Source organism: Salvelinus namaycush, chromosome 22, assembly GCF_016432855.1.
Source record: "Salvelinus namaycush isolate Seneca chromosome 22, SaNama_1.0, whole genome shotgun sequence".
In the NCBI taxonomy this organism is placed as follows: Eukaryota; Metazoa; Chordata; class Actinopteri; order Salmoniformes; family Salmonidae; genus Salvelinus; species Salvelinus namaycush.
Window position 1 is genome coordinate 2,715,170 of NC_052328.1, and position 144,179 is coordinate 2,859,348.

Below are 144,179 nucleotides of genomic sequence, written 5' to 3' on the forward strand. Positions count from 1 at the left end.
GACCCCTGCCTGCCCTGATCCTGAGCCTGCTGTTCTGTACCTTACCCCACCATACTGGATTATTGACCCCTGCCTGCCCTGACCCTGAGCCTGCTGTTCTGTACCTTACCCCACCATACTGGATTATTGACCCCTGCCTGCCCTGACCCTGAGCCTGCTGTTCTGTACCTTACCCCACCATACTGGATTATTGACCCCTGCCTGCCCTGACCCTGAGCCTGCTGTTCTGTACCTTACCCCACCATACTGGATTATTGACCCCTGCCTGCCCTGATCCTGATCCTGCTGTTCTGTACCTTACCCCACCATACTGGATTATTGACCCCTGCCTGCCCTGACCCTGAGCCTGCTGTTCTGTACCTTACCCCACCATACTGGATTATTGACCCCTGCCTGCCCTGACCCTGAGCCTGCTGTTCTGTACCTTACCCCACCATACTGGATTATTGACCCCTGCCTGCCCTGACCCTGAGCCTGCTGTTCTATACCTTACCCCACCATACTGGATTATTGACCCCTGCCTGCCCTGACCCTGAGCCTGCTGTTCTGTACCTTACCCCACCATACTGGATTATTGACCCCTGCCTGCCCTGATCCTGCTGTTCTGTACCTTACCCCACCATACTGGATTACTGACCCCTGCCTGCCCTGACCCTGAGCCTGCCGTTCTATACCTTACCCCACCATACTGGATTATTGACCCCTGCCTGCCCTGATCCTGCTGTTCTGTACCTTACCCCACCATACTGGATTACTGACCCCTGCCTGCCCTGACCCTGAGCCTGCTGTTCTGTACCTTACCCCACCATACTGGATTATTGACCTCTGCCTGCCCTGACCCTGAGCCTGCTGTTCTGTACCTTACCCCACCATACTGGATTACTGACCCCTGCCTGCCCTGATCCTGACCCTGCTGTTCTGTACCTTACCCCACCATACTGGATTATTGACCCCTGCCTGCCCTGACCCTGAGCCTGCCTGCCCTGACCCTGAGCCTGCCGTTCTGGACTCTTTACACCCTCTCTGGATTATTGACCTCTGCCTGCCCTGACCCTGAGCCTGCCTGCTGTTCTGTACCTTACCCCACCTTACTGAATTATTGACCTCTGCCTGCCCTGACCCTGAGCTTGCCTGCTGTTCTGTACCTTACCCCACCTCAGTGGATTATTGACCTCTGCCTGCCCTGACCCTGAGCTTGCCTGCTGTTCTGTACCTTACCCCACCTTAATGAATTATTGACCCCTGCCTGCCCTGACCCTGAGACTGCCTGCCCTGACCCTGAGCCTGCCGTTCTGGACTCTTTACACCCTCTCTGGATTATTGACCCCTGCCTGCCTTTGACCTGTCGTTTGCCTGCCTCTGTTTTTGAAATAAACGTTTGTTTCTTAGACACTGTCTGCATCTGGGTCATACCTAAAACGTGATATTCCCCATAGGGACAAATTACAGAATCCTCTATTGGTTCTTCTTGAATAAGTTCTAAATAGCAGAATAGTTTCTCCCCCAGAGTTCTTTTCAGTTGACTTTCGACGTCACTACCTGCTAAACAATGTTTTAGTCTAATCTTTTAACAATATCTGTCATACCCACAGACCTGCTGGTGTAGCAGCAAATATCTGTTTTACCCACAGACCTGCTGGTGTAGCAGCAATCTCTGTCTTACCCACAGACCTGCTGGTGTAGCAGAAAATATCTGTCATACCCACAGACCTGCTGGTGTAGCAGTAATCTCTGTATTACCCACAGACCTGCTGGTGTAGCAGTAATCTCTGTTTTACCCACAGACCTGCTGGTGTAGCAGTAATCTCTGTTTTACCCACAGACCTGCTGGTGTAGCAGTAATCTCTGTTTTACCCACAGACCTGCTGGTGTAGCAGTAATCTCTGTTTTACCCACAGACCTGCTGGTGTAGCAGTAATCTCTGTTTTACCCACAGACCTGCTGGTGTAGCAGTAATCTCTGTCATACCCACAGACCTGCTGGTGTAGCAGTAATCTCTGTTTTACCCACAGACCTGCTGGTGTAGCAGTAATCTCTGTTTTACCCACAGACCTGCTGGTGTAGCAGTAATCTCTGTCATACCCACAGACCTGCTGGTGTAGCAGTAATCTCCGTTTTACCAACAGACCTGCTGGTGTAGCAGTAATCTCTGTCTTACCCACAGACCTGCTGGTGTAGCAGTAATCTCCGTCTTACCAACAGACCTGCTGGTGTAGCAGTAATCTCTGTCTTACCCACAGACCTGCTGGTGTAGCAGTAATCTCTGTCTTACCCACAGACCTGCTGGTGTGGCAGCAATCTCTGTCTTACCCACAGACCTGCTGGTGTAGCAGTAATCTCTGTTTTACCCACAGACCTGCTGGTGTAGCAGCAAATGCAGGTCGCTAGCAACCAAGAGGTTGCAAGTTCAAATCCCTAAGTGAGGTTGCCTCCCAGGTAATCAAAATTCAGCAGCATGCTGTCCTTTACAGCAATAACACCTTGTGGTGGCAGAATTGGGGTGAGCTGTTGTAACTTCACAAGGTTTATGCCCTGTTCTGTGTTGAACTGGGATGTTATGCATTTCCTAGACTCCTGTTATGTCTGCACCCTTACACAAGGCCATTGTGTTCTGGAACTGTTGCTTGGATAAAGAACTGTTGTGTAAACATTATGATTGCATTATCACCCCTCCTCTATATGAAGGACCTGAAACTATCTCCCCGGGGAGCTCCTTCCCTGACTCTGATCAGAGACACGTCTACCTTGCCGCTGCCTGTATTAAAGATTCACTATTATACCTTAAATTAGTCTCTGTCTAAATCTTTGGATCGAGTTTTCCACAACAACCTTAATTCAGCTCTAAAAATACATTAACTTAACTGTTAATTAACTGTATTTTCACTTTTGACAGTGTAATGAAGAACCCTCTGTTTCCTGGTCGACCGTCAGATGGTTATAAAAATAACCATTATAAAAAGGTTATCCGCAGCCCAAAAAAAGTGTTCCCCTACAGGGACAAAATGAATAAAGAGGTTGACAAGTGTGATATCATTTATTACAGCTCTTACCATTGCTAGTTCTGTTTTTTAATTTTTTAAATATAACCTTTATTTAACTAGGCAAGTCAAATCCGGACGACGCTGGGCCAATTGTGCGCTGCCCTGTGGGACTCCCAATCACCGCCGGATGTGATACAGCCTTGATTCAAACCAGGTACAATAGTGACACTACTTGCACTGAGATTCAGTGCCTTAGACCGCTGCGCCACTCGGGAGCTGTTCTTCAATTAAATAATGGGAGAGGCCTAGGGTTGGGAAAGGTGGAAACTAAAGTGGTAGATTTACTGCATGTAATAACAGTACATAGTACATAGTAGTGAACTTACTTTATTGGTAATTACACTGGAACAAAAGCTTATTGTTATGTCATGTAAATGACATGTTGCATTGTACACTTACATATGGGTGGTTCCCGCGGGACGTTTGGCGTTCGCAAGCGCTATGTTCTACGGACGGAGCCACACAGGACTAAGTGGCTTTGGATAAAAGTGTTTGCTAAATGGCTTATATTATTGTTTACCGTTTTAAATGTTTCTTCCCACTTAAAACTACAACTCCCATGTGTCCCCTCTCCCGCGCCAGAGGAGGTTAAAAAAGTCCATACGAATTTTTCAGACAGATTTAGGCTCGGAACATGTAGTAGTTAGTAGCCTATCTGTTAATCCATGTAGCTACGAGTGACATCTAGTGGAAATGTAATTCCTCACCCGTTTCCTCAATGTTTATGTAATCATTATTTAGCCCACTGGAGGGCAGTTGCTGATGAATAACCTCACTCTCGTGCATGGGGCGCTCTTGAACCGGATGTGTGCATGTCGTTGTCATATGAATTCATGGTTCACGTTGTATCACATTGCAGTGGAAGCATTTCTAGCTACAACATGGGAATTGGGAACGACAAGTGACAGTGTGATGACTGTATATCAAGTTTAGCGTAAACAACAGTGTAGAAAATAACAGTTTATGTGCCGGATCTTATCCTAGATCGGTATTTCTGCCGGAGGTTGGCGGAGGCAAATAGAAGTCACGATGGTGAAAGAGCAGTTTAGAGAGACCGATGTGGCCAAAAAAATGTAAGTATGTCCAGTTAGCTAGCTAGCTTGGTGTTAGCCATTAGCCATTAATATTTCCTCAAGCCCTCTAGCTATGAGTATTGTTCGTAAATAATTGCCTAAAGCAGCTTGCAATTTGTCACATGAGCTTGCTTTTCATAGCTAGCTAGCTTTTTGCAATTGCATCATTGATTGAACAGGGTCAGCAATGCCGGTAACACGTTTTAGAAAGCTAGCTAGCTAAACAAACAATCATACCACATCACATCCCCACCTGGCTAATGTGGCAGGATATCGAACTCGTCTTGCCATGACCACTGACGCTCTTGCTAAGAACATGGTAAAGCATGACGTGTAGCGAGGAATCTGCATTCCAATCAACTACGAAGTAGCCTCAAGTAGACATCCAGCAAGGCAATGTTGACCATGCTTTACAAATGACTCTCAATTGACCCCTAAACTATAGCTTGTTATCATAGGCAGTCCTTGCTTGGGTAGGACCTATTTGCTAGTTGACCTACTAGACGGTGTCTAATTTAACCCCTATGCTGAGTTGACTATCTATTCCATTTATGTCAACAGAAGCCACATCTGTTTTGGGATGAAGTCGGCTGAGCAGATGAGACAGCAGGCTCATATCCAAGTGGTCAGTAAGAACCTGTACAGCCAGGACACCAGTCATACTCCTCTACCATACGGAGTACTGGATCACCGCATGGTAGGGCTGACACGTGTACACACACACACACACACACACACACACACACACACACACACACACACACACCACCCTATGGAGTACTGGACCATCACATGGTACACTACCGGTCAAAAGTTTTTGAACACCTACTCATTACAGGGTTTTTCTTTATTTTTACTACTACTTTATTTTTTCTTTACTTTTCTACATTGTAGAATAATAGTGAAGACATCAACTTTTAAATAACACATATGGAATCATGTAGTAACCAAAACAGTGTTAAACAAATCAAAATATATGTTATAGTTGAGATTCTTCAAATAGCCACCCTTTGCCTTTATGACAGCTTTGCAAACTCTTGGCATTCTCTATTGGTGGTTGTGACCCAACTCATGTTATATTCCAGGGCACCAGTGAGAAGGATCGTCCATGTGAGACGTGTGGGAAGAACCTGGCAGACTGTCTGGGACACTATGGATATCTGGACCTGGAGATGCCCTGTTTTCATGTGGGCTATTTCAAAGCCATCATTGGAATCCTACAGGCAAGTTCACTATAACAGTAACTGCCAAAATAAAGGAAACACTTGAGTAAATGAGGAGGACAAAGTAGGATGTATAGAGAGCAGGTGCTTCCAACACAGGTGTGGTTCCTGAGTTAATTAAGCAATTACCATCCCATCGTGCTTAGGATCATGTATTAAAAAATGCTCAGTTGCCCATTATCTTGGCTACCATGGCTAGAAGAAGAGATGTCAGTGACTTTGAAAGAGGGGTCTTAAAGGAACATAGAGGGTTTAAAGGGTGTGTCTCAGTCACCAGATCTCAACCCAATTGAACACTTATGGAAGATTCTGGAGCGGCGCCTGAGACAGCGTTTTCCTCCACCATCAACAAAACACCAACTGGTGGAATTTCTCCTGGAAGAAGGGTGTCGCATCCCTCTAATAGACTCCCAGACACTTGTAGAATCTATGCCAAGGGGGAGGCTGTTCTGGCGGCTCGTGGTCGCCCAACGCCCACTTTGTTGTTTCCTTTATTTATGGTAGTTATCTGTACATATTCATCTTCTCATTCTCTCTCTTCAACGTGGCAAACTAAATATGACATTACTGTACTGCACACTGAGTAGCCTACATCACAACCTTGATCATCCTGATTCAATTATCATAGTTACTTCTTTGACTCTTGCTATGTGATTGCTGTTCAAGCTGGCCCATTAGAACATCGTGTGATTGTTGTTCAAGCTGGCCCATTAGAACATCGTGTGATTGTTGTTCAAGCTGGCCCATTAGAACATCGTGTGATTGTTGTTCAAGCTGGCCAGTTAGAACATCGTGTGGTGGTTGTTCAAGCTGGCCCGTTAGAACATCATGTGGTGGTTGTTCAAGCTGGCCCATTAGAACATCATGTGGTGGTTGTTCAAGCTGGCCCGTTAGAACATCATGTGGTGGTTGTTCAAGCTGGCCCATTAGAACATCATGTGGTGGTTGTTCAAGCTGGCCCGTTAGAACATCATGTGGTGGTTGTTCAAGCTGGCCCGTTAGAACATCGTGTGGTGGTTGTTCAAGCTGGCCCGTTAGAACATCATGTGGTGGTTGTTCAAGCTGGCCCATTAGAACATCATGTGGTGGTTGTTCAAGCTGGCCCGTTAGAACATCGTGTGGTGGTTGTTCAAGCTGGCCCGTTAGAACATCGTGTGATTGTTGTTCAAGCTGGCCCGTTAGAACATCGTGTGATTGTTGTTCAAGCTGGCCCATTAGAACATCATGTGATTGTTGTTCAAGCTGGCCCATTAGAACATCATGTGATTGTTGTTCAAGCTGGCCCGTTAGAACATCGTGTGATTGTTGTTCAAGCTGGCCCGTTAGAACATCATGTGATTGTTGTTCAAGCTGGCCCGTTAGAACATCATGTGATTGTTGTTCAAGCTGGCCCGTTAGAACATAATGGGTGTTACCGTAATCAAAATGCAACACAAACATAGGCACAGACACATGCATAAAAACACATGATAACATACGCACTATACTAGCAAGCCAGTAGTAACTCAATAGAGCTAACTGGCTAGCTACTACTGTTAGCTAGCCAGATAGCCACAAAGAATTGACATCTACCTTGGATAACATTGGTTTTATGTCAGTTTTGCCTGTTTAACTAACTAACTAGCTGGCTAGCTAGATTACAACGATTCACATATATCTAGCTGGTAGTTATGAAGTAAAATGTTTGCTTTGTATATATCTTGTTTGGTCTCTATTGTTGTCATTGTCCTGGCTGGAAGAAGGTTCAGTGAATGGGGAGGTGCAGCGTGAGGTAATACAGTAGAGGGAGTGCTGCTCAGCGTGAGGTAATACAGTAGGGGGAGTGCTGCTCAGCGTGAGGTAATACAGTAGAGGGAGTGCTGCTCAGCGTGAGGTAATACAGTAGAGGGAGTGCTGCTCAGCGTGAGGTAATACAGTAGGGGGAGTGCTTCTCAGCGTGAGGTAATACAGTAGGGGGAGTGCTGCTCAGCGTGAGGTAATACAGTAGGGGGAGTGCTGCTCAGCGTGAGGTAATACAGTAGGGGGAGTGCTGCTCAGCGTGAGGTAATACAGTAGGGGGAGTGCTTCTCAGCGTGAGGTAATACAGTAGGGGGAGTGCTGCTCAGCGTGAGGTAATACAGTAGGGGGAGTGCTGCTCAGCGTGAGGTAATACAGTAGGGGGAGTGCTGCTCAGCGTGAGGTAATACAGTAGGGGGAGTGCTGCTCAAATGGAATGTTTTATGTGTTCTCCACACTCTAGTCCTCACAAGAACGTTCTCAAGAGAACGTCCTAGGTGCATGAGAGTGTGGAGCACGGTAGTAGGCATATTGAGAAACACCCAATGTGATTGTTGTTCCATTATCACTATGTTATTGTTGTTCAAATTGGCCCATTATGACATCATGTTATTGTTGTTCAAATTGGCCCATTATGACATCATGTTATCGTTGTTCAAATTGTTCCATTATGACATCATGTTATTGTTGTTCAAATTGTTCCATTATGACATCATGTGATTGTTGTATCCCTCCAGATGATCTGTAAGACGTGTTCTCACATCATGTTGACCAAAGAGGAGAAACTACAGTTTATGGATGTGTTGAAGAGGCCAGGCCTAGCATACCTCCAGAAACGAGGAATGAAGAAGAAGATATCCGACAAATGCCGCAAAAGGACAATGTGTCTCAATTGCTCCACGTTAAATGGTAGGGTATCACCAATTGCTTACTCTTTGACTGTTTACGGTTCCATTTTGACATTTGGGCCAAAATACATATTATTAAGTTCTATTTGAATTGAGTTGAATTTAGTTGAGTTGAAAGCATAGCCCAAGTGGTGGTTGGTGTGACTGATAATGTCTTTGTTTTTGCCATTTAACAGGACCAGTGAAGAAGTGTGGCTTGCTAAAGATCCTCCACGAGAAATACAAGACAACCAAGAAAGTGGTGGACACTGTAGTATCAGACTTTCTCAACTCATTCGATATCGCAATAGAACACAACAAAGAAGTGGAGGGCTTGCTTAACAGGGCTCAGGTGAGTCACGTTGAACGCAACTAGGGCTTGCTTAACAGGGCTCAGGTGAGTCACATTGAAGGCAACTAGGGCTTGCTTAACAGGGCTCAGGTGAGTCACGTTGAAGGCAACTAGGGCTTGCTTAACAGGGCTCAGGTGAGTCACGTTGAAGGCAACTAGGGCTTGCTTAACAGGGCTCAGGTGAGTCACGTTGAAGGCAACTAGGGCTTGCTTAACAGGGCTCAGGTGAGTCACGTTGAAGGCAACTAGGGCTTGCTTAACAGGGCTCAGGTGTGTCACGTTGAAGGCAACTAGGGCTTGCTTAACAGGGCTCAGGTGAGTCACATTGAAGGCAACTAGGGCTTGCTTAACAGGGCTCAGGTGAGTCACGTTGAAGGCAACTAGGGCTTGCTTAACAGGGCTCAGGTGAGTCACGTTGAAGGCAACTAGGGCTTGCTTAACAGGGCTCAGGTGAGTCACATTGAAGGCAACTAGGGCTTGCTTAACAGGGCTCAGGTGAGTCACATTGAAGGCAACTAGGGCTTGCTTAACAGGGCTCAGGTGAGTCACATTGAAGGCAACTAGGGCTTGCTTAACAGGGCTCAGGTGAGTCACGTTGAAGGCAACTAGGGCTTGCTTAACAGGGCTCAGGTGAGTCACGTTGAAGGCAACTATGGCAACTTTTAACAGTTTACCTGTCTACTCTGTAGAGGTCATATGAGGTTAATGGTTTGTTTTGTATGTTTTTCACTCAGCGGTGACTTACAGGGTTAGTATATGGGATAAGCGTTCATACAGGGTTAGTATATGGGATAAGAGTTCATACAGGGTTAGTATATGGGATAAGAGTTCATACAGGGTTAGTATATGGGATAAGAGTTCATACAGGGTTAGTATATGGGATACTTGTCGGAATTGAACCCACAACCCTGGTATTACTAGAGCAACACTTTTCTTACCAACTGGGTCACGCAGGATTTAAATGCTGACCGATCATGTCTTTCACCCCGACGGAGAACCTGAGTCCTCTAGTGGTGCTGAACCTGTTCAAAATGTGTCTGTCTGAATCTGGGAAACTGGCCCTTAAGGTTTTAAATGCTGACTGACCTTCATGTCCTGTGGTTTCCAGGAGAACCTGAGTCCTCTGGTGGTGTTGAACCTGTTCAGGAGGATTCCAGCGGAGGACATTCCTCTGCTCCTGATGAACCCTGAGGCAGGTAAGCCTGCAGACCTCATCCTCACCCGTCTGCTGGTACCCCCACTCTGCATCCGCCCCTCTGTCATCTCAGACCTCAAGTCAGGTACTAATGAGGATGACCTCACCATGAAGCTCACAGAGATCATCTTCCTCAATGACGTCATCAAGAAGGTGGGTACATTACATTTACATTTTAGTCATGTATGATGTCATAGAGAAGGTGGGCATCATGGGATTGGGACAGTAGCAGGAAGTTTCAATGAATTTGTGGTTAATTGTTTTATTAATCGGCCTGGGAGTTTTTCCACGAACTGACCAGGAAAACCTCTGGGCCCCAGTAGGCTGTTACTAACTAGTTGGTCAGCTGAGGAAAACCTCTGGGCCTTTTTATGAAAGCAATTACACAAGACAAGAAAAAAAGTTACAATTTCCAGTTGTTGTTATTGTTGTTGTTGTCTAATGAATGTTGAGTTGTTCTGCCCGCCTCCCATGCCGTCCCACAGCACCGTATGTCAGGGGCCAAGACCCAGATGATCATGGAGGACTGGGACTTCCTCCAGCTGCAATGTGCTCTCTACATCAACAGTGAGCTCTCTGGCATCCCCCTCAACATGGCCCCTAAGAAGTGGACCAGAGGCTTCGTTCAGAGACTCAAGGGCAAACAAGGTCTCGCTCATATAAATAGTGATTTTTATTCTAATCATTTAATAGTTACCTGTTGTCTATTCTGATTTCTAGTTCTGTGGTCATTCTCACCATCGTATTTATTAATAGTTGACACTGAATTCATGTCAATGTCATGTGTTTTGTCATAAACAATTTAGTTTATTTACACAGCTGACTCAGAAACAGAAAGTATCCTAGTTGATTGTAGAGCCATTTAATCACAAATTATAGAGTGGAATGTTATTCTCTGCTGCTGCCTTTGGATTGATAAGTATTTGGAGACACTCAGTAATTGATGGTCCGTGGTGTCTCTCTCAGGGCGATTCCGTGGAAACCTCTCGGGGAAGAGAGTGGATTTCTCTGGGAGAACTGTCATCTCTCCGGACCCCAACCTGCGGATTGATGAGGTGGCCGTCCCTGTGCACGTGGCCAAAATCCTGACCTACCCAGAGAAGGTAAGATTCTTATTGGTCACACTTTAACTACAACTTATAAAGGCTTTATAAGAATTAGGGCTGTCCGCGATAACACTTTTTAATGCTGTTAATTTCTTTGGCGCTTTTAATCGCTTCTCCATTTCTTTACCCCGCGCGGACCCTTTTTAAGCGCACGTGTTTTAGCAAGGACCCTTATAAGCGCAACACGCTCTATGCTGTGTACTGTCAGTGTGCACTCGGTCTCAGTAGCGCTGTCTGTCTCTATTGTGGTGTGCAATGCGCACAGCTTTGAGAAACAGCTTTGAAGGAAACCGTACAGATACTTCTACCATAAACACATTCCCAGGCATTTCTTCAGGTGACAGCAAAAAAACATTCATTTGTACCGAAGTAGCGAACTGGTTATGCTAACGTTAGCTAGCTAGCCAAAACATTGTTTACAATGCCATGGCTGAATGCCTCTTGATTCAACTAACTTCCCACTGTGATTTATATCAGAACGGGACATCCATTCCATGTAACTCCTGTTTCTGTTGTAGTTCTCAGGTCAAAAGACTTAATGATCCCAGTTCTAGTAGCAGCAGCTTGTGACTAGTTCATGATGAAGAACATTGAGAAGTAACCTGCACAGTGTCTTCACTGCCCTGTTGTATGACCTGTGACCTCTTAACTTGTTGTGCGCCCCAAGGTGAACAAGGCCAACTTAGAGATGCTGAGGAAGCTGGTGCGTAGCGGTCCCGAGGACCACCCTGGAGCCAACTTCATCCAGCAACGTCACACGCAGATGAAGAGGTCAGGACAGTTCTATTGGACATGTTTATTAGTCAGTTAAAAAGCATGGGCTGACCCACACCCCTTAAAATGTTGAAGAAGGCACTACGTGCCAAAACGTTGGTGAGGTTTACCCATTCAGTTATTAGAAGCATATATAGAGTATCTTTGTTTTTATACATTTTAGTTGTTTTAAAGGGATACTTTTTTTGTCTTGAGGCCCTTTAGCTACTTCCTCAGTCAGATGAACTCGTTGGTACCAGTTTAATGTCTCTGTTTACTGGGACACCAGTTCATCTGACTCTGGGGAAGTAGATAAAAGGGCCTCATTGTCCCGAAGTATCCCCTTTTTTAATAGATGCTCTTATCCAGTGTCAACTAAATTAGCTAAAACAACCACATTATCACAATCATTTGGTTGTTGGTTGGGTCTGCCATCCTTTTGGTTATAGGCCTACCACTAAACTGAAACTGTGGTTATAGGCCTACCACTAAACTGAAACTGTGGTTACAGGCCTACCACTAAACTGAAACTGTGGTTACGGGCCTACCACTAAACTGAAACTGTGGTTATAGGCCTACCACTAAACTGAAACTGTGGTTATAGGCCTACCACTAAACTGAAACTGTGGTTATAGGCCTACCACTAAACTGAAACTGTGGTTATAGGCCTACCACTAAACTGAAACTGTGGTTATAGGCCTACCACTAAACTGAAACTGTGGTTACGGGCCTACCACTAAACAAACTGTGGTTACAGGCCTACCACTAAACTGAAACTGTGGTTATAGGCCTACCACTAAACTGAAACTGTGGTTATAGGCCTACCACTAAACTGAAACTGTGGTTACAGGCCTACCACTAAACTGAAACTGTGGTTACAGGTCTACCGCTAAACTGAAACTGTGGTTACGGGCCTACCACTAAACTGAAACTGTGGTTACAGGCCTACCGCTAAACTGAAACTTTGTATGAAACCACATGTTTAGGTGTATGTTCTAAGAGTATTCCGTGTGTGTGTTGTGTGTGTGTGTGTGTGTGTGTGTGTCTCTTCAGGTTTCTGAAGTACGGGAACCGAGAGAAGATGGCCCAGGAGCTGAGGTTTGGAGACGTGGTGGAGAGACACATGATCGATGGAGACATCGTCCTCTTCAACCGACAGCCCTCTCTACACAAACTCAGCATCATGGCTCATATTGTGAGTGTTCTCTCTCTCTCTCTCTGCATCGTACACCCGTCCTTCACGTCGGCTCTCAGTCTGGAAACTGTCGTGTTATTCACCATGCTGACTCCATGGCAACGTGTAGGCAGAAAGAGAACCTCCCTGTTAGAAGTTGGGGATTTTGTGGGATGTATGTTGGGGGTTGTCTGTTTATAGCTGCCTTGTCGTGTAGTTGTTACTGTTTTAGAGCTGCCTTGTCGTGTAGCTGTTACTGTTTTAGAGCTGCCTTGTCGTGTCGTTGTTACTGTTTTAGAGCTGCCTTGTCGTGTAGTTGTTACTGTTTTAGAGCTGCCTTGTCGTGTCGTTGTTACTGTTTTAGAGCTGCCTTGTCGTGTAGCTGTTATTGTTTTAGAGCTGCCTTGTCGTGTAGTTGTTACTGTTTTAGAGCTGCCTTGTCGTGTAGTTGTTACTGTTTTAGAGCTGCCTTGTCGTGTAGTTGTTACTGTTTTATAGCTGCCTTGTCGTGTAGTTGTTACTGTTTTAGAGCTGCCTTGTCCTGTCGTTGTTACTGTTTTAGAGCTGCCTTGTCATGTAGTTGTTACTGTTTTAGAGCTGCCTTGTCGTGTAGCTGTTACTGTTTTAGAGCTGCCTTGTCGTGTAGCTGTTATTGTTTTAGAGCTGCCTTGTCGTGTAGCTGTTACTGTTTTAGAGCTGCCTTGTCGTGTAGCTGTTACTGTTTTAGAGCTGCCTTGTCGTGTAGCTGTTACTGTTTTAGAGCTGCCTTGTCGTGTCGTTGTTACTGTTTTAGAGCTGTCGTGTCGTTGTTACTGTTTTAGAGCTGTCGTGTCGTTGTTACTGTTTTAGAGCTGCCTTGTCGTGTAGCTGTTACTGTTTTAGAGCTGCCTTGTCGTGTAGCTGTTACTGTTTTAGAGCTGCCTTGTCGTGTAGCTGTTACTGTTTTAGAGCTGCCTTGTCGTGTAGTTGTTACTGTTTTAGAGCTGCCTTGTCGTGTAGCTGTTACTGTTTTAGAGCTGCCTTGTCGTGTAGTTGTTATTGTTTTAGAGCTGCCTTGTCGTGTAGTTGTTACTGTTTTAGAGCTGTCGTGTCGTTGTTGCTGTTTTAGAGCTGCCTTGTCGTGTAGCTGTTACTGTTTTAGAGCTGCCTTGTCGTGTAGTTGTTACTGTTTTAGAGCTGCCTTGTCGTGTAGTTGTTACTGTTTTATAGCTGCCTTGTCGTGTAGCTGTTATTGTTTTAGAGCTGCCTTGTCGTGTAGCTGTTACTGTTTTAGAGCTGCCTTGTCGTGTAGCTGTTACTGTTTTAGAGCTGCCTTGTCGTGTAGCTGTTACTGTTTTAGAGCTGCCTTGTCGTGTAGCTGTTACTGTTTTAGAGCTGCCTTGTCGTGTCGTTGTTACTGTTTTAGAGCTGTCGTGTCGTTGTTACTGTTTTAGAGCTGCCTTGTCGTGTCGTTGTTACTGTTTTAGAGCTGCCTTGTCGTGTAGTTGTTACTGTTTTAGAGCTGCCTTGTCGTGTAGCTGTTACTGTTTTAGAGCTGCCTTGTCGTGTCGTTGTTACTGTTTTAGAGCTGCCTTGTCGTGTAGCTGTTACTGTTTTAGAGCTGCCTTGTCGTGTAGCTGTTACTGTTTTAGAGCTGCCTTGTCGTGTAGCTGTTACTGTTTTAGAGCTGCCTTGTCGTGTAGTTGTTACTGTTTTAGAGCTGCCTTGTCGTGTAGTTGTTACTGTTTTAGAGCTGCCTTGTCGTGTCGTTGTTGCTGTTTTAGAGCTGCCTTGTCGTGTCGTTGTTGCTGTTTTAGAGCTGCCTTGTCGTGTAGCTGTTACTGTTTTAGAGCTGCCTTGTCGTGTAGTTGTTACTGTTTTATAGCTGCCTTGTCGTGTCGTTGTTACTGTTTTAGAGCTGCCTTGTCGTGTAGCTGTTACTGTTTTAGAGCTGCCTTGTCGTGTAGTTGTTACTGTTTTATAGCTGCCTTGTTGTTGCTGTTTTAGAGCTGCCTTGTCGTGTCGTTGTTGCTGTTTTAGAGCTGCCTTGTCGTGTCGTTGTTACTGTTTTATAGCTGCCTTGTCGTGTCGTTGTTACTGTTTTAGAGCTGCCTTGTCGTGTCGTTGTTGCTGTTTTAGAGCTGCCTTGTCGTGTCGTTGTTACTGTTTTAGAGCTGCCTTGTCGTGTAGCTGTTACTGTTTTAGAGCTGCCTTGTCGTGTAGCTGTTACTGTTTTAGAGCTGCCTTGTCATGTAGCTGTTACTGTTTTAGAGCTGCCTTGTCGTGTCGCTGTTACTGTTTTAGAGCTGCCTTGTCGTGTAGCTGTTACTGTTTTATAGCTGCCTTGTCGTGTAGCTGTTACTGTTTTGGGTGTATCAAGATAAGTTTATTTCAGGCAGATCTCAATGAAATCATTATTGTATTCATCTTTATCTGTCCTAAAGGCCAAAGTGAAGCCTCACAGAACGTTCCGGTTCAACGAGTGTGTGTGCACGCCGTACAACGCTGACTTTGACGGGGACGAGATGAACCTTCACCTTCCCCAGACAGAGGAGGCCAAGGCTGAAGCCCTGGTGCTGATGGGGGTTAGTGTCACCTGCCCTGCTTCACCTTTAGACTCCTGCAGCACACCTCACACCCCCACACACTACACACCCCCACACACCCCCACACCCCTCACACCCCCACACACCTCACACCTCACACCCCCACACACCTCACACCCCCACACACCTCACACCCCTACACCCTCACACCCCTACACCCTCACACCCCTACACACCTCACACCCCCACACACCTCACACCCCTACACACCTCACACCCCTACACACCTCACACCCCTACACCCCTCACACCCCTACACACCCCACACCCCTACACACCTCACACCCCTACACACCCCTACACACCCCTACACACCTCACACCCCTACACCCTCACACCCCTACACCCTCACACCCCCACACACCTCACACCCCCACACACCTCACACCCCCACACACCTCACACCCCTACACACCTCACACCTCACACCCCCACACACCTCACACCCCTACACACCCCTACACACCTCACACCCCTACACCCTCACACCCCTACACCCTCACACCCCTACACACCTCACACTCCTACACACCTCACACCCCTACACACCTCACACCCCTACACACCTCACACCCCTACACACCTGACACCCCCACACACCTGACACCCCCACACACCTGACACCCCCACACACCTGACACCCCCACACACCTGACACCACCACACACCTGACACCCCCACACACCTGACACCCCCACACACCTCACACCCCTACACACCTCACACCTCACACCCCCTCACACCTCACACCCCCTCACACACCTCACACACCTCACACCTCACACCCCCACACACCTCACACCCCCACACACCTCACACCCCTACACCCTCACACCCCTACACACCTCACACCTCACACCCCTACACACCTCACACCCCTACACACCTCACACCCCTACACACCTCACACCCCTACACACCTCACACCCCTACACACCCCACACCCCTACACACCTCACACCCCTACACAGCCCTACACACCTCACACCCCCACACACCTCACACCCCTACACCCTCACACCCCCACACACCTCACACCTCACACCTCACACCCCCACACACCTCACACCCCTACACACCCCTACACACCTCACACCCCTACACACCTCACACCCCTACACACCTCACACCCCTACACACCTCACACCCCTACACACCTCACACCCCTACACACCTCACACCCCTACACACCTCACACCCCTACACACCTCACACCCCTACACACCTCACACCCCTACACACCTCACACCCCTACACACCTCACACCCCTACACACCTCACACCCCCAAACCCTCACACCCCCACACACCTGACACCCCCACACACCTGACACCCCCACACACCTGACACCCCCACACACCTGACACCCCCACACACCTCACACCCCTACACACCTCACACCCCCTCACACCTCACACCCCCTCACACCCCCACACACCTCACACCCCACATACCTCACACCCCCACACACCCCTACCTACCTCACACCCCCACACACCTCACACCCCTACATACCTCACACTCCCACACACCTCACACCCCTACACGCTGTGCAGCCCCCCCTACACGCTGTACAGCCCCCCCCTACACGCTGTACAGCCCCCCCCTACACGCTGTGCAGCCCCCCCTACACGCTGTGCAGCCCCCCCCTACACGCTGTGCAGCCCCCCCTACACGCTGTGCAGCCCCCCCTACACGCTGTGCAGCCCCCCCTACACGCTGTGCAGCCCCCCCTACACGCTGTGCAGCCCCCCCTACACGCTGTGCAGCCCCCCCCCTACACGCTGTACAGCCCCCCCTACACGCTGTACAGCCCCCCCTACACGCTGTGCAGCCCCCCCTACACGCTGTGCAGCCCCCCCCTACACGCTGTGCAGCCCCCCCCCTACACGCTGTGCAGCCCCCCCCTACACGCTGTGCAGCCCCCCCTACACGCTGTGCAGCCCCCCCTACACGCTGTGCAGCCCCCCCCTACACGCTGTGCAGCCCCCCTACACGCTGTGCAGCCCCCCCCTACACGCTGTGCAGCCCCCCCTACACGCTGTGCAGCCCCCCCTACACGCTGTGCAGCCCCCCCCCCCTACACGCTGTGCAGCCCCCCCCTACACGCTGTGCAGCCCCCCCCCCTACACGCTGTGCAGCCCCCCCCCCTACACGCTGTGCAGCCCCCCCCTACACGCTGTGCAGCCCCCCCCACACGCTGTGCAGCCCCCCCTACACGCTGTACAGCCCCCCCCTACACGCTGTGCAGCCCCCCCCTACACGCTGTGCAGCCCCCCCTACACGCTGTGCAGCCCCCCCCCTACACGCTGTGCAGCCCCCCCCCTACACGCTGTGCAGCCCCCCCCTACACGCTGTGCAGCCCCCCCTACACGCTGTGCAGCCCCCCCTACACGCTGTGCAGCCCCCCCCCTACACGCTGTGCAGCCCCCCCCCTACACGCTGTGCAGCCCCCCCCCTACACGCTGTGCAGCCCCCCCCCTACACGCTGTGCAGCCCCCCCCCTACACGCTGTGCAGCCCCCCCCCTACACGCTGTGCAGCCCCCCCTACACGCTGTGCAGCCCCACCTACACCTACAACGCCCCAGAGTCCACCCCTGCAGCGCCCCCAGAGTCCACCCTTACACTTCTCCTCTCTGTCACTCAGTCTTTGAAAGCCCAGGTTTAAACTAAAACCTGTACAGCCGAGGTTCTACTTTCCCACTGACCGATACTTTTCTCATTTCTCTTTGTCTCTTTCCCTCCAGACCAAAGCCAACCTGGTGACTCCCAGAAACGGAGAGCCTCTGATTGCTGCTATTCAAGACTTTCTGACAGGTCAGCCATTGTGTTACAGCAATAGCCAATCATTGTTTGTCGCAGCAGGGCCTGACAGCCAATCAAATGGCTATTTTGTCAGATGATTGAGGCCTTTGACGTCTGTATTAGTGAGTGTCTCAAACTGCTCGTTGTTAGGTGGAGAAAGGTTTTGACATGGTGATCATGTGATCAACCTGATGGAAGATGTCTCCCTGACGCTCTCCCATCTGTTCGCTACATTAGATAGATGTGTCACAGCTCGTCTCATCATAACGATGTCATCTGTTCACTACATTAGATAGATGTGTCACAGCTCGTCTCATCATAACGATGTCATCTGTTCACTACATTAGATAGATGTGTCACAGCTCGTCTCATCGTAACGATGTCATCTGTTCACTACATTAGATAGATGTGTCACAGCTCGTCTCATCATAACGATGTCATCTGTTCACTACATTAGATAGATGTGTCACAGCTCGTCTCATCATAACGATGTCATCTGTTCACTACATTAGATAGATGTGTCACAGCTCGTCTCATCATAACGATGTCATCTGTTCACTACATTAGATAGATGTGTCACAGCTCGTCTCATCATAACGATGTCATCTGTTCGCTACATTAGATAGATGTGTCACAGCTCGTCTCATCATAACGATGTCATCTGTTCACTACATTAGATAGATGTGTCACAGCTCGTCTCATCATAACGATGTCATCTGTTCGCTACATTAGATAGATGTGTCACAGCTCGTCTCATCATAACTCCCATCTGTTCACTACATTTGATAGATGTGTCACAGCTCGTCTCATCATAACGATGTCATCTGTTCACTACATTAGATAGATGTGTCACAGCTCGTCTCATCATAACTCCCATCTGTTCACTACATTTGATAGATGTGTCACAGCTCGTCTCATCATAACGATGTCATCTGTTCACTACATTAGATAGATGTGTCACAGCTCGTCTCATCATAACGATGTCATCTGTTCACTACATTAGATAGATGTGTCACAGCTCGTCTCATCATAACGATGTCATCTGTTCACTACATTAGATAGATGTCACAGCTCGTCTCATCATAACGATGTCATCTGTTCACTACATTAGATAGATGTCACAGCTCGTCTCATCATAACGATGTCATCTGTTCACTACATTAGATAGATGTGTCACAGCTCGTCTCATCATAACGATGTCATCTGTTCACTACATTAGATAGATGTGTCACAGCTCGTCTCATCATAACTCCCATCTGTTCACTACATTAGATAGATGTGTCACAGCTCGTCTCATCATAACGATGTCATCTGTTCACTACATTAGATAGATGTCACAGCTCGTCTCATCATAACGATGTCATCTGTTCACTACATTTGATAGATGTGTCACAGCTCGTCTCATCATAACGATGTCATCTGTTCACTACATTAGATAGATGTGTCACAGCTCGTCTCATCATAACGATGTCATCTGTTCACTACATTAGATAGATGTGTCACAGCTCGTCTCATCATAACTCCCATCTGTTCACTGCATTAGATAGATGTGTCACAGCTCGTCTCATCATAACGATGTCATCTGTTCACTACATTAGATAGATGTCACAGCTCGTCTCATCATAACGATGTCATCTGTTCACTACATTAGATAGATGTGTCACAGCTCGTCTCATCATAACGATGTCATCTGTTCACTACATTAGATAGATGTGTCACAGCTCGTCTCATCATAACGATGTCATCTGTTCACTACATTAGATAGATGTGTCACAGCTCGTCTCATCATAACGATGTCATCTGTTCACTACATTAGATAGATGTGTCACAGCTCGTCTCATCATAACGATGTCATCTGTTCACTACATTAGATAGATGTGTCACAGCTCGTCTCATCATAACGATGTCATCTGTTCACTACATTAGATAGATGTGTCACAGCTCGTCTCATCATAACGATGTCATCTGTTCACTACATTAGATAGATGTGTCACAGCTCGTCTCATCATAACGATGTCATCTGTTCACTACATTAGATAGATGTCACAGCTCGTCTCATCGTAACGATGTCATCTGTTCACTACATTAGATAGATGTGTCACAGCTCGTCTCATCGTAACGATGTCATCTGTTCACTACATTAGATAGATGTGTCACAGCTCGTCTCATCATAACGATGTCATCTGTTCACTACATTAGATAGATGTGTCACAGCTCGTCTCATCATAACGATGTCATCTGTTCACTACATTAGATAGATGTGTCACAGCTCGTCTCATCATAACGATGTCATCTGTTCACTACATTAGATAGATGTGTCACAGCTCGTCTCATCATAACTCCCATCTGTTCACTACATTAGATAGATGTGTCACAGCTCGTCTCATCATAACTCCCATCTGTTCACTACATTAGATAGATGTGTCACAGCTCGTCTCATCGTAACGATGTCATCTGTTCACTACATTAGATAGATGTGTCACAGCTCGTCTCATCGTAACGATGTCATCTGTTCACTACATTAGATAGATGTGTCACAGCTCGTCTCATCATAACGATGTCATCTGTTCACTACATTAGATAGATGTGTCACAGCTCGTCTCATCATAACGATGTCATCTGTTCACTACATTTGATAGATGTGTCACAGCTCGTCTCATCATAACGATGTCATCTGTTCACTACATTAGATAGATGTCACAGCTCGTCTCATCATAACGATGTCATCTGTTCACTACATTTGATAGATGTGTCACAGCTCGTCTCATCATAACGATGTCATCTTCGTTATACAGCTGCTTTGCTTGTGTTTTAACAAGAGGTCCCAATCTGGATAGTCAACACCTTGATGGGGCTTCTTCATACTGACTTTATTATCCACTAGGGTTTGACATTTTGAAACTGAATTCAGGAAGATGAGCTTATGTCAAATATTAAAAAATATACATGTTATGAAAGTACAGTCCCAGAGCTTTGGTCTGTTATGAAACATGGGAAAGTTATGCTTCTTTGCCGTTTAGGTTACTGTAATTATTTTTAATGAGCACGGCCTTATTTCTATTACAGCATATTGGATGACTGTCATTCATATTCACCCAGTTCAATGTAACAGTGATAGGTTTAGGTTACTGTCATTCATATTCACCCAGTTCAATGTAACAGTGATAGGTTTAGGTTACTGTCATTCATATTCACCCAGTTCAATGTAACAGTGATAGGTTTAGGTTACTGTCATTCATATTCCATTCACCCAGTTCAATGTAACAGTGATAGGTTTAGGTTACTGTCATTCATATTCCATTCACCCAGCTCAATGTAACAGTGATAGGTTTAGGTTACTGTCATTCATATTCCATTCACCCAGTTCAATGTAACAGTGATAGATTTAGGTTACTGTCATTCATATTCCATTCACCCAGTTCAATGTAACAGTGATAGGTTTAGGTTACTGTCATTCATATTCCATTCACCCAGTTCAATGTAACAGCAATAGGTTTAGGCTACTACATGATACTCACATTTTCCCTGTACCCTTCATGAGGTTGCTACAAACTAGCCTATGAATGAAAGTTTACAACAGGTTGAGAGAAATTTGAGTAATCAAAGTGACCGACATTGGCACATTCAATAACGCCTTGCACACTCTTGCCTGCATCTAGCTGACCTAGGGTGTAATCATTACATTCTGACCAGACCGGACACGTCGCGTTAGCAAGCGTCACAAAATACATTTAGAAATCCATGTTATTCTATTATGTTTATCATTTTCGTTCAGCTTTCTTCCGTTTTAAGAATTGGTTTTCAACAGAATCAATGGAATGAATACACCCCTGATCACACGCAAACACAGTTCACTTTCATAGCCGCCACATACAAACAGCATGAACATTTTGCTCGTTGTATAATTCCTTCTTGCATCTATGCGCTCTTATCCTCATCTTTTCCCTTCGCTTGTGGATTCAGTGCACAACACATCAGCTGTCTGTGACCAGGCGAAAAAAAACTTTCCAAGCCAAACCTTCATATTGTAGCCGCTAACCGCTACACGCAGCCTACATCGTTGTCAACATATTAGCTAACGATGTTAGTAACGTCATAGTCAACATTGCTACTAGAACTAACGCGTTAGTAATCCCGCTAAAATCATGCAGTACAGTTTAGCAGTTACACCGGCGGGCCCCGGTGGCAATAAATTTAATAAAGCAAAAGCTCACCTTGACTTGAAAGAGTTCCAGTGTTGAACTGTCATAGCCAGCTAGCTAACATAGCATCCCTATCTGTTTGAGCGGGTGTTTGAGTAGGCTAAACTAGCTAGCTGCATTCGCTAGCTAATTGAAAGTGAAAAAGAGAGAACTAAATATAGCTGTCTTGCTCTCTCTCTCTCTCTCTGTTGCTTCTCCTTCATGAAATAAATACATTTGTTCAAAACTGTTCAACGTTTCTTTCTCTCTCTTTGAGTCAACTACCACATTTTATACACTGCAGTGCTAGCTAGCTGTAGCTTATCCTTTCAGTACTAGATTCATTCTCTGATCCTTTGATTGGGTGAACAACATTTTCAGTTCATACTGAATAATTTCTAATAGGTTAAAGGACATCCTCCGGAAGTTGTCATGATTACTGTGTAAGTCTATGGAAGGGGGTGAGAACCATGAGACTCCTAGGGTGTTCTATTGAAGTCAATGTACCCAGAGGAGGACAGAAACTAGCTGTCCTCCGGCTACACCATGGTGCTACCCTACAGAGTGCTGTTGAGGTTACTGTAGACCTTCATCGCAAAACAGTGTATTTTAATCAATTATTTGGTGACGTGAATATATTTAGTATAGTTTAATCTAAAAATATTCACTATTTGAGGCTCCCCTGCTCTCGATGATCCCCCCCCTCCATTATCAGCCAATCATGGAGCCTGTCTTTCTCCCTATAGAGCTCAGTGCTTTACTCCTTGGCTAAACTAGGCTCTTAATTTCACATTTTTATTCATATTTACGGATTCCAGACAAGTTTGTAATTAAGTCATATGAAAGTTCACATGTTCAAGAAGGCTTTTCTGCAATGAAAAAAATGTAATATATTTAGTTTTTTAGTTTTCCGTCTGTGCTGTGAAGTAGGAAACAGAGTCGAATGCCTACGATCCTGAATCCGGACACATCAATGTCAAAATGCCATCTTTGTATTTATCATATTTGGAGAAAGTGTGGCCTAATATTTCTTAGGAAGACAATAGCTGTATGTTTCACACTCCACATTTCAACACCCTACTCTTCTCCTCTCTCGCCTTTCTTCACAGGAGCCTACCTGTTGACCCTGAAGGACACTTTCTTCGATAGGTCTAAAGCCTGCCAGATAGTGGCCTCTATCCTGGTGGGGGTGGATGAGAAGATCAAGATAGCTCTCCCACACCCTGCCATACTCAAGGTACGGCTCTCCTTGGTTCAACTGAATGATGGGACTGGGCCGACAGCTGTTGTTCTCTGTCGTGAGGGGAAAAAATCTAGAAAGTCACTGGGAGTCATATAGAGTGACTTTCTTTAGTAGTTAAATATCAGTTGGTCTGAGAGTCACTGGGAGTCAGTAACTTTAGTAGTTAAATATCAGTTGGTCTGAAAGTCACTGGGAGTCAGAGTGACTTTAGTAGTTAAATATCAGTTGGTCTGAAAGTCACTGGGAGTCAGAGTGACTTTCTTTAGTAGTTAAATATCAGTTGGTCTGAAAGTCACTGGGAGTCAGAGTGACTTTAGTAGTTAAATATCAGTGGTCTGCAACTCGTCAATCATTTGGGTGTTGGTCTTTTTGTTGTCAGTCCATCATGACTCTGTTGTCAGTCCATCATGACTCTGTTGTCAGTCCATCATGACTCTGTTGTCAGTCCATCATGACTCTGTTGTCAGTCCACCATGACTCTGTTGTCAGTCCACCATGACTCTGTTGTCAGTCCACCATGACTCTGTTGTCAGTCCATCATGACTCTGTTGTCAGTCCATCATGACTCTGTTGTCAGTCCATCATGACTCTGTTGTCAGTCCATCATGACTCTGTTGTCAGTCCATCATGACTCTGTTGTCTGTTGTTAGCCCATGACTCTGTTGTCAGTCCATCATGACTCTGTTGTCAGTCCACCATGACTCTGTTGTCAGTCCACCATGACTCTGTTGTCAGTCCACCATGACTCTGTTGTCAGTCCGCCATGACTCTGTTGTCAGTCCACCATGACTCTGTTGTCAGTCCATCATGACTCTGTTGTCTGTCCATCATGACTCTGTTGTCAGTCCGCCATGACTCTGTTGTCTGTTGTCAGTCCACCATGACTCTGTTGTCTGTTGTTAGCCCATGACTCTGTTGTCTGTTGTTAGCCCATGACACTGTTGTCTGTTGTCAGCCCATGACTCTGTTGTCAGTCCATCATGACTCTGTTGTCAGTCCATCATGACTCTGTTGTCAGTCCACCATGACTCTGTTGTCAGTCCACCATGACTCTGTTGTCAGTCCATCATGACTCTGTTGTCAGTCCATCATGACTCTGTTGTCAGTCCATCATGACTCTGTTGTCAGTCCATCATGACTCTGTTGTCAGTCCGCCATGACTCTGTTGTCAGTCCGCCATGACTCTGTTGTCAGTCCGCCATGACTCTGTTGTCAGTCCACCATGACTCTGTTGTCTGTTGTCAGTCCACCATGACTCTGTTGTCTGTTGTCAGTCCACCATGACTCTGTTGTCTGTTGTTAGCCCATGACACTGTTGTCTGTTGTCAGTCCACCATGACTCTGTTGTCTGTCCGCCATGACTCTGTTGTCTGTTGTCAGTCCACCATGACTCTGTTGTCTGTTGTTAGCCCATGACACTGTTGTCTGTTGTTAGCCCATGACTCTGTTGTCTGTTGTTAGCCCATGACACTGTTGTCTGTTGTCAGCCCATGACTCTGTTGTCAGTCCATCATGACTCTGTTGTCAGTCCATCATGACTCTGTTGTCAGTCCACCATGACTCTGTTGTCAGTCCATCATGACTCTGTTGTCAGTCCATCATGACTCTGTTGTCAGTCCATCATGACTCTGTTGTCAGTCCGCCATGACTCTGTTGTCAGTCCACCATGACTCTGTTGTCAGTCCACCATGACTCTGTTGTCAGTCCACCATGACTCTGTTGTCTGTTGTCAGTCCACCATGACTCTGTTGTCTGTTGTTAGCCCATGACTCTGTTGTCTGTTGTTAGCCCATGACACTGTTGTCTGTTGTCAGCCCATGACTCTGTTGTCAGTCCATCATGACTCTGTTGTCAGTCCATCATGACTCTGTTGTCAGTCCACCATGACTCTGTTGTCAGTCCATCATGACTCTGTTGTCAGTCCATCATGACTCTGTTGTCAGTCCATCATGACTCTGTTGTCAGTCCATCATGACTCTGTTGTCAGTCCATCATGACTCTGTTGTCAGTCCGCCATGACTCTGTTGTCAGTCCGCCATGACTCTGTTGTCAGTCCGCCATGACTCTGTTGTCAGTCCACCATGACTCTGTTGTCTGTTGTCAGTCCACCATGACTCTGTTGTCTGTTGTCAGTCCACCATGACTCTGTTGTCTGTTGTTAGCCCATGACACTGTTGTCTGTTGTCAGTCCACCATGACTCTGTTGTCTGTCCGCCATGACTCTGTTGTCAGTCCACCATGACTCTGTTGTCTGTTGTCAGTCCACCATGACTCTGTTGTCTGTTGTTAGCCCATGACACTGTTGTCTGTTGTTAGCCCATGACACTGTTGTCTGTTGTTAGCCCATGACACTGTTGTCTGTTGTTAGCCCATGACTCTGTTGTCAGTCCATCATGACTCTGTTGTCAGTCCATCATGACTCTGTTGTCAGTCCATCATGACTCTGTTGTCAGTCCATTATGACTCTGTTGTCAGTCCATCATGACTCTGTTGTCAGTCCATCATGACTCTGTTGTCAGTCCACCATGACTCTGCTGTCAGTCCATCATGACTCTGTTGTCTGTTGTTAGCCCATGACACTGTTGTCTGTTGTTAGCCCATGACTCTGTTGTCAGTCCATCATGACTCTGTTGTCAGTCCATCATGACTCTGTTGTCAGTCCATCATGACTCTGTTGTCAGTCCATCATGACTCTGTTGTCAGTCCATCATGACTCTGTTGTCAGTCCGCCATGACTCTGTTGTCAGTCCATCATGACTCTGTTGTCAGTCCGCCATGACTCTGTTGTCAGTCCACCATGACTCTGTTGTCAGTCCGCCATGACTCTGCTGTCAGTCCATCATGACTCTGTTGTCTGTTGTTAGCCCATGACTCTGTTGTCTGTTGTTAGCCCATGACTCTGTTGTCTGTTGTTAGCCCATGACACTGTTGTCTGTTGTTAGCCCATGACTCTGTTGTCTGTTGTTAGCCCATGACTCTGTTGTCTGTTGTTAGCCCATGATACTGTTGTCTGTTGTTAGCCCATGACACTGTTGTCTGTTGTTAGCCCATGACTCTGTTGTCTGTTGTTAGCCCATGACACTGTTGTTAGCCCATGACTCTGTTGTCTGTTGTTAGCCCATGACTCTGTTGTCTGTTGTTAGCCCGTGACTCTGTTGTCTGTTGTCAGCCCGTGACACTGTTGTTAGCCCATGACTCTGTTGTCTGTTGTTAGCCCGTGACTCTGTTGTCTGTTGTTAGCCCATGACACTGTTGTCTGTTGTTAGCCCGTGACACTGTTGTTAGCCCATGACTCTGTTGTCTGTTGTTAGCCCCTGACTCTGTTGTCTGTTGTTAGCCCGTGACACTGTTGTCTGTTATTAGCCCGTGACTCTGTTGTCTGTTATTAGCCTGTGACTCTGTTGTCTGTTATTAGCCTGTGACTCTGTTGTCTGTTGTTAGCCCATGACACTGTTGTCTGTTGTTAGCCCATGACACTGTTGTTAGCCCATGACTCTGTTGTCTGTTGTTAGCCCATGACTCTGTTGTCTGTTGTTAGCCCATGACACTGTTGTCTGTTGTTAGCCCATGACTCTGTTGTCTGTTGTTAGCCCGTGACACTGTTGTTAGCCCATGACTCTGTTGTCTGTTGTTAGCCCATGACTCTGTTGTTAGCCCATGACACTGTTGTTAGCCCATGACACTGTTGTCTGTTGTTAGCCCATGACACTGTTGTCTGTTGTTAGCCCGTGACTCTGTTGTCTGTTGTTAGCCCGTGACTCTGTTGTCTGTTGTTAGCCCATGACTCTGTTGTCTGTTGTTAGCCCGTGACTCTGTTGTCTGTTATTAGCCCGTGACTCTGTTGTCTGTTATTAGCCCATGACTCTGTTGTCTGTTATTAGCCCGTGACACTGTTGTCTGTTATTAGCCCGTGACACTGTTGTCTGTTGTTAGCCCATGACACTGTTGTCTGTTGTTAGCCCGTGACACTGTTGTTAGCCCATGACTCTGTTGTCTGTTGTTAGCCCATGACACTGTTGTCTGTTGTTAGCCCATGACACTGTTGTTAGCCCGTGACACTGTTGTCTGTTGTTAGCCCATGACTCTGTTGTCTGTTGTTAGCACGTGACACTGTTGTTAGCCCGTGACACTGTTGTCTGTTGTCAGCCCATGACACTGTTGTCTGTTGTTAGCCCATGACACTGTTGTTAGCCCATGACTCTGGTGTCTGTTGTTAGCCTGTGACACTGTTGTCTGTTGTTAGCCCGTGACACTGTTGTCTGTTGTTAGCCCATGACACTGTTGTTAGCCCGTGACACTGTTGTCTGTTGTTAGCCCATGACACTGTTGTCTGTTGTTAGCCCATGACACTGTTGTTAGCCCATGACACTGTTGTCTGTTATTAGCCCGTGACACTGTTGTCTGTTGTTAGCCCGTGACACTGTTGTCTGTTGTTAGCCCGTGACACTGTTGTCTGTTGTTAGCCCGTGACACTGTTGTCTGTTGTTAGCCCATGACTCTGTTGTCTGTTGTTAGCCCGTGACACTGTTGTCTGTTGTTAGCCCGTGACACTGTGGACAGGGAAGCAGCTCTTTGGTCTGATCCTGAAGCCCAGTAAGGACTGTCCAGTCAAGGCCAACCTGAGGACCAAGGGAAAACAGTACAGCGGCAAAGGAGAGGACCTCTGTAGCAACGACTCATGTGAGTTCCTCCTCATGCCTCTCTAGTGTCTTCATCCATAAAAGACATATCATCTGATTCAATTATTCACATTTAAATATAATTCTATTACTATAATCAGATTCAACTATTCTGATTCATTATTCCAAAACTATGATTCTCTCTGTCTCTCTCTCTGTCTCTCTCTCTGTCTCTCTCTCTGTCTCTCTCTCTGTCTCTCTCTCTGTCTCTCTCTCTGTCTCTCTCTCTGTCTCTGTCTCTCTCTCTCTCTCTCTCTCTCTCTCTCTCTCTCTCTCTCTCTCTCTCTCTCTCTCTATCTGTGCCTCTCTCTCTATCTGTGCCTCTCTCTCTATCTGTGCCTCTCTCTCTATCTGTGCCTCTCTCTCTATCTGTGCCTCTCTCTGTGTCTCTCTATCTCTCTCTCTCTCTCTCTCTCTCTCTCTGTGTCTCTCTCTGTGTCTCTCTCTGTGTCTCTCTCTGTGTCTCTCTCTGTGTCTCTCTCTGTGTCTCTCTCTGTGTCTCTGTCTCTGTGTCTCTCTCTGTGTCTCTCTCTCTCTCTCTCTCTCTCTGTCTCTCTGTGTGTCTCTCTGTCTCTGTCTGTCTCTCTCTCTCTCTCTCTCTCTCTCTCTCTCTCTCTCTCTCTCTCTCTCTCTCTCTCTCTCTCTCTCTCTCTCTCTCTCTCTGTGTCTCTGTCTCTCTCTCTCTCTCTCTGTGTCTCTGTCTCTCTCTGTGTCTCTCTCTGTGTCTCTGTCTCTGTGTCTCTCTGTCTGTCTCTCTCTGTGTCTCTGTCTCTCTGTGTGTCTCTCTGTGTCTCTCTGTCTGTCTCTCTGTGTGTCTCTCTGTCTCTGTCTGTCTGTCTCTCTCTCTCTCTCTCTCTCTCTCTCGCTCTCTCTCTCTCTATCTGTGTCTCTCTCTCTGTGTCTCTCTATGTCTCTCTCTCTGTGTCTCTCTGTCTCTCTCTCTGTGTCTCTCTGTCTCTCTGTCTGTCTCTCTGTCTCTCTGTCTGTCTCTCTGTGTCTCTCTGTGTCTCTCTGTGTGTCTCTCTGTGTCTCTCTGTCTGTCTGTCTGTCTCTCTGTGTGTCTCTCTGTGTCTCTCTGTCTGTCTCTCTCTCTCTCTCTGTGTCTCTCTCTCTCTCTCTGTGTCTCTCTCTCGCTCGCTCTGTGTCTCTCTCTCTCTCTGCGTCTCTCTCTCTCTCTGTCAGTCGTGGTGATCCAGAACAGTGAGTTGATGTGTGGTACCATGGATAAGGGCACGTTGGGCTCTGGCTCCAAGAAGAACATATTCTACATCCTGCTGAGAGACTGGGGGCAGCTGGAGGCAGCCAACGCCATGTCTCGCCTGGCCCGCATCGCGCCTACATACCTCTGTACGTCCACCGCCGCCCGTACTGACATGTTCTCTTCTGTCAATACTTCAAAGATGCTATACTGACCTGCAGTTTACTGATGATGTAGTGTGATCTAATTATATAATAGTAATATACTGTAGGTTTACGTCCCTTTATGGTTAATGCTTTGAACATGCTGTACTGTGATCTAATGCTATATAATGGTAATACAGTGGGGCAAAAAAGTATTTAGTCAGCCACCAATTGTGCAAGTTCTCCCACTTAAAAAGATGAGAGAGGCCTGTAATTTTCATCATAGGTGCACTTTAACTATGACAGACAAAATGAGGGAAAAAAATCCAGAAAATCACATTGTAGGATTTTTAATGAATTTATTTGCAAATTATGGTGGAAAATAAGTATTTGGTCAATAACAAAAGTTTATCTCAATACTTTGTTATATACCCTTTGTTGGCAATGACAGAGGTCAAACGTTTTCTGTAAGTCTTCACAAGGTTTTCACACACTGTTGCTGGTATTTTGGCCCATTCCTCCATGCAGATCTCCTCTAGAGCAGTGATGTTTTGGGGCTGTTGCTGGGCAACACGGACTTTCAACTCCCTCCAAAGATGTTCTATGGGGTTGAAATCTGGAGACTGGCTAGGCCACTCCAGGACCTTGAAATGCTTCTTACGAAGCCACTCCTTCGTTGCCCGGGCGGTGTGTTTGGGATCATTGTCATGCTGAAAGACCCAGCCACGTTTCATCTTCAATGCCCTTGCTGATGGTAGGCTTTGTTACTTTGGTCCCAGCTCTCTGCAGGTCATTCACTAGGTCCCCCCGTGTGGTTCTGGGATTTTTGCTCACCGTTCTTGTGATCATTTTGACCCCACGGGGTGAGATCTTGCGTGGAGCCCCAGATCGAGGGAGATTATCAGTGGTCTTGTATGTCTTCCATTTCCTAATAATTGCTCCCACAGTTGATTTCTTCAAACCAAGCTGCTTACCTATTGCAGATTCAGTCTTCCCAGCCTGGTGCAGGTCTACAATTTTGTTTCTGGTGTCCTTTGACAGCTCTTTGGTCTTGGCCATAGTGGAGTTTGGAGTGTGACTGTTTGAGGTTGTGGACAGGTGTCTTTTATACTGATAACAAGTTCAAACAGGTGCCATTAATACAGATAACGAGTGGAGGACAGAGGAGCCTCTTAAAGAAGAAGTTACAGGTCTGTGAGAGCCAGAAATCTTGCTTGTTTGTAGGTGACCAAATACTTATTTTCCACCATAATTTGCAAATAAATTCATTAAAAATCCTACAATGTGATTTTCTGGAATTTTCTTTCTCATTTTGTCTGTCATAGTTGAAGTGTACCTATGATGAAAATTACAGGCCTCGCATCTTTTTAAGTGGGAGAACTTGCACAATTGGTGGCTGACTAAATACTTTTTTGCCCCACTGTATACTGTAGGTTTACATCCCTTTCTGATAATGCTTTGAACATGCTCAATACTAAATGCGTTCTCGTACTTTACAATGCTTGTTTTAGTTTGCTCATTTTAGTTTTCCCGTTGCCCAACATTTGGCTACAGTGTGCCCTACTGAACATGACCGTTATAAACCCTTGCAGCCAATCGGGGTTTCTCCATCGGTATTGGTGACGTGACCCCAGGCCAGGGTCTGCTGAAGGCCAAACAGGACCTGCTGGACGGAGGCTATGCCAAGTGTGACGAGTACATCGAGGCCCTGAAGACGGGCAAACTGCAGCAACAGCCAGGCTGCACGGCTGAGGAGACGCTGGAGGTACTATAAACACAAGATAACCAATCAGGTACCCCCTAGACTAGATAACTCTTAGCTTAGTCACTTCTCTCAATTTGATGCTGCAAAAACGTTGCCTTTTTAGCAGCCGTCATTTGATGTACTTTTGCAAGAGGATGTGATTATTCAAGTCAGGATTCACTGCTGAGGAGACCGTGGAGTTACTATAAACACAAGATAACCAATCAGATTAGTATCCTTTTACATTTCCTGGAGTCAACTGATGCTTTTCAGTGGTGTTTTTTTTTAAGGATATAGTTAAGCACAATGATGACGTCTCCCTTCACCTGAAGCCTGTCTTTACCTCAAGCTTGGTCCAAACTGAATCAATCCCCCACCCCCCTTAAACTAGCTGATATTTCTGGTATCCCCAAATCAAACACCCCCTTAAACTAGCTGACATTTCTGGTATCCCCAAATCAAACAGCCACCATGAGCTTTGTCTATTGTCTGGTGCTCCTTCTAGACCAGCTACTGTATCTATTGTCTGGTGCTCCTTCTAGACCAGCTACTGTATCTATTGTCTGGTGCTCCTTCTAGACCAGCTACTGTATCTATTGTCTGGTGCTCCTTCTAGACCAGCTACTGTATCTATTGTCTGGTGCTCCTTCTAGACCAGCTACTGTATCTATTGTCTGGTGCTCCTTCTAGAGCAGCTACTGTATCTATTGTCTGGTGCTCCTTCTAGACCAGCTACTGTATCTATTGTCTGGTGCTCCTTCTAGACCAGCTACTGTATCTATTGTCTGGTGCTCCTTCTAGACCAGCTACTGTATCTATTGTCTGGTGCTCCTTCTAGACCAGCTACTGTATCTATTGTCTGGTGCTCCTTCTAGACCAGCTACTGTATCTATTGTCTGGTGCTCCTTCTAGAGCAGCTACTGTATCTATTGTCTGGTGCTCCTTCTAGACCAGCTACTGTATCTATTGTCTGGTGCTCCTTCTAGAGCAGCTACTGTATCTATTGTCTGGTGCTCCTTCTAGAGCAGCTACTGTATCTATTGTCTGGTGCTCCTTCTAGAGCAGCTACTGTATCTATTGTCTGATGCTCCTTCTAGAGCAGCTACTGTATCTATTGTCTGATGCTCCTTCTAGAGCAGCTACTGTATCTATTGTCTGATGCTCCTTCTAGAGCAGCTACTGTATCTATTGTCTGGTGCTCCTTCTAGAGCAGCTACTGTATCTATTGTCTGGTGCTCCTTCTAGAGCAGCTACTGTATCTATTGTCTGGTGCTCCTTCTAGAGCAGCTACTGTATCTATTGTCTGGTGCTCCTTCTAGACCAGCTACTGTATCTATTGTCTATAGCTGATGTCTGGTGCTCCTTCTAGACCAGCTACTGTATCTATTGTCTGGTGTTCCTTCTAGACCAGCTACTGTATCTATTGTCTGGTGTTCCTTCTAGACCAGCTACTGTATCTATTGTCTGGTGCTCCTTCTAGACCAGCTACTGTATCTATTGTCTGGTGCTCCTTCTAGAGCAGCTACTGTATCTATTGTCTGGTGCTCCTTCTAGACCAGCTACTGTATCTATTGTCTGGTGCTCCTTCTAGAGCAGCTACTGTATCTATTGTCTGGTGCTCCTTCTAGACCAGCTACTGTATCTATTGTCTATAGCTGATGTCTGGTGCTCCTTCTAGACCAGCTACTGTATCTATTGTCTGGTGCTCCTTCTAGAGCAGCTACTGTATCTATTGTCTGGTGCTCCTTCTAGAGCAGCTACTGTATCTATTGTCTGGTGCTCCTTCTAGACCAGCTACTGTATCTATTGTCTGGTGCTCCTTCTAGACCAGCTACTGTATCTATTGTCTGGTGCTCCTTCTAGAGCAGCTACTGTATCTATTGTCTGGTGCTCCTTCTAGACCAGCTACTGTATCTATTGTCTGGTGCTCCTTCTAGAGCAGCTACTGTATCTATTGTCTGGTGCTCCTTCTAGAGCAGCTACTTTAGTGTGGTGGCCTTTTGAAAGCAGGTAGGTCATCATCTCTGCTTCAGACTGATGTGAGGAGGAGAGAGAGCACTTTCTTTTGTAATGGTGGGTCTATTTTGGAGGTGTATCTATTACCTGTGGATTAGAGTGATAATGATGTGTCTCAACAGGCCCTCATCCTGAAGGAGCTGTCTGTTATCAGAGACCATGCCGGCAGCGCCTGCCTCAGAGAACTGGACAAGACCAACAGTCCTCTGATTATGGCTCTGTGTGGCTCCAAAGGTAGGTCAACTAACCAGCCGTGGAGGTTTAAATGCTGCCTTAACCACACACACACACACAGTCACACACACATACACTAATCACGTGTCAGGAGCTCTGCCTCTACACACTTCTAATAATAAGGACTAAGTGGTTCTTATTCACTTCAACTAAGACTTCCTGATTCGCTCTGATTTTATTGGCCATTAGAGTGCTGTTGTCATGGGAACAGCTAGGCTATACTCTAAAGTTTGTTTTATGGATTATTAGGGGCTAGTACTGACCTGTAGCTGACCTGTATGCTAATATAGCCATTATAATTGCCTTATTTCATTTTTTCCCTGCTTTAGGCTCTTTAATTATCTGTTTATGGTAGGATGTACAGTATAGTTTATAGACCAGGACTAAAAACTATGCTCAATGGAGATTCTCCACAGATTTCAAAAGCTTAGTCTGTGTCCGGGAAACCAGCCCATGGGTTTAAGGCTGTGGTCGGCGACAGGCAGCCCACGGGCCAAAACCGGCCTGCAACTTTTTTTGTGTGTAAAAAATGACTGTGAAATCACCAGGAATTTAGCTAAAAAATGAGTTTAATTTAGGAAATCTGTTCTCAAGTATTCCAACGAAGAAAGAAAAAAGAGAAGTGATCAAGGTGTGACATTATTTTGGGTCTTAGTTGTCAATTTGCAGTGATCAAAATGATTATAGTTATGTTCAGGCCCTCCCGACCATTCACTCCGCCAAAAATCAGTCCCCGGGGCTGAATCTAGTCTCCCTACCCCTGGTTCTAGTCTCCCTCCCCCTGGTTCTAGTCTCCCTCCCCCTGGTTCTAGTCTCCCTCCCCCTGGTTCTAGTCTGCCTGGTTCTAGTCTCCCTCCCCCTGGTTCTAGTCTCCCTGGTTCTAGTCTCCCTGGTTCTAGTCTCCCTGGTTCTAGTCTCCCTGGTTCTAGTCTCCCTCCCCCTGGTTCTAGTCTCCCTGGTTCTAGTCTCCCTCCCCCTGGTTCTAGTCTCCCTGGTTCTAGTCTCCCTTCCCCTGGGTCTAGTCTCCCTGGTTCTAGTCTCCCTCCCCCTGGTTCTAGTCTCCCTGGTTCTAGTCTCCCTCCCCCTGGTTCTAGTCTCCCTGGTTCTAGTCTCCCTTCCCCTGGGTCTAGTCTCCCTGGTTCTAGTCTCCCTCCCCCCGGTTCTAGTCTCCCTGGTTCTAGTCTCCCTCCCCCTGGTTCTAGTCTCCCTCCCCCCGGTTCTAGTCTCCCTGGTTCTAGTCTCCCTCCCCCTGGTTCTAGTCTCCCTCCCCCTGGTTCTAGTCTCCCTGGTTCTAGTCTCCCTACCCCTGGTTCTAGTCTCCCTGGTTCTAGTCTCCCTGGTTCTAGTCTCCCTGGTTCTAGTCTCCCTGGTTCTAGTCTCCCTACCCCTGGTTTAAGGTAAACAAGTTGGTGTAATGGTAATGCCCTTAAATCCTTTTCCCATCACATCTCTTCTCCCTGTTGTAGACTCTCATCAACATCTCTCCATCATTATGTCTCTTCTCCCTGCTGTAGACTCTCATCAACATCTATTCATTATGTCTCTTCTCCCTGCTGTAGACTCTCATCATCAACATCTCTCCATCATTATGTCTCTTCTCCCTGTTGTAGACTCTCATCAACATCGCTCCATTATGTCTCTTCTCCCTGCTGTAGACTCTTTCATCAACATCTCTCCATTATGTCTCTTCTCCCTGTTGTAGACTCTCATCATCAACATCTCTCCATCATTATGTCTCTTCTCCCTGCTGTAGACTCTTTCATCAACATCTCTCCATTATGTCTCTTCTCCCTGTTGTAGACTCTCTCATCAACATCTCTCCATCATTATGTCTCTTCTCCCTGCTGTAGACTCTCTCATCAACATCTCTCCATCATTATGTCTCTTCTCCCTGCTGTAGACTCTCATCATCAACATCTCTCCATTATGTCTCTTCTCCCTGTTGTAGACTCTCATCATCAACATCTCTCCATCATTATGTCTCTTCTCCCTGCTGTAGACTCTTTCATCAACATCTCTCCATTATGTCTCTTCTCCCTGTTGTAGACTCTCTCATCAACATCTCTCCATCATTATGTCTCTTCTCCCTGTTGTAGACTCTCATCAACATCTCTCCATCATTATGTCTCTTCTCCCTGTTGTAGACTCTCTCATCAACATCTCTCCATCATTATGTCTCTTCTCCCTGCTGTAGACTCTCATCAACATCTCTTCATTATTATGTCTCTTCTACCTGCTGTAGACTCTCATCATCAACATCTCTCCATCATTATGTTTCTTCTCCCTGCTGTAGGTTCTTTCATCAACATCTCTCCATTATGTCTCTTCTCCCTGTTGTAGACTCTTTCATCAACATCTCTCCATCATTATGTCTCTTCTCCCTGCTGTAGAGTCTCATCAACATCTCTTCATTATTATGTCTCTTCTCCCTGCTGTAGACTCTCATCAACATCTCTCCATCATTATGTCTCTTCTCCCTGTTGTAGACTCTTTCATCAACATCTCTCCATCATTATGTCTCTTCTCCCTGCTGTAGACTCTCATCAACATCTCTCCATCATCATGTCTCTTCTCCCTGCTGTAGACTCTCATCAACATATCTCCATCATTACGTCTCTTCTCCCTGCTGTAGACTCTTTCATCAACATCTCTCCATTATGTCTCTTCTCCCTGTTGTAGACTCTCTCAACATCTCTCCATCATTATGTCTCTTCTCCCTGTTGTAGACTCTCAACATCTCTCCATCATTATGTCTCTTCTCCCTGCTGTAGACTCTCATCAACATCTCTCCATCACGTCTCTTCTCCCTGCTGTAGACTCTCATCAACATCTCTCCATCATTGTCTCTTCTCCCTGCTGTAGACTCTCATCATCTCTCCATCATGTCTCTTCTCCCTGCTGTAGACTCTCATCATGAACATCTCTCCATCATTATGTCTCTTCTCCCTGCTCTAGACTCTCATCAACATCTCTCCATCATTATGTCTCTTCTCCCTGCTCTAGACTCTCATCAACATCTCTCCATCATTGTCTCTTCTCCCTGCTCTAGACTCTCATCAACATCTCTCCATCATTACGTCTCTTCTCCCTGCTGTAGACTCTCATCAACATCTCTCCATCATTATGTCTCTTCTCCCTGCTGTAGACTCTCATCATCATCTCTTCATTACGTCTCTTCTCCCTGCTGTAGACTCTCATCATCAACATCTCTCCATCATTCCATCTCTTCTCCCTGCTGTAGACTCTTTCATCAACATCTCTCCATCATTATGTCTCTTCTCCCTGCTGTAGACTCTCATCAACATCTCTCCATCATTATGTCTCTTCTCCCTGCTGTAGACTCTCATCATCAACATCTCTCTATCATTATGTCTCTTCTCCCTGTTGTAGACTCTCATCAACATCTCTCCATCATTATGTCTCTTCTCCCTGCTGTAGACTCTCATCAACATCTATTCATTACGTCTCTTCTCCCTGCTGTAGACTCTCATCAACATCTCTTCATTACGTCTCTTCTCCCTGCTGTAGACTCTCATCAACATCTCTTCATTTTGTCTCTTCTCCCTGCTGTAGACTCTCATCAACATCTCTCCATCATTATGTCTCTTCTCCCTGCTGTAGACTCTCATCAACATCTCTCCATCATTATGTCTCTTCTCCCTGCTGTAGACTCTTTCATCAACATCTCTCCATCATCATGTCTCTTCTCCCTGCTACATTTCTCATGTATTCATTGATTATGGGCAGTACTTGTACATGGTCCAACTCAGTGGTGTTGTGATTGAGAGTGTGATCCCCGGCCGAGTCATAGCAATGAAAAATGGGACCTGGTGCATCTCTGCTTGTCACTCAGCATTAAGGAGATAGATTGGGGCCCTGTGATAGACTAGTGTCCTGTCCAGGGGGTGTACTGAGGAGATAGACTAGTGTCCTGTCCAGGGGGTGTACTGAGGAGATAGACTAGTGTCCTGTCCAGGGGGTGTACTGAGGAGATGGACTAGTGTCCTGTCCAGGGGGTGTACTGAGAAGATAGACTAGTGTCCTGTCCAGGGGGTGTCCTGAGAAGATAGACTAGTGTCCTGTCCAGGGGGTGTACTGAGAAGATAGACTAGTGTCCTGTCCAGGGGGTGTACTGAGAAGATAGACTAGTGTCCTGTCCAGGGGGTGTACTGAGGAGATAGACTAGTGTCCTGTCCAGGGGGTGTACTGAGAAGATAGACTAGTGTCCTGTCCAGGGGGTGTACTGAGAAGATAGACTAGTGTCCTGTCCAGGGGGTGTACTGAGGAGATAGACTAGTGTCCTGTCCAGGGGGTGTACTGAGAAGATAGACTAGTGTCCTGTCCAGGGGGTGTACTGAGAAGATAGACTAGTGTCCTGTCCAGGGGGTGTACTGAGGAGATAGACTAGTGTCCTGTCCAGGGGGTGTACTGAGGAGATAGACTAGTGTCCTGTCCAGGGGGTGTACTGGTACATCACGCTACAGAAACAGGAGATTCTACTCCTATGAGCCGTTCTGGCTGCTTGCTTACCTGTATATGGTAGAAAGCTTAGGATTTCCTTTGTTTAAGGTGATGATTCAGTAATGCTAATGGTCTTATTTATTCATCCCTTTCTCTTTCCCCTCCTAGGATCCTTCATCAACATCTCCCAGATGATTGCCTGTGTGGGCCAGCAGGCTATAAGCGGCTCTCGAGTGCCCGACGGCTTTGAGAACCGCTCGCTGCCACACTTTGAGAAACACTCTAAAGTAAGATTCTGTAAGAACCTCTTAAGGCCGTTATTAACCAGCTGAAATCACCGTTAGACCTGTCCACAGTCTGAGGCCGTTATTAACCAGCTGAAATCACCGTTAGACCTGTCCACAGTCTGAGGCCGTTATTAACCAGCTGAAATCACCGTTAGACCTGTCCACAGTCTGAGGCCGTTATTAACCAGCTGAAATCACCATTAGATCTGTCCACAGTCTCAGGGCCGTTATTAACCAGCTGAAATCACCATTAGACCTGTCCACAGTCTGAGGCCGTTATTAACCAGCTGAAATCACCATTAGACCTGTCCACAGTCTGAGGCCGTTATTAACCAGCTGAAATCACCATTAGACCTGTCCACAGTCTGAGGCCGGTATTAACCAGCTGAAATCACCATTAGACCTGTCCACAGTCTCAGGCCGTTATTAACCAGCTGAAATCACCATTAGATCTGTCCACAGTCTGAGGCCGTTATTAACCAGCTGAAATCACCATTAGATCTGTCCACAGTCTGAGGCCGTTATTAACCAGCTGAAATCACCATTAGACCTGTCCACAGTCTGAGGCTGTTATTAACCAGCTGAAATCACCATTAGACCTGTCCACAGTCTGAGGCCGTTATTAACCAGCTGAAATCACCATTAGATCTGTCCACAGTCTGAGGCCGTTATTAACCAGCTGAAATCACCGTTAGACCTGTCCACAGTCTGAGGCTGTTATTAACCAGCTGAAATCACCATTAGACCTGTCCACAGTCTGAGGCCGTTATTAACCAGCTGAAATCACCATTAGACCTGTCCACAGTCTGAGGCCGTTATTAACCAGCTGAAATCACCATTAGACCTGTCCACAGTCTGAGGCCGTTATTAACCAGCTGAAATCACCATTAGACCTGTCCACAGTCTGAGGCCGTTATTAACCAGCTGAAATCACCATTAGACCTGTCCACAGTCTGAGGCCGTTATTAACCAGCTGAAATCACCATTAGATCTGTCCACAGTCTGAGGCCGTTATTAACCAGCTGAAATCACCATTAGATCTGTCCACAGTCTGAGGCCGTTATTAACCAGCTGAAATCACCATTAGACCTGTCCACAGTCTGAGGCCGGTATTAACCAGCTGAAATCACCATTAGACCTGTCCACAGTCTGAGGCCGTTATTAACCAGCTGAAATCACCATTAGACCTGTCCACAGTCTCAGGGCATGGTTTCATTCATTCATAACATGAAGATATTAGGGTGGGCTATCTCCCAAATGACACCCTATTTTATAGTGAACTCCTTTTGACCAGGGCACTGATGGGGTTCTGAAGAACTGGCACATTTTCAGCTTCCAGGAATTGTGACCAGATCCTTGCAACATGAGGCTGTGCTTTATCATGCTGAAACATGAGGTGATGGTGGTGGATGAAAGGCACGACAATGGACCTCAGGATCTCGTCACGTTATCTCTGTGCATTCAAATTACCATCGATAAAATGCAATTTGCATAACCCCATCGCCACCGTGGGGCACTCTGTTCACAACATTGACATCAGCAAACCGCTCGCCCACACCATAACCCCATCGCCACTGTGGGGCACTCTGTTCACAACGTTGACATCAGCAAACCGCTCGCCCACACCATAACCCCATCGCCACCGTGGGGCACTCTGTTCACAACGCTGACATCAGCAAACCGCTCGCCCACACAACGCCATACACGCTGTCTACCATCTGCCCGGTACAGTTGAAACCGGAATTCATCCGTGACGAGCACACTTCTCCAGCGTGCCAGTGGCCGTCTGTGAGCATTTGAAGTCGATTTATGATGCAGTCAATTGCAGTCAGGTCAAGACCCTGGTGAGGAAGACGAGCACGCAGATGAGCTTTCTTGAGATGGTTTCTGACCGTTTGTGCAGACATTTTTTGGTTGTGCAAACCAATCAATCAATCAAGTTTATTTTATATAGCCCTTCGTACATCAGCTAATATCTCGAAGTGCTGTACAGAAACCCAGCCTAAAACCCCAAACAGCAAGCAATGCAGGTGTAGAAGCACGGTGGCTAGGAAAAACTCCCTAGAAAGGCCAAAACCTAGGAAGAAACCTAGAGAGGAACCAGGCTATGAGGGGTGGCCAGTCCTCTTCTGGCTGTGCCGGGTGGAGATTATAACAGAACTATGCCAAGATGTTCAAAATGTTCATAAGTGACAAGCATGGTCAAATAATAATCATGAATAATTTTCAGTTGGCTTTTCATAGCCGATCATTAAGAGTTGAAAACAGCAGGTCTGGGACAGGTGGCGGTTCCATAACCGCAGGCAGAACAGTTGAAACTGGAATAGCAGCAAGGCCAGGTGGACTGGGGACAGCAAGGAGTCATCATGCCCGGTAGTCCTGACGTATGGTCCTAGGGCTCAGGTCCTCCGAGAGAGAGAAAGAAAGAGAGATGGAGAGAATTAGAGAGAGCCAAGATTTTCAAAATGTTCATAAATGACAAGCATGGTCAAATAATAATCAGGAATAAAAGTCAGTTGGCTTTTCATAGCCGATCATTAAGAGTTGAAAGCAGCAGGTCTGGGACAGGTAGGGGTTCCATAACCGCAGGCAGAGCAGTTGAAACTGGAACAGCAGCAAGGCCAGGTGGACTGGGGACAGCAAGGAGTCATCATGCCCGGTTTGCCGTGACGTATGGTCCTAGGGCTCAGGTTCTCAGAGAGAGAGAAAGAAAGAGAGAACGAGAGAATTAGAGAGAGCATACTTAAATTCACACAGGACACTGGATAAGACAGGAGAAGTACTCCAGGTATAGCCAACTGACCCTAGCCCCCCGACACATAAACTACTGCAGCATAAATACTGGAGGCTGAGACAGGAGCGGTCAGGAGACACTGTGGCCCCATCCGAAGATACCCCCGGACAGGGCCAAACAGGAAGGATATAACCCCACCCACTTTGCCAAAGCACAGCCCCCGCACCACTGGGGGGATATCTTCAACCACCAACTTACAATCCTGAGACAAGGCCGAGTATAGCCCACAAAGATCTCCACCACAGCACAAACCAAGGGGGGGCGCCAACCCAGACAGGAAGATCACGTCAGTAACTCAACCCACTCAAGTGACGCACCCCTCCTAGGGACGGCATGAAAGAGCACCAGTAAGCCAGTGACTCAGCCCCTGTAATAGGGTTAGAGGCAGAGAATCCCAGGTAGCTATCAGGTAAACACAATGATGGACCCACAGTTTCATCAGCTGTCTAGGTGCCTGGTCTCCAACGATCCCGTAGGTGACGAAACCAGGTGTGGAGATCCTCGGCTGGCGTGGTTACACGTGGTATGCAATTGTGAGGCCGGTTGGAAGTACTGCCAAATTCTCTAAAACGACGTTGGCTTAAGGTAGAGAAATTAACATTAAATTCTCTGGCAACAGCTCTGGTGGACATTCCTGCAGTCAGCATTAGGGTTTAATGGCAGGAACCCCGTTACAAAGATTTACTGGAGTTTACCGCCCAAAACCTCAACATTTTGGGGGGGATAAATAACTGCGAGAAACCGGTAAATTATAATAAATTATTTATATGAACAGCACTGCATGAAATGGAACTGTTAAATTATATGCCATGTCTAAATCTGGCTTCTCAAGGCCTCTGCATGATGAATCAACGCTCAGGGCGGGGACAGACGGCCCGTCTCAGGGCGGGGACAGACGGCCCGTATCAGGGCGGGGACAGGCGGCCCGTCTCAGGGCGGGGACAGGCGGCCCGTCTCAGGGCGGGGACAGACGGCCCGTCTCAGGGCGGGGACAGACGGCCCGTCTCAGGGTGGAGCAGCAGTTCACAATGCATTTAGACCTATCATCTCATTATGGTAACTTTCTTTTCTTGTGACATGTAGGCCTGTATTTGCTGCAGCATAGTAATAGTAATATAAAGACCGAATGCACGTCTAATTTACCCATCTGCCTTTAGGGATCACCTTATTTTTTGTTATTGTAAAGATATTTTTTAATTGCAGCTGCAGAGGTTTTAAAACAGCCTATCACAGGCATATCGTTGCTTTAAATCAGTTTTAAAGCAGCCTATCACAGGCATATCGTTGTTTTAAAGCAGTTTTAAAGCAGCCTATCACAGGCATATCGTTGCTTTAAATCAGTTTTAAAACAGTCTATCACAGGCATATCGTTGTTTTAAAGCAGTTTTAAAGCAGCCTATCACAGGCATATCGTTGTTTTAAAGCAGTTTTAAAACAGCCTATCACAGGCATATCGTTGCTTTAAATCAGTTTTAAAACAGCCTATCACAGGCATATCGTTGTTTTAAAGCAGTTTTAAAGCAGCCTATCACAGGCATATCATTGCTTTAAATCAGTTTTAAAGCAGCCTATCACAGGCATATCATTGCTTTAAATCAGTTTTAAAGCAGCCTATCACAGGCATATCATTGCTTTGAATCAGTGGAGTGCTTTCTCAGTCTCTCTCTCTCTCCATCAAGTCCATTCAAATTGCATCCAACACAGATAATCCTCTTCTAGATTGATATATAGCCCCATTTTATAGAAGTCTGAGCCTACCTCTATCAGGTAATAAATTCAATGCAGGATTAGCCTTATATTTAATGGGTTATAATAAGCTTCTAACTGACAGCCTCGGTCTCTTGCGCAATATGCAGGAACCTGTCGGCCGCTGGTCTCTCCTTAAATAACACTCCTTACTTCTAGGAAGCAGGAAAAGATAGACTAGAATAGCTTGCTATGACACTTTTTTTAGGATTTCTTATACCAATAGACTGTTGGAAGAGGGACGTAAGTTCTTGTTTGCTGAATGTTAAATACAGCAGCCAATAGAACTGATGGGTAGTTTGAAAGAAGAGCGAATGTGCGATGCGCGGTAGGCTATAGCAGTTATTAATTCAGACCCATAACCATTCAGATGGTGGTAGACTATAGCAGTTATTAATTCAGACCCATAACCATTCAGATGGTGGTAGGCTATAGCAGTTATTAATTCAGATCCATAACCATTCAGATGGTGGTAGACTATAACAGTTATTAATTCAGACCCAGAACCATTCAGATGGTGGTAGACTATAGCAGTTATTAATTCAGACCCATAACCATTCAGATGGTGGTAGACTATAGCAGTTATTAATTCAGACCCATAACCATTCAGATGGCGGTAGACTATAGCAGTTATTAATTCAGACCCATAACCATTCAGATGGTGGTAGACTATAACAGTTATTAATTCAGACCCATTCAGATGGTGGTAGACTATAGCAGTTATTAATTCAGACCCATAACCATTCAGATGGTGGTAGACTATAGCAGTTATTAATTCAGACCCATAACCATTCAGATGGTGGTAGACTATAACAGTTATTAATTCAGACCCATTCAGATGGTGGTAGACTATAACAGTTATTAATTCAGACCCATTCAGATGGTGGTAGACTATAGCAGTTATTAATTCAGACCCATAACCATTCAGATGGTGGTAGACTATAGCAGTTATTAATTCAGACCCATAACCATTCAGATGGTGGTAGACTATAACAGTTATTAATTCAGACCCAGACCCATTCAGATGGTGGTAGACTATAACAGTTATTAATTCAGACCCAGAACCATTCAGATGGTGGTAGACTATAACAGTTATTAATTCAGACCCATTCAGATGGTGGTAGACTATAACAGTTATTAATTCAGACCCATTCAGATGGTGGTAGACTATAACATTTATTAATTCAGACCCATAACCATTCAGATGGTGGTAGACTATAACAGTTATTAATTCAGACCCATTCAGATGGTGGTAGACTATAGCAGTTATTAATTCAGACCCATTCAGATGGTGGTAGACTATAACAGTTATTAATTCAGACCCATAACCATTCAGATGGTGGTAGACTATAGCAGTTATTAATTCAGACCCATACCCATTCAGATGGTGGTAGACTATAGCAGTTATTAATTCAGACCCATAACCATTCAGATGGTGGTAGACTATAGCAGTTATTAATTCAGACCCATTCAGATGGTGGTAGACTATAGCAGTTATTAATTCAGACCCATAACCATTCAGATGGTGGTAGACTATAGCAGTTATTAATTCAGACCCATTCAGATGGTGCTAGACTATAACAGTTATTAATTCAGACCCATAACCATTCAGATGGTGGTAGACTATAGCAGTTATTAATTCAGACCCATAACCATTCAGATGGTGGTAGACTATAACAGTTATTAATTCAGACCCATTCAGATGGTGGTAGACTATAGCAGTTATTAATTCAGACCCATAACCATTCAGATGGTGGTAGACTATAGCAGTTATTAATTCAGACCCATTCAGATGGTGCTAGACTATAACAGTTATTAATTCAGACCCATAACCATTCAGATGGTGGTAGACTATAGCAGTTATTAATTCAGACCCAGACCCATTCAGATGGTGGTAGACTATAGCAGTTATTAATTCAGACCCATAACCATTCAGATGGTGGTAGACTATAGCAGTTATTAATTCAGACCCATAACCATTCAGATGGCGGTAGACTATAGCAGTTATTAATTCAGACCCATAACCATTCAGATGGTGGTAGACTATAACAGTTATTAATTCAGACCCATAACCATTCAGATGGTGGTAGACTATAGCAGTTATTAATTCAGACCCATAACCATTCAGATGGTGGTAGACTATAGCAGTTATTAATTCAGACCCATAACCATTCAGATGGTGGTAGACTATAGCAGTTATTAATTCAGACCCATAACCATTCAGATGGTGGTAGACTATAGCAGTTATTAATTCAGACCCATAACCATTCAGATGGTGGTAGACTATAACAGTTATTAATTCAGACCCATTCAGATGGTGGTAGACTATAGCAGTTATTAATTCAGACCCATTCAGATGGTGGTAGACTATAGCAGTTATTTATTCAGACCCATTCAGATGGTGGTAGACTATAACAGTTATTAATTCAGACCCATAACCATTCAGATGGTGGTAGACTATAGCAGTTATTAATTCAGACCCATTCAGATGGTGGTAGACTATAGCAGTTATTAATTCAGACCCATTCAGATGGTGGTAGACTATAGCAGTTATTTATTCAGACCCATTCAGATGGTGGTAGACTATAACAGTTATTAATTCAGACCCATAACCATTCAGATGGTGGTAGACTATAGCAGTTATTAATTCAGACCCATAACCATTCAGATGGTGGTAGACTATAGCAGTTATTAATTCAGACCCATAACCATTCAGATGGTGGTAGACTATAGCAGTTATTAATTCAGACCCATAACCATTCAGATGGTGGTAGACTATAGCAGTTATTTATTCAGACCCATTCAGATGGTGGTAGACTATAGCAGTTATTAATTCAGACCCATTCAGATGGTGGTAGACTATAGCAGTTATTAATTCAGACCCATAACCATTCAGATGGTGGTAGACTATAACAGTTATTAATTCAGACCCATTCAGATGGTGGTAGACTATAGCAGTTATTAATTCAGACCCATTCAGATGGTGGTAGACTATAGCAGTTATTAATTCAGACCCATAACCATTCAGATGGTGGTAGACTATAGCAGTTATTAATTCAGACCCATAACCATTCAGATGGTGGTAGACTATAACAGTTATTAATTCAGACCCATTCAGATGGTGGTAGACTATAGCAGTTATTAATTCAGACCCATTCAGATGGTGGTAGACTATAGCAGTTATTAATTCAGACCCATTCAGATGGTGGTAGACTATAGCAGTTATTAATTCAGACCCATTCAGATGGTGGTAGACTATAGCAGTTAGACCCATAACCATTCAGATGGTGGTAGACTATAGCAGTTATTAATTCAGACCCATAACCATTCAGATGGTGGTAGACTATAGCAGTTATTAATTCAGACCCATAACCATTCAGATGGTGGTAGACTATAGCAGTTATTAATTCAGACCCATTCAGATGGTGGTAGACTATAGCAGTTATTAATTCAGACCCATTCAGATGGTGGTAGACTATAGCAGTTATTAATTCAGACCCATTCAGATGGTGGTAGACTATAGCAGTTATTAATTCAGACCCATTCAGATGGTGGTAGACTATAGCAGTTATTAATTCAGACCCATTCAGATGGTGGTAGACTATAGCAGTTATTAATTCAGACCCATTCAGATGGTGGTAGACTATAGCAGTTATTAATTCAGACCCATAACCATTCAGATGGTGGTAGACTATAGCAGTTATTAATTCAGACCCATAACCATTCAGATGGTGGTAGACTATAACAGTTATTAATTCAGACCCATTCAGATGGTGGTAGACTATAGCAGTTATTAATTCAGACCCATTCAGATGGTGGTAGACTATAGCAGTTATTAATTCAGACCCATAACCATTCAGATGGTGGTAGACTATAGCAGTTATTAATTCAGACCCATTCAGATGGTGGTAGACTATAACAGTTATTAATTCAGACCCATAACCATTCAGATGGTGGTAGACTATAACAGTTATTAATTCAGACCCATTCAGATGGTGGTAGACTATAACAGTTATTAATTCAGACCCATAACCATTCAGATGGTGGTAGACTATAGCAGTTATTAATTCAGACCCATTCAGATGGTGGTAGACTATAGCAGTTATTAATTCAGACCCATTCAGATGGTGGTAGACTATAACAGTTATATATTCAGACCCATTCAGATGGTGGTAGACTATAACAGTTATATATTCAGACCCATAACCATTCAGATGGTGGTAGACTATAGCAGTTATTAATTCAGACCCATTCAGATGGTGGTAGACTATAGCAGTTATTAATTCAGACCCATTCAGATGGTGGTAGACTATAACAGTTATATATTCAGACCCATTCAGATGGTGGTAGACTATAACAGTTATTAATTCAGACCCATAACCATTCAGATGGTGGTAGACTATAACAGTTATTAATTCAGACCCATAACCATTCAGATGGTGGTAGACTATAGCAGTTATTAATTCAGACCCATAACCATTCAGATGGTGGTAGACTATAGCAGTTATTAATTCAGACCCATAACCATTCAGATGGTGTTAGGCTATAACAGTTATTAATTCAGACCCATAACCATTCAGATGGTGGTAGACTATAACAGTTATTAATTCAGACCCATAACCATTCAGATGGTGGTAGACTATAACAGTTATTAATTCAGACCCATAACCATTCAGATGGTGGTAGACTATAACAGTTATTAATTCAGACCCATAACCATTCAGATGGTGGTAGACTATAACAGTTATTAATTCAGACCCATAACCATTCAGATGGTGGTAGGCTATAGCAGTTATTAATTCAGACCCCTAACCATTCAGATGGTGGTAGACTATAGCAGTTATTAATTCAGACCCATAACCATTCAGATGGAGGTAGACTATAACAGTTATTAATTCAGACCCATAACCATTCAGATGGTGGTAGACTATAGCAGTTATTAATTCAGATCCATAACCATTCAGATGGTGGTAGACTATAGCAGTTATTAATTCAGACCCATTCAGATGGTGGTAGACTATAGCAGTTATTAATTCAGACCCATTCAGATGGTGGTAGACTATAGCAGTTATTAATTCAGACCCATTCAGATGGTGGTAGACTATAGCAGTTATTAATTCAGACCCATAACCATTCAGATGGTGGTAGACTATAGCAGTTATTAATTCAGACCCATTCAGATGGTGGTAGACTATAACAGTTATTAATTCAGACCCATAACCATTCAGATGGTGGTAGACTATAGCAGTTATTAATTCAGACCCATAACCATTCAGATGGTGGTAGACTATAACAGTTATTAATTCAGACCCATAACCATTCAGATGGTGGTAGACTATAGCAGTTATTAATTCAGACCCATAACCATTCAGATGGTGGTAGACTATAGCAGTTATTAATTCAGACCCATAACCATTCAGATGGTGGTAGACTATAGCAGTTATTAATTCAGACCCATTCAGATGGTGGTAGACTATAGCAGTTATTAATTCAGACCCATAACCATTCAGATGGTGGTAGACTATAGCAGTTATTAATTCAGACCCATTCAGATGGTGGTAGACTATAGCAGTTATTAATTCAGACCCATAACCATTCAGATGGTGGTAGACTATAGCAGTTATTAATTCAGACCCATAACCATTCAGATGGTGGTAGACTATAGCAGTTATTAATTCAGACCCATAACCATTCAGATGGTGGTAGACTATAGCAGTTATTAATTCAGACCCATAACCATTCAGATGGTGGTAGACTATAACAGTTATTAATTCAGACCCATTCAGATGGTGGTAGACTATAACAGTTATTAATTCAGACCCATAACCATTCAGATGGTGGTAGACTATAACAGTTATTAATTCAGACCCATTCAGATGGTGGTAGACTATAACAGTTATTAATTCAGACCCATAACCATTCAGATGGTGGTAGACTATAGCAGTTATTAATTCAGACCCATAACCATTCAGATGGTGGTAGACTATAGCAGTTATTAATTCAGACCCATAACCATTCAGATGGTGGTAGACTATAACAGTTATTAATTCAGACCCATTCAGATGGTGCTAGACTATAACAGTTATTAATTCAGACCCATAACCATTCAGATGGTGGTAGACTATAACAGTTATTAATTCAGACCCATTCAGATGGTGGTAGACTATAACAGTTATTAATTCAGACCCATAACCATTCAGATGGTGGTAGACTATAACAGTTATTAATTCAGACCCATTCAGATGGTGGTAGACTATAACAGTTATTAATTCAGACCCATAACCATTCAGATGGTGGTAGACTATAACAGTTATTAATTCAGACCCATTCAGATGGTGCTAGACTATAACAGTTATTAATTCAGACCCATAACCATTCAGATGGTGGTAGACTATAACAGTTATTTATTCAGACCCATTCAGATGGTGGTAGACTATAACAGTTATTAATTCAGACCCATAACCATTCAGATGGTGGTAGACTATAGCAGTTATTAATTCAGACCCATAACCATTCAGATGGTGGTAGGCTATAGCAGTTATTAATTCAGACCCAGAACCATTCAATCTTCATGAAGAGAAGCGAAAGCCGTCGGCATCTAATTCTAGTCCTATATTATTCAAGGATGACATTAGAATGATGACGATAAGGGAAAATAAACGTGTATTTCATTTAGCTGTTGAACGCGAGGAAGGAATGAAGCAGCACTAGAGAGGGAAAGGGGAGGTAGACTAATAATAATTAGGGGAAATATCATGAAAGGTATATATGCGTCAGTCTACTAATTATACAAATAGGCCCTATTATATTTCAATATTCTCCAGCTTATACTTGCAGCACCAGAATCACATGTTCTCTCCTTGCTTTATCATGGTTTCAACGATGTACATATTAATACAGTAGGCTACATTAATACCGTTCACACTCAGATTAGCCTACTGGAGCTAGTTTCATTTATTTACCCAAGAGAGCATATAGCTAGCTAATATCTACGGGCTTGTATGTGTTTCTGTCATGTGTAATGTGCAGTAGCCTATATCATATACAGTTCATTCTGACCCCTTGACCTTTTTCCACATTTTGTTACGTTAGTCTTATTCTAAAAATTAATGAAATTATTGTCCCCCCTCATCAATCTACACACAATACTCCATAATGACCAAGGGAAAACAGGTTTTTTGAAATGTTTGCAAATTTATACAAAATAAACAGAAATACCTTATTTACCTAAGTATTCTGACCCTTTGCTATGAGACTCGAAATTGAGCTCAGGTGCATCCTGTTTCCATTGATCATCCTTGAGAGTCCACTTGTGGTAAATTCAATTGATTGGGCATGATTTGGAAAGGCACGTACCTGTCTATATAAGGTCCCACAGCGACAGAGCAAAAACCAAGCCATGAGGTGGAAGGAATTATCCGTAGAGCTCCGAGACAGGATTGTGTCGAGGCACAGATCTGGGGAAGGGTACCAACAAATGTTTGCAGTATTGAAGGTCCTCAACAACACAGTGGCTTCCATCATTCTTAAATGGAAGAAGTTTGGAGCCACCAAGACTCTTCCTAGAGATGGCCGCCCGGCCAAACTGAGCAATCGGGGGAGAAGGGCCTTGGTCAGGGAGGTGACCAAGAACCGATGGTTACTCTGACAGAGTGCCAGAGTACCTCTGTAGAGATGAGAGAACCTACCAGAAGGACAACCATCTCTGCAGCACTCCACCAATCAGGCATTTATAGTAGAGTGGCCAGACAGAAACCACTCCTCAGTAAAAGGCACATGACAGCCCCTTTGAAGTTTGCCAAAATGCACCTGAAGGACTCAGACAATGAGAAACAAGATTCTCTGCCCTGATGAAACCCAAGGTTGAACTCTTTTGCCCTGAATGCCAAGCGTCACATCTGGAGGAAACCTGGCACCATCCCTACGGTGAAGCACGGTGGTGGGAGCAACATGCTGAGGGGATATTATTCAACGGCAGGGACTGGGAGACTAGTCAGGATGCGGTGGATTGAGACACACACAGCCTGATGCATTAACAACCTCTGGCTTAAACAGACGGATTTTGATGGGGATTTATGTCAATTAGATTTCTGCCAACCTGCAGAAATTGTAGGCTAAAGGGTTGAAAAACGTTCAAACGTTCATAGATGTTTCACCTTCCCAGCAGTAAACAACATCTCCAGCTGGCTCAGTCAGAGCCCTGTTTTCATTTGTTTTGCTCTAACGGGATGAATCCCAAAATGGCAACCCTTTTCCCTACTTAGTGCACTACATCTGACCAAGGCTCTGTGGGGCCCTGGTCAGAAGTAGTGCACTCTACAGTATAGTGAATAGGGTGGCATTTGGGACTCGTCCAGGGCCTTTAATGATGTAACACCTTTCTCTCTATCTCTCTGTGTGTCGTGTCACAGCTTCCTGCGGCTAAAGGCTTTGTGGCTGACAGCTTTTATTCAGGCCTGACGCCCACGGAGTTCTTTTTCCACACTATGGCTGGTCGAGAGGGCTTGGTGGACACCGCCGTTAAAACAGCAGAGACCGGATACATGCAGGTAACACACACACACACACACACACACACACACAGCGCTGGGCTGCTGCCTGCTGCACCGTACCCAACACCCTCTGCTCTCTGCTTGTATTCATGAAAAGAGGGACAACGTGTGCTCCCTACAAATGTAAATCTTATCAGGCTCCCTCTTGAGTAGCGATCAGGGTTGTCTCCTAGAGCAAGGGCTATTCAACTCTGACCCTATGAGGTCCGGAGCCTGCTGCTTTTCTGTAGCGATCAGGGTTGTCTCCTAGAGCAGGGCTATTCAACTCTGACCCTATGAGGTCCGGAGTCTGCTGCCTTTCTGTAGCGATCAGGGTTGTCTCCTAGAGCAGGGCTATTCAACTCTGACCCTATGAGGTCCGGAGCCTGCTGCTTTTCTGTTCTACCTGGTCATTAATATCACTCACCTGGTGTCCCAGGTCTAAATCAGGCCCTGATCATTAATATCACCCACCTGGTGTCCCAGGTCTAAATCAGGCCCTGGTCATTAATATCACCCACCTGGTGTCCCAGGTCTAAATCAGGCCCTGGTCATTAATATCACCCACCTGGTGTCCCAGGTCTAAATCAGGCCCTGATCATTAATATCACCCACCTGGTGTCCCAGGTCTAAATCAGGCCCTGATCATTAATATCACCCACCTGGTGTCCCAGGTCTAAATCAGGCCCTGATCATTAATATCACCCACCTGGTGTCCCAGGTCTAAATCAGGCACTGATCATTAATATCACCCACCTGGTGTCCCAGGTCTAAATCAGGCCCTGATCATTAATATCACCCCACCTGGTGTCCCAGGTCTAAATCAGGCCCTGATCATTAATATCACCCACCTGGTGTCCCAGGTCTAAATCAGGCCCTGATCATTAATATCACCCACCTGGTGTCCCAGGTCTAAATCAGGCCCTGATCATTAATATCACCCACCTGGTGTCCCAGGTCTAAATCAGGCCCTGATCATTAATATCACCCCACCTGGTGTCCCAGGTCTAAATCAGGCCCTGATCATTAATATCACCCACCTGGTGTCCCAGGTCTAAATCAGGCCCTGATCATTAATATCACCCACCTGGTGTCCCAGGTCTAAATCAGGCCCTGATCATTAATATCACCCCACCTGGTGTCCCAGGTCTAAATCAGGCCCTGATCATTAATATCACCCCACCTGGTGTCCCAGGTCTAAATCAGGCCCTGACTAGAGGGGAACAATGGAAACATGCAGTGGCGCTGGCTTGGCGGTCCAGAGTTGAGGGTCCTAGGGGTGTGTTGTTGATGTGGTCAGATCAGAACAGCTCACCATCTGACTGATGACACATAGCAGAGGAAGGGTGTTGAGTGGTCACACACACACACACACACACACACACACACACACACACACACACACACACACACAACAAGCAGGATTAAATAGGCCTATCTGTTGTTGAGTCATCCTCTGATCTGTTCTTCTGTGGTGGATGTGTTGTGTGTCAACAGAGGCGTCTGGTGAAGTCGTTGGAGGACCTGTGTTCCCAGTATGATCTGACGGTACGGAGCTCCACGGGTGACATCATCCAGTTCGTCTATGGGGGGGACGGCCTGGACCCGGCCGCCATGGAGGGGAAAGATGAACCGTTAGAGTTCAACAGAGTTCTGGACAACATCCGGGTCAGTCACACACACACACACACACACACAGACACACATACACACAGAGACATACACACAGATACAGAGAGAGAGACACACACAGACACACAGAGACATACACACAGATACAGAGAGAGAGACACACACAGACACACAGAGACATACACACAGATACAGAGAGAGACACACACACAGACACACAGAGACATACACACAGATACAGAGAGAGAGACACACACACACAGACACACAGAGACATACACACAGAGACATACACACAGATACAGAGAGAGACACACACACAGACACACAGAGACATACACACAGATACAGAGAGAGAGACACGCACACACAGAGACACACGCAGACGCTCACACTCCCACACCCATTATTCTCTTAGACCTCACCTGTCGTCAGTCTGGCAACAATAACATAAACAAGCCTGCATTTCAAAGTGCCAGACTTCAGAATGTGCATACGGTGAAGTGAGGTTTTACCCAGCGTGCATGTTGTCATCTCTATGTATGTGTTGATGATGCAGGTCAGCTGTTTGTTCACCCACCCACAGTGACTAATAACACATCTGCACTCCTCCCTCTATCCCTCCCCTCCTCCCTCTAACCCTCCATCTCTATCCCTCCTCTCCATCCCTCCATCCCTCCATCCCTCCTCCCTCTATCCCTCCATCACTCCTCTCCTCCTCTCCATTCCTCCTCCCTCTATTCCTCCATCACTCCTCTCCTCCTCTCCATTTCTCCTCCCTCTATCCCTCCATCACTCCTCTCCTCCTCTCCATTCCTCCTCCCTCTATCCCTCCATCACTCCTCTCCTCCTCTCCATTCCTCCTCCCTCTATCCCTCCATCACTCCTCTCCTCCTCTCCATTTCTCCTCCCTCTATCCCTCCATCACTCCTCTCCTCCTCTCCATTTCTCCTCCCTCTATCCCTCCATCACTCCACTTCCCTCCATTCCTCCTCCCTCTATCACTCCATCACTCCACTTCCCTCCATTCCTCCTCCCTCTATCCCTCCATCTCTATCCCTCCTCCCTCTATCCCTCCATCACTCCTCTTCCCTCCATTCCTCCTCCCTCTATCCCTCCATCATTCCTCATCCCTCCATCACTCCACTTCCCTCCATTCCTCCTCCCTCTATCCCTCCATCACTCCTCTTCCCTCCATCTTTATCCCTCCTCCCTCTATCCCTCCATCACTCCTCTTTCCTCCATTCCTCCTCCCTCTATCCCTCCTCCCTCTATCCCTCCATCACTCCTCTATCCCTCCATCTCTATCCCTCCTCTCCATCCCTCTATCCCTCATCCCTCTATCCCTCATCCCTCTATCCTCCCTCCATCCCTCTCCCTCTATCCCTCCATCCCTCTCCCTCTATCCCTCCATCCCTCTCCCTCTATCCCTCCTCTCCATCCCTCTATCCCTCATCCCTCTATCCCTCATCCCTCTATCCTCCCTCCATCCCTCTCCCTCTATCCCTCCATCCCTCTCCCTCTATCCCTCCTCTCCATCCCTCTATCCCTGCACTCTCCATCCCTCTATCCCTCCTCTCTCCATCCCTCTATCCCTCCTCTCATCCCTCTATCCCTCCTCTCTCCATCCCTCTATCCCTCCTCCCTCCAATCCTCTATCCCTCATCCCTCTATCCCTCTATCACTCCATCCCTCTATCCCTCCTCTCCATCCCTCTATCCCTCATCCCTCCATCCCTCTATCCCTCCTCCCTGTTTCCATCCCCCAGTCTGTCCATACGTGTTCAGAGCAGCCAGCCCTTAGTAAGAATGAGTTGGTCCTGACGGCAGAGTCCATCATGAAGAGGAGTGACTTCAAGTGCTGCCGAGACAGCTTCCTCGAGGTAAATAACTATCACGTATCCACTTGACTGCTTCTAACTGCGTTCAAAATGGCACCCTGTTCCAGTGTTGACCTGGGCCCATTGGGCTCTATATAGGGACTAGTGTTTACCTGGGCCCCTTGGGCTCTATATAGGGACTAGTGTTGACCTGGGCCCCTTGGGCTCTATATAGGGACTAGTGTTGACCTGGGCCCCTTGGGCTCTATATAGGGACTAGTGTTGACCTGGGCCCCTTGGGCTCTATATAGGGACTAGTGTTGACCTGGGCCCCTTGGGCTCTATATAGGGACTAGTGTTGACCTGGGCCCCTTGGGCTCTATATAGGGACTACTGTTGACCTGGACCCCTTGGGCTCTATATAGGGACTACTGTTGACCTGGACCCCTATATAGGGACTACTGTTGACCTGGACCCCTTGGGCTCTATATAGGGACTAGTGTTGACCTGGACCCATTGGGCTCTATATAGGGACTACTGTTGACCTGGGCCCATTGGGCTCTATATAGGGACTAGTGTTGACCTGGGCCCATTGGGCTCTATATATAGGGACTAGTGTTGACCTGGGCCCATTGGGCTCTATATAGGGACTAGTGTTGACCTGGGCCCATTGGGCTCTATATAGGGACTAGTGTTGACCTGGGCCCATTGGGCTCTATATAGGGACTAGTGTTTACCTGGGCCCCTTGGGCTCTATATAGGGACTAGTGTTGACCTGGGCCCCTTGGGCTCTATATAGGGACTAGTGTTGACCTGGGCCCCTTGGGCTCTATATAGGGACTAGTGTTGACCTGGGCCCCTTGGGCTCTATATAGGGACTAGTGTTGACCTGGGCCCCTTGGGCTCTATATAGGGACTAGTGTTGACCTGGGCCCCTTGGGCTCTATATAGGGACTACTGTTGACCTGGACCCCTTGGGCTCTATATAGGGACTACTGTTGACCTGGACCCCTATATAGGGACTACTGTTGACCTGGACCCCTTGGGCTCTATATAGGGACTAGTGTTGACCTGGACCCATTGGGCTCTATATAGGGACTACTGTTGACCTGGGCCCATTGGGCTCTATATAGGGACTAGTGTTGACCTGGGCCCATTGGGCTCTATATAGGGACTAGTGTTGACCTGGGCCCCTTGGGCTCTATATAGGGACTAGTGTTGACCTGGGCCCATTGGGCTCTATATAGGGACTAGTGTTGACCTGGGCCCCTTGGGCTCTATATAGGGACTGGGGTGACATTTAGGACACAGACCTATATTATGGTCTATCAACAGCCACAGCAGATCTTCAAATATTATAGATTTATCAAGTTATAGATTTATCAAGTATTAGATTTATCAAGTTATAGATTTATCAAGTTATAGATTTAGTCAAATCATCCTTCAGTCACATGTAGGTGAAACATGTTGATTTCTATATAGAATCTGAACGAGCGTATTCTACCGTTTCCATGACGCTTCCCTTTGTCAAATAGAGTTCTCAGAATTCAAGAGTTGCAGCTCTATTTCCAAATGTCACTTGTTCCAAGACTATCCATGCTGTCCATGCATTCAGCATGTGACCACTAGCGTGGCACCACTGCTCTGGCTACTAGGCAAAAACGACTAACATAATACACTTCAAATTACAATATGCTGTTCTGTGGTCAATGGAAGAATGGGCGATAGAAACCAGATAGAAGCTGATAATGGTGCGTGTGACTTCAGTTACGTTCTGGTTAGCCGCCGATGTCCAAACCAAGTACTTTCTCAATGTCTTTCCATATCAGGGTAAAGATGAAACCAGGCCTGCAGGTGAGCGACTGTCTGAGACTGTGGGTTTGAGACTCATGGAGTCTTACACGGGCAAAGGCAGAAATTGTGACCATAGATAACTTCTTAACATCAAATTCCCTGGCAGACAAGTTGATTGCGAGGAAGACTAGCCTGTTTGGAAAACAGTGAACAAAGGCGGGAGCTTGCCCCCCCCCCCGTGCAAAACATCATACCAGCGGAGCTGTACTCCACATCAGTGATGGAGGGTGGTAAAGCAACACTCACGGCGTGCGGATGTCAATGAAAGTGTGTCATCCTCAACACCATGCATCCCGCTGTGACCTCAAGAAGAAACCGGAGACGGCGACAGACTACAATCAAACAATCAAACAGCCAAGTCAGCAGGTCCTGCTCTCTCTCCTCAAGCACCACAGCTCCCACTGGGGAAACAACAAGACACAATGTGAAGTCGGCTGCCTCACACAAAGCCCTGAAGCTGTGTGCTGACTGTGGAACCTGAAGCATGAAGAGAACTTGATTGGTTCATGTGTAAAGGCACCGGTATAAGGGCCCAATACAGTGTCTGATACTATCAACAGATGACTGTTTTTTTTATATCTTGTCATTTCATATATTTCCATTAATATTTATTTTATGCAATTTAATCCTTTACAATTCTTCATGTTTAGGAATACAGCAAATCATTTCAGCTGTGCACCTGGCAGGTTATATTATTATCATATTTTTCATTTCTACTTAGAAGAAGCTGTAACTGGACTCTATTAATTACTAGAACTCTTACTACTAATATAACTTACAAATCATGTTGATCAAATGGAAACACTGTAGTGTTTTATTGTAAAGGGAATGAAAATAGACTACAGGACTACGTTGTTTCTCTTAGGACTTAATAGAATTATACAAAACAACATGTCCTTGATGATCCATCTAAACAACTAGTCCTTGATGATCCATCTAAACAACTAGTCCTTGATGATCCATCTAAACAACTAGTCCTTGATGATCCATCTAAACAACATGTCCTTGATGATCCATCTAAACAACTAGTCCGTTTTTTGTTGTTGATTTGATTGATTTGAAGTATTTCTTTATGCAATTTAATCCTTTACAATAGTTTATGCACTATTTATCAAGCATGTTTGTGCTCCTTGCGGGTTGATATGCATCTGAGGCATATGCTAAAGGGGACGCCCAGCAACGTTCTCTAGTGGATACTGATAGGCTGAAAGGCCAGGCAGTTCTAGTGTTAAAGATGTGCACCATGAGACCTCCGTGCTCTAGGATTCCTCCTTTAAAGACGTGTACCATGAGACCTCCGTGTTCTAGGATTCCTCCTAATAAAGACGTGTCCCATGAGACCTCCGTGCTCTAGGACTCCTCCTTTAAAGACGTGTACCATGAGACCTCCGTGCTCTAGGACTCCTAATAAAGACGTGTCCCATGAGACCTCCGTGCTCTAGGACTCCTCCTTTAATGACGTGTCCCATGAGACCTCCGTGCTCTAGGATTCCTCCTTTAATGACGTGTCCCATGAGACCTCCGTGCTCTAGGATTCCTCCTTTAATGACCTGCACCATGAGACCTCCGTGCTCTAGGATTCCTCCTTTAATGACCTGCACCATGAGACCTCCGTGTTCTAGGATTCCTCCTAATAAAGACGTGTCCCATGAGACCTCCGTGCTCTAGGACTCCTAATAAAGACGTGTCCCATGAGACCTCCGTGCTCTAGGACTCCTAATAAAGACGTGTCCCATGAGACCTCCGTGCTCTAGGACTCCTCCTTTAAAGACGTGTCCCATGAGACCTCCGTGCTCTAGGACTCCTAATAAAGACGTGTCCCATGAGACCTCCGTGCTCTAGGACTCCTCCTTTAATGACGTGTCCCATGAGACCTCCGTGCTCTAGGACTCCTCCTAATAAAGACGTGTCCCATAAGACCTCCGTGCTCTAGGATTCCTCCTTTAATGACCTGCACCATGAGACCTCCGTGCTCTACAATTCCTCCTAATAAAGACGTGTCCCATGAGTACTGTGACTAGAAATGCATCTTTTAACATAAAAAAAAGCTTCTCTTAACATTAAAAGCATCTCTAAACATGTATTACCATTTCTAATGTATGTTGTTCTGACAGGTTTTGTGTATATTGTTACTGTTTCTTCATCAGTACATGCTCTGTAGTCCAGAGGGTTATTTGAAGGTATATATTACGTCTGTTGGTGATTAGTCTCCCTAGGCAGATGGGTTACCTCCCACTTTAACAATGTTCCATCATACACACTCAGGAACTGGAAGTTCTGATACTGGTTGATGAGGACAGAAGCCTGAAGTATTGTCATCGTTATTGTTGGAACGTTCCCCCTTTTTGTATATAAACTTTTAGTTGGAACGTTGAAAGTCAGATCAGTACAGGAGTCAAGGACTTCTACGACAACTTCTGGTTTCAAATTAATAGGCCTGTCCATTATCAGTTAATTAACTGATTTCAAGATAGCAGCATAATCACCTTTTTTTTTTCATTTGTTAGTTTATTTTGTTTTTGTTTCTAGTCATTACCATATTTTAATGATGAGTAATGTGAGCGCCCGTGCGCGCTCACGGAGTTGATTAATGAACGTGTGGGAAGGTTGATTCAGTCTGCTCTCTGTGGTTTCTACTTTGTCCCCCTCGTCAAGGCCTTGACAGACACGGGCTCAGAGAAGTATATGGAGGTACGGTGTCTAATGTGTATCATGTCTAGGTAATGGTGTGACACAAACCACGTGACAACAGCACCATTTCAACACTGCATTCAGTCAGTTGGTCAATTCTAAAGTTTGGCTTTTTCAATGTGTTTTACCCATGTTTGGATTAAAGTACTAATCAGGCAAGTGTTGAATCGTAGTAGGGGTTTGATTTGATCAAATAAATGTCGTACATATTTTAAATACATTTATTGTAGAATGCATCCACAGTTGATTTGAATGTATTTGACTAATCATGCAAGAGTTGCATCGTTGTAGGGTGTTGATCAACAGAATGTTTTTGGCAGGTTTGATAAATGGATTGTAGAAGACATCCACTGTAAATGGAATGAGTGTTTCCTGTTCTGTGATGTTACTGTCTGTCCTGCACAGCCTGACCTAGTGCGTAGTGCTGTGTTGAAAGACCAGTTTGTGTGTTGTGTGGAAGCATGATCTCCTAACGGTTCTCTTGATTTACCAAGGTCTGTACACTACATTATGTACTAACCCAGGGGCAAACGTGGTTGAAGAGACATCATTTTACAACCATCACTGGAACCACTTTACAACCATCACTTTAGAACCACTTTACAACCATTACATCCATCACTTTAGAACCACTTTACAACCATTACAACCATCACTTTAGAACCACTTTACAACCATTACAACCATCACTTTAGAACCACTTTACAACCATTACATCCATCACTTTAGAACCACTTTCCAATCATCACTTTAGAACCACTTTACAACCATCACTTTAGAACCACTTTACAACCATTACAACCATCACTTTAGAACCACTTTACAACCATCACTTTGGAACCACTTTACATCCATCACTTTAGAACCACTTTACAACCATCACTTTAGAACCACTTTACAACCATTACAACCATCACTTTAGAACCACTTTACAACCATCACTTTAGAACCACTTTACAACCATCACTTTAGAACCACTTTACAACCAATACAACCATCACTTTAGAACCACTTTACAACCATCACTTTAGAACCATCACTTTAGAACCACTTTACAACCATCACTTTAGAACCACTTTACAACCATCACTTTACAACCATAACTTTAGAACCACTTTACAACCATTACAACCATCACTTTAGAACCACTTTACATCCATTACAACCATCACTTTAGAACCACTTTACATCCATTACAACCATCACTTTAGTACCACTTTACAACCATCACTTTAGAACCACTTTACAACCATTACAACCATCACTTTAGAACCACTTTACAACCATCACTTTAGAACCACTTTACAATCATCACTTTACAACCATCACTTTAGAACCACTTTACAACCATTACAACCATCACTTTAGAACCACTTTACAACCATTACAACATCACTTTAGAACCACTTTACAACCATTACAACCATCACTTTAGAACCACTTTACAACCATTACAACCATCACTTTAGAACCACTTTACAACCATCACTTTAGAACCACTTTACAATCATCACTTTACAACCATCACTTTAGAACCACTTTACAACCATTACAACCATCACTTTAGAAACACTTTACAACCATTACAACCATCACTTTAGAACCACTTTACAACCATCACTTTAGAACCACTTTACAATCATCACTTTACAACCATCACTTTAGAACCACTTTACAACCATTACAACATCACTTTAGAACCACTTTACAACCATTACAACATCACTTTAGAACCACTTTACAACCATTACAACCATCACTTTAGAACCACTTTACAACCATTACAACCATCACTTTAGAACCACTTTACAACCATCACTTTAGAACCACTTTACAATCATCACTTTACAACCATCACTTTAGAACCACTTTACAACCATTACAACCATCACTTTAGAACCACTTTACAACCATTACAACCATCACTTTAGAACCACTTTACAATCATCACTTTACAACCATCACTTTAGAACCACTTTACAATCATCACTTTACAACCATCACTTTAGAACCACTTTACAACCATTACATCCATCACTTTAGAACCACTTTACAACCATCACTTTAGAACCACTTTACAATCATCACTTTACAACCATCACTTTAGAACCACTTTACAACCATTACAACATCACTTTAGAACCACTTTACAACCATTACAACATCACTTTAGAACCACTTTACAACCATTACAACATCACTTTAGAACCACTTTACAACCATTACAACCATCACTTTAGAACCACTTTACAACCATTACAACCATCACTTTAGAACCACTTTACAACCATCACTTTAGAACCACTTTACAATCATCACTTTACAACCATCACTTTAGAACCACTTTACAACCATTACAACCATCACTTTAGAACCACTTTACAACCATTACAACCATCACTTTAGAACCACTTTACAATCATCACTTTACAACCATCACTTTAGAACCACTTTACAATCATCACTTTACAACCATCACTTTAGAACCACTTTACAACCATTACATCCATCACTTTAGAACCACTTTACAACCATCACTTTAGAACCACTTTACAACCATCACTTTAGAACCACTTTACAACCATTACAACCATCACTTTAGAACCACTTTACAACCATCACTTTACAACCATCACTTTAGAACCACTTTACAACCATTACATCCATCACTTTAGAACCACTTTACAACCAATACAACCATCACTTTAGAACCACTTTACAACCATCACTTTACAACCATCACTTTAGAACCATCACTTTAGAACCACTTTACAACCATCACTTTAGAACCACTTTACAACCATCACTTTACAACCATAACTTTAGAACCACTTTACAACCATTACAACCATCACTTTAGAACCACTTTACATCCATTACAACCATCACTTTAGAACCACTTTACATCCATTACAACATCACTTTAGTACCACTTTACAACCATTACAACCATCACTTTAGAACCACTTTACAACCATTACAACCATCACTTTAGAACCACTTTACAACCATCACTTTAGAACCACTTTACAATCATCACTTTACAACCATCACTTTAGAACCACTTTACAACCATTACAACCATCACTTTAGAACCACTTTACAACCATTACAACCATCACTTTAGAACCACTTTACAACCATCACTTTAGAACCACTTTACAATCATCACTTTACAACCATCACTTTATAACCACTTTACAACCATTACAACATCACTTTAGAACCACTTTACAACCATTACAACATCACTTTAGAACCACTTTACAACCATTACAACCATCACTTTAGAACCACTTTACAATCATCACTTTACAACCATCACTTTAGAACCACTTTACAACCATTACAACCATCACTTTAGAACCACTTTACAATCATCACTTTACAACCATCACTTTAGAACCACTTTACAATCATCACTTTACAACCATCACTTTAGAACCACTTTACAACCATTACATCCATCACTTTAGAACCACTTTACAACCATCACTTTAGAACCACTTTACAACCATCACTTTAGAACCACTTTACAACCATTACAACCATCACTTTAGAACCACTTTACAACCATTACAACCATCACTTTAGAACCACTTTACAACCATTTTAACCATCACTTTAGAACCACTTTACAACCATTACAACCATCACTTTAGAACCACTTTACAACCATCACTTTAGAACCACTTTAGAACCACTTTACAACCATCACTTTAGAACCACTTTACAATCATCACTTTACAACCATCACTTTAGAACCACTTTACAACCATTACATCCATCACTTTAGAACCACTTTACAACCATCACTTTAGAACCACTTTACAACCATTACAACCATCACTTTAGAACCACTTTACAACCATTACAACCATCACTTTAGAACCACTTTACAACCATTACAACCATCACTTTAGAACCACTTTACAACCATCACTTTAGAACCACTTTACAATCATCACTTTACAACCATCACTTTAGAACCACTTTACAATCATCACTTTACAACCATCACTTTAGAACCACTTTACAGTCATCACTTTACAACCATCACTTTAGAACCACTTTACAATCATCACTTTACAACCATCCCTTTAGAACCACTTTACAACCATTACAACCATCACTTTAGAACCACTTTACAATCATCACTTTACAACCATCACTTTAGAACCACTTTACAACCATTACAACCATCACTTTAGAACCACTTTACAACCATTACATCCATCACTTTAGAACCACTTTACAACCATCACTTTAGAACCACTTTACAACCATTACAACCATCACTTTAGAACCACTTTACAACCATTACAACCATCACTTTAGAACCACTTTACAACCATCACTTTAGAACCACTTTACAACCATTACAACCATCACTTTAGAACCACTTTACAACCATCACTTTACAACCATCACTTTAGAACCATCACTTTAGAACCACTTTACAACCATTACAACCATCACTTTAGAACCACTTTACAACCATTACAACCATCACTTTAGAACGACTTTACAACCATCACTTTACAACCATCACTTTAGAACCACTTTACAACCATTACAACCATCACTTTAGAACCACTTTACAACCATTACAACCATCACTTTAGAACCACTTTACAACCATTACAACCATCACTTTAGAACCACTTTACAACCATTTTAACCATCACTTTAGAACCACTTTACATCCATCACTTTAGAACCACTTTACAACTATTACATCCATCACTTTAGAACCACTTTACAACCATTACAACCATCACTTTAGAACCACTTTACAACCATTACAACCATCACTTTAGAACCACTTTACAACCATTACAACCATCACTTTAGAACCACTTTAGAACCACTTTACAACCATCACTTTAGAACCACTTTAAACCATTACAACCATCACTTTAGAACCACTTTACAACCATCACTTTAGAACCACTTTACAACCATCACTTTAGAACCACTTTACAACCATCACTTTAGAACCACTTTACAACCATCACTTTAGAACCACTTTACAACCATCACTTTAGAACCACTTTACAACCATTACAACCATCACTTTAGAACCACTTTACAACCATTACAACCATCACTTTACAACCACTTTACAACCATCACTTTAGAACCACTTTACAACCATTACAACCATCACTTTAGAACCACTTTAGAACCATTACAACCATCACTTTAGAACCACTTTACAACCATTACAACCATCACTTTAGAACCACTTTACAACCATCACTTTAGAACCACTTTACAACCATTACAACCATCACTTTAGAACCATCACTTTAGAACCACTTTACAACCATTACAACCATCACTTTAGAACCACTTTACAACCATTACAACCATCACTTTACAACCACTTTACAACTATTACATCCATCACTTTAGAACCACTTTACAACCATTACATCCATCACTTTAGAACCACTTTACAACCATTACAACCATCACTTTAGAACCACTTTACAACCATTACATCCATCACTTTAGAACCACTTTACAACCATTACAACCATCACTTTAGAACCACTTTACAACCATTACAACCATCACTTTAGAACCACTTTACAACCATTACAACCATCACTTTAGAACCACTTTAGAACCACTTTACAACCATCACTTTAGAACCACTTTAAACCATTACAACCATCACTTTAGAACCACTTTACAACCATCACTTTAGAACCACTTTACAACCATCACTTTAGAACCACTTTACAGCCATTACAACCATCACTTTAGAACCACTTTACAACCATTACAACCATCACTTTACAACCACTTTACAACCATCACTTTAGAACCACTTTACAACCATTACAACCATCACTTTAGAACCACTTTAGAACCATTACAACCATCACTTTAGAACCACTTTACAACCATTACAACCATCACTTTAGAACCACTTTACAACCATCACTTTAGAACCACTTTACAACCATTACAACCATCACTTTAGAACCACTTTACAACCATCACTTTACAACCATCACTTTAGAACCACTTTACAACCATCACTTTAGAACCACTTTACAGCATCACTTTAGAACCACTTTACATCCATCACTTTAGAACTACTTTACAACAATTACATCCATCACTTTAGAACCACTTTTTAACCATTACAACCATCACTTTAGAACCACTTTACAACCATTACATCCATGACTTTAGAACCACTTTACAACCATCACTTTAGAACCACTTTACAGCATCACTTTAGAACCACTTTTTAACCGTCATTTCTACCAGCTTTTCCTGATGAGAATTAACAGTACTCTTTTTATTTATTTAATAAATTGTATTTTTCCACTGGGTTTCTAAAGTGTTTTTACGTCTCAGCAGGAGTGAATTATTGACATCTTATAATGGCTGTTATTGACATGGCGCTCTCTCTCCCTTTATCTATCACTGTCTCTCTCACTCTCTCTCCCTTTATCTCTCCCAACCAAAGGAGATCAAGAAGTTCATCAAGGCTACATCTGAGAAAATCAAGAAGACCAGGGACAAATACGGCATCAACGACAATGGCACCACAGAGGTAGACCTTTTCATCCTTTACATTTAACACAGTCACAATGACAATGACATCTCTCTTTCAAGCAGTCCATCCGGGATTTAGCTATTTCCTTTATATCATGCGAGCACTTGCAAATCTGACTCATCACTGCACTATTACTGCATAAAACAGTAAGAGCAGTGCAATATTACCATATAAAACTTGTCTAATCACTACAAAATAAGGGCTCGCAATTTTAACCGATTGGTCGAAGGAAGAGGATTTTTTAGAACGCTACTTGCCCTGTAACTGTAAATCTCAGTGTAAATCCTCTTGCTCACGGTCGCTCTCTCTGTCTCTCTCTGTCTCTGTCTCTGTCTCTGTCTCTCTGTTTCAGCCCAGAGTCCTGTATCAGTTGGATCGCATCACTCCCAGCCAGCTAGAGAAGTTTCTGGAGACCTGCAGGGACAAGTACATGAGGTACTGTATCTGTGGTGGTCACTGCTCACAGATGGTTGTGTCTGTGGGGGTCACTGCTCACAGATGGTTGTGTCTGTGGGGGTCACTGCTCACAGATGGTTGTGTCTGTGGGGGTCACTGCTCACAGATGGTTGTGTCTGTGGGGGTCACTGCTCACAGATGGTTGTGTCTGTGGTGGTCACTGCTCACAGATGGTTGTGTCTGTGGTGGTCACTGCTCACAGATGGTTGTGTCTGTGGGGGTCACTGCTCACAGATGGTTGTGTTAATGGAGTGATAAGTAACCTTGCTTGAGACTTGGAAGACTTGTGTTCGATCCCCAAGCTAATGCCTAGGAGAATCTTGGGAGACTTGTGTTGAACATCCCCGTAGGACACACTATGCCCATTGATCCTATGTCTCAATCCTATCTGTCTGAATACTTTTGTTAGCTCCCCAAGCTAATGCTTAGTCCTTTAGCTCAGCGGGTCAACCCAGGTTTGAACCCCCGGTAGGTAACACTTTACCCATTCATCCTACATGTCTGTGTCCCCAGAGCTCAGATGGAGCCGGGCTCAGCCGTAGGGGCCCTGTGTGCCCAGAGCATTGGGGAGCCTGGCACCCAGATGACCCTGAAAACCTTCCACTTTGCTGGGGTAGCCTCCATGAACATCACCCTGGGGGTCCCACGCATCAAGGAGATCATCAACGCCTCCAAGAACATCAGGTGGGTCGGGGGTCAAAGCCCTTATTAAGCTCCTTTTTTAAATGGCTTTAGGACAGGAGGATCCAGATCCGAGCCTGGAGGTCCAGAGTACTGCTGGTTTGCTGTTCTAAAGGATCATTAATTGTACCCGCCCGGTGTCCCAAGTATAAATCAGTATTTGATTAGAGAGGAAGAATGAAAATCAGCAGTGGAACTGGCTTCGCGGTCCAGATGGACCTGGTTTAGGATGGTCAGTCAACATCAGATGTGAGTCAGAGCTGGACTTGGAGAAGTCTCTCTTTATCCTCTCGCTTTTCTCTCCAGACTATTCTAGTAGAAGGATCATGAAGACTTGCTCATTGTTACAAGTTACTAGGAGAAGTTCACATTCAATCAATTTCACCCTGAAGCATAAAACCTAAAAACAGAAAGATAAATAGTTCTCATCCAAATTCTTCCTTGTCTCCCTGACTGAACGGGAATACGTCTGAATCCCAAATGGTATCCTATTCCTTACATAGTGCACTACTTTTGACCAGAGCCCTGTATAGGGAATAGGGTGCTGTTTGGACCCAGCCGGGGTCCTTCAGAGCGGACCGCCGGGCGCCGTGTTCCATTAGCTCTGATTGGTGTCTGCTTCTACATGACTAGACAGCCAAGAAGGTTCTTCCAATCACAGTGCCCAGCTGTGATGTTTCCCCCGTCAGCCGGTAGTTATTCTGCTCCGTGTCCTAATCACACGGCCCGGAGAGAATCCTGGAGAAGAATGAATACACATTAGGGAGAGAGGGAGGGAGGGAGATTCAGAGGGAGGGAGGGAGGGAGATTCAGAGGGAGGTAGGGAGGGAGAGAGATTCAGAGGGAGGTAGGGAGGGAGAGAGATTCAGAGGGAGGGAGGGAGGGAGAGATTCAGAGAGAGGGAGGGAGAGAGGGAGGGAGGGAGAGAGATTCAGAGGGAGGGAGGGAGAGAGATTCGGAGGGAGGGAGGGAGAGAGAGAGATTCAGAGGGAGAGAGGGAGGGAGGGAGGGAGAGAGATTCAGAGGGAGGGAGGGAGGGAGAGAGAGAGATTCAGAGGGAGGGAGGGAGGGAGAGAGAGAGATTCAGAGGGAGAGAGGGAGGGAGAGAGATTCAGAGGGAGAGAGGGAGGGAGAGAGATTCAGAGAGAGGGAGGGAGAGAGATTCAGAGAGAGGGAGGGAGAGAGATTCAGAGAGAGGGAGGGAGAGAGATTCAGAGAGAGGGAGGGAGAGAGATTCAGAGAGAGGGAGGGAGAGAGATTCAGAGAGAGGGAGGGAGAGAGATTCAGAGAGAGGGAGGGAGAGAGATTCAGAGAGAGGGAGGGAGGGAGATTCAGAGAGGGAGGGAGATTCAGAGAGGGAGGGAGATTCAGAGAGGGAGGGAGATTCAGAGAGGGAGGGAGATTCAGAGAGGGAGGGAGATTCAGAGAGGGAGGGAGATTCAGAGAGGGAGGGAGATTCAGAGAGAGGGAGGGAGGGAGATTCAGAGAGAGGGAGGGAGGGAGGGAGATTCAGAGAGAGAGAGGGAGGGAGGGAGATTCAGAGAGAGGGAGGGAGGGAGGGAGATTCAGAGAGAGAGAGGGAGGGAGGGAGAGTCAGAGAGAGAGAGGGAGGGAGGGAGATTCAGAGAGAGGGAGGGAGGGAGGGAGATTCAGAGGGAGGGAGGGAGAGAGATTCAGAGGGAGGGAGAGAGATTCAGAGGGAGGGAGAGAGATTCAGAGGGAGGGAGAGAGATTCAGAGGGAGGGAGAGAGATTCAGAGGGAGGGAGAGAGAGGGAGGGAGGGAGAGAGAGAGAGAGAGAGAGAGGGAGAGAGAGAGGGAGGGAGAGAGATTCAGAGAGAGAGGGAGAGAGAGAGAGATTCAGAGAGAGAGGGAGAGAGAGAGAGAGAGATTCAGAGAGAGAGAGAGAGAGAGATTCAGAGAGAGAGAGAGAGATTCAGAGAGAGAGGGAGAGAGAGAGAGAGATTCAGAGAGAGAGAGAGAGATTCAGAGAGAGAGAGAGAGAGAGAGATTCAGAGGGAGGGAGAGAGATTCAGAGAGAGAGAGGGAGGGAGAGAGATTCAGAGAGAGAGCAGAAGAGCGAGGGAGGGAGGGAGAGAGATTCAGAGAGGGAGCAGAAGAGAGAGGGAGGGAGATACAAAGCAAGGGAGGGAGCAGAAGAGCGAGGGAGGGAGAGATACAGAGAGAGGGAGCAGAAGAGCGAGGGAGGGAGAGGGAGCAGAAGAGCGAGGGAGGGAGAGGGAGCAGAAGAGCGAGGGAGGGAGAGGGAGCAGAAGAGCGAGGGAGGGAGAGGGAGCAGAAGAGAGAGGCAGGGAGAGGGAGCAGAAGAGAGAGGCAGGGAGAGAGATGCAGAAGAGAGAGGCAGGGAGAGATACAGAGATAAGAGAGGCTTCGCCAAACAATGAGCAGTACCCATCCATTTTAAATGCCACTCTATTCAGAATGACACAAACCTTTAAAAGGCTTCTTCTGTGTTCCCATCAGCACACCTATAATCAGCGCTCACTTGGATGTTGACGACGATGCAGACTTTGGCCGACTGGTGAAAGGAAGGATTGAAAAGACCCTTCTGGGAGAGGTAGCTCGCTATTCAACATGTCTTATAACTACTCTACAGGTACAATCTGGTCACCACTGTAATGAAAAGACCCTTCTGGGAGAGGTAGCTCGCTATTCAACATGTTTTATAACTACTCTACAGGTACAATCTGTCACCACTGTAATGTCCCCTTTTCTCCACAACATAATGAGTCACACGGTGGAATGATTCCCGCTCCGCAGGTTGCTGTGCGTTGTGCTGTTTGGAATACGTGTGTGATTCTGTCATCATGCTCAGCACTACAGTTCAATACTACATTTTTATTTTTATTTATTTCACCTTTATTTAACCAGGTAGGCCAGTTGAGAACATGTTCTCATTTACAACTGCGACCTGGCCAAGATAAAGCAAAGCAGTGCGACACAAACAACACAGAGTTACACAAACAAACGTAAAGTCAATAACACAAAAGAAAAGAAAAATATTAAAAAATCTATCTACAGTGTGTGCAAATGTAGAAGAGTAGGGAGGTAGGCAATAAATAGGCCATAGAGGTGAAAATAATGACAACTTAGCATTAATACTGGAGTGATAGATGTGAATTAGCATTAATACTGGAGTGATAGATGTGAATTAGCATTACTATTGGATTGATAGATGTGAATTAGCATTAATACTGGAGTGATAGATGTGAATTTGCATTAATACTGGAGTGATAGATGTGAATTAGCATTACTATTGGATTGATAGATGTGAATTAGCATTAATACTGGAGTGATAGATGTGAATTTGCATTAATACTGGAGTGATAGATGTGAATTAGCATTACTATTGGATTGATAGATGTGAATTAGCATTACTATTGGAGTGATAGATGTGAATTAGCATTAATACTGGAGTGATAGATGTGAATTTGCATTAATACTGGAGTGATAGATGTGAATTAGCATTAATACTGGAGTGATAGATGTGAATTTGCATTACTATTGGATTGATAGATGTGAATTAGCATTAATACTGGAGTGATAGATGTGAATTTGCATTAATACTGGAGTGATAGATGTGAATTAGCATTACTATTGGATTGATAGATGTGAATTAGCATTAATACTGGAGTGATAGATGTGAATTTGCATTACTATTGGATTGATAGATGTGAATTAGCATTAATACTGGAGTGATAGATGTGAATTTGCATTAATACTGGAGTGATAGATGTGAATTAGCATTACTATTGGATTGATAGATGTGAATTAGCATTAATACTGGAGTGATAGATGTGAATTAGCATTAATACTGGAGTGATAGATGTGAATTAGCATTACTATTGGAGTGATAGATGTGAATTAGCATTAATACTGGAGTGATAGATGTGAATTAGCATTAATACTGGAGTGATAGATGTGAATTAGCATTACTATTGGAGTGATAGATGTGAATTAGCATTACTATTGGAGTGATAGATGTGAATTAGCATTAATACTGGAGTGATAGATGTGAATTAGCATTAATACTGGAGTGATAGATGTGAATTAGCATTACTATTGGAGTGATAGATGTGAATTAGCATTAATACTGGAGTGATAGATGTGAATTAGCATTACTATTGGAGTGATAGATGTGAATTAGCATTAATACTGGAGTGATAGATGTGAATTAGCATTAATACTGGAGTGATAGATGTGAATTAGCATTAATACTGGGGTGATAGATGTGAATTAGCATTAATACTGGAGTGATAGATGTGAATGATGTGTAAGAAGTGAGAATGCTTATGGATCACTATAATTCACACCATGGTTCCATAGAATGCTGACAGGCTCTCACATTCAAATCAAATTCTATTTGTCACATGCGCCAAATACAACAGGTGTAGTAGACCTTACAGTGAAATGCTTACTTACGAGCCCTGAACCAACAATACAGTTTTAAGAAAATACCTTAAAAAAAAAGTAAGAGATAAAAATAACAAATAATTAAAGAGCAGAAGTAAATAACAATAGCGGGGGTATATATAGGGGGTACCGGTACAGAGTCAATGTGCGGGGGCACCGGTGTCAAGATAATTGAGGTAATATGTACATGTAGGTAGAGTTTTTAAAGTGACTATGCATAGATAATAACAGAGTAGCAGCAGCGTAGACGAGTGTGGGGATGCATATAGTCTGGGTAGCCATTTGATTAGATGTTCAGGAGTCTGATGGCTTGGGGGGTAGAAGCTGTTTAGAAGCCTCTTGGACCTAGACTTGGTGCTCCGGTACCGCTTGCCGTGCGGTAGCAGAGAAACCAAGGCTAAAACAAGTCTAACTTAGCTGATATGGACTAAGTGCATTGATCAGTGTTTCAACTGTCACTTCTGTGTAGAAGTGGAGGATGTTGAGCTCTAAAGAGAATTTCACTCTGCAGTTATTGGTGTAACTATCTGACAGACAATCGAGCTGGCCTTTAGCCTGAGCTCCGCTAGCTGGCCTTTAGCCTGAGCTCCGCTAGCTGGCCTTTAGCCTGAGCTCCGCTAGCTGGCCTGTAGCCTGAGCTCCGCTAGCTGGCCTTTAGCCTGAGCTCCGCTAGCTGGCCTGAGCTCCGCTAGCTGGCCTGAGCTCCGCTAGCTGGCCTGAGCTCCGCTAGCTGGCCTTTAGCCTGAGCTCCGCTAGCTGGCCTTTAGCCTCAGCTCCGCTAGCTGGCCTTTAGCCTGAGCTCCGCTAGCTGGCCTGTAGCCTGAGCTCCGCTAGCTGGCCTTTAGCCTGAGCTCCGCTAGCTGGCCTGTAGCCTGAGCTCCGCTAGCTGGCCTTTAGCCTGAGCTCCGCTAGCTGGCCTTTAGCCTGAGCTCCGCTAGCTGGCCTGAGCTCCGCTAGCTGGCCTTTAGCCTGAGCTCCGCTAGCTGGCCTTTAGCCTGAGCTCCGCTAGCTGGCCTTTAGCCTGAGCTCCGCTAGCTGGCCTTTAGCCTGAGCTCCGCTAGCTGGCCTTTAGCCTCAGCTCCGCTAGCTGGCCTTTAGCCTGAGCTCCGCTAGCTGGCCTTTAGCCTGAGCTCCGCTAGCTGGCCTTTAGCCTGAGCTCCGCTAGCTGGCCTTTAGCCTGAGCTCCGCTAGCTGACTTGAGTACTTAGCACTATCTCTCACCTCACAGGATGTCTGTTCATTATTCACCATTCAAGGATTAGTATTGAAAGTTTGAAAGTTTGATTGCTTTTTATAGTTACAAACTTCCCCTCCCTTTTCAAAGTTTAATGTAACTATTAGGATGGCATTTAGACTATAATAATCTAGCAGAGATGTTACCAAAAACAACCCTGTCATTTCAAATACACAACGCATAACACTCGGTTTGAAATACTGGCTACTGCAAAACACACTGTGTACTTACTGTGTACTTGAAAATCAAATAACACCGTTCTGCCATGACAACAGAACATCTATGTTTGCCGTGATTGAATACATATCGGACTCTTTCCCTGACAGATTTCAGAGTACATTGAAGAGGTGTTTCTGCCAGACGACTGTTTCATTCTGGTCAAGCTGTCACTGGAGAGGATCAGACTGCTACGACTAGAGGTACCAACATAGAAATACAGACACTGTTCTAGTCATTCTATTGTTATATTATTCTATGATAGTCTATTCCTTATTTTTCATGACTATTTTTATTCATTCTATTTCTATATAACTATTCTAGTCATTCTAATTCTATATGACTTTTCTAGTCATTCTAATTCTATATGACTATTCTAGTCATTCTAATTCTATATGACTATTTTTATTCATTCTATTTCTATATAACTATTCTAGTCATTCTAATTCTATATGACTTTTCTAGTCATTCTAATTCTATATGACTTTTCTAGTCATTCTAATTCTATATGACTTTTCTAGTCATTCTAATTCTATATGACTTTTCTAGTCATTCTAATTCTATATGACTTTTCTAGTCATTCTAATTCTATATGACTTTTCTAGTCATTCTAATTCTATATGACTATTCTAGTCATTCTAATTCTATATGACTATTCTAGTCATTCTAATTCTATATGACTTTTCTAGTCATTCTAATTCTATATGACTATTCTAGTCATTCTAATTCTATATGACTATTCTAGTCATTCTAATTCTATATGACTATTCTAGTCATTCTAATTCTATATGACTATTCTAGTCATTCTATTGACTACACTATATTACAAAAGTATGTGGACACCCCTTCAAATGATTGGATTTGGCTATTTCAGCCACACCCGTTGCTGACGGGTATACAATCGAGCACATGCAATCTCCATAGACAAACATTGGCTTACTGAAGAGCTCAGTGACTTTCAACGTGGCACCGTCATAGGATGCCACCTTTCCAACAAGTCAGTTTATCAAATTTCTTTGATAAACAATCACTACCGAGTTCCAAACTGCCACTGGAAGAAACGTCAGCACAATAACTGTTCGTCGGGAGCTTCATGAAATGGGTTTCCGAGCCTAAGATCACCATGCGCAATAACAAGCGTCGGCTGGAGTGGTGTAAAGCTCGCCGCCATTGGACTGGAGTGGTGTAAAGCTCGCCGCCATTGGACTGGAGTGGTGTAAAGCCCGCCGCCATTGGACTGGAGTGGTGTAAAGCCCGCCGCCATTGGACTGGAGTGGTGTAAAGCTCGCCGCCATTGGACTGGAGTGGTGTAAAGCTCGCCGCCATTGGACTGGAGTGGTGTAAAGCTCGCCGCCATTGGACTGGAGTGGTGTAAAGCTCGCCGCCATTGGACTGGAGTGGTGTAAAGCTCGCAGCCATTGGACTCTGGAGCGGTGTAAAGCTCGCCGCCATTGGACTCTGGAGCAGTGGAAACGCGTTCTCTGGAGTGATGAATCACGCTTCACCATCTGGCAGTCCGACGGAAGAATCTGGGTTTGGCGGATGCCAGGAGAATGCTACCTCCCTGAATGCATAGTGCCAACTGTAAAGTTTGGTGGAGGAGGAATAATGGTTTGGAGCTGTATTTCATGGTTCGGGCTAGGCCCCTTAGTTCCAGTGAAGGGAAATCTTAACGCTACAGCATACAATGACATTCTAGACGATTCTGTGCTTCCAACTTTGTGGCAACAGTTTGGGGAAGGCCCTTTCCTGTTTCAGCATGACAATGTCCACGTGCACAAAGCGAGGTCCATACAGAAATGGATTGTCGCGATCTGTGTTGAAGTACTTGACTGGCCTGCACAGAGCCCTGACCTCAACCCCATCAAAAACCTTTGGGATAAATTAGAATGCCGACTGGGAGCCAGTCCTAATCGCCCAACATCAGTGCCCGACCTCACTAATGCTGTTGTGGCTGAATGGAAGCAAGTCCCTGCAGCAATGTTCCAACATCTAGTGGAAAGCCTTCCCAGAAGAGTGGAGGCTATTATAGCAGCAAAGGGGAGACCAACTCCAAATTAAGGCCCATGATTTAGGAATGAGATGTTCGACGAGCAGGTGTCCACATACTTTTGGTCATGTAGTGTATATTTATTCTAATTCTATGTGATTATTCATTCTAGTGACTATATTCATTATATTTCTATATGCCTATTTTATCAATTCTATGTGTATTGGTGTGAACTACTGGGAGGGATGAGAGGAAATAAACTGTTTTGGTTTCAGGACACCTGCCTTTGATCTTTATCAGGTGACATTTTAGAGGAAAAGGTTTCTTAGTCTGTTTTGTCCCAGGTCTGACTTTGTCAGTTTAGACAGGAAGTCAGACAGACAGTTTAGACAGGAAGTCAGACAGACAGTTTAGACAGGAAGTCAGACAGACAGTTTAGACAGGAAGTCAGACAGACAGTCTGACTTTGTCAGTTTAGACAGGAAGTCTGACTTTGTCAGTTTAGACAGGAAGTCAGACAGACAGTTTAGACAGGAAGTCAGACAGACAGTCTGACTTTGTCAGTTTAGACAGGAAGTCTGACTTTGTCAGTTTAGACAGGAAGTCAGACAGACAGTCTGACTTTGTCAGTTTAGACAGGAAGTCAGACAGTTGTTTCTTTGTCAGTTTGACGAGTAGAAGGATGCAGCTCCACAGAGAGCAGAGCTTTTCTTCACACTAATTGAGCATTGGATTGTTCTTTAAACGGTGGGTTTTAAATGAAAGGGCTGTTTTATACTGTAGCGTGACCTGCCTGACTAAACTAGTAATCAGGCAGGTCGTCCCGTAGTTCCATCCATCCCAACTCACTGTAGAGAAGCCTGAGATGTTTGACTGTTCAACTGTCTCTCTCTCTCTCTCTCTCTCTGCTCTCTCTCTGCATGTCTTTCTCTCTCTGCTCTCTCTCTCTCTGCATGTCTCTCTCTGTCTCTCTCTCTGCTCTCTCTCTCTGCTCTCTCTCTCTGCTCTCTCTCTGCATGTCTCTCTGCATGTCTCTCTCTGTCTCTTTCTCTCTCTGCTCTCTCTCTGCATGTCTCTCTCTGTCTCTTTCTCTCTCTGCTCTCTCTCTGCATGTCTCTCTCTGTCTCTTTCTCTCTCTGCTCTCTCTCTGCATGTCTCTCTCTGTCTCTTTCTCTCTCTGCTCTCTCTCTGCATGTCTCTCTCTCTCTTTCTCTCTCTGCTCTCTCTCTGCATGTCTCTCTCTGTCTCTTTCTCTCTCTGCTCTCTCTGCATGTCTCTCTCTCTCTTTCTCTCTGCTCTCTCTCTGCATGTCTCTCTCTCTCTTTCTCTCTGCTCTCTCTCTGCATGTCTCTCTCTGTCTCTTTCTCTCTCTGCTCTCTCTCTGCATGTCTCTCTCTGTCTCTTTCTCTCTCTGCTCTCTCTCTGCATTCTCTCTCTGTCTCTTTCTCTCTCTGCTCTCTCTGCATTCTCTCTCTGTCTCTTTCTCTCTCTGCTCTCTCTGCATGTCTCTCTCTGTCTCTTTCTCTCTCTCTCTGCATGTCTCTCTCTGTCTCTGTCTCTTTCTCTCTCTGCATTCTCTCTCTGCTCTCTGCTTTCTCTGACTCTCTATCTATTTATGTCTGTCTCTCTCTCCACAGGTAAATGCAGAGACAGTCCGCTACTCTATCTGCATGTCTAAGCTGAGAGTGAAGCCTGGAGACATAGCTGTACACGGGGAGGCAGTGGTCTGTGTATCTCCCAGGGAAAACAGCAAGAGCTCCATGTACTACGTCCTCCAGTCTCTAAAGGATAACCTGCCCAAGGTAAGAGTAACGCTGCGTCCCAAATGGCACCCTATTCAGCGCACTACTTTTGACCAGGGCCCATATTCCCTATATATAGTGCACCACTTTTGACTGGGGCTCTGGTCTAAAGTATTGAACTAAACATGTTAATCTTGTGTTGGTCTTCAGGCAGGTCTCACCATGGATTATTTTAGTGAATTGTTTCTTTCATGATATCAACAAGGGCTTTATGATTAGAAATGCATAGAATTCACCGGGCGGGTAATGCTGCCAAGACCTCTGTACAGTTCATTATAGTGTGTCCCCTCTTTCCTTTCCTCCCCCTCTCTGTCTCTTCTCTCCTCTCTCCTTTCCTCCCCCTCTCTCTTCCCTGTCTCCTCCCTCTCTGTCCCCTCTCTCCTCCCTCTCTCCCTCCCCTCTCTCCTCCCCCTCTCTGTCCCCTCTCTCCTCCCTCTCTCTGTCCCCGCTCTCCTCCCTCTCTCTGTCCCCTCTCTCCTCCCTCTCTGTCCCCTCTCTCCTCTCCTCCCTCTCTGTTCCCTCTCTCCTCCCTCTCTCTGTCCCCTCTTCTGTCTCTGTCCCCTCTCTCTCTTCTGTCTCTGTCCTCTCTCTGTCCCCTCTCTCCTCCCTCTCTCTCTTCTGTCTCTGTCCTCTCTCTGTCCCCTCTCTCTCTTCTGTCTCTGTCCTCTCTCCTCCCTCTCTCCTCCGTCTCTCTCTTCTGTCTCTGTCCTCTCTCCTCCCTCTCTCCTCCCTCTCTCCTCCCTCTCTCCTCCCTCTCTCTTCTCTCCCTGTCTCTGTGGTGTTACTAGGTGGTGGTACAGGGTATCCCCGAGGTGTCCAGAGCTGTCATTCACATCGACGAGCAGACCGGCAAGAACAAGTACAAGCTGCTGGTTGAGGGAGACAACCTACGCAGCGTCATGGCAACCCACGGTGTCAACGGCAACAGGACCACCTCAAACAACACCTATGAGGTAACTAGACTGTAGCAGCCCCTCCTCCAAAAACAAACAGCAACATATTATCGTCCCATTTATTGATCGAATTTCAAATGATCGTCTCATTGATTGGCCTGAACCAATTCTCTCAATGACAACTGTTGTTGTAGAAGAGGACACTTTGTTAATTAAATGAATGGATTGAATCCCTCAATGCCTCTGTGCCGAGAACCAACGGACTGTTCTCTCCTCCAGAACTATCTACTGTCCCCGCGGCGTGGATCCTAGTTTGATCCCAGCATGAGCGCATTTCTGTTCCCTCTGCTCTGTCTCCCAGCTGCTCTTCCTATCCTACCATCTAATCAATCTTACAAACATCAGTTTGGAATTCTATTCTCCTTCTTTTTTTTTACATATCTAAACAGAAGCAACTGATTGTGTCTCTGTTTGGCAGGTTGAGAAGACGCTTGGCATCGAGGCTGCTAGGTCCACCATCATCAATGAGATACAGTACACCATGGTGAACCACGGTATGAGCATCGACAGGCGACACGTCATGCTCCTGGCAGACCTCATGTCCTATAAGGTCGGTGAAAAGATGGAGAATGTTTTATTCAAAGACAAATAATATTGAGTGAGGTTTGTTTTGTGATGACAGATGAGGTGCTCTGTTTGCAGTTTAGATGCAGCAGGGTTGCACAATTCCTGGAACTTTCAATAAATTCCCTGGTTTTCCCAAAATCCTGGTTAGAGGATTCCCGTAATAAGTAGGAAATCCTGGTTAGAGGATTCCCGTAATAAGTAGGAAATCCTGGTTAGAGGATTCCCGTAATAAGTAGGAAATCCTGGTTAGAGGATTCCCGTAATAAGTAGGAAATCCTGGTTAGAGGATTCCCGTAATAAGTAGGAAATCCTGGTTAGAGGATTCCCGTAATAAGTAGGAAATCCTGGTTAGAGGATTCCCGTAATAAGTAGGAAATCCTGGTTAGAGGATTCCCGTAATAAGTAGGAAATCCTGGTTAGAGGATTCCCGTAATAAGTAGGAAATCCTGGTTAGAGGATTCCCGTAATAAGTAGGAAATCCTGGTTAGAGGATTCCCGTAATAAGTAGGAAATCCTGGTTAGAGGATTCCCGTAATAAGTAGGAAATCCTGGTTAGAGGATTCCTGTAATAAGTAGGAAATCCTGGTTAGAGGATTCCCGTAATAAGTAGGAAATCCTGGTTAGAGGATTCCCGTAATAAGTAGGAAATCCTGGTTAGAGGATTCCCGTAATAAGTAGGAAATCCTGGTTAGAGGATTCCCGTAATAAGTAGGAAATCCTGGTTAGAGGATTCCCGTAATAAGTTGGAAATCCTGGTTAGAGGATTCCCGTAATAAGTTGGAAATCCTGGTTAGAGGATTCCCGTAATAAGTAGGAAATCCTGGTTAGAGGATTCCCGTAATATGTAGGAAATACTGGTTAGAGGATTCCCGTAATAAGTAGGAAATCCTGGTTAGATGATTCCCGTAATAAGTAGGAAATCCTGGTTAGAGGATTCCCGTAATAAGTAGGAAATCCGGAATCATGCAACCAGGATTTTTGGAAGAACTGGGAATTTATTGAATTTATTGAATTTAAAGAAACCTGTGCAGGCCTACTCTCAGCTAATGTCATATTTTACATATGTTTTCCATTGAAATACAGTACCAGTCAAAAGTTTGGACACCTGCCTCCTAAGTGGCACAGCGGTCTAAGGCACTGCAACGCAGTGCTAGCTGTGTCATTACAAATCCTGGTTCGATTCCAGGCTGTGTCGCAGCCGGCCGTGACCGGGAGACCTATGAGGCGGTGCACAATTGGCCCAGCGTCGTCCGGGTTAGGGGAGGGTTTGTCCCAGCGTCGTCCGGGTTAGGGGAGGGTTTGGCCCAGCGTCGTCCGGGTTAGGGGAGGGTTTGGCCCAGCGTCGTCCGGGTTAGGGGAGGGTTTGGCCCAGCTCGTCCGGGTTAGGGGAGGGTTTGGCCCAGCGTCGTCTGGGTTAGGGGAGGGTTTGGCCAAGCGTCATCCGGGTTAGGGGAGGGTTTGGCCCAGCGTCGTCCGGGTTAGGGGAGGGTTTGGCCCAGCGTCGTCCGGGTTAGGGGAGGGTTTGGCCCAGCGTCGTCCGGGTTAGGGGAGGGTTTGGCCCAGCGTCGTCCGGGTTAGGGGAGGGTTTGGCCCAGCGTCGTCCGGGTTAGGGGAGGGTTTGGCCCAGCGTCGTCCGGGTTAGGGGAGGGTTTGGCCCAGCGTCGTCCGGGTTAGGGGAGGGTTTGGCCCAGCGTCGTCCGGGTTAGGGGAGGGTTTGGCCCAGCGTCGTCCGGGTTAGGGGAGGGTTTGGCCCAGCGTCGTCCGGGTTAGGGGAGGGTTTGGCCCAGCGTCGTCCGGGTTAGGGGAGGGTTTGGCCCAGCGTCGTCCGGGTTAGGGGAGGGTTTGGCCCAGCGTCGTCCGGGTTAGGGGAGGGTTTGGTTCAGCGTCGTCCGGGTTAGGGGAGGGTTTGTCCCAGCGTCGTCCGGGTTAGGGGAGGGTTTGTCCCAGCGTCGTCCGGGTTAGGGGAGGGTTTGTCCCAGCGTCGTCCGGGTTAGGGGAGGGTCTGGCCCAGCGTCGTCCGGGTTAGGGGAGGGTCTGGCCCAGCGTCGTCCGGGTTAGGGGAGGGTCTGGCCCAGCGTCGTCCGGGTTAGGGGAGGGTCTGGCCCAGCGTCGTCCGGGTTAGGGGAGGGTTTGGCCCAGCGTCGTCCGGGTTAGGGGAGGGTTTGGCCCAGCGTCGTCCGGGTTAGGGGAGGGTTTGGCCCAGCGTCGTCCGGGTTAGGGGAGGGTTTGGCCCAGCGTCGTCCGGGTTAGGGGAGGGTTTGGCCCAGCGTCGTCCGGGTTAGGGGAGGGTTTGGCCCAGCGTCGTCCGGGTTAGGGGAGGGTTTGGCCCAGCGTCGTCCGGGTTAGGGGAGGGTTTGGCCCAGGGGAGGGTTGGCCAGGTCGTCCGGGTTAGGGGAGGGTTTGGCCGGCAGGGATGTCCTTGTCCCATCGCTCTCTAACGACTCCTGTGGCGAGCAGGGTGCAGTGCACGCTGACACGGTCGCCAGGTGTACGGTGTTTCCTCCAACACATTGGTGCGGCTGGCTTCCGGGTTAAGCGGGCATTGTGTCAAGAAGCAGTGCTGCTTGGCGGGGTCGTGTTTCGGGGGGATGGGACAAGACTGTAGCTACCAATTGGATACCACAAAATTGGGGACAAAAAAAAATATATATATATATATATTAAAAACACAAAAAAACATTGTTTGTACACCTACTCATTGAAGGCTTTTTATTTTCTTTTTACTATTTTCTACATTATAGAATAATAGTGAAGACATCAAAACTATTAAATAACACATATGGAATCATGTAGTAACCAAAAAAGTGTTAAACAAATCAAACTATATTATAGTTGAAGTCGGAAGTTTACATACACGTTAGCCAAATACATTTAAACTCAGTTTTTCACAATTCCTGACATTTAATCCTAGTAAAAATTCCCTGTCTTAGGTCAGTTAGGAGCACCACTTTATTTTTTAGAATGTGAAATGTCAGAATAATAGTAGAGAGAATGATTTATTTAAGCTTTTATTTCTTTCATCACATTCCCAGTGGGTCAGAAGTTTACATACACTCAATTAGTATTTGGTAGCATAGCCTTTAAATTGTTTAACTTGGGTCAAACATTTCGGGTAGCCTTCCACAAGCTTCCCACAATAAATTGGGTGAATTTTGGCCCATTCCTCCTGACAGAGCTGGTGTAACTGAGTCAGGTTTTTAGGCCTCCTTGCTCGCACACGCTTTTTCAGTTCTGCCCATTTTCTATAGGATTGAGGTTCAGAGATTTGAGATGGCCACTCCAATACCTTGACTTTGTTGTCCTTAAGCCATTTTGCCACAACTTTGGAAGTATGCTTGGGGTCAATGTCCATTTGGAAGACCCATTTGTGACCAAGCTTTAACTTCCTGACTGATGTCTTGAGATGTTGCTTCAATATATCCACATAATTTTCTTTCCTCATGATGACATCTATTTTGTGAAGTGCACCAGTCCCTCCTGCAGCAAAGCACCCCCACAACATGATGCTGCCACCCCCGTGCTTCACAATTGGGATGGTGTTCTTTGGCTTGCAAGCCTCCCCCTTTTTACTCCAAACATAACGATGGTCATTATGGCCAAACAGTTCTATTTTTGTTTCATCAGACCAGAGGACATTTCTCCAAAAAGTACAATCTTTGTCCCCATGTGCAGTTGCAAAACGTTGACTGGCTTTTTTATGGTGATTTTGGAGCAGTGGCTTCTTCCTTGCTGAGCGGCTTTTCAGGTTATGTCGATATTGGACTCGTTTACTGTGGATATAGATACTTTTGTACCTGTTTCCTCCAGCATCTTCACAAGGTCCTTTGCTGTTTTTCTGGGATTGATTTCCACCTTTCGCACCAACGTACGTTCATCTCTAGGAGACAGAAAGCGTCTCCTTCCTGAGCGGTTTGACGGCTGCGTGGTCCCATGGTGTTTATACTTGCATACTATTGTTTGTACAGATGAACGTGGTACCTTCAGGCATTTGGAAAATGCTCCCAAGGTTGAACCAGAGTTGTGGAGGTCTACAACTTGGCTGATTTCTTTTGATTTTCCCATAATGTCAAGCAAAGAGGCACTGAGTTTGAAGGTAGGCTTGAAATAAATCCACAGGTACACCTCCTATTGACTCAAATTATGTCAATTAGCCTATCAGAAGCTTCTAAAGCCATGACATAATTTTCTGGAATTTTCCAAGCTGTTTAAAGGCACAGTCTACTTAGTGTATGTAAACTTCTGACCCACTACAATTGTGATACACTGAGTTATAAGTGAAATAATCTGTCTGTAAACAATTGCTGGAAAAATGACTTGTCATGCACAAAGTAGATGTCCTAACCGACTTGCCAAAACTATAGTTTGTTAACAAGAAATATGTGGAGTGGTTGAAAAATGAGTTTTAATGACTCCAACCTAAGTGTATGTAAACTTCCGACTTCAACTGTATATGAGATTCTTCAAAGTAGCCACCCTTTGCCTTGATGACAGCTTTGCACAGTCTTGGCATTCTCTCAACCAGCTTCATGAGGTAGTCACCTGGAATGAATTTCAATTAACAGGTGTGCCTTGTTAATTTGTGGAATTTTTTCCTTAGTGCGTTTGAGCCAATCAGTTGTGTTGTGACAAGATAGGGGTGGTATACAGAAGATAGCCCTATTTTGTAAAAGACCAAGTCCATATTATGTCAAGAACAGCTCAAATAAGCACAATACTTTAAGACAGGTCAGTCAATCTGGAAAATTTCAAGAAATTTGAAAGTTTCTTCAAGTGCAGTCGCAGTAACCATCAAGTGCTATGATGAAACTGGCTCTCATGAGGACCGCCACAGGAAAGGAAGAAGCAGAGTCTGCTGCAGAGGATAAGTTCATTAGCGTTTCCAGCCTCAGAAATTGCAGCCCAAATAAATGCTTCAGAGTTCAAGTAACTGAACATTAAATTCTCTAGCAACAACTCTGGTGGACATTCCTGCAGTCTGCATGTCAATCGCACGCTCCCTCAAAACTTGAAACATCTGTGGCGTTGTGTAACAAAAATGCACATTTTAGTGGCCTTTTATTGTCCCCAGCTCGAGGTGCACCTGTGTAATGATAATGCTGTTTAATCAGCTTCTTGATATGCCACACCTGTCAGGTGAATGGATTATCTTGACAAAGGAGAAATGCTCTCTAACAGGGATGTAAAACAAACTTGTGCACAACATTTTAGAGTAATTAGCTTTTTGTACGTATGGAAGATGTTGGGGCTCTTCTAGTTCAGTTCATGAAACATGGGACCAACACTTTACATGTTGCGTATATATTTTTGTTCAGTATATATTTTTTACTTATACAATTGCTCGAATAAAAATATTTTGTTTAATAAAATAAAATCTCTGTATGTGATAGGATACAGTGTGTATAATCAAATATGTAATGGGTTTTAAGTAATAGGGTTATGCAATATGATAATGTCATGGATATGCAATAGGATCATGTAGTAGGGTTTTTGCAATATGATAATGTAATAAGATTGTGTGATATGATAATTGAGTAGGGTTATGCAATTGGATAATGTGATAGGATAATGTAATAGTGATATGAAACATGATAATGTAATGGGATAATGCAATAAGATAATGTGGTAGCATAATGCGACATGGTTATGCAATAGGATAATGTATATGGTTATGCAATAGGATAATGTATATGGTTATGCAATAGGATAATGTATTTGCCATCCATAGGGTGAGATCCTAGGTATCACCAGGTTTGGCCTGGCTAAGATGAAGGAGAGTGTGTTGATGCTGGCGTCCTTTGAGAAAACTGCCGACCATCTCTTTGATGCTGCGTACTTTGGTCAGAAGGACTCTGTCTGTGGTGAGTTGCAGGCTTCCTCTTTCTATAGCAGAATTACAGAAATACAGCTACTTGATAACAAAGAATTACAATGGCTTTTAGTTGTCTAAAAAAACATCTGTCCTTTCCACGACTTCTCTCATTCACTGCACTGATCTGAAATAACTAACGAGCGACCTGTCAAGTGTTTTCACTACAGATGAATGGGGAGGAGACGGAAGAGAGGTCGGATTCCCAGTCATTGAGAAAGAAATCCCAGACACGGCTGATTGAGCTCAATCTCTCTGGTTCCAGGTGTATCTGAATGTCTCTCTGTCTCCTCTGGTTCCAGGTGTATCTGAATGTCTCTGTCTCCTCTGGTTCCAGGTGTATCTGAATGTCTCTGTCTCCTCTGGTTCCAGGTGTATCTGAATGTCTCTGTCTCCTCTGGTTCCAGGTGTATCTGAATGTCTTTGTCTCCTCTGGTTCCAGGTGTATCTGAATGTCTCTGTCTCCTCTGGTTCCAGGTGTATCTGAATGTCCCTCTGTCTCCTCTGGTTCCAGGTGTATCTGAATGTCCCTCTGTCTCCTCTGGTTCCAGGTGTATCTGAATGTCTCTGTCTCCTCTGGTTCCAGGTGTATCTGAATGTCTCTCTGTCTCCTCTGGTTCCAGGTGTATCTGAATGTCTCTCTGTCTCCTCTGGTTCCAGGTGTATCTGAATGTCTCTGTCTCCTCTGGTTCCAGGTGTATCAGAATGTCTCTGTCTCCTCTGGTTCCAGGTGTATCAGAATGTCACTGTCTCCTCTGGTTCCAGGTGTATCTGAATGTCTCTGTCTCCTCTGGTTCCAGGTGTATCAGAATGTCTCTGTCTCCTCTGGTTCCAGGTGTATCTGAATGTCTCTGTCTCCTCTGGTTCCAGGTGTATCAGAATGTCTCTGTCTCCTCTGGTTCCAGGTGTATCTGAATGTCTCTGTCTCCTCTGGTTCCAGGTGTATCTGAATGTCTCTGTCTCCTCTGGTTCCAGGTGTATCTGAATGTCTCTGTCTCCTCTGGTTCCAGGTGTATCTGAATGTCTCTGTCTCCTCTGGTTCCAGGTGTATCTGAATGTCTCTGTCTCCTCTGGTTCCAGGTGTATCTGAATGTCTCTGTCTCCTCTGGTCCCAGGTGTATCTGAATGTCTCTCTGTCTCCTCTGGTTCCAGGTGTATCTGAATGTCTCTGTCTCCTCTGGTTCCAGGTGTATCTGAATGTCTCTGTCTCCTCTGGTTCCAGGTGTATCTGAATGTCTCTCTGTCTCCTCTGGTTCCAGGTGTATCTGAATGTCTCTCTGTCTCCTCTGGTTCCAGGTGTATCTGAATGTCTCTCTGTCTCCTCTGGTTCCAGGTGTATCTGAATGTCTCTCTGTCTCCTCTGGTTCCAGGTGTATCTGAATGTCTCTCTGTCTCCTCTGGTTCCAGGTGTATCTGAATGTCTCTCTGTCTCCTCTGGTTCCAGGTGTATCTGAATGTCTCTGTCTCCTCTGGTTCCAGGTGTATCTGAATGTCCCTCTGTCTCCTCTGGTTCCAGGTGTATCTGAATGTCCCTCTGTCTCCTCTGGTTCCAGGTGTATCTGAATGTCCCTCTGTCTCCTCTGGTTCCAGGTGTATCTGAATGTCTCTGTCTCCTCTGGTTCCAGGTGTATCTGAATGTCTCTGTCTCCTCTGGTTCCAGGTGTATCTGAATGTCTCTGTCTCCTCTGGTTCCAGGTGTATCTGAATGTCTCTCTGTCTCCTCTGGTTCCAGGTGTATCTGAATGTCTCTCTGTCTCCTCTGGTTCCAGGTGTATCTGAATGTCTCTGTCTCCTCTGGTTCCAGGTGTATCTGAATGTCTCTGTCTCCTCTGGTTCCAGGTGTATCTGAATGTCTCTCTGTCTCCTCTGGTTCCAGGTGTATCAGAATGTCTCTGTCTCCTCTGGTTCCAGGTGTATCTGAATGTCTCTGTCTCCTCTGGTTCCAGGTGTATCTGAATGTCTCTGTCTCCTCTGGTTCCAGGTGTATCTGAATGTCTCTCTGTCTCCTCTGGTTCCAGGTGTATCAGAATGTCTCTGTCTCCTCTGGTTCCAGGTGTATCTGAATGTCTCTGTCTCCTCTGTTCCAGGTGTATCAGAATGCATCATCATGGGAATCCCCATGAACATCGGTACAGGACTGTTCAAGCTCTTACACAAGGCTGACAAGGACCCCACTCCACCCAGGAGACCCCTGCTCTTCGACAGCGCCGAGTTCCACATCCCCTTGGTTACATAGTAGAACCCTGGGCTGGCGTCTGTCCCAGTAGAACCCTGGGCTCGTGTCTGTCCCAGTAGAACCCTGGGCTCTGTCTGTCCAAGTAGAACCCTGGGCTCGTGTCTGTCCCAGTAGAACCCTGGGCTCTGTCTGTCCCAGTAGAACCCTGGGCTCTGTCTGTCCAAGTAGAACCCTGGGCTCTGTCTGTCCAAGTAGAACCCTGGGCTCTGTCTGTCCAAGTAGAACCCTGGGCTCGTGTCTGTCCCAGTAGAACCCTGGGCTCTGTCTGTCCCAGTAGAACCCTGGGCTCTGTCTGTCCCAGTAGAACCCTAGGCTCTGTCTGTCCCAGTAGAACCCTGGGCTCATGTCTGTCCCAGTAGAACCCTGGGCTCTGTCTGTCCCACACCCAACATCTAATAATGTAAAATAATATGGTCATTTAGTAGATGCTTTAATCCAAAGGCACCTACAGTTACATAGTGGCACATCTGCAGTATATGTGACCCGTTTGGGAATCAACCCCACAAACCTTACTGTACTGATCATTGTTTATGCTTATTTTGCTATCAATGATTGACAGTTGACGTGATGAGGAGTGTGTGTGTGTGTGTGTGTGTGTGTGTGTGTGTGTGTGTGTGTGTGTGTGTGTGTGTGTGTGTGTGTGTGTGTGTGTGTGTGTGTGTGTGTGTGTGTGTGTGTGTGTGTGTGTGTGATGGAGTAAAGAGAGCATGGGGCACATACACAAGGAGTGCCTTAAAGTGAAGCTTTTGTTTTCTCTCCGTGAAGCTTCATATAACATCTTCCTTTTGGCTTTGTGTTTATTGTGTTATTTTATACCACTTCTTCTACAGGACTACAGAGAGAGAAGTGCCTGTCAAAACGTCTCCAGCTTCTTCCACAATGGAAGAACTGACGTTCACTTGTTTTTTATTTGTTTAGTCGTGGCCTCATGTGGACTCACTGTATTATGTTGGCCGTTTGTGTTCCATGCTTTGCCCTTTCTGAATTTACAATAAAGTGTGTTTGACGCTGGAAAGAGTGAAGCGTTGAAGTCACTGATTTGATTAGAAATATGGTTTGATGTTGTTCACTGGCTGAAAGGAGCCTGTTCAACAGGTCTGTAAAGTATGTGCTTGAGCCAACTCTTCTGACTGTCATTGCCACACAGCTTTGTTATGCCATTCATGGTTGGTGTGACACTGATTGAACAACCTTGAGACAGGAGTTGGCTGAAGCACAGAGCCATCTGGAGCCTGGTTACAATGAACCCTGTCTATACTATATGATGGTCTGTGATGCCCAGGCTTCACCCCTGTTGTTTCTTAAGGTGAGGTTACTATATGGTGACTGTTCTCTAAAACCTCGAACAAATTGGCTTTTTGTGTTTACTGCTGGCTTGTGGGGTTTTCTCAGTGTTTAAAACATCCCTCTACTGTCTGTATGGTTTAAAACATCCCTCTACTGTATGTATGGATTAAAACATCCCTCTACTGTCTGTATGGATTAAAACATCCCTCTACTGTATGTATGGATGTCTGTATGGATTAAAACATCCCTCTACTGTATGTATGGATTAAAACATCCCTCTACTGTATGTATGGATTAAAACATCCCTCTACTGTATGTATGGATTAAAACATCCCTCTACTGTATGTATGGATTAAAACATCCCTCTACTGTCTGTATGGATGTCTGTATGGATTAAAACATCCCTCTACTGTATGTATGGATTAAAACATCCCTCTACTGTATGTATGGATTAAAACATCCCTCTACTGTCTGTATGGATGTCTGTATGGATTAAAACATCCCTCTACTGTATGTATGGATTAAAACATCCCTCTACTGTCTGTATGGATGTCTGTATGGATTAAAACATCCCTCTACTGTATGTATGGATGTCTGTATGGATTAAAACATCCCTCTACTGTATGTATGGATGTCTGTATGGATTACAACATCCCTCTACTGTCTGTATGGTTTAAACATCCCTCTACTGTCTGTATGGATGTCTGTATGGTTTAAAACATCCCTCTACTGTATGTATGGATGTCTGTATGGTTTAAAACATCCCTCTACTGTATGCATGGATGTCTGTATAGATTAAAACATCCCTCTACTGTATGTATGGATTAAAACATCCCTCTACTGTATGTATGGATGTCTGTATGGATTAAAACATCCCTCTACTGTATGTATGGATTAAAACATCCCTCTACTGTATGTATGGATGTCTGTATGGTTTAAAACATCCCTCTACTGTATGTATGGATGTCTGTATGGTTTAAAACATCCCTCTACTGTCTGTATGGATTAAAACATCCCTCTACTGTATGTATGGATGTCTGTATGGTTTAAAACATCCCTCTACTGTATGTATGGATGTCTGTATGGTTTAAAACATCCCTCTACTGTATGTATGGATGTCTGTATGGTTTAAAACATCCCTCTACTGTCTGTATGGATTAAAACATCCCTCTACTGTATGTATGGATGTCTGTATGGATTAAAACATCCCTCTACTGTCTGTATGGTTTAAAACATCCCTCTACTCTGTGTATGGATGAGTCTTCATGGTTTGTGTTATTTAAACCCTCTTAACTGTAAATCATTGTAATCTACAGAAGTAAGGATTTATCCTAAAAGGGCCATACACAATAACTAGTAATACTGCGTACTCCAAGGTTAAAATCTCACCTTCCAGGTAAAAATGGTTATAAATTGCAGAGGTGTAATCACTTTTGAGGACACAAGTACACAGGACAAATATGATGAAAAGATGAAGTATTTTACGATGTATTTCCAAATCAACAAAACTGTATGAATCAGGCTTGAAATGACTTATATTTTTTCTAAATATAGTATAATCAATTTATAAAAGGACTGACTATAATATTTCACCCTCCTTATAACTGTAAAATACATATTTAAATATTTAGTGTTAGAGAAGATTTGCATATTTTGATCAAAACGTCTGCCCCCATCGCTGTGAATGTCTCAGAGTTCTAGCATGGCTTCCTGGACTCGTAGGAACTTGCCTTTCATATTAATCTTGTCCTTCTACGACAAATAAGTGTGTTTTGATTACTGGCTATAAATCGATCTCTGAGGGACATCCCAGCATCAAGTGGTGTCATATTTCACTTCCTGCTTCACACAGGCAGAGGAGACATACTGCTGTGTCCGTGAGAATCAGGACTACCGCTCAATGCAAGCCATTTCCATCTACGGTGTTCACAGACCGATTTAGACACTAAAATGTCGGTCGGAACCGGTACCAGAACCACGCTGGTCCCCTAAACAGGGGACTTTTACATCTATTAAAACATCCTGCAATTCGTATATGTTAAGAATTTGAAAATGCTTAGGATCCTGTTCTATCTCTTTAACCGAGATGATATGACGAAATCTGTTTTCAAATATGACATGACTGCCGAAATGTCACAGTGACTTGAGGCTTGGGAGTTCCACCAAACCAATATGGAAATGGGGGAACTGACAGTGCCTGTCTCTTGCAGATAAGAGCATGTTTAAACCACTGGGATGGGAGTACCCTCACACAGAGAAGCGAATGGCTTTAACAGCAGGTTGGCTTTTAAGCTAGTAATTAGTAGGACTAGTGAAGTCAATAGCCCACAGGGCTCTGGTCTAAAGTAGTGCTCTGCAGGGTACCATTTGGCACGCATGTCACTGTTTGATGTTTTCTCACCATTATGAAGTCAACCGTAAAGCTGGATGTTACTGCTTCGTGGTAGATTTGGATCCATTAAAGGAAGTAATTACACACAGAAATGAAGAAAAACAAACCATTTTTTTTTTTTTATCCAAATTTGAAAACATCAACAATCTTGCTGACACGTACAACGATAGACACACAATGAGCCCTTTTTTACATCTGCAGTTGTCACAATGTGCTTATCCAGCCTAAAACTACAAAGAGAAAGCAATGCCGATGTAGAAGCATAATTGTAATTCATGACACAAACCTCAAGTTCAACATTTAACTTATGGTCCAGTAATGAAATATAGTGTTGATTTCACATATACAGAAGCTTGTAATGAAAAGTATTTACCTCTTTAACAAAGTCCTATAGAAACATGTTTGTACAATTGTTCAATTATTAAAGTATTAGCCTGAGTGTTGGTCTGTTTGTGTTGTCGTCAACCTACTTGTCACTCATTGTTCGGCTTGAACATGGAGCTGCATAGAGCACAGATCTGGGACCAGGTTCTATAACGTTTAGCTCTTTCAGTTAAATAAAATGGTTTTGATTCATTTATTGATTGGTAATTAGCCTATTTATAATTAGATGCCTCCACCATCTCCAGACAGTAGTGATTTGCACGCTACTGAGTATTCCACCTCCAAGACCTCTATTGAGTCTATTGTATTGTCTGTTGTGGAATTATCTGTAGTGAATCAATGAGCCTGGCTTTCTCAGAATGCTGAATCAGGTAATACTGAATCAATGAACCTGCATTTCTCAGAATACTGAATCAATGAACCTCGCTTTCTCAGCATGCTGAATCAGGTAATACTGAATCAATGAACCTCGCTTTCTCAGCATGCTGAATCAGGTAATACCGAATCAATGAACCTCTGTCTACTTTCTATTTCAAAGCATTTTGATCTTTCCGAGGTGACCCTGTCTTCACAATCTGTACTTCTCTGAGATGCCTGCAGTGCTTACCTTCTTGTAAATGACAGTCGTTTTGTGAAAGTACAAAATGTGCTTTTACAAGTGATCATGTACGTTAATGGACTAGCTCTCACTACCGTATGTACAGTTGAGCAGTAAGAGGTTTTGCCACCAGGACTTTGGTCTACCGTCTCAAAAAACGACAGCTGCCTGCTGTGGTGCTCTCTTCCCGTCAATAATAATAATAATAATAATACATATATCATTTGCATAGCACATTTCCCACGTTCATTGCACATTAAAGTTAAAGTTAGAAAGCAAAACAAAAAGACAGTCACAATACATCAAGACATTACCTGCTAATGTTGAAGATGGACTTTAAGCAGATTAAGCCATTAAACATTTAAAAAAGCTTGAATAGATGTTGTGTTTTAAAGTGAAGAGATCTCCACCCGGCACAGCCAGAAGAGGACTGGCCACCCCTCATAGCCTGGTTCCTCTCTAGGTTTCTTCCTAGGTTTTGGCCTTTCTAGGGAGTTTTTCCTAGGCACCGTGCTTGTACACCTGCATTGCTTGCTGTTTGGGGTTTTAGGCTGGGTTTCTGTACAGCACTGAGATATCAGCTGATGTACGAAGGGCTATATAAATACATTTGATTTGATTTGAAGAGATTAAAGCTGCCTCCTGGACGAGTACAGGTAGAGTGTTGCAGAGCTGAGGGGGGTCACATGTGAGAAGGCACTGTCTCCCATGCTGGGCAGGGTAGTGGCTGGTTTCACCTGTTTTAGTCTGATGATTGTAGCCTACATCCTGCGGAATAGTTATTCAGAAGTTGGCATATGTACAGTGCCTTCGAAAGTATTCAGACCCCTTGACTTTTTCCACATCTTTTTACATTACAGCCTTATTCTGGAATGGATTAAAATATTTTTTCACACCCTCATCAATCTATACACAATACTCCATAACGACAAAGCAAAAATAGTTTTTTTTAGAAATATTCAGACCCTTTACTCAGTACTTTGTCGACGCACCTTTGGCAGCGATTACAGCCTCAAGTCTTCATGGGTAAGATGCGACAAGCTTGGCACACCTGTGTTTGTGGAGTTTCTCCCGTTCTTTTCTGCAGATCTATTATTTTCCCCTGAAAAACATCCCCACAGCAAGATGCTGCCGCCACTATGCTTCACCGCAGGGATGGTGCCACATTCCCTCCAGACAAGATGCTGCCACCACCATGCTTCACCGCAGGGATGGTGCCACGTTCCCTCCAGACAAGATGCTGCCACCACCATGCTTCACCGCAGGGATGGTGCCACGTTTCCTCCAGACAAGATCCTGCCACCACCATGCTTCACCACAGGGATGGTGCCACGTTTCCTCCAGACGTGGCGCTTGGCATTCAGGCCGAAGAGTTCAAAGTGTTCAATCTTGGTTTCATCAGAACAGAGATTCTTGTTTCCTTTGGGTGCCTTTTGGCAAACTCCAAGCGGGCTGTCATGTGCCTTTTACTGAGGTTGGCTTCCGTCTGGCCACTCTACAATAAAGGCCTGATTTGGTGGAGTGCTGCAGAGATGGTTGTCCTTCTGGAAGGTTCTCCCATCTCCACAGAGGAACTCTGGAGCTCTGTCAGAGTGACCATCGGGTTCTTAGTCACCTCCCTGACCAAGGCCCTTCTCCCCCGATTGATCAGTTTGGCCGGGCGGTCAGCTCTAGGAAGAGTCTTGGTGGTTCCAAACTTCTTCCATTTAAGAATGATGGAAGCCACTGTGTTCTTGGGGACCTTCAATGATGCAGAAATATTTTGATACCCTTCCCCAGATCTGTGCCTCGACACAATCCTGTCTCGGAGCTCTACGGACAATTCCTTCGACCTCATGGGTTGGGTTTTTGCTCTGACATGCACTGTCAACTGTGGGACCTTATATAGACAGGTGTGTGCCTTTCCAAATCTGAATTGACCACAGGTGGACTCCAATCAAGTTGTAGAAACATCTCAAGGATGATCAATGGAAACAGGATGCACCTGAGCTCAATTTCGAGTCTAATAGCAAAGGGTCAGAATACTTATGTAAATAAGGTATTTCTGTTTTATTTTTAATAAATTTGCAAACATTTCTAAAAACCTGGTTTTGCTATGTCATTATGGGGTATTGTGTGTAGATTGAGGGATTTTTTTTAATTCAATCCATTTTAGAATAAGGCTGTAATGTATCAAAATGTGGAAAAAGTCAAGGGGTCTGAATAGTTTCCAAATGCACAAAGATAAATAACATATATTTTTTTTAGCCCATCCAATCTGTTAGTAGTTGGACTTATTTCACCCGTTACTGAGATGGTTGTTCCCATTTAGATGGTTTAGGGAGTCTCATTTATCAATCTTTCCTACTTTGGCTGTCATTTTAAATGCCATTTGAGGGTGATTTTAAAAGTTCAAATTTTGGGATATTCTAACTCTGGCTGTATTCCAATAAGAATTCCATAACACTTTGCAAGCCAGCATAATGTGACTTGCCTGATGTGGCCTGTAAACCAGCTGTTTCAGACTCGTCTGAGTACCAGTGTTTTTAGACAAAGAAGCAATGACATGGACTTCAGGGAGTGGATTAGCTAAAGAGACTGCTACTCAGGCTAGTTTCAGACCACTGTGTTGGGGTAAAACTACGCTGTTAAAATATGATATATGTCATGTATTGTCATCAAGAGATTAATTTAAATGATCAAATATTAACTTAGGCACTCACTTGATGAAGGCTACAGGACCAAGCAATTGAATGTAACAACCATGTCTGTCACTAGCAAACACAGTCATTGATGGTACTGGTAACTCTAAATTTCCCTTGAAAGGCACCCTGGGAAATATGAAAATAACGTTGAAAGGCACCCTACAGTTCTAAAACAACACCCCAAAAACGTTTTAGTGGTACATTTTTGCCACTTAAAGGAACAGACTGCTTTGTCACTGTGGTGGTAGCCTGAATAGGATAATGTGTACCTTTTCCAAAAGGTACGCTTCTGAACCTGTACTAATTTGTCCCCTAATGTACACTTGGATAAATGAGGTGAAAAGGAGACTGGAGTGCTTCTTTTTTAAGTCTGTAACGAGACTATTTCAACAGATCTCCGCTGCTCACTGGGTAGCTCAGTGTTCACCGTCATCTTCTCCCCTGCTAAGGCTGAGGAGGTCTGAGAGGAGACGGACGGACCGTTCTCCAGCACACCCTGCGCCAAGCCCCCATTAGCCCCACCTCCAGTCTCTGAGAAGGCCTCCCTCTTCAGTGGTCTAATAAACAGTACAGTGGGGTTGTTGGGCGTCTCCACAGCGCCGCCCCGGTGGTCGGAGGGCTTCCTGAGGCAGCGCGACAAGGTAGCCACACAGCTCTTCTTGAAGTTCTCGTTCATGAAGGCGTAGATGATCGGGTTGTTGAAGGAGTTGGAGAAGCCGATGGCCTGGACGATGGCGATGATCATGTTCACCGTCACCTCGTCAGAGTTCTTCTCCAGGTTGTCTAGATGAAAGGAAGGTTTTTAGGGATTAGTTTAGCTGCATTTAGAGAATATTTGTAGCTAGGCTTCCATCCAAATTGCAACAGATTTTCATTTGAATATTCTAAAATCTCCATATAACAATTTTGCGTTTTCCCACCAGATATGTTTCCATCAAACTGATTTTTTCATTATAATTTTGGGGAAGTTACAATACAGTAACAAACATAGGACATCACTACAATATTTTATTCTCTTAAGAAACATTAAATAACATTAAATAAAAACATACTGTTTGCTGATTTAAACGTTTTTAAATGTTAACTAGGCAAGTCAGTTAAGAACATATTCTTATTTACAGTGACAACCTACCTTGGACGACGCTGGGCCAATTGTGCGCCGCCCTACGGGACTCTCAAGCACAACCAGATGTGATACAGCTTGGATTCGAACCAGGTACAATAGTAACACCTTTTGCACTGAGATGCTGTGCGTGATGTAGTGCATATAAACATAACTTTTACTGTTACATTTTCATGTACCGAATGGAAAAATACAAGTTAAATGGGTTTCCATCGCATTTCCAACTCTACTGATACTTGTATCATAAACAAATGTTGCATTATAAAGCCGATGTGCTCACTCTGGTCTTGGTACATGCGCGCTAGCCAACAGCTCTGCAGATACAGAGCGGGTAGGCTACCTACATTATGAGATAATTATGAATAAGAGCAAAATGATGTGTATTTGTGAAACGGCAGCCAAGCATCGATCACCACGTCACCAGAATTGCTGATTTAAACGTTTTTAAATGTTAACTAGGCAAGTCAGTTAAGAACATATTCTTATTTACAGTGACAACCTACCTTGGACGACGCTGGGCCAATTGTGCGCCGCCCTACGGGACTCTCAAGCACAACCAGATGTGTTAAGAACATATTCTTATTTACAGTGACAACCTACCTTGGACGACGCTGGGCCAATTGTGCGCCGCCCTACGGGACTCTCAAGCACAACCAGATGTGATACAGCTTGGATTCGAACCAGGTACAATAGTAACACCTTTTGCACTGAGATGCTGTGCGTGATGTAGTGCATATAAACATAACTTTTACTGTTACATTTTCATGTACCGAATGGAAAAATACAAGTTAAATGGGTTTCCATCGCATTTCCAACTCTACTGATACTTGTATCATAAACAAATGTTGCATTATAAAGCCGATGTGCTCACTCTGGTCTTGGTACATGCGCGCTAGCCAACAGCTCTGCAGATACAGAGCGGGTAGGCTACCTACATTATGAGATAATTATGAATAAGAGCAAAATGATGTGTATTTGTGAAACGGCAGCCAAGCATCGATCACCACGTCACCAGAATAAGACCCTGACATTCATTGGTAAGGAGCATCAAGCTTATTGCACATTCACCACCCTGTGAAGTTGATCATAATTTATTTAATCTGTAGCCTAATAAACTGCATGTTTTGCCGAGTCGTAGTGAGAGGACCACACAACATATCATCACGTGACTCCAAATTTACTTAGATATGATGGTTATTATATTAATATTTGCGCATCGCTGCGTTTCCACCGCGATTTCTCGCATATTGAATTTTACCGACACAAAAAGATCCCACCATGTCGAAGGAACAAATAGTTTTGTCAGCACAGTCTTGTACCGACCGACATTTCGTGTTTCCATCAGACTGGTCGTGACTTTTTTTTTCATGCATCAGGTAATTCATCCGCATGAAATGGTTTAATGGAAACATGGTTAGTGAGAGTTAAAAAAACACATGCTGAACCGTCAGATTTACACCTGCCTCTGAGTTTCAGTTAAACCTGAATGTAAAGGTTAACCTATGTGACAGTGATTGTTTATGCTATATGTACTACACCCCATTTCAGCTTGTTAGACCTAGCCCTGTTGTCGTTGTTGTAGTGCGATAGATCATATACTTACTGTACTCAAACAGCATGTGAACGGTGTGAAACGGAGCCCAACAGATTGTGAACAGCAGAACGATGGTAATCATCATTTTTACAGCTCGCTTCTTCTTCCTGTGAAAATCAATAAAACATGTTCGAACGTTCTCACGCCGATTTCCTTTCTTTTATTCTTCCCATACTGAGAGACGTGCAGGTGTCATCATGCACAATGCATTTCAACACAATAAACAGGTATTTTAGAAGAGCTCTCTGTGTGCCTGAATGGTCTAGCAGTAGTGCTGCCAACTCCAGTCAACTCAGACTGCGGTTCAATACCCAGGTGCTTTCAACTTTTCATATCCCGTTCATCTCAATCAATAAATATAGTGCATTTTATAAAGCCCTTTTACATCAGCAGATACCTAGAGAGGAACCAGGCTCTGAAGGGTGGCCAGTCCTCTCCTGTCTGTACTGGGTAGAGAGGAACCAGGCTCTGAGGGGTGGCCAGTCCCTTCCTGGCTGTACCTGTTAGAGAGGAACCAGGCTCTGAGGGGTGGCCAGTCCCTTCCTGGCTGTACCTGGTGGAGAGGAACCAGGCTCTGGGAGGTGGCCAGGTCTCTCCTGGCAGTACTGGGTAGAGAGGGACCAGGCTCTGAGGGGTGGCCAGTCCTCTCCTGGCTGTTCTGGGTAGAGAGGAACCAGGCTCTGAGGGGTGGCCAGTCCTCTCCTGGCTCATCTCTCCTCTCTCTCATTCTAGAGGAACCAGGCTCTGAGGGGTGGCCAGTCCTCTCCTGGCTCATCTCTCCTCTCTCTCATTCTAGAGGAACCAGGCTCTGAGGGGTGGCCAGTCCTCTCCTAACTTATCTCTCCCCTCTCTCATTCTTCCCTATATCTATCACAATAAAAACAATGAAAGATGTCTGTGTGTATGTACAGTACCTGGATATTTTGTTGACCTCTCTGTGGTTCATGGTGTTCAGGACAGAGGAGTCCCCCACCCTCTTCCTGATCCACAGCTCTATCCCTATCCGTGTGTAGAGAAACAACATGGCTGCCATGGGCATCAGGAACAGAGCTACCATGATGAAGGTGGTGTACACTTGTCTGTGAGTCAGGGAACGCCAACGCTCCTGACAACACACGTGGTGGTGGTCGTACAGGAAGTCATACTTCACCTGGGAATGGAGGGGAAACACATCAATGAATCATTCAATCACAGCTGTTGGTTTTCTGGAGTGATTCTGAAAGCGACCGATTTGGTCAGGTTAAGTCAGGTCAGGTTAAGTCAGGTCAGGTTAAGTCAGGTCAGGTTAAGTCAGGTCAGGTTAAATTAGGTCAGGTTAAATTAGGTCAGGTTTGGTTAGGTTAAGTCAGGTCAGGTCAGGTCAGCTTCTTTGGTGCCAGGATGTTGACTGTAAGCGTTTGGATTTGATTTGAAGCTACAGTAGCTGTGGTGGGAGGGGATTGACATACCTCTAGTTGCTGTACGAACAGCATTGGGGATCCCACAACCACTGATGCACTCCATACAAGTCCTACACAACGAAGACATGTCTCAATACAATGACTTCTTCACAGTACCACAAGTAAAACATCATATACTGTACACATATGAAGAGTTTCTTTCCAAAACGCTGTATCCACAATGTTTCACATTTGTACCTTCATGTGTGTAAAATATTAATGTTCTCAGATTTTTAATTCAAAGATTTTAGCTGTGTATTACAATGAGTTTGTTGCAATACGCTATACTGTATATCTGTTGGGTAGCTGGAATGGAATGTTCCTATCCTGTATATCTATTGGGTAGCTGGAATGGAATGTTCCTATCCTGTATATCTATTGGGTAGCTGGAATAGAATGTTCCTATCCTGTATATCTATTGGGTAGCTGGAATAGAATGTTCCTATCCTGTATGTTTAACATATGAATTCAACACATAAGTCTAGCATCATGCTATAGTGTTTGGTTAGAGTTAGGTCTCGTACCAAATGGCACCCTATCTCCTATATACACTGAACAAAAATACAAACAAAGATCCCAGAAATGTTCCATACACACAAAAAGCGAATTTCTCTCATTGTGTACACATTTGTTTACATCCCTGTTAGTTAGCATTTCTCCTTTGCCAAGATAATCCATCCACCTGACAGGTGTGGCATATCAAGAAGCTGATTAAACAGCTTGATCACTACACAGGTGCACCTTGTGCTGAGGATAATAAAAGGCCACTCTAAAATGTGGAGCTTTGTCACACAACACAATGCCACAGATGTATCAAGTCGAGGAGCGTGCCATTGGCATGCTGACTGCAGAAATGTACACCAAAGCTGTTGCCAGAGAATTTAATGTTAATTTATCTACCATAAGCCACCTAAGCCATTTTTTTATATTTTTGTTGTCAGTGCCTCAGAGCGTAATGTGTTTAAATAAAGATTTTCCTTCTCTTTTTGTTGTCAGTGCCTCGGAGCTTTATGCATTTTTTTTCACTTATCTACACACCATACTCCACTTTTTTTTATATTATGAAAGAAATTAAACCATAACTGAAGAACTCTTACGCTACTATCCTCTCCCAATGTCTGTACCTAGTGACCTTTAGTCCTCTCCTCTCTCTTCTGCTCCCACTCTCCTCTCTCATTTCTCCTCTTCCCCACCCTTCCTTCTCTGTTCTCACTGCCATACACCATTAACACAAAAGCTGAAAGAGTGTTTATTTTTAAAAGCATACCTAGCATCTTGTATGCTCTTTTCGGAGTGTACTGCCTCCTCATTTTCAAGGGGTAGACAATTCCCTGGTACCTCTCCACTGCGATGCAGGTCATTGTGAGAATCCCTGTCACTATGGCCATAGTCTGAACAAAAGGAATCGTCTTGCAGATGAGAACACCTAGGAAGAGAAGGGGTTAGACGTGTCACTCAAAAACACACTGTACACCGAACAATCAGTGTTTCTCCATACGTTCTCTCATTGGCTGCGTTTACACAGACCAATTCTGATCTTTTTTCACTAATTGGTCTTTTGACCAATCAAATCAGCTCTTTTGTCAAGAAGTGGGCAATATATCATAATTGAGCTGTCTGTGTAGTGCAGCCGGTATGGCCCTCGTTATATAACTGCATGGGGAAGGAAATTCGTGTGTAGGTAACCTTCACTCCTAAATCACCTGGCTTCGATGTATAGTCCCCCAGAAGGCTGATCCTCACCCATTCAAACAAAATAGGCTATTTTGTGACAATTCACAGTATAACCTATATCTATCACAAAACAAATGTGATATTGCTTGCTCTAAATCTTGTGTGAAATATTGAAAAATGTGAAATAACTCTCAAGCCACCTATAAACCCTAATGTTAAGAGGTGTCCGGCAAACCAGAACATCGTTTAAAAACGGTTTACTTAGACTACAACTATGGAAATAAAATGTACTCTGTAAGGCACTGCTCTGTAGCCTATTACTTCCCATGTTGGTTGGTTTTTAACGTCAACATTTTGACTGATGGTCGAGTGACCCACATCCATCAATGTCTTGAAACTGTAGAAGGCACCAAAGGCAGTAATACACAGATTCTCTTGAAATTATAAAAAGCGCTCTGCAAACACAACCCGTTCATAAATCAATGAGTGTCAAGGCTCAGATTATAATATTCTTAAAACTACTACCAAATGTAATGCGCATCCATATTATTTTCGGATGGGGAAAGAAAACTGTTACATATAGGCTTCTAAAGTTTATTCAAACTATCAATGACAGTAGGCACGCCGCTGGGCACATACATCAATTCAACGTCTAATTCCACTTTAGTTCAATGTAATTTCATCGAAATGACGTGGAAACGATGTTAATTCAACCAGTAGGCATTCGGTGCAGAGCAGACAGGTGTTGGTGGAATCATGGAACATAGGAACTCACCTCCGAGCCATTCCGAGGAGATGTTCTGTAACAAGGTGAACGGGATACAGAAGAATGTGATAAGAAGATCGCTCACCGCCAGAGAACAGATGAAGATATTAGTGGAGGTCTGTATTGCTCTTTTACGCACCACTATGTAGACAACCAAACTGTTCCCAACCAGAGCCAGGACGAAAATGATAGCATACATAATGACGAAAGTAGTCTTAGCGCCCAACGGTAGCTCAGGGACGTAGACAAGCGGCTGAATGTTGTAAGACTCGATGAACTCTTGTCGCGTTAAGTTGTAATGTTGTAGCATCTCTTGCAGAACCTCGGGTGTTATTTTCCTGGACCCCATTTCTGTTGACGTTGTCATTTTCTATGAGTTTATTTAAATTCCAGTAGTACAGCCACTACAGACAGATGTATTTTCCCGCCCGAAAATGGTGTTTTGTACACGTGTAGCTGATTAGGCTTTTCCAAGCTGTGCGCGCTGGTGCGCTCCTCCAGAAAACATATTTCCACTGTGCTGCGGCTAGATAGTGCATTTCTCCCGCGTCCAGAGGCAAGAGGAAAGTGTCTGAGTGACACTTCTAGCTTATACCGCACGTTGTTAGTCTGCTGTTATTGCTGTGGGCTAATAACCTCTGTCCGTCAAGGGGTGGAACACCCAGTTAGCTGTCATTCCAGTCCTCAAAACGACAGAACGAACGCACACACACACACAGCTTTATGGAAACAGATTCATATTTTTGTTTGTGTGCTTTTGTGCTTTTCATCATAGCCTATACAAGATTGAGGTCTCATGAAAAGGTCATGTCTGGTTTTGATCCGTGTGTTCAATTTGCTGAACTCATACAGAGGAGGAGTCAATCAACGTGTCTATCATTGCGTCTACTCGAGTTAGTTACGTAGTCATTTGTTTTTGTGCACAGTGCTCTTCAGATATGTGCTGTTCGACAACAACACACTTCCTTTGCAAACAGATGTCTGTGATTCTATTATACAGTCCTCTCTCAGAACTGTGGATTCTGACAAGGGTCCCGTCTTTCAGTCAAATGTTTTGTGTATATATAGTACTTTTCAAGTACAGCCTGTATGAACATTATACTTGGACTCAACATATATATGAATTTATGTATTGGGTGCAAGTTACCCATTGTTTATTAAGGATGATTTTCTATATTGTAATGAGTCTCCTAGCAACATGGGAAACATTGGACCCTAAGTGAGAGGCTGTGTTGAGAGCTGAGTCTCCTAGCAACATGGGAAACATTGGACCCTAAGTGAGAGGCTGTGTTGAGAGATGAGTCTCCTAGCAACATGGGAAACATTGGACCCTAAGTGAGAGGCTGTGTTGAGAGATGAGTCTCCTAGCAACATGGGAAACATTGGACCCTAAGTGAGAGGCTGTGTTGAGAGATGAGTCTCCTAGCAACATGGGAAACATTGGACCCTAAGTGAGAGGCTGTGTTGAGAGATGAGTCTCCTAGCAACATGGGAAACATTGGACCCTAAGTGAGAGGCTGTGTTGAGAGATGAGTCTCCTAGCAACATGGGAAACATTGGACCCTAAGTGAGAGGCTGTGTTGAGAGCTGAGTCTCCTAGCAACATGGGAAACATTGGACCCTAAGTGAGAGGCTGTGTTGAGAGATGAGTCTCCTAGCAACATGGGAAACATTGGACCCTAAGTGAGAGGCTGTGTTGAGAGATGAGTCTCCTAGCAACATGGAAAACATTGGACCCTAAGTGAGAGGCTGTGTTGAGAGATGAGTCTCCTAGCAACATGGGAAACATTGGACCCTAAGTGAGAGGCTGTGTTGAGAGATGAGTCTCCTAGCAACATGGGAAACATTGGACCCTAAGTGAGAGGCTGTAGATTGTGGGGAAGCTGAAAATTGTTGGGAAGCTGAAGATTGTTGGGAGGCTGTAGATTGTGGGGAGGCTGTAGACTGTGGGGAGGCTGTAGACTGTGGGGAGGCTGTAGATTGTTGGGAGGCTATAGATTGTGGGGAAGCTGAAGATTGTTGGGAGGCTGTAGATTGTGGGGAGGCTGTAGACTGTGGGGAGGCTGTAGATTGTGGGGAAGCTGAAGATTGTGGGGAAGCTGAAGATTGTTGGGAGGCTGTAGATTGTGGGGAGGCTGTAGACTGTGGGGAGGCTGTAGATTGTGGGGAAGCTGAAGATTGTTGGGAGGCTGTAGATTGTGGGGAGGCTGTAGACTGTGGGGAGGCTGTAGATTGTGGGGAGGCTGTAGATTGTGGGGAAGCTGTAGACTGTTGAGAGGCTGTAGACCAGTGATCATCAACTAGATTCAGACGCTGGACGATTTTGTCCTTGAGCGGATGGTCGGGGGCCGAAACATGCTGTAGACTGTGGGGACGATGTGTTTTAATTTACACGAAAAGGTACCTTGCCATTGGTTAATTGTTAATCTGTTGCCATCAACAACGCTCTGTATACTATAACATCACATGACTCCTGATTTACATATCATGTGTTCCTTAGCATCTGAAGAAGTTTGAAATTGGAATAGCTTCATACCAAGCTGAGGTATCAAGGCTAAGGCCCTTCTCATTAGGGACTCCCCCTGCCTCAACAGAGGTTCAATCATCTGAGAACTATACAGTTACCACACACACTGAGGAAGACCACGTTGAAACATTCAGTGTGTGGCAAGACATGTTGCTTAGGAGATAAAGAAAAAGCTTCAATTGCAAATTGTATCAAATGAGGGCTGTTTTTTTATTTTGTATGTGACTACACAGTTATACTTGAAAAGGCTATGGTTATGGGTTATGCGATAATGGACTTACAGATAGATATCTGTTGACTTCGATATCAATAATGTAACTTTTGATAGCCACGCAGCGTGTCAAAACCTGCTTTTCATTACCACTAAGTGGGTTATAAAACGTTGCTGAGAAGTACTTGTTCCCGGGCCAGTACTGGTTAGTCTTTCATCTGTAGCAGTAACACCATACATCAAAAGGCTGTTCAATCTGGTGTGGTGGGTACTAGTGAGTAGGAGTATGTCTCTTCCCTGTGGCTCCCTGTGGCTTCCTGTGGCTTCCTCTGATGTATGTGTTCTTTGTGGTCCTGTACGGCTCAGTCGGTAGAGTGGGGGGCGCTTGCAACGCCCGGATTGTGGGAACTGTTCCCGGGGGCCGGCCATTCGAAATCAGTATTCACACATGACTGTGAGCGGCTTTGGATAAAAGCATATAATAAATGGCATATATTATATTATAGTACTTTTGTTCTGCCTGCGGCTATGGAACCCTGACCTGTTCACCGGATGTCCTACCTTGTCCCAGACCTGCTGTTTTCAACTCTCTAGAGACAGCAGGTGCGGTAGAGATACTCTGAATGATCGGCTATGAAAAGCCAACTGACATTTACTCCTGAGGTGCTGACCTGATGCACCCTCAACAACCACTGTGTTTATTATTATTTGACCATGCTGGTCATTTATGAACATTTGAACATCTTGGCCATGTTCTGTTATAATCTCCACCCGGCACAGCCTGAAGAGGACTGGCCACCCCTCATAGCCTGGTTCCTCTCTAGGTTTCTTCCTAGGTTCCGTCATTTCTAGGGAGTTTTTCCTAGCCACCGTGCTTCTACACCTGCATTGCTTGCTTTTTGGGGTTTTAGGCTGGGTTTCTGTACAGCACTTTGAGATATCAGCTGATGTAAGAAGGGCTTTATAAATACATTTGATTGAGTAGATGTCACGTTCCTGACCTTATTTCCCTTGTTTTGTATTTATTTAGTATGGTCAGGGCGTGAGTTGGGGTGGGCAGTCTATGTTATTTGTTTCTATGTTTAGGTTTGTTCGTTTGGCCTAATATGGTTCTCAATCAGAGACAGGTGTTTGTCATTGTCTCTGATTGGGAGCCATATTAAGGTAGGCTGTTTTCACAGGTTGTTTGTGGGTGATTGTTGCTGTGTCTGTGTTTGTTCGCCACATGGTACTGTTTCGTTCGTTTGTTCCTTCCTGTTCGTGCTTTCATGTTTTATGTTCTCAAGTTCAGGTCTGTTCACGTCGTTTTGTTATTTTGTATTTTGTTTAAGTGTTCTTCATTACGTCGCTTAAAGAAATAAAATATGGATACATACCACGCTGCATATTGGTCCGATCCTTGCTCCTCCTCAGACGAGGAGGAAGACGAACGTTACAGTAGAGTAGAGAGAGCAGAGCAGAGTAGAGCAGAGTATAATAGAGTAGAGTATAATAGATTAGAGTAGAGTATAATAGATTAGAGTAGAGTATAATAGAGTATAGTAGAGTAGAGTATAATAGATTAGAGTAGAGTATAATAGATTAGAGTAGAGTATAATAGAGTATAGTAGAGTAGAGTATAATAGATTAGAGTAGAGTATAATAGAGTAATATATTAGAGTAGACTATAATAGAGTAGAGTATAATAGAGTAGAGCAGAGTACAGTAGAGTAGAGAATAATATAGTATAGTAGAGTAGAGTATAATAGAGTAGAGTATACTAGATTAGAGTAGAGTACAGTAGAGTAGAGTATAGTAGAGTATAATAGGGCAGAGTAGAGTATAATAGAGTAGAGTAGAGGATAATAGAGTAGTGTATAATAGAGTAGAGTATAATAGAGTATAATTTATTGGAGTAGAGTATAATAGAGTAGCGTATAATAGAGTAGAGTAGAGTATAATAGAGTATAATAGATTAGAGTATAATATACTAGAGTACAATAGAGTAGAGTAGAGAATAATAGAGTATAGTAGAGTAGAGTATAATAGAGTAGAGTATAATAGAGTAGAGCAGAGCGGAGTATAATAGAGTAGAGTATAATAGAGTAGAGTATAGTTGAGTAGAGTATAATAGAGTAGAGCAGAGTAGAGTATAATAGATAAGAGTAGAGTATAATAGATAAGAGTAGAGTATAATAGATTAGAGTAGAGTATAATATATTAGAGTAGAGTATAATATATTAGAGTAGAGTATAATAGAGTAGAGTATAATAGAGTAGAGCAGAGTACAGTAGAGTAGAGAATAATAGAGTAGAGTGTACTAGATTAGAGTACAGTAGAGTATAGTAGAGTATAATAGGGTAGAGTAGAGTATAATAGAGTAGAGTAGAGGATAATAGATTAGAGTATACTAGAGTATAATAGAGTAGAGTATAATAGAGTATAATATATTAGAGTAGAGTATACTAGAGTAGAGTATAATAGAGTAGAGCAGACTATAATAGAGTAGAGTATAATAGAGTAGAGTATAATATAGTACAATATAGTATAATAGATTAGAGTATACTAGAGTATAATAGAGTAGAGTATAATAGAGTATAATATATTAGAGTAGAGTATACTAGAGTAGAGTATAATAGAGTAGAGCAGACTATAATAGAGTAGAGTATAATAGAGTAGAGTATAATAGAGTAGAGTATAATAGATTAGAGTAGAGTAGAGAATAATAGAGTATAGTAGAGTATAATATAGTATAATAGAGTCTAATAGATTAGAGTAGAGTTTAATAGAGTAGAGCAGAGTAGAGTATAATATAGTATAATAGAGTAGAGTAGAGTATCGTAGAGTAGAGTATAATAGAGTAGAGTATACTAGATTAGAGTAGAGTAGAGTATAATAGATTAGAGTAGAGTAGAGTACAATAGCGTAGAGTATAGTAGAGTAGAATATAATAGAGTAGAGTAGAGTATACTAGAGTATCGTAGAGTAGAGTATAATAGAGTAGAGTATACTAGATTAGAGTAGAGTAGAGTATAATAGATTAGAGTAGAGTAGAGTACAATAGCGTAGAGTATAGTAGAGTAGAGTATAATAGAGTAGAGTATAATAGAGTAGATTATAATAGAGTAGAGTAGAGTATAATAGAGTAGAGTAGAGGATAATATAGTGTATAATAGAGTAGAGTATAATAGAGTAGATTATAATAGAGTAGAGTAGAGGATAATATAGTGTATAATAGAGTAGAGTATAATAGAGTAGATTATAATAGAGTAGAGTAGAGTATAATAGAGTAGAGTAGAGGATAATATAGTGTATAATAGAGTAGAGTATAATAGAGTAGATTATAATAGAGTAGAGTATAATATAGTGTATAATAGAGTAGAGTATAATAGAGTAGATTATAATAGAGTAGAGTAGAGTATAATAGAGTAGAGTAGAGGATAATATAGTGTATAATAGAGTAGAGTATAATAGAGTAGATTATAATAGAGTAGAGTAGAGTATAATATAGTGTATAATAGAGTAGAGTATAATAGAGTAGAGTAGAGTATAATAGAGTAGAGTAGAGGATAATAGAGCAGAGTAGAGTATAATAGAGTAGAGTAGAGGATAATATAGTGTATAATAGAGTAGAGTATAATAGAGTAGATTATAATAGAGTAGAGTAGAGGATAATATAGTGTATAATAGAGTAGAGTATAATAGAGTAGAGTATAATATAGTGTATAATAGAGTAGAGTAGTGTAGTGTATAATAGAGTAGAGTAGAGTAGTGTATAATAGAGTAGAGTAGTGTATAATATAGTAGAGTAGTGTATAATAGAGTAGAGTAGTGTATAATAGAGTAGAGTAGTGTATAATAGAGTAGAGTAGTGTATAATAGAGTAGAGTAGTGTAGTGTATAATAGAGTAGAGTAGAGTAGTGTATAATAGAGTAGAGTAGTGTATAATATAGTGTATAATAGAGTAGAGTATAATAGAGTAGAGTAGTGTATAATAGAGTAGAGTATAATCTAGTATAATATTTTCAGAGCACAGAGAATGTACAGGAACATATTGTTTATACATTTTTACACACTATGAAGGAATGAATACTGGGTTCCAATAGAATTGTAATCTTCACAGTCTCTTTTGTATACGGTTATACAATTATTATGATTGTTTTTGTTGTCATTTAACAGACACTCTTATTCAGAGTGACTTACAGAAGTGAGTGCAAACATTTCCGTACTGGTGAATGCATATTGCCTTGTCAGCGCATGCGGGTGACAAACACTTATCTAAGCACAAGGCTCATTTGAATTCTAAAGCGTCCGTTGTCGGATAAACAGAAATGCATAGATGATATCTGTTTAAATTAAACATATAAACAGGATTAAGAGGGATTTAATTACTGACGCACTTTTACTCTTTGCTTTAAAGCTCTGTTATCAGAAGCCTGGGAAAGGGAGTTATAAGATCTGGTTGAAAAAGTCAGCATTTCTACATGGGTAAAAAAACAAACATCAATACTTGTTTTATATTGTGATTTTTCTCTGCTTTATTTGGACAGGAGCTCTTGCTGAAATATAATGTTTGATGATCTTGTCTGTGTTTTGTCTGCTTGAGAATGAGTAAGTGTTAAAAATAAAAGGTTGTGTTATCACGACTCAGGATATATGAACCCAGATGCAGACACATGAGGCGGAGGATTCAGTTCTCAGATCATTTATTATAACACGGGGAGCATGCAAAGGGCCGAGGACAGGCAGAGGTTCATAACCATATCATAGTCCGACAGGTACTGGATGGCAGGCAGGCTCAGGGTCTGCCTGCCGTCCAGGGAAACTAGATAGCAGTGTAACGGCTCTCGCCGAAAGGAGTGGACCAAAGCGCAGCATGGAAAGTGTTCATGATTTTTATTTTTTCAAAAACACTCAAACAAAATAACCAAAGTGAAAACGAAAGCGCACAGTTCTGTCAGGTACAGACACGAAACAGAAAACAAGATCCCACAAAACCCAAAAGGAAAATGACAACTTATGTATGATCCCCAATCAGAGACAACGATAGACAGCTGCCTCTGATTGGGAAACACACACTGCAAAAAAACAAAGAAATAGAAAATATAGACTTTTCCCAACCTAGTCACACCCTGACCTAAATAAACATAGAGAATAATAGGGATCTCTAAGGTCAGGGCGTGACAAGCAGGGAAAAACAGGAAACAAGCTGGAACGACCTGACAATACAAGACGAACTGGCAACACACAAACAGAAGGTATAAATAAATAATGTAAATAAATAATGTGGAAAATGGGAGACACCTGGTGGGGGGTGGAGACAAGCACAAGACAGGTGAAACAGATCAGGGTGTGTAATAAATACCATTTAAAATAACACAAGCATATTGCTATTACGTTGTTATAACTAACTTCTTTCAAAACAGGGTTTCTCACAAACTCATAAGTAGATACTGAGACCCACACACACCCAAGGACAGAGGGCTGGCACAGACCTTTCATAAACACTGATAAGGCCGGAAAGGCCTTGATCAAAAGGGTGCCTGGGTCTGCATTTCACGAGATAATAAGACACACACATACCCAAGGACAGAGGGCTGACATAAACCTTTCATAAACACTGATTAAAATGGGAACATCTACGCACACACAAAATCTCCTGCTTAGCTGAACATTTGGTAACAAAGAACTTTTGCTACAAGACTCAGAAGGATGACGCCCAGCTCATCAGGACCAATCTGAGAAGACAACAACCTGTCCAGAACCAACCAGAGGACCAGAACTTCCAGACTCAACCTACTTTCTGTGCTGTATAAAATGTCTATGCACTCTGTTATCTGGGCTTTTTCTGCAGGTTCCTTATGAGCTAATGAACGAGTCCGTGCACGCTTGTATCAGATATCTTTACCTCTGAATAAATTGCTTTTTATTATACGAATATCCACCCTGTCCAGAGTCTCTACTTCGTCTCAGTTCTCCAGTAAACTTGTGACATCAACAGGTGTGACATCTATATAGCGCCAAATAAGGGCTCTTTGTCTTGTAACCATAGCGGATCTCTTTTCATTTTCAGTTTGTGAATATAAGGATGTATTCCAAATTACTTGTAACCTTAACTGGCACCCTATTCCCTATATAGAGCACTACTTTTGACCAGAGACATATGGGTCATGGCCAAAAGTAGTGCACTATATAGGAAATAGGATGACCTGGTGGTGATGAGGTTGATTCAACAGGCCATGGAAGACAGCATCTGACCCAGCCGGCAGCAGCAGAGGTTGGGTGAGGGCGACATACAGGGAGGATACTGACTACCTTCAGCCAGGCATGGAGAAAACAAAGACTTAAAGACGTCCTTCGGCTATTTCTGAACTTTTTCTTGTTGAAAAGCGATTTCCCCAGTATAAAAACAGTAATGTTCACACACTAAAGGGTAAAAATATATGCCATTTTCTTTAGACCCAACTGCAATCTTCAAGGAGTAGGTCTGATGGTGACATTGTGATGTCATCGTTCTCCCCCCTTGCTGAGGAACAATAGAGAAACAAAGAGGAAAGGCCCCTCCCCTACTTGTGATGTCATGAGGATACCTGGACCACCTAATGAGATGTACCTTTTGTTAAGTAAATCAGGTGTTTAAAGGAGACTGGGGTGCCACGTTAACACCAGGTTGGGTTGGATGACAACAGGGATCTCAGGGAGCTAATTTAGTTCAATCAAGTGAAAATGTAATTGTATTATAATTCTTTACCTTTACTGATTACTTGTTAGCGCTTGGTTTACCATTGGTTTACACACTGAGTATACAATACATTAAGAACAGCTGCTCTTTCCATGACATAGGGTGTTTCTCAAAACGCATACTACCATGCTCTGAGCACGCAAATTGGAGCATGGGAGGATGGGAGTATGAGTCCAAATTGAAGTATGCGAAACGGCACTTCTCTAATGTGTACTCCGTTTGTACATATTTTGAAGCATGCATCGATGCAAGCTACAACGGAAAGTATGCAAAGAAATATGACTCAACCACGTAAAGAACGATGCAAAATTTATTGAAATCAATGGCAGCCATTATTTGAGCTGAAGCGAGAGAAAATACAATCCGACTTCAGAATGAAATGTTGCCTATTCACATCTCATATGTTGCCTCACTACAATATTTTATCTTGATACGTTAATAAATACATGTGGTGTTCATTTTGGCATGTTTACCTGCCTACGTAGCGTATATCACATGCCCATAATAAGTCAATAGGGCTAACTGGCTAGCTACTACTGTTATCGCAGCTAGCTAGCTGCTATCCGACTGGCTACTCCTGGCTAACATCTCTGTCCCAAAGCAAGCACCAGTTAGCCTGGAGCTAGCCCTGAGCTAGGCCCACCTCCCGGCTATCTGAAGAGGTCCATCAGCCAATTTCTTGGGCTACAATACCTATTTTGCCAATTGGCCTGGACCCTTTTACTGCCTACAGGGAGCCCTGCCAATACATCACGACTGGTCTGCCGACGAACCGTCCGAGGGGGCTTCAACAGACTCTTCCGTCGCGACGTCCCCTAAGGCCCTTCTGCTAGCCTGCTAACCCTGGCCCGCTAGCTGTCTGAATCGCCGTGTCTCCAGCTCGCCTAGCTACTCACTGGACCCTATGATCACTCGGCTACGCATACCTCTCCCTAATGTCAATATTCCTTGTCCATTGCTGTTTTGGTTAGTGATTATTTTCTTATTTCACTGTAGAGCCTCCAGCCCTGCTCAATATGCCTTAGCTAGCCCTTTTGTTCCACCTCCCACACATGCGGTGACCTCACCTGGTTTAAATGGTGTCTCTAGAGACACTCTCTCATCATAACTCAATGCCCAGGTTAACCTCCACTGTATTCACATCCTACCATACCCTTGTATTATGCCTTGAATCTATTCTTCCGCGCCCAGAAACCTGCTCCTTTTACTCTCTGTTCCGAACGCACTAGACGACCAGTTCTTATAGCCTTTAGCCGTACCCTTATCCTACTCCTCCTCTGTTCCTCTGGTGATGTAGAGGTTAATCCAGGCCCTGCACCGCCTAGCTCCACTCCCATTCCCCAGGCGCTCTCATTTGTTGATTTGTAACTGTAAAAGCCTTGGTTTCATGCATGTTAACATGGATTAACCTCCTCCCTAAGTTTGTTTTATTCACTGCTTTAGCACACTCTGCCAACCCGGATGTTCTAGCCGTGTCTGAATCCTGGCTTAGGAAGACCACCAAAAACCCGGAAATTTCCATCCCTAACTACAACATTTCCTATAAGATAGAACTGCCAAAGCGGGCGGAGTTGCAATCTACTGCAGAGGTAGCCTGCAGAGTTCTGTCATACTATCCAGGCCTGTGCCCAAACAATTCGAGTTTCTACTTTTAAAAATCCACCTTTCCAGAAACAAGTCTCTCACCGTTGCCGCTTGGTATAGACCCCCCTCAGCCCCCAGCTGTGCCCTGAACACCATATGTGAATTGATTGCCCCCCATCTATCTTCAGAACTCGTACTGTTAGGTGACCTAAACTGGGACATGCTTAACACCCCGGCCATCCTACAATCTAAGCTAGATGCCCTCAATCTCACACAAATTATCGATGAACCTACCAGGTACAACCCCAAATCCGTAAACACGGGCACCCTCATAGATATCATCCTGACCAACCAACCTGATAGATATCATCCTGACCAATCTCAGCGATCACTGCCTCATTGCCTGCGTCCGTAATGGGTCTGCGGTCAAACGACCACCCCTCATCACTGTCAAACGCTGCCTAAAACACTTCAGCGAGCAGGCCTTTCTAATCGACCTGGCCCGGGTATCCTGGAAGGATATTGACCTCATTCCGTCAGTAGAGGGTGCCTGGTTATTCTATAAAAGTACTTTCCTCACCATCTTAAATCAGCATGCCCCATTAAAAAAAATTAGAACCAGGAACAGATATAGCCCATGGTTCACTCCAGACCTGACTGCCCTTGACCAGCACAAAAACATCCTGTGGCGTACTGCATTAGCATCGAATAGCCCCCGCAATATGCACATTTTCAGGGAAGTTAGGAACCAATATACACAGGCAGTTAGGAAAGCAAAGGCTAGCTTTTTCAAACAGAAATTTGCATCCTGTAGCACAAACTCCAAAAAGTTCTGAGACACTGTTAAGTCCATGGAGAATAAGAGCACATCCTCCCAGCTGCCCACTGCACTGAGGCTAGGAAACACCGTCACCACTGATAAATCCACGATAATTGAGAATTTCAATAAGCATTTTTCTGCAGCTGGCCATGCTTTCCACCTGGCTACCCCTACCCCGGTCAACAGCTCTGTACCCCCCCCACAGCAACTTGCCCAAGCCTTCCCCATTTCTCCTTCACCCAAATACAGATAGCTGATGTTCTGAAAGAGCTGCAAAACCTGGACCCGTACAAATCAGCTGGGCTAGACAATCTGGACCCTCTTTCTAAAATTATCCACGGAAATTGTTGCAACCCCTATTACTAGCCTATTCAAATTCTCTTTCGTATCGTCTGAGATACCCAAAGATTGGAAAGCTGCCGCGGTCATCCCCCTCTTCAAAGGGGGAGACACTCTGGACCCAAACTGTTACAGACCTATATCTATCCTACCCTGCCTTTCTAAGGTCTTCGAAAACCAAGTTAACAAACAGATCCCCGACCATTTCGAATCCCACCGTACCTTCTCCGCTATGCAATCTGGTTTCTGAGTTGGTCATGGGTGCACCTCAGCCACGTTCAAGGTCCTAAACGATATCATAACCACCATCAGTAAAAGACAATACTGTGCAGCCGTATTCATCGACCTGGCCAAGGCTTTCGACTCTGTCAATCACCACATTCTTATCGACAGACTCAACAGCTTTGGTTTCTCAAATGACTGCCTCGCCTGGTTCACCAACTACTTCTCAGACAGAGTTCAGTGTGTCAAATCGGAGGGCCTGACCTCTGGCAGTCTCTATGGGGGTGCCACAGGGTTAAATTCTCGGGCCGACTCTTTTCTCTGTATACATCAATGATGTCGCTCTTGCTGCTGGTGATTCTCTGATCCACCTCTACGCAGACGACACCATTCTGCATACCTCTGGCCCTTCTTTGGACACTGTGTTAACTAACTGTAAGGTATGCGTAACTGGCTGCAGGGAAGTCAGGCGCAGGAGAGTAGAATTGGGTAGCAAACGGAGCCCTTTATTACGGCGAACAGACACACGGCACTAAGAACAATAAACAAATACGGGTTGACATAACCCGGCGCAAACCAGTATGACGTGCACATACACGTAAAAACAAACAATTCCACACACAGACATGGGGGGAACAGAGGGTTAAATACACGTCAAATAATGAGGGAATGGAAACCAGGTGTGCGGGAAAACAAGACAAAACAAATGGAAAATGAAGTGGATCGGCGATGGCTAGAAGACCAGTGACGTCGACCGCACATGTGCACACACACACACACACACAGACAGGTACACACGCACGCACGCACGCACGCACGCACGCACGCACGCACGCACGCACGCACGCACGCACGCACGCACGCACGCACTCACACACACACACACACACACACACACACACACACACACACACACACACACACACACACACACACACACACACACACACACACACACACACACACACACACACACACACAGAGACCAAACCACAGGCAGACAAAACACAGTACTGTAGCAACACCAGAGGGATGACAGGGGGTGTCAGTAGGACTGTGAGTGATGTGATACGGTACTGTAGCAACACCAGAGGGATGACAGGGGGTGTCAGTAGGACTGTGAGTGATGTGATACGGTACTGTAGCAACACCAGAGGGATGACAGGGGGTGTCAGTAGGACTGTGAGTGATGTGATACGGTACTATAGCAACACCAGAGGGATGACAGGGGGTGTCAGTAGGACTGTGAGTGATGTGATACGGTACTGTTGCAACACCAGAGGGATGACAGGGGGTGTCAGAAGGACTGTGAGTGATGTGATACGGTACTTTAGCAACACCAGAGGGATGACAGGGGGTGTCAGTAGGACTATGAGTGAGAGGATGAATGAGGTGGCAGGGGGTGTGAGTGAGCATAATCTCGTACAGTGTACAGTGCCTTCAGAAAGTATTCCCTTGACTTTTACCAAATTTAGAATTTAAAATTGATTAAAATGTGATTTTCTTTTGTCACTGGCCTACACACAATACCCCATAATGTCAAAGTGGAATTATGTTTTTAGAGATGTTTACAAATAATAAAAAATGCTAATCTAAATTATCTTGAGTCAATAAGTATTCAACCCCTTTGTTATAGTAAGCCTAAATAAGTAGATATTTGTTTAACAAGTCACATAATAAGTTGCATGGACTCAATCTGTGTGCAATAATAGTGTTAACATGATTTTTTAATGACAACCTCATCTCTGTACCACACACATACAATTATCGCTGGGAGCGCTGATATAGGTCCAGGGATCCTAGCTCAAAACCAGGTGGTAATGCATTGGCAAAGCAGCTAGCCTAGCTGCTAGCTATCAAGCTAGGCAACCTGGGCTACTATTGCTGGATACCAAGCACGCTTAGCGATTAGCCCTTGTGGCTAGGACCGTACTTCAATTTGTCTCGGATTTAGGACCACCGATTTCCAGAGTTTTCTACTGCTGAGTTTTCTACTGCTATTCACGGAGTGAATAGAGGGCTCGTCCTACTATCATGCCTATCATGCTTCCGTAAAATGACGAGGATCACATTTCTGCTGGGCAGGTACGTGAACTCTTGGAGGAGCAGAATGTTTTCTATAAGGAAATGATACTTCAGCAGGGAAATAACTTTAAAAGCTTCATATAGATGATCATGGAGTCGACCAACAAACGGCTTGACCACCTGACTAAAGATGTACAAGACATTAAAACAAGCCTTCAGTTCACACAGAAGGATGTGGATGTATTGAAGACCACACAGGATACACTTTCCAGAAACTGTTCCTCGATGCGGAATGAAATCCCCACAGTCAGGGAGGGCTTCCAGAACATGTCTGGGAAGGCAGAATGAAATCCCCACAGTCAGGGAGGGCTTCCAGAACATGTCTGGGAAGGCAGAATGAAATCCCCACAGTCAGGGAGGGCTTCCAGAACATGTCTGGGAAGGCAGAATGAAATCCCCACAGTCAGGGAGGGCCTCCAGAACATGTCTGGGAAGGCAGAATGAAATCCCCACAGTCAGTGAGGGCCTCCAGAACATGTCTGGGAAGGCAGAATGAAATCCCCACAGTCAGGGAGGGCCTCCAGAACATGTCTGGGAAGGCAGAATGAAATCCCCACAGTCAGGGAGGGCCTCCAGAACATGTCTGGGAAGGCAGAATGAAATCCCCACAGTCAGGGAGGGCTTCCAGAACATGTCTGGGAAGGCAGAATGAAATCCCCACAGTCAGGGAGGGCCTCCAGAACATGTCTGGGAAGGCAGAATGAAATCCCCACAGTCAGGGAGGGCTTCCAGAACATGTCTGGGAAGGCAGAATGAAATCCCCAGTCAGGGAGGGCCTCCAGAACATGTCTGGGAAGGCAGAATGAAATCCCCACAGTCAGGGAGGGCCTCCAGAACATGTCTGGGAAGGCAGAATGAAATCCCCAGTCAGGGAGGGCCTCCAGAACATGTCTGGGAAGGCAGAATGAAATCCCCACAGTCAGGGAGGGCCTCCAGAACATGTCTGGGAAGGCAGAATGAAATCCCCACAGTCAGGGAGGGCCTCCAGAACATGTCTGGGAAGGCAGAATGAAATCCCCAGTCAGGGAGGGCTTCCAGAACATGTCTGGGAAGGCAGAATGAAATCCCCACAGTCAGGGAGGGCCTCCAGAACATGTCTGGGAAGGCAGAATGAAATCCCCACAGTCAGGGAGGGCCTCCAGAACATGTCTGGAAGACTGATTACCTGGATGGACAATCGAGGATAAATTATCTTGTAATATATGGTATCCAGGAGAGCCAAAGTGAGACATGGGCTGAATCTAAGGACAAAGTTTTAAAGCTGTTATCTGAGTAGCTACAACTGGATCAACAGGTAGAGCTGGAACGTGCTCACCGGTCTGGGAAACCAGGGGTCACTAGTGGTGCCAATGGTGGTACCAATGGAACCAGACCCGGGCCAATTGTAGTGAAATTCCTCAGGTTCAAGGATAAGCTTGCAGTCCTTGAAAAAGCCAAATGCCTTAAAGAGTCCTTCATCTTCATCAATGAGGATTTATCAGATGCAGTCCGTCAGAGAAGAAAGGAACTAATACCAGCCATGAAGGCTGCAAGAGAACGAGGTGACATAGTATATCTGAGGTATGACAAACTGATTGTTCACCCTCCCTCCCATGGAGTTAGGAGGAGCGACAGACACAAGTAATTCCAGCCCCACACACACACACACACTGACTGAGTATCTCTCTCTCAGATTCCAACTGCTGATTTATGTTTGGACATATAAATACTGTTTATCTACCAAAGAAAGGTCTGTTAATTGTTCACTTGAATATATGCAGTTTAAGGAACAAAATTAATAAAATATGCTGTTTAGTGCAATCAAACAATATTCAAGTATTGGCAATATGAGAGACTCACCTGGACTCTTCTTTTGAGGATGCTGAGATCTCTATACATGGAGACAATATGTTCAGGAGGGACAGAAATAGATATGGAGGTGGAGTTGCTGTTGCAGTTTACATCCAGAGTCATATTCCAGCAAAACAGCGTCAGGACTTGATGTTGAATGGATTAGAGGCACTATGGGTACAGGTGCATTGACCACATATGAAACCTATACTAGTTGGTTGCTGCTATTAGCCACCTAATGCTGATGTGAAATATCTTGATGGAATTTGCTAAATGTTGGATAAGGTATCTGATGAAAATAGGGAAATATATTTTTGGGGGGGAGATATGAATATAGATTTTTTTGAACACCAACTGTCCAATGAGAAAGAAACATATTTCTGTTGCCATGTAACCTGACCCAAGTTATGACATCACTAACCAGAACGTTCACTAATAGGTCCAGTATCACATCATCAGCTTGTATGGATCACATTTTTACTAACATGGCTGAACGTTGTTCTAAAGCTGTATCGGTGGCACTAGGTTACAGTGATCATAACTTGGTTGCAGTCACGAGGAAAACTAAAATACCCAAGGCTGGCCCTAAAATAATCTACCGCAGGTCCTACAGAGGGTTCAATCAGGACTAATTTGTGGATGAGATTAAGAATGTGCAATGGTTAGAAGTGTGTAGTAAGGATGATCCTGAAATGTCACTAAGTTTGTTTATGAAATGATTTACGAATATAGCTGATAAGCACGCCCCTTTGAGAAAATGCACTGTGAGGTGTCAAATGGTGCGCCATGGATTGATGATGAGCTGAGAAATGTAATGATTCAACGTTATGATGCCAAAAAAGTAGCAGATAAATCTGGCACTCTGTCTGACAAGCAAAGTTATTGTAAATTGAAGAAATCTTGTGACCAAACTAAACAAAGGAAAGCAGAAGGGATTCTATCAGCACACCATTTATGAAGTAAAGGGTGATTGTTACGGCAGATTTCCTCCTCTTCGTCAGAAGTGTCCATGTTTTATTCACAATTAAACTGAACACTACACGAAACAAAATAACAAAAGATAATCTAACCGACAAACAGTCCCGTGTGGCACAACTACATACACGGAAGACAAACACCCACAAACCACACGTGAAACCCCGGCTGCCTAAGTATGATTCTCAATCAGGGACAACGATTGACAGCTGCCTCTGATTGAGAATCATACCAGGCCGAACACAAAAAACCCAACATAGAAAACACACATAGACAACCCACCCCAACTCACGCCCTGACCATACTAAATAAATACAAAATAAGGGAAAATAAGGTCAGGAACGTGACAGTGATGGGTAAAAGCTGTGGAGAACGTTGAACACTATTATGGGTAGGAATTCAAACATGTCCGCCTCTTTTTGTTGAACCAGAGGGTATATTTATTGCAAAACCACATGACATCGCAAACTACTTTAATTCATATTTTACAGGCAAAGTGGACAAGTTGAGGAATGCTATGACTCCAACGGATGGCTCCATATCACATACCCTTATAAAAGATTGTATCGTGAAGTAGAGGCGATGCATGTTCGAATTTCATCAAGTAGGAAGTGAAGAAAGGATGCTGTTGTCTCTCAGGTGACAGTTCGCCTGGTACAGATCATCTTGATGCCAAATTGCTTAGAGTTACAGCTAACCAAATATCTACACCAATCTCTCATATTTTTAATAAGTGCGTGATGTATGGGGTGCGCCCAAAAGTCTGGAAAGAGTCAAAGGTTATTCTACTACCTAAGGATAAAACATCTGCATTCACTGGTCCTAATAGTCGTCCTATAATCTTGCTGCCTGTGTTAAGTAAATTATTGGAAAACATTGTATGTGTACAAATCAATGATTATTTCTCATGTAATGGTCTGATAATGGGTTTCCAGCATGCATACAAAGAAGGGCATTCTACAAGTACGGCCTTAACACAAATGACAGATGATTGGTTAAAGAGTATGGATGACAGGAAGTTAGTTGGCGCAGTGTTGCTAGATTTCAGTGCTGCTTTTGATGTAATTGATCACAAACTGTTACTAGGTAAACTCAAATGTTATGGTTTTAAGTCTGCAGCTCTATCCTGGATGGAAAACTATCTATCCGGGAGAAGTCAAAAAGTGTTCTTTAATGGTAGCTTTTCAAACAGTAAAGATATACACTGTGGTGTTCCTCAAGGAAGCTGCCTAGGCCCACTTCTCTACTCTATCTTTACTAATGATTTACCTTCAGTAATGAACAAAGCAAGAGTGGTCATGTATGCTGATGACTCTACAATGTATAGCGCAGCCTCAGAATGTAATGAGCTAACAGATGTACTGAGCAGTGAACTAAGAATGGTGTCTGAGTGGGTTGATATGAACAAATTGGTGTTGAACATTTCTAAAACGATATGTGATTGCTGATGATCCTCAATTGAATTTGTCGATGAATAGAACGGACGCAGCTTTATCGTGGTCATAATACATAGATAATATTGTTATTAAGATGGGTAAGGGAATTGCTGTCACAAGAAAATGTTCAGAGTATGTAACATCTAGCACACTGAATCAGGTGATTCAATCCCTGGTTCTATCACACTTAGAGTACTGTCCAGTTATATGGTCAATCCCTGGTCCTATCACACTTAGAGTACTGTCCAGTTATATGGTCAATCCCTGGTCCTATCACACTTAGAGTACTGTCCAGTTATATGGTTAATCCCTGGTCCTATCACACTTAGAGTACTGTCCAGTTATATGGTTAATCCCTTGTCCTATTACACTTAGAGTACTGTCCAGTTATATGCTCAATCCCTGGTCCTATCACATTTAGACTACTGTCCAGTTATATGGTCAATCTCTGGTCCTATCACACTTAGAGTACTGTCCAGGTATATGTTCAATCCCTGGTCCTATCACACTTAGAGTACTGTCCAGTTATATGGTCAATCCCTGGTCCTATCACACTTAGAGTACTGTCCAGGTATATGGTCAATCCCTGGTCCTATCACACTTAGAGTACTGTCCAGTTATATGGTCAATCCCTGGTCCTATCACACTTAGAGTACTGTCCAGTTATATGGTCAATCCCTGGTCCTATCACACTTAGAGTACTGTCCAGTTATATGGTCAATCCCTGGTCCTATCACACTTAGAGTACTGTCCAGTTATATGGTCAATCCCTGGTTCTATCACACTTAGAGTACTGTCTGGTTATATGGTCAATCCCTGGTCCTATCACACTTAGAGTACTGTCCAGTTATATGGTCATCTGCAGCAAAGAGAGATATAAAAAAGATCAAAATGGCTCAAAACAGGGCTGCCAGATTACTTCATTGCTTCTTCATTGCTTCATTGATCTTCATTGCTCTATCTGTATGAATACCATCCAAATGCATTTAGAATCTCTCATGGCTTCATGTTAAAAACAAATTACTAGTCTTCTGATTTTCTTTAGGAATGTTATATTTTTCAAAAAACCACAGTATTATTCAGTCTAGTTAGTACATACTAGCAACACGCATAACCACCAAACCAGACAGGCAAATTCAGGGCAGCTAAAACAACCCAAGGACAAATCGCCTTAAATCTACAGTTTTATATAGAGCCATAGCTGAATGGAACTCTTTACCAATCCATATTTCTAAAGCAAAAAATAAAATCCACCGTCAAGAAAAAAAGAAAAGAACATCTAATGTGATAGACCATATGACTGGACAGGAAATAGAAAGAACATCTAGTGTGATAGACCATATGACTGGACAGGCAATAGAAAGAACATCTAATGTGATAGACCATATGACTGGACAGGAAATAGAAAGAACATCTAATGTGATAGACCATATGACTGGACAGGAAATAGAAAGAACATCTAATGTGATAGACCATATGACTGGACAGGAAATAGAAAGAACATCTAATGTGATAGACCATATGACTGGACAGGAAATAGAAAGAACATCTAGTGTGATAGACCATATGACTGGACAGGAAATAGAAAGAACATCTAGTGTGATAGACCATATGACTGTACAGGAAATAGAAAGAACATCTAATGTGATAGACCATATGACTGGACATGAAATAGAAAGAACATCTAGTGTGATAGACCATATGACTGGACAGGAAATAGAAAGAACATCTAATGTGATAGACCATATGACTGGACAGGAAATAGAAAGAACATCTAATGTGATAGACCATATGACTGGACAGGAAATAGAAAGAACATCTAATGTGATAGACCATATGACTGGACAGGAAATAGAAAGAACATCTAATGTGATAGACCATATGACTGGACAGGAAATAGAAAGAACATCTAATGTGATAGACCATATGACTGGACAGGAAATAGAAAGAGCATCTAATGTGATAGACCATATGACTGGACAGGAAATAGAAATAACATCTAATGTGATAGACCATATGACTGGACAGGAAATAGAAAGAACATCTAATGTGATAGACCATATGACTGGACAGGAAATAGAAAGAACATCTAATGTGATAGACCATATGACTGGACAGGAAATAGAAAGAGCATCTAATGTGATAGACCATATGACTGGACAGGAAATAGAAAGAACATCTAATGTGATAGACCATATGACTGGACAGGAAATAGAAAGAACATCTAGTGTGATAGACCATATGACTGGACAGGAAATAGAAAGAACATCTAATGTGATAGACCATATGACTGGACAGGAAATAGAAAGAGCATCTAATGTGATAGACCATATGACTGGACAGGAAATAGAAATAACATCTAATGTGATAGACCATATGACTGGACAGGAAATAGAAAGTATTAACTGAATGTTAAATGTGTTTCCTGTCAGGTATTTTAATTATCTGTATTGTCTACTTGTTGAATGTTTGTGAAGTCTTGATTGTGGTTGTTTGTAATGTATTGTTAATTGGTGTTGGACCCCAGGAAGATTAGCTAGCGTTACGGCGTTAGCCAATGGGGATCCTAATAAAAATTACAAAAATTACAAAATCTGTAAGGTCCCTCAGTCGAGCAGTGAATTTCAAACACAGATTCAACCACAAATCAAATGTTATTTGTCACATGCGCCGAATACAACATGAAATGCTTACTTACAAGCTCTTAACCAACAATGCAGTTCAAGAAATAGAGTTATTAAAATATTTACTAAATAAACAAAAGTATAAAAATCAATCAAAAAAGTAACATTATACATTTACATAACAATAACGAGGCTATATACAGGGGGTCCCGGTACCGAGTCAATGTGCGGGGGTACAGGTTAATTGAGGTAATTTACAGTTACAGTTTTGACTTATATCTGCTTGAAAATCTATGGCAATACTTGAAAAAGGTTGTCTAGCAATGATCAACAACCAATTTGACAGAGCTTGAAGAATTCTGAAAATAATAAATGGGAAAATATTGTACAATCCAGGTGTGGAAAGCTCTTAGGATCTTACCCAGAAAGACTCACAGCTGTAATCGCTGCCAAATGTGATTCTAACATTGGGCTCCCAAGTGCCGCAGCGGGGTCAGTCTAAGGCACTGCATATAGGTGTCACTACAGACCCTGGTTTGATTCCAGGCTGTATTACATCCGGCCGTGATTGGGAGTCCCATAGGGCGGCGCACAATTGTCCCAGCGTTGAGTGACATTGTCTGTATATCAATGTCACTGAAAGCTTTAGTCACATATTGGAAATGACATACAGACAATGTCACTCAAATCTGTAGTCACATATTAATGGCATGAAAATGGCTAAAAAATGGCCAAACCATCCCACTACCACCACCATGCTGACCCCAAACCATCCCACTACCACCACCATGCTGACCCCAAACCATCACACTACCACCACCATGCTGACCCCAAACCATCCCACTACCACCACCATGCTGACCCCAAACCATCACACTACCACCACCATGCTGACCCCAAACCCTCACACTACCACCACCATGCTGATCCCAAACCATCACACTACCACCACCATGCTGACCCCAAACCATCACACTACCACCACCATGCTGACCCCAAACCATCACACTACCACCACCATGCTGACCCCTAACCATCACACTACCACCACCATGCTGACCCCAAACCATCACACTACCACCACCATGCTGACCCCAAACCATCACACTACCACCACCATGCTGACCCCAAACCATCACACTACCACCACTATGCTGACCCCAAACCATCACACTACCACCACCATGCTGACCCCAAACCATCACACTACTACCACCATGCTGACCCCAAACCATCCCACTACCACCACCATGCTGACCCCTAACCATCACACTACCACCACTATGCTGACCCCAAACCATCACACTACCACCACCATGCTGACCCCAAACCATCACACTACCACCACCATGCTGACCCCAAACCATCCCACTACCACCACCATGCTGACCCCTAACCATCCCACTACCACCACCATGCTGACCCCTAACCATCACACTACCACCACCATGCTGACCCCAAACCGTCACACTACCACCACCATGCTGACCCCAAACCATCACACCACCACCACCATGCTGACCCCAAACCATCCCACTACCACCACCATGCTGACCCCAAACCATCACACTACCACCACCATGCTGACCCCAAACCATCACACTACCACCACCATGCTGACCCCAACCATCACACCACCACCATACTGACCCCAAACCATCACACTACCACCACCATGCTGACCCCAAACCATCACACTACCACCACCATGCTGACCCCAAACCATCACACTACCACCACCATGCTGACCCCAAACCATCACACCACCACCATACTGACCTCAAACCATCACACTACCACCACCATGCTGACCCCAAACCATCACACTACCACCACCATGCTGACCCCAAACCATCACACTACCACCACCATGCTGACCCCAAACCATCACACTACCACCACCATGCTGACCCCAAACCAACACACTACCACCACCATGCTGACCCCAAACCAACACACTACCACCACCATGCTGACCCCAAACCATCACACTACCACCATCATGCTGACCCCAAACCAACACACTACCACCACCATGCTGACCCCAAACCATCACACTACCACCATCATGCTGACCCCAAACCATCACACCACCACCACCATGCTGACCCCAAACAATCACACCACCACCATGCTGACCCCAAATCATCACACTACCACCACCATGCTGACCCCAAACCATCTCACTACCACCACCATGCTGACCCCAAACCATCACACTACCACCACCATGCTGACCCCAAACCATCACACCACCACCACCATGCTGACCCCAAACCATCACACTACCACCACCATGCTGACCCCAAACCATCACACTACCACCACCATGCTGACCCCAAACCATCACACTACCACCACCATGCTGACCCCAAATCATCACACTACCACCACCATGCTGACCCCAAACCATCACACTACCACCACCATGCTGACCCCAAACCATCACACCACCACCATGCTGACCCCAAACCATCACACTACCACCACCATGCTGACCCCAAACCATCACACCACCACCACCATGCTGACCCCAAACCATCACACTACCACCACCATGCTGACCCCAAACCATCACACTACCACCACCATGCTGACCCCAAACCATCACACTACCACCACCATGCTGACCAATGGTATGAGGTTCTTACTGTGGAATGCTGTGTTTGGTTTTCGCCAGGCATAATGGGACCCATGTCGTCCAAAAAGTTATACTTTTGACTCATCTGTCCATAGAACATTCTCCCAAGAGTCTTGATGATCATCCAGGTGCTTACAGGTGCTTTCTGGCAAACTTGAGTCAACTTTTTGGACGCGATGACTCCCATTATTTCCGGTGAAAATCAAACAGTGTATTCCACTGTAAGAACCTCATACGAACTGTCAAGCGTGGTGGTAGTTCATACGTCATTTTTTTTGTAAACTCAGCTTCCCTTTATCTAATATTAGGATGCGCTGAGCCGGCACCGTCCGTCCTGGCTGGATGCCCACTCTAGAGACACACTGCGCTGAGCCGGCACCGTCCGTCCTGGCTGGATGCCCACTCTAGAGACACACTGCGCTGAGCCGGCACCGTCCATCCTGGCTGGATGCCCACTCTAGAGACACACTGCGCTGAGCCGGCACCGTCCGTCCTGGCTGGATGCCCACTCTAGAGACACACTGCGCTGAGCCGGCACCGTCCGTCCTGGCTGGATGCCCACTCTAGAGACACATTGCGCAGAGCCGCATAACATGGTGCCTGCCCGGTCACTCTCTCCCCACGGTAAGCACGAGGAGTTGGCTCAGGTCTCCAACCTGACTCAGCCAATCTCCTCGTGCTTCTCGGGCTTCCGTGTCAGCCGTGACCCTGTGTAATCCTGGGCCCTTTTTCTCGCTGCCTCCGCTTTCCTCGCTGCTTCCACCTGCTCCCAGGGCAGGCGATCCTTCCCCGCCAGGATCTCCTCCCACGTCCAGGATCCCTTCCCATTCAAAATGTCTTCCCACGTCCATTCCTCCTTACCACGCTGCTTGGTCCGTTTGTGGTGGGTAGTTCTGTCACGGCCGTCGTCCGAAGGAGACCAAGGTGCAGCGTGGTCAGCGTACATTTTATTTTATTTTAGTAAATGTCGCCAACAAAACAAGAAAACAAATAAACGACCGCGAAGCTTAACAGAGCTATAGTGCCAGTAACAAAGTTAACTACCCACAAACACCAAAGGAAAAAAGGCTGCCTAAGTATGATTCCCAATCAGAGACAACGATAGACAGCTGTCCCTGATTGAGAACCATACCCGGCCAAAACATACAAACACAAAACCTAGAAATAAAGAACATAGAATGCCCACCCAAATCACACCCTGACCAAACCAAATAGACATAAAAAAGGCTCTCTAAGGTCAGGGCGTGACAACCTGATTGTAGTTCGTATGAAACATAGTCATTTAATCGGATCTCTATACCAGGCTTTGTCAGAGGAAGGCCCTAAAAATTGTCAAAGACTCCAGCCACCCTAGACATAGACTGTTCTCTCTGCTACCGCATGGCAAGCGGTACCGGAGCGCCAAGTCTAGGTCCAAGAGGCTTCTAAACAGCTTCTACCCCCAAGCCATAAGACTCCTGAAAAGCTAATCAAGTGACTACCCAGACTATTTGCATTGCCACCCCCCTCCTCTTTTACGCTGTTGCTACTCTCTGTTAATTATCTATGTATAGTCACTTTAACTCTACCTACATGTACATATTACCTCAATTACCTTGACTAACCGGTGCCACCCCACATTGACTCTGTACCGGTACCCCCTGTATATAGCCTCCACATTGACTCTGTACCGGTACCCACCTGTATATAGCCTCCACATTGACTCTGTACCTGTACCCCCTGTATATAGCCTCCACATTGACTCTGTACCGGTACCCCCTGTATATAGCCTCCACATTGACTCTGTACCAGTACCCCCTGTATATAGCCTCCACATTGACTCTGTACCGGTACCCCCTGTATATAGCCTCCACATTGACTCTGTACCGGTACCCCCTGTATATAGCCTCCACATTGACTCTGTACCGGTACCCCCTGTATATAGCCTCCACATTGACTCGGTACCGGTACCCCCTGTATATAGCCTCCACATTGACTCTGTACCGGTACCCCCTGTATATAGCCTCCACATTGACTCTGTACCGGTACCCCCTGTATATAGCCTCCACATTGACTCTGTACCGGTACCCCCTGTATATAGCCTCCACATTGACTCTGTACCAGTACCCCCTGTATATAGCCTCCACATTGACTCTGTACCAGTACCCCCTGTATATAGCCTCCACATTGACTCTGTACCGGTACCCCCTGTATATAGCCTCCACATTGACTCTGTACCGGTACCCCCTGTATATAGCCTCCACATTGACTCTGTACCGGTACCCCCTGTATATATCCTCGCTACTGTTATTTTACTGCTGCTCTTTAATCATTTGTTATTTTAATTAAAACATTTTACTTATCTATTTTTTACTCAACACTTATTTTTCTTAAAACTGCATTGTTGGTTAAGGGCTTGTAACTAAGCATTTCACTGTAAGGCCTACACCTGTTGTATTCAGCATTTCACTGTAAGGCCTACACCTGTTGTATTCAGCATTTCACTGTAAGGCCTACCTACACCTGTTGTATTCAGCATTTCACTGTAAGGCCTACCTACACCTGTTGTATTCAGCATTTCACTGTAAGGCCTACACCTGTTGTATTCAGCATTTCACTGTAAGGCCTACCTACACCTGTTGTATTCAGCATTTCACTGTAAGGTCTACTACACCTGTTGTATTCAGCATTTCACTGTAAGGTCTACTACACCTGTTGTATTCAGCATTTCACTGTAAGGTCTACTACACCTGTTGTATTCAGCATTTCACTGTAAGGCTTACCTACACCTGTTGTATTCAGCATTTCACTGTAAGGCCTACCTACACCTGTTGTATTCAGCATTTCACTGTAAGGCTTACCTACACCTGTTGTATTCAGCATTTCACTGTAAGGCCTACCTACACCTGTTGTATTCAGCATTTCACTGTAAGGTCTACTACACCTGTTGTATTCAGCATTTCACTGTAAGGTCTACCTGTTGTATTCAGCATTTCACTGTAAGGCCTACCTACACCTGTTGTATTCAGCATTTCACTGTAAGGTCTACTACACCTGTTGTATTCAGCATTTCACTGTAAGGCCTACACCTGTTGTATTCAGCATTTCACTGTAAGGCCTACCTACACCTGTTGTATTCAGCATTTCACTGTAAGGCTTACCTACACCTGTTGTATTCAGCATTTCACTGTAAGGCCTACCTACACCTGTTGTATTCAGCATTTCACTGTAAGGCCTACCTACACCTGTTGTATTCAGCATTTCACTGTAAGGTCTACTACACCTGTTGTATTCAGCATTTCACTGTAAGGTCTACTACACCTGTTGTATTCAGCATTTCACTGTAAGGCCTACACCTGTTGTATTCAGCATTTCACTGTAAGGCCTACACCTGTTGTATTCAGCATTTCACTGTAAGGTCTACTACACCTGTTGTATTCAGCATTTCACTGTAAGGTCTACCTGTTGTATTCAGCATTTCACTGTAAGGTCTACCTGTTGTATTCAGCATTTCACTGTAAGGTCTACCTGTTGTATTCAGCATTTCACTGTAAGGTCTACCTGTTGTATTCAGCATTTCACTGTAAGGTCTACCTGTTGTATTCAGCATTTCACTGTAAGGTCTACCTGTTGTATTCAGCATTTCACTGTAAGGTCTACCTGTTGTATTCAGCATTTCACTGTAAGGTCTACCTGTTGTATTCAGCATTTCACTGTAAGGTCTACCTGTTGTATTCAGCATTTCACTGTAAGGTCTACTACACCTGTTGTATTCAGCACATGTGACAAATTACATTTGATTTGATTTGATGTGGCTCCTGAACATATACTTTGAGTTGATTACTCAGCTGCCTAATTCCATTGAGATAGATTTGCAATTTTATCATCATATTATACCAACAACAACATCAACAACAACAAATCCAGTCCACAAGCTAATTTAGCTGTCTCTCTTTACTCTGCAGATAAGCGGTTGGCCAGGAGAAGAGCGTCGTGTGCTGCGACGTTGGTGCTGCATACAGAGCAGAAGACAACCCAGGAGAAACATACAGAGGTAGGTGGTCACGTGTGACCTCAAACAGCACCCTATTCCCTATGTACTGCACTACTTTTAACCAGAGCACTATGAGCCCTGGTCAAAAGTAGTGCACTATATAGGGAAATAAGGGGTTTCATTTAGGACGTACAATGTTGTATTCAGAGCATGTGACAAATAACATTTGATTTGAATGGTTGTTACAGTATCCAATAATAGACAAGTTACTCAGATTATTGAGCCACTCTTATGTGATTTTTGTATGATAATTTGCTTGGCATACTTTCACTTACAGCCGTGTGTCTCTTGATGCTTGGCGCGCAAAGTCAAGCTAGATAATGACCTATAATGAGCTATCTGGATAAATAGGTTGTTTATTTCACAATTATCTTTTGATCATATATCTCTTAAAATAGATGTGCAATATATGAAGCCTTTGAATGATCCAGTCCCCTACCACTGACCAGCATGTTTCTATTCAATCCATTAAGCTCAATTTATTCATCCTGATTATATAAGACTGGGCATTGTGCTTCAAAGTCCATATATCTGGATGTTCTATTCTCTTTCACACATCTAAAACTTCCTTTTGAGCACAGCACGAACGCCTGTTTTGATCTTTACAATATGCCTGTACTTATAACGCTGCAACAACAAAAAAAAGATTAGTTAGGAAGTCCCCAGAACGTCATGAAATGGTTGCCTAAAGTTGTCAGGACGTTGTGTTATGGTCCTAAAACAACGTTTTATTCTAGTTCCCGATTTGTTCCAGGGACATCCCCAAGGAAGTTTCTGGGATGTTCTCAGGATTTTGTGTTCCCTGGAGGTTTTTATCTAAGTTTGGTACGGGTATGTCCCTAAATACGTTTTTCGGATGTTCCACAAACATGACTCTTTCCTGTCATCAAGGGAATGTTCTCTAGGAGACGTTTGTCTAGTTCCCTCTATGTTCCTCTATGTTTCTGGGACATCAGCGATACCCAGGTTCAGGATGTTTTTAGGATGTTTAAATACAATTTACTTGTCACATGCACCAAATACAACAGGTGAAATACTTAATTACAAGCCCTTAACCAACAATGCAGGGTATTTTTTTTTTAAGAACATATTTTCTCAAAATAAATGCAAAACTAAAAAGTAACACAGTGAGCAGCAGCAGGGTAAAAAAGGGGGTCGATGAAAATAGTCCAGGTAGTAGCCATTTGATGAACTTTTTAGCAGTCTTATGGCTTGGGGGTAAAAGCTGTTTGGACATAGACGTGGCGCTCCGATACCACTTGCTCTGCAGTAGCAGAGAAAACAGTCTATGACTTGGGTGGCTGGAGTCTTTTTTTAGGGCCTTCCTCTGACACCACCTGGTATAGAGGTCCTGGATGGCAGGAAGCTTGGCCCCAATGATGTACTGGGCCGTACGCACAACCCTCTGTAGCGCCTTGCTGTCGGATGCCGAGCAGTTGGCATACCAAGTGTTGATGCAACCAGTCCGGATGCTCTCGATGGTGCAGCTGTAGAACTTTGAGGATCTGAGGACCCATGCCAAATCTTTTCAGTCTCCTGAGGGAAACTAGGCATTGTCGTGCCCTCTTTACGACTGTCTTGGTGTGTTTGGACCGTTTGGACCGCTGATATCAGCTGATGTACGAAGGGCTATATAAATACATTTGATTTGATTTGATAGTTTGTTAGTGATGTGGACATCAAGGAACTTGAAGCTCTCGACCCACTCCACTACAGCACCATCGATGTGAATCAAATCAAATCAAATGTATTTATATAGCCCTTCGTACATCAGCTGATATCTCAAAGTGCTGTACAGAAACCCAGCCTAAAACCCCAAACAGCAAGCAATGCAGGTGTAGAAGCACGGTGGCTAGGAAAAACTCCCTAGAAAGGCCAAAACCTAGGAAGAAACCTAGAGAGGAACCAGGCTATGAGGGGTGGCCAGTCCTCTTCTGGCTGTGCCGGGTGGAGATTATAACAGAACATGGCCAAGATGTTCAAATGTTCATAAATGACCAGCATAGTCAAATAATAATAAGGGTGCAGCAAGGGTGCAGCAAGTCAGCACCTCAGGAGTAAATGTCAGTTGGCTTTTCATAGCCGATCATTAGAGTATCTCTACCGCTCCTGCGGTCTCTAGAGAGTTGAAAACAGCAGGTCTGAGACAGGTAGCACGTCCGGTTAAAAGGTCAGGGTTCCATAGCCGCAGGGGGGGATGGGGCCGGGCTCTGCCTTCCTTTTTCTGTAGTCCATGATAAGATCCTTTGTCTTGATCACATTGAGGGAGAGGTTGTTGTCCTGGTGCCACACTGCCAGGTCTCTGACGACCTCCTTCCTATAGGCTGTCTCATCGTTGTCGGTGATCAGGGATACTACTGTTGTGTCGTTGGAGTAGTGCTTGGCCACGCAGTCGTGGGTGAACAGGGAGTACAAGAGGGAGCTGAGCACGCACCACTGAGGGGCCCACGTGTTGAGGATCAGCGTGGCGGATGTGTTGTCACCTACCCTTACCACCTGGGGGTGGCCTGTCAGGAAGCCCAGGATCCAGTTGCAGAGGGAGGTGTTTAGTCTCAGGATCCTTAGCTTAGTGATGAGCTTTGTGGGCACTATGGTGTTGAACGCTGAGCTGTAGTGAACGAACAGCATTTTCACGTAGGTGTTCTTTTTGTCCAGGTGGGAAAGGGCAGTGTGGAGTGCAATAGAGATTGCATCATCTGTGGATCTGTTAGGATGGTATGCAAATTGGAGTGGGTCTAGGGTTTCTGGGATAATGGTGTTGATGTGAGCCATGACCAACCTTTCGTCTGTTGGATGCCCAAACAGCTGTTTCTGTCTGTTGTCTGTTGGACGCCCACACAGCTGTTTCTGTCTGTTGTCTTTGTCTGTTGGACGCCCACACAGCTGTTATTGTCTGTTGTCTTTGTCTGTTGGACACCCACACAGCTGTTTCTGTCTGTTGGATGCCCACATAGCTGTTTCTGTCTGTTGTCTTTGTCTGTTAGACGCCCACACAGCTGTTTTTGTTTGTTGTCTTTGTCTGTTGGACACCCACACAGCTGTTATTGTCTGTTGTCTTTGCCTGTTGGTTGCCCAAACAGCTGTTTTTGTCTGTTGTCTGTTGTCTTTGCCTGTTGGATACCCACACAGCTGTTATTGTTTGTTGTCTTTGTCTGTTGGACACCCACACAGCTGTTTTTGTCTGTTGTCTTTGTCTGTTGGACGCCCAAACAGCTGTTTTTGTCTGTTGTCTTTGTCTGTTGGACGCCCACACAGCTGTTATTGTCTGTTGTCTTTGTCTGTTGGACGCCCAAACAGCTGTTTTTGTCTGTTGTCTTTGTCTGTTGGACACCCACACAGCTGTTATTGTCTGTTGTCTTTGTCTGTTGGACACCCACACAGCTGTTTGGAGCTCTCCCCCCCTGCAGCAGATCTATGTCCAAAACAAGGTCTCACTGTAAGAGTTTTCCACCATTAGTTTTCCATTCATACAACGTGTTGGTTAAATTTCCACAGTAATCAAAAAAGTAGAACTAAGTAGTTCTGATGATAACACCCACCAGAGGGCGAACATATCTTAAAGACTTTAGTGGCAAGGTGTTACTAAGGTAACGCCGACGTGAGCTTTTAGGGAGCGGTAACGAGGTGATTAATAATGGAATTGAGATCAACAGTGTGGGTGAATTTATGGAGCGTATTTATGGTTTAACGACAGATCAGCTGGTGATCATCTCAGGGGTAAACTAAACTTCACATGAAACTGAATAGTTGTTAGTGGAATTAAATAATTCCTCTAATGTACTCATTAATTAAATTCAATCTGTCTATTTATAAGAATTTGTAAGATACTTATTAACATAAAATAGACAGGATACAGTCTTATTAAAATTAGATAATAGTGTTTATTCTCGGAGCACGCTGCCATTTGATCATAAACACAGGTTTATATACAAGATATGACGTCATAGGTTACAGAATAAGTCTCATTGTCCTGACAAATAGAAAACAGGTTCAAAAGTTCATTCTAACTTCACAGGGCACACACATGACACACAATATAATCATTTATCCTGCACCGTCCGTCCTGGCTGGATGCCCACTCTAGAGACACACTGCGCTGAGCCGGCACCGTCCGTCCTGGCTGGATGCCCACTCTAGAGACACATTGCGCAGAGCCGCATAACATGGTGCCTGCCCGGTCACTCTCTCCCCACGGTAAGCACGAGGAGTTGGCTCAGGTCTCCAACCTGACTCAGCCAATCTCCTCGTGCTTCTCGGGCTTCCGTGTCAGCCGTGACCCTGTGTAATCCTGGGCCCTTTTTCTCGCTGCCTCCGCTTTCCTCGCTGCTTCCACCTGCTCCCAGGGCAGGCGATCCTTCCCCGCCAGGATCTCCTCCCACGTCCAGGATCCCTTCCCATTCAAAATGTCTTCCCACGTCCATTCCTCCTTACCACGCTGCTTGGTCCGTTTGTGGTGGGTAGTTCTGTCACGGCCGTCGTCCGAAGGAGACCAAGGTGCAGCGTGGTCAGCGTACATTTTATTTTATTTTAGTAAATGTCGCCAACAAAACAAGAAAACAAATAAACGACCGCGAAGCTTAACAGAGCTATAGTGCCAGTAACAAAGTTAACTACCCACAAACACCAAAGGAAAAAAGGCTGCCTAAGTATGATTCCCAATCAGAGACAACGATAGACAGCTGTCCCTGATTGAGAACCATACCCGGCCAAAACATACAAACACAAAACCTAGAAATAAAGAACATAGAATGCCCACCCAAATCACACCCTGACCAAACCAAATAGACATAAAAAAGGCTCTCTAAGGTCAGGGCGTGACAACCTGATTGTAGTTCGTATGAAACATAGTCATTTAATCGGATCTCTATACCAGGCTTTGTCAGAGGAAGGCCCTAAAAATTATCAAAGACTCCAGCCACCCTAGACATAGACTGTTCTCTCTGCTACCGCATGGCAAGCGGTACCGGAGCGCCAAGTCTAGGTCCAAGAGGCTTCTAAACAGCTTCTACCCCCAAGCCATAAGACTCCTGAAAAGCTAATCAAGTGACTACCCAGACTATTTGCATTGCCACCCCCCTCCTCTTTTTTACGCTGTTGCTACTCTCTGTTAATTATCTATGTATAGTCACTTTAACTCTACCTACATGTACATATTACCTCAATTACCTTGACTAACCGGTGCCACCCCACATTGACTCTGTATCGGTACCCCCTGTATATAGCCTCCACATTGACTCTGTACCGGTACCCACCTGTATATAGCCTCCACATTGACTCTGTACCTGTACCCCCTGTATATAGCCTCCACATTGACTCTGTACCGGTACCCCCTGTATATAGCCTCCACATTGACTCTGTTCCTGTACCCCCTGTATATAGCCTCCACATTGACTCTGTACCGGTACCCCCTGTATATAGCCTCCACATTGACTCTGTACCAGTACCCCCTGTATATAGCCTCCACATTGACTCTGTACCGGTACCCCCTGTATATAGCCTCCACATTGACTCTGTACCAGTACCCCCTGTATATAGCCTCCACATTGACTCTGTACCGGTACTCCCTGTATATAGCCTCCACATTGACTCTGTACCGGTACTCCCTGTATATAGCCTCCACATTGACTCTGTACCGGTACCCCCTGTATATATCCTCGCTACTGTTATTTTACTGCTGCTCTTTAATCATTTGTTATTTTAATTAAAACATTTTACTTATCTATTTTTTACTCAACACTTATTTTTCTTAAAACTGCATTGTTGGTTAAGGGCTTGTAACTAAGCATTTCACTGTAAGGTCTACCTGTTGTATTCAGCATTTCACTGTAAGGTCTACTACACCTGTTGTATTCAGCACATGTGACAAATTACATTTGATTTGATTTGATGTGGCTCCTGAACATATACTTTGAGTTGATTACTCAGCTGCCTAATTCCATTGAGATAGATTTGCAATTTTATCATCATATTATACCAACAACAACATCAACAACAACAAATCCAGTCCACAAGCTAATTTAGCTGTCTCTCTTTACTCTGCAGATAAGCGGTTGGCCAGGAGAAGAGCGTCGTGTGCTGCGACGTTGGTGCTGCATACAGAGCAGAAGACAACCCAGGAGAAACATACAGAGGTAGGTGGTCACGTGTGACCTCAAACAGCACCCTATTCCCTATGTACTGCACTACTTTTAACCAGAGCACTATGAGCCCTGGTCAAAAGTAGTGCACTATATAGGGAAATAAGGGGTTTCATTTAGGACGTACAATGTTGTATTCAGAGCATGTGACAAATAACATTTGATTTGAATGGTTGTTACAGTATCCAATAATAGACAAGTTACTCAGATTATTGAGCCACTCTTATGTGATTTTTGTATGATAATTTGCTTGGCATACTTTCACTTACAGCCGTGTGTCTCTTGATGCTTGGCGCGCAAAGTCAAGCTAGATAATGACCTATAATGAGCTATCTGGATAAATAGGTTGTTTATTTCACAATTATCTTTTGATCATATATCTCTTAAAATAGATGTGCAATATATGAAGCCTTTGAATGATCCAGTCCCCTACCACTGACCAGCATGTTTCTATTCAATCCATTAAGCTCAATTTATTCATCCTGATTATATAAGACTGGGCATTGTGCTTCAAAGTCCATATATCTGGATGTTCTATTCTCTTTCACACATCTAAAACTTCCTTTTGAGCACAGCACGAACGCCTGTTTTGATCTTTACAATATGCCTGTACTTATAACGCTGCAACAACAAAAAAAGATTAGTTAGGAAGTCCCCAGAACGTCATGAAATGGTTGCCTAAAGTTGTCAGGACGTTGTGTTATGGTCCTAAAACAACGTTTTATTCTAGTTCCCGATTTGTTCCAGGGACATCCCCAAGGAAGTTTCTGGGATGTTCTCAGGATTTTGTGTTCCCTGGAGGTTTTTATCTAAGTTTGGTACGGGTATGTCCCTAAATACGTTTTTCGGATGTTCCACAAACATGACTCTTTCCTGTCATCAAGGGAATGTTCTCTAGGAGACGTTTGTCTAGTTCCCTCTATGTTCCTCTATGTTTCTGGGACATCAGCGATACCCAGGTTCAGGATGTTTTTAGGATGTTTAAATACAATTTACTTGTCACATGCACCAAATACAACAGGTGAAATACTTAATTACAAGCCCTTAACCAACAATGCAGGGTATTTTTTTTTTAAGAACATATTTTCTCAAAATAAATGCAAAACTAAAAAGTAACACAGTGAGCAGCAGCAGGGTAAAAAAGGGGGTCGATGAAAATAGTCCAGGTAGTAGCCATTTGATGAACTTTTTAGCAGTCTTATGGCTTGGGGGTAAAAGCTGTTTGGACATAGACGTGGCGCTCCGATACCACTTGCTCTGCAGTAGCAGAGAAAACAGTCTATGACTTGGGTGGCTGGAGTCTTTTTTTAGGGCCTTCCTCTGACACCACCTGGTATAGAGGTCCTGGATGGCAGGAAGCTTGGCCCCAATGATGTACTGGGCCGTACGCACAACCCTCTGTAGCGCCTTGCTGTCGGATGCCGAGCAGTTGGCATACCAAGTGTTGATGCAACCAGTCCGGATGCTCTCGATGGTGCAGCTGTAGAACTTTGAGGATCTGAGGACCCATGCCAAATCTTTTCAGTCTCCTGAGGGAAACTAGGCATTGTCGTGCCCTCTTTACGACTGTCTTGGTGTGTTTGGACCGTTTGGACCGCTGATATCAGCTGATGTACGAAGGGCTATATAAATACATTTGATTTGATTTGATAGTTTGTTAGTGATGTGGACATCAAGGAACTTGAAGCTCTCGACCCACTCCACTACAGCACCATCGATGTGAATCAAATCAAATCAAATGTATTTATATAGCCCTTCGTACATCAGCTGATATCTCAAAGTGCTGTACAGAAACCCAGCCTAAAACCCCAAACAGCAAGCAATGCAGGTGTAGAAGCACGGTGGCTAGGAAAAACTCCCTAGAAAGGCCAAAACCTAGGAAGAAACCTAGAGAGGAACCAGGCTATGAGGGGTGGCCAGTCCTCTTCTGGCTGTGCCGGGTGGAGATTATAACAGAACATGGCCAAGATGTTCAAATGTTCATAAATGACCAGCATAGTCAAATAATAATAAGGGTGCAGCAAGGGTGCAGCAAGTCAGCACCTCAGGAGTAAATGTCAGTTGGCTTTTCATAGCCGATCATTAGAGTATCTCTACCGCTCCTGCGGTCTCTAGAGAGTTGAAAACAGCAGGTCTGAGACAGGTAGCACGTCCGGTTAAAAGGTCAGGGTTCCATAGCCGCAGGGGGGGATGGGGCCGGGCTCTGCCTTCCTTTTTCTGTAGTCCATGATAAGATCCTTTGTCTTGATCACATTGAGGGAGAGGTTGTTGTCCTGGTGCCACACTGCCAGGTCTCTGACGACCTCCTTCCTATAGGCTGTCTCATCGTTGTCGGTGATCAGGGATACTACTGTTGTGTCGTTGGAGTAGTGCTTGGCCACGCAGTCGTGGGTGAACAGGGAGTACAAGAGGGAGCTGAGCACGCACCACTGAGGGGCCCACGTGTTGAGGATCAGCGTGGCGGATGTGTTGTCACCTACCCTTACCACCTGGGGGTGGCCTGTCAGGAAGCCCAGGATCCAGTTGCAGAGGGAGGTGTTTAGTCTCAGGATCCTTAGCTTAGTGATGAGCTTTGTGGGCACTATGGTGTTGAACGCTGAGCTGTAGTGAACGAACAGCATTTTCACGTAGGTGTTCTTTTTGTCCAGGTGGGAAAGGGCAGTGTGGAGTGCAATAGAGATTGCATCATCTGTGGATCTGTTAGGATGGTATGCAAATTGGAGTGGGTCTAGGGTTTCTGGGATAATGGTGTTGATGTGAGCCATGACCAACCTTTCGTCTGTTGGATGCCCAAACAGCTGTTTCTGTCTGTTGTCTGTTGGACGCCCACACAGCTGTTTCTGTCTGTTGTCTTTGTCTGTTGGACGCCCACACAGCTGTTATTGTCTGTTGTCTTTGTCTGTTGGACACCCACACAGCTGTTTCTGTCTGTTGGATGCCCACATAGCTGTTTCTGTCTGTTGTCTTTGTCTGTTAGACGCCCACACAGCTGTTTTTGTTTGTTGTCTTTGTCTGTTGGACACCCACACAGCTGTTATTGTCTGTTGTCTTTGCCTGTTGGTTGCCCAAACAGCTGTTTTTGTCTGTTGTCTGTTGTCTTTGCCTGTTGGATACCCACACAGCTGTTATTGTTTGTTGTCTTTGTCTGTTGGACACCCACACAGCTGTTTTTGTCTGTTGTCTTTGTCTGTTGGACGCCCAAACAGCTGTTTTTGTCTGTTGTCTTTGTCTGTTGGACGCCCACACAGCTGTTATTGTCTGTTGTCTTTGTCTGTTGGACGCCCAAACAGCTGTTTTTGTCTGTTGTCTTTGTCTGTTGGACACCCACACAGCTGTTATTGTCTGTTGTCTTTGTCTGTTGGACACCCACACAGCTGTTTGGAGCTCTCCCCCCCTGCAGCAGATCTATGTCCAAAACAAGGTCTCACTGTAAGAGTTTTCCACCATTAGTTTTCCATTCATACAACGTGTTGGTTAAATTTCCACAGTAATCAAAAAAGTAGAACTAAGTAGTTCTGATGATAACACCCACCAGAGGGCGAACATATCTTAAAGACTTTAGTGGCAAGGTGTTACTAAGGTAACGCCGACGTGAGCTTTTAGGGAGCGGTAACGAGGTGATTAATAATGGAATTGAGATCAACAGTGTGGGTGAATTTATGGAGCGTATTTATGGTTTAACGACAGATCAGCTGGTGATCATCTCAGGGGTAAACTAAACTTCACATGAAACTGAATAGTTGTTAGTGGAATTAAATAATTCCTCTAATGTACTCATTAATTAAATTCAATCTGTCTATTTATAAGAATTTGTAAGATACTTATTAACATAAAATAGACAGGATACAGTCTTATTAAAATTAGATAATAGTGTTTATTCTCGGAGCACGCTGCCATTTGATCATAAACACAGGTTTATATACAAGATATGACGTCATAGGTTACAGAATAAGTCTCATTGTCCTGACAAATAGAAAACAGGTTCAAAAGTTCATTCTAACTTCACAGGGCACACACATGACACACAATATAATCATTTATCCTGCACCGTCCGTCCTGGCTGGATGCCCACTCTAGAGACACACTGCGCTGAGCCGGCACCGTCCGTCCTGGCTGGATGCCCACTCTAGAGACACATTGCGCAGAGCCGCATAACATGGTGCCTGCCCGGTCACTCTCTCCCCACGGTAAGCACGAGGAGTTGGCTCAGGTCTCCAACCTGACTCAGCCAATCTCCTCGTGCTTCTCGGGCTTCCGTGTCAGCCGTGACCCTGTGTAATCCTGGGCCCTTTTTCTCGCTGCCTCCGCTTTCCTCGCTGCTTCCACCTGCTCCCAGGGCAGGCGATCCTTCCCCGCCAGGATCTCCTCCCACGTCCAGGATCCCTTCCCATTCAAAATGTCTTCCCACGTCCATTCCTCCTTACCACGCTGCTTGGTCCGTTTGTGGTGGGTAGTTCTGTCACGGCCGTCGTCCGAAGGAGACCAAGGTGCAGCGTGGTCAGCGTACATTTTATTTTATTTTAGTAAATGTCGCCAACAAAACAAGAAAACAAATAAACGACCGCGAAGCTTAACAGAGCTATAGTGCCAGTAACAAAGTTAACTACCCACAAACACCAAAGGAAAAAAGGCTGCCTAAGTATGATTCCCAATCAGAGACAACGATAGACAGCTGTCCCTGATTGAGAACCATACCCGGCCAAAACATACAAACACAAAACCTAGAAATAAAGAACATAGAATGCCCACCCAAATCACACCCTGACCAAACCAAATAGACATAAAAAAGGCTCTCTAAGGTCAGGGCGTGACAACCTGATTGTAGTTCGTATGAAACATAGTCATTTAATCGGATCTCTATACCAGGCTTTGTCAGAGGAAGGCCCTAAAAATTATCAAAGACTCCAGCCACCCTAGACATAGACTGTTCTCTCTGCTACCGCATGGCAAGCGGTACCGGAGCGCCAAGTCTAGGTCCAAGAGGCTTCTAAACAGCTTCTACCCCCAAGCCATAAGACTCCTGAAAAGCTAATCAAGTGACTACCCAGACTATTTGCATTGCCACCCCCCTCCTCTTTTACGCTGTTGCTACTCTCTGTTAATTATCTATGTATAGTCACTTTAACTCTACCTACATGTACATATTACCTCAATTACCTTGACTAACCGGTGCCACCCCACATTGACTCTGTATCGGTACCCCCTGTATATAGCCTCCACATTGACTCTGTACCGGTACCCACCTGTATATAGCCTCCACATTGACTCTGTACCTGTACCCCCTGTATATAGCCTCCACATTGACTCTGTACCGGTACCCCCTGTATATAGCCTCCACATTGACTCTGTTCCTGTACCCCCTGTATATAGCCTCCACATTGACTCTGTACCGGTACCCCCTGTATATAGCCTCCACATTGACTCTGTACCAGTACCCCCTGTATATAGCCTCCACATTGACTCTGTACCGGTACCCCCTGTATATAGCCTCCACATTGACTCTGTACCAGTACCCCCTGTATATAGCCTCCACATTGACTCTGTACCGGTACTCCCTGTATATAGCCTCCACATTGACTCTGTACCGGTACTCCCTGTATATAGCCTCCACATTGACTCTGTACCGGTACCCCCTGTATATATCCTCGCTACTGTTATTTTACTGCTGCTCTTTAATCATTTGTTATTTTAATTAAAACATTTTACTTATCTATTTTTTACTCAACACTTATTTTTCTTAAAACTGCATTGTTGGTTAAGGGCTTGTAACTAAGCATTTCACTGTAAGGCCTACACCTGTTGTATTCAGCATTTCACTGTAAGGCCTACACCTGTTGTATTCAGCATTTCACTGTAAGGCCTACCTACACCTGTTGTATTCAGCATTTCACTGTAAGGCCTACCTACACCTGTTGTATTCAGCATTTCACTGTAAGGCCTACACCTGTTGTATTCAGCATTTCACTGTAAGGCCTACCTACACCTGTTGTATTCAGCATTTCACTGTAAGGTCTACTACACCTGTTGTATTCAGCATTTCACTGTAAGGTCTACTACACCTGTTGTATTCAGCATTTCACTGTAAGGTCTACTACACCTGTTGTATTCAGCATTTCACTGTAAGGCTTACCTACACCTGTTGTATTCAGCATTTCACTGTAAGGCCTACCTACACCTGTTGTATTCAGCATTTCACTGTAAGGCTTACCTACACCTGTTGTATTCAGCATTTCACTGTAAGGCCTACCTACACCTGTTGTATTCAGCATTTCACTGTAAGGTCTACTACACCTGTTGTATTCAGCATTTCACTGTAAGGCCTACACCTGTTGTATTCAGCATTTCACTGTAAGGCCTACCTACACCTGTTGTATTCAGCATTTCACTGTAAGGTCTACTACACCTGTTGTATTCAGCATTTCACTGTAAGGCCTACACCTGTTGTATTCAGCATTTCACTGTAAGGCCTACCTACACCTGTTGTATTCAGCATTTCACTGTAAGGCTTACCTACACCTGTTGTATTCAGCATTTCACTGTAAGGCCTACCTACACCTGTTGTATTCAGCATTTCACTGTAAGGCCTACCTACACCTGTTGTATTCAGCATTTCACTGTAAGGTCTACTACACCTGTTGTATTCAGCATTTCACTGTAAGGTCTACTACACCTGTTGTATTCAGCATTTCACTGTAAGGCCTACACCTGTTGTATTCAGCATTTCACTGTAAGGCCTACACCTGTTGTATTCAGCATTTCACTGTAAGGTCTACTACACCTGTTGTATTCAGCATTTCACTGTAAGGTCTACCTGTTGTATTCAGCATTTCACTGTAAGGTCTACCTGTTGTATTCAGCATTTCACTGTAAGGTCTACCTGTTGTATTCAGCATTTCACTGTAAGGTCTACCTGTTGTATTCAGCATTTCACTGTAAGGTCTACTACACCTGTTGTATTCAGCATTTCACTGTAAGGTCTACCTGTTGTATTCAGCATTTCACTGTAAGGTCTACCTGTTGTATTCAGCATTTCACTGTAAGGTCTACCTGTTGTATTCAGCATTTCACTGTAAGGTCTACTACAACTGTTGTATTCAGCATTTCACTGTAAGGTCTACCTGTTGTATTCAGCATTTCACTGTAAGGTCTACCTGTTGTATTCAGCATTTCACTGTAAGGTCTACCTGTTGTATTCAGCATTTCACTGTAAGGTCTACCTGTTGTATTCAGCATTTCACTGTAAGGTCTACCTGTTGTATTCAGCATTTCACTACTACACCTGTTGTATTCAGCACATGTGACAAATTACATTTGATTTGATTTGATGTGGCTCCTGAACATATACTTTGAGTTGATTACTCAGCTGCCTAATTCCATTGAGATAGATTTGCAATTTTATCATCATATTATACCAACAACAACATCAACAACAACAAATCCAGTCCACAAGCTAATTTAGCTGTCTCTCTTTACTCTGCAGATAAGCGGTTGGCCAGGAGAAGAGCGTCGTGTGCTGCGACGTTGGTGCTGCATACAGAGCAGAAGACAACCCAGGAGAAACATACAGAGGTAGGTGGTCACGTGTGACCTCAAACAGCACCCTATTCCCTATGTACTGCACTACTTTTAACCAGAGCACTATGAGCCCTGGTCAAAAGTAGTGCACTATATAGGGAAATAAGGGGTTTCATTTAGGACGTACAATGTTGTATTCAGAGCATGTGACAAATAACATTTGATTTGAATGGTTGTTACAGTATCCAATAATAGACAAGTTACTCAGATTATTGAGCCACTCTTATGTGATTTTTGTATGATAATTTGCTTGGCATACTTTCACTTACAGCCGTGTGTCTCTTGATGCTTGGCGCGCAAAGTCAAGCTAGATAATGACCTATAATGAGCTATCTGGATAAATAGGTTGTTTATTTCACAATTATCTTTTGATCATATATCTCTTAAAATAGATGTGCAATATATGAAGCCTTTGAATGATCCAGTCCCCTACCACTGACCAGCATGTTTCTATTCAATCCATTAAGCTCAATTTATTCATCCTGATTATATAAGACTGGGCATTGTGCTTCAAAGTCCATATATCTGGATGTTCTATTCTCTTTCACACATCTAAAACTTCCTTTTGAGCACAGCACGAACGCCTGTTTTGATCTTTACAATATGCCTGTACTTATAACGCTGCAACAACAAAAAAAAGATTAGTTAGGAAGTCCCCAGAACGTCATGAAATGGTTGCCTAAAGTTGTCAGGACGTTGGGTTATGGTCCTAAAACAACGTTTTATTCTAGTTCCCGATTTGTTCCAGGGACATCCCCAAGGAAGTTTCTGGGATGTTCTCAGGATTTTGTGTTCCCTGGAGGTTTTTATCTAAGTTTGGTACGGGTATGTCCCTAAATACGTTTTTCGGATGTTCCACAAACATGACTCTTTCCTGTCATCAAGGGAATGTTCTCTAGGAGACGTTTGTCTAGTTCCCTCTATGTTCCTCTATGTTTCTGGGACATCAGCGATACCCAGGTTCAGGATGTTTTTAGGATGTTTAAATACAATTTACTTGTCACATGCACCAAATACAACAGGTGAAATACTTAATTACAAGCCCTTAACCAACAATGCAGGGTATTTTTTTTTTAAGAACATATTTTCTCAAAATAAATGCAAAACTAAAAAGTAACACAGTGAGCAGCAGCAGGGTAAAAAAGGGGGTCGATGAAAATAGTCCAGGTAGTAGCCATTTGATGAACTTTTTAGCAGTCTTATGGCTTGGGGGTAAAAGCTGTTTGGACATAGACGTGGCGCTCCGATACCACTTGCTCTGCAGTAGCAGAGAAAACAGTCTATGACTTGGGTGGCTGGAGTCTTTTTTTAGGGCCTTCCTCTGACACCACCTGGTATAGAGGTCCTGGATGGCAGGAAGCTTGGCCCCAATGATGTACTGGGCCGTACGCACAACCCTCTGTAGCGCCTTGCTGTCGGATGCCGAGCAGTTGGCATACCAAGTGTTGATGCAACCAGTCCGGATGCTCTCGATGGTGCAGCTGTAGAACTTTGAGGATCTGAGGACCCATGCCAAATCTTTTCAGTCTCCTGAGGGAAACTAGGCATTGTCGTGCCCTCTTTACGACTGTCTTGGTGTGTTTGGACCGTTTGGACCGCTGATATCAGCTGATGTACGAAGGGCTATATAAATACATTTGATTTGATTTGATAGTTTGTTAGTGATGTGGACATCAAGGAACTTGAAGCTCTCGACCCACTCCACTACAGCACCATCGATGTGAATCAAATCAAATCAAATGTATTTATATAGCCCTTCGTACATCAGCTGATATCTCAAAGTGCTGTACAGAAACCCAGCCTAAAACCCCAAACAGCAAGCAATGCAGGTGTAGAAGCACGGTGGCTAGGAAAAACTCCCTAGAAAGGCCAAAACCTAGGAAGAAACCTAGAGAGGAACCAGGCTATGAGGGGTGGCCAGTCCTCTTCTGGCTGTGCCGGGTGGAGATTATAACAGAACATGGCCAAGATGTTCAAATGTTCATAAATGACCAGCATAGTCAAATAATAATAAGGGTGCAGCAAGGGTGCAGCAAGTCAGCACCTCAGGAGTAAATGTCAGTTGGCTTTTCATAGCCGATCATTAGAGTATCTCTACCGCTCCTGCGGTCTCTAGAGAGTTGAAAACAGCAGGTCTGAGACAGGTAGCACGTCCGGTTAAAAGGTCAGGGTTCCATAGCCGCAGGGGGGGATGGGGCCGGGCTCTGCCTTCCTTTTTCTGTAGTCCATGATAAGATCC

The 144,179-nt window shown here is 44.2% G+C and overlaps 2 protein-coding genes across 3 annotated transcripts; one reads left to right on the top strand and one right to left on the bottom strand.

Annotated features, from left to right (window-relative positions):
- Nucleotides 1-3,886: 3,886 nt before the first annotated feature.
- On the top strand, nucleotides 3,887-87,256 carry LOC120017466 (DNA-directed RNA polymerase III subunit RPC1). Of its 2 annotated transcripts, none has more exons than XM_038960222.1 (31): nucleotides 3,887-4,114; nucleotides 4,676-4,811; nucleotides 5,200-5,337; nucleotides 7,851-8,022; nucleotides 8,198-8,352; nucleotides 9,461-9,700; nucleotides 10,033-10,195; nucleotides 10,514-10,650; nucleotides 11,321-11,424; nucleotides 12,460-12,601; nucleotides 15,004-15,144; nucleotides 17,914-17,983; nucleotides 23,262-23,389; nucleotides 27,937-28,075; nucleotides 29,257-29,421; nucleotides 31,008-31,180; nucleotides 33,298-33,409; nucleotides 38,039-38,157; nucleotides 51,109-51,246; nucleotides 52,726-52,896; nucleotides 54,629-54,742; nucleotides 65,715-65,801; nucleotides 66,157-66,239; nucleotides 66,774-66,944; nucleotides 69,425-69,557; nucleotides 72,935-73,027; nucleotides 76,452-76,616; nucleotides 77,405-77,569; nucleotides 77,988-78,119; nucleotides 83,862-83,994; nucleotides 86,090-87,256. In XM_038960222.1, exons 1-31 carry the CDS (start codon nucleotides 4,071-4,073, stop codon nucleotides 86,236-86,238), a joined length of 4,212 nt encoding a protein of 1,403 aa, XP_038816150.1. In that variant the 5' UTR covers nucleotides 3,887-4,070; the 3' UTR covers nucleotides 86,239-87,256. The 2 variants fall into 2 exon arrangements, with proteins under 2 accessions (XP_038816150.1, XP_038816151.1); XM_038960223.1 differs by having other exon boundaries at nucleotides 69,425-69,518.
- A 6,691-nt stretch (nucleotides 87,257-93,947) lies between these two features.
- LOC120017351 (pyroglutamylated RF-amide peptide receptor-like) lies at nucleotides 93,948-100,528 on the bottom strand. Its single transcript, XM_038960101.1, has 6 exons — nucleotides 100,189-100,528; nucleotides 99,007-99,165; nucleotides 97,749-97,810; nucleotides 97,215-97,450; nucleotides 96,310-96,407; nucleotides 93,948-94,366 (listed from the first exon to the last, which is right to left on the bottom strand). Exons 1-6 carry the CDS (start codon nucleotides 100,526-100,528, stop codon nucleotides 93,948-93,950), a joined length of 1,314 nt encoding a protein of 437 aa, XP_038816029.1.
- Between the last annotated feature and the right edge of the window lie 43,651 nt (nucleotides 100,529-144,179).

Coding starts and splice junctions, on each gene's coding strand:
- LOC120017466 (XM_038960222.1), top strand. CDS start 4,071: ATGGTGAAAGAGCAGTTTAGAGAGACCGATGTGGCCAAAAAAAT. Junction 33,410..38,038: donor GGCTCTGTGTGGCTCCAAAG/GTAGGTCAACTA, acceptor TTCCCCTCCTAG/GATCCTTCATCAACATCTCC. Junction 77,570..77,987: donor CCTCAAACAACACCTATGAG/GTAACTAGACTG, acceptor TCTGTTTGGCAG/GTTGAGAAGACGCTTGGCAT.
- LOC120017351 (XM_038960101.1), bottom strand. CDS start 100,528: ATGGGGTCCAGGAAAATAACACCCGAGGTTCTGCAAGAGATGCTACAA. Junction 97,811..99,006: donor AAGAGCATACAAGATGCTAG/GTATGCTTTTAA, acceptor TTCGTTGTGTAG/GACTTGTATGGAGTGCATCA. Junction 94,367..96,309: donor TCACATGCTGTTTGAGTACA/GTAAGTATATGA, acceptor CCTTTCATCTAG/ACAACCTGGAGAAGAACTCT.